At 37.4% G+C, this 144179-nt stretch overlaps 1 protein-coding gene across 2 annotated transcripts; it reads left to right on the forward strand.

Annotated features, from left to right (window-relative positions):
- The first annotated feature begins 6287 nt into the window (after positions 1–6287).
- RAB28 (RAB28, member RAS oncogene family) lies at positions 6288–69131 on the forward strand. 2 transcript variants are annotated; one of them, XM_056490604.1, is made up of 7 exons: positions 6288–6712; positions 13593–13689; positions 18954–19042; positions 27258–27387; positions 57982–58085; positions 60862–60939; positions 66160–66267. In XM_056490604.1, exons 1-7 carry the CDS (start codon positions 6635–6637, stop codon positions 66250–66252), a joined length of 669 nt encoding a protein of 222 aa, XP_056346579.1. In that variant the 5' UTR covers positions 6288–6634; the 3' UTR covers positions 66253–66267. The 2 variants fall into 2 exon arrangements, with proteins under 2 accessions (XP_056346579.1, XP_056346577.1); XM_056490602.1 differs by lacking the exon at positions 66160–66267 and adding an exon at positions 67128–69131 and having other exon boundaries at positions 6431–6712.
- The last annotated feature ends 75048 nt before the right edge of the window (positions 69132–144179 follow it).

A 144179-nucleotide genomic window follows, 5' to 3' on the forward strand; every position in this document is an offset into this window, starting at 1 on the left:
GAAGAGTGGTGAGGGCAAATGGCTCTCCTGCTTTTGTGATGGAACTCAATGCTTTCCTTCAGGAATTCAACAACAGGACACCAGTGATTCAGGTGGGTCCTTCCAAAGCAGCACACAGGCTAGAAAATAATTCTAGATTTCCTGTGTTGTTATAAAAGAGAGAAAAAAAAGGGCTTTTTTTTTAAACTGATAACAGATCAAGACTGTGAGAAAGACAGCTTTTTCCATTACTCCAACAAGCATTGTGGTTTGGGGACAAGAAACAGTGACCCTCTGTGTTCATGTGGGAAATTCCAAATTTGCATGACCATTTCAGTAGAAGTTAGATGTACTTTGTAAATTAGTTCTTATTCTGTAGGTCTTTTTGACCCCTTCTTTTCTGTTACTGTTGTTGTTAGCCTGGCTGTTACTGGACTTCACACTATGAGTTACATAGTGTGCTTTAGTGAGAAAATGTGTTTACCACACTGAAAATGTGCTGTGGATTTATTAGTCAATTCAGCTAGTGGAAAGACAAGAGAACTTGTTTGTTCATTCACACAACTGGAGAGAAGGTTTCCAGTGTGGGTTTTTCATGTTAGCTGTGGCTAGAATTACTGCTCATGTCTTAAATACTAGCCAGGTGTCAGTGAGCTATTTCCTTTTCCACAATGCAGGGAAAAAGGAAAAAGGTAGCGCCTTACACAAATTAAAAAGTTACTGCTGACATTTATCTCCCCTCCCCAGCACAGACAATGTAGGAGAAGATAGTTTCAGTGGAACCACATACCATGGTCACTTTTGCCAGAGGGAGGATGCGGTCAGCTTTCTCTTAAACATTTAGCTTGGCCTCAACAGTCTTGTGCTTGGTGAACCTCACTTGCCCTGTTTTACTGAGTAGTTTGTGGAGAACAGCTGGCTAGTGGTTCTTCCCTGTTTTATTAGGCAATGTAGTTCATAAAAGTTGTGGCCTTCAGCTTAACCATATTCCAGTGTGGAAAGTCTTGTTCACTGCAGCGTCTGGGCCAGAGACATTTACATCACTGTAATCAAAAGCATTAAAAACAGTTACTCCTTAAGTGACCTTAGGGTAGCAGGAAGCAAGATGGAAGATTGCCCTTCCAAAAGCAAGGATTTCCAGCTTGAGTAGGAACTGTTTTTTACATGTATAAAAACAAATCATTATTTACCATTTCCACTCAGTTGTCTGTCTAGTCAGGCACATTAATCACCGAGTTTCACCCAAGGCACAGTCATCAAGCAGTGCAGAAGAAAACACTGTCTGGTAAAGACATTAGAGATGATACTGATGATGTAGAAACAATTTGGGTTTTATTTGGGAATCTGTAGTGCAGTTAAAACCAACAGCTGCTCTCTGCTCTAGAGATGAGTGGCAAACCCGACATTATAATGGAAGTAAATATATTTTCTTTTTAAATGCACACTCCACTTTTGTTTCAACAATTTTGCTTTTCTTTTCAAGGACACTTTCCTCATTCAAACAAACGTAATGTCAATTTCCACCTTGAAGAAGAGGAGCACCACAGATACCAGCTACAGAGACTTGAAATAGAAAAATTGGTATGAAAGAAACTCAGAAAAGAATGAGTATTATTGCATAAGCATAGGCAGAAAAAGCAGAACAAAAGTTAAAAGAATGTCTTGTATTGGTAACAGAGGACACAGCTCATGTCAATCTCTCTGAGAAATGTGTTGTTTCCATCAAGTGCTGTAAGGACAGCACAGATGACTTGGTAGCTAATGACCCTGCATTCCTGAAGAGGATGGCAAAAAGGTTGAAGGCTCTCACACATGCTATTCCTTTTTCTCTCAGTGCAGATTCTGCCTCGTTCAGCTTGAATCACACCTTTTCTCAGAGCTTGGAGAAGCACACATCTATTTCCTATGTAGGCAATGATTTTTGGTGCTTTTGTAGACACTTGCATTAAGAAATGCAACCTTATACCATATTCTAAAAAAACCCCTCCCAAATTCAGAGGTCTATTTTGCATTTGTACAGTTTGCATTTGCAAACATGGTTGGCTGTGTACGACACAATTGCTTAGTGAGGGTAACTTAAGAACAAGGGGGCAAAGGAACCAAAACTGGAACTGCTATTTCTTCTTCAAACCGAAACTGATTACCAAAAATGATTTTCTAATTAAACTGGGACAAAATGACAGGAGAAAAAAAGAGAGTATTTCTGACTGTCAGCTCAAAACATGAGCAGAAATGAAAATCAATGGCTTGCACTAACAAATTTAACTGGGGTTTGTAGGGGAAAATGTGAAGAAAAGAACAAGTGGCATCCAAGAGCAGCACAAAAATTCACAGGGGCCAGGAAGGAAAGTTCCTTTAAACCCAGATGAAGTGAGCTGGGTACCTGGCTCTCTCTCTTGAGATGGATGAAGATGTTGCATAAAAATGTGACTGTGAAGAGTGAATACTAAAAACTCCCACACTTGTCTCTGACCCTCAGAAATTTCCACAGATTTCCCTTTCCAGCCTCCTTTCCTACCTATGTATAAGCTATGACTCCTCCACTGCTGCCTGTCTCCACTCCTAAACATCTCTGGCCCATCCTGTCAAACTCTACTACCTCTGTCTCCCAAAAACTAATCCAGCAGTTGCAGTGATTCTACTTAGGGACAGTTACCAAGCCTTTAAATAGTTGAACTGAGACAACTTCAGTGATATTCTGAAGAACCAAACCAAGTGAAAACATTTATTAAACTCACTGCCCAGCTGATAAATGTAATGGCATTGAGCAGCAGCAACGATCGATCTTACAGACTCTTCGAAATACTCAAGTGAAAGTGAACATCTGTGTAGGTTAAATCTAAGTCTTCTGGATTTACTTTTCTCAGCAACCTTCCACAGACTCCTGAGAGGTGTTTTCAAGCACTCACAGCTCTACTGATCAAGAATTATTGAAATGAAGGGAATTGAAATGGAGTCACATAGCTTTTCCCTCACTTTTTTGTAGTACAGATATAGAAAACTATTCATACAATCTGTTTCACATATTAAGAAGTCAATTTAACTCAGTAGAAAATGGTCAAGTAAAGTAATGGGACAAAACTTGACAGAGAATGAGGATGCAATTATCTTCTAGTTTGTAGCCTTAATGAAATACAAGAATTTTAAAATTGTTGTCATCTCAGTTATTATTCATAATGTTCTCAATTACCAGTGGATTAGCAGTGAATTTCCATCATAAAGAAATAACATAAAGCATATGGAAAGTATAATAAAAACCCAAAAGAGCAAATATAAAAATATAGACAGAATGTAAAATAATATATATTTGTTTAACAATATATATTTATTTTCTGTATCACTGGGTGACCCAGGCACTTTTCAGTGAAAACTCTGTTCAAAGTAACTGCTCAAGTATTTTTCTTACTATTTAAAAAATGTGTAAGAGTTTCAAATTATTTCTATACTGCCATCAATGATTTTTTTTACTGCAGTGTTCTGTTTGTTAATTCCAGTGCTTTTCAACACACTTCATATATTTCCTTTAACTGTGAAGTATCAAACACTTTGAGACTAGCTTCCTTTAATCTATAAAATGTTATTCATATTTAGTAAAGATGGCAATGACAAAAAATAGTTCAATTTGAAAGCCTCTCAGAGGGGATGTGTTAGTAGCAAAAACTTGTACCACTCTGCAAAATTACCACACTACACTGTTAATGTGCTTGCTGAACATCCACAAGCAAGATATGTAAAGATTTACAGTCAGATTGTTTGCTCTGTTATGCTACTAAAGTTAAATAATGGTAAACAACACTCTTTGGTAGTATTATTGTTTGATAGTATTATTGTAGTATTATAGACTTGAGCAAGGAGGTTTTTGGGACCTGAGTTGTCCAATTGTGTTACTATGCCATCTCCTGGGGTAGTTTCCATTCATTTTTCTTGGTAGTCAATGGCAAGCATGCATGTTTATCCATACCAAGTATTCATTGTATTTCCAAAATGATGCTTTAATATTTAACTGCTTATTTAAACAGATAAGATACACAAGCTCAAGATAAATTTAAGCCTATGAATACCACATTGAAGATGAAAGAGAAGTAAATTAAATTTTGGGATGTTTATTATAACACATGCATTTCCTTGTGGTATTTCATATGAAAATACACATAGTCTAGACACCTGGAGCACCTTGCTCTCTCATCATCCTGCTTTTGCACATGCAGTTGCTCGTTTTGTGGGTTAAATAGGACTTGCTTCTCCTCAAAAGCATCAGAAAGCTTTAAATTAATATTTTATATTTTTTTCTTAATGTGACCAAGGCAGAATTTCAGAAATATGAGCAGTTCTGCCAACAGTGGTTTATCAATCATGTGTCTTCCCTGGAGTGAGATGTGGAACTTTTAAATGTCTAATTCCAATTGTACAACTATTCAGTATGTCAGAAATCATAAAGGAAAGTTCCATGTTTGGCCCTCTTGCTCTTCCTTCCCAGAAATGCTGTTCATCTGAGCCCTGATGCTGATCCTGTTGAAGTGCCAAGTTAAGAGAACTTGCAGTACAACCAGGCTAAAAGATAAAGTGGAAAATAATGAGCAACATGTTTAATTTGATTCAAAGTATGGAGTCACAAAGATGTGTGTCTTGTTTTCCATTAGAATTTAATGTACTTTAATGCAATTTAATGGTGTATCTGCCTCCCTCCTTTTTTTTTTTATTCCCCCCCCCAGAATGTCATTGGAAAAGGATTTAGCTTCATTTGTGCAAACATGTGAATACATGATTGATAAGGAATAAAGAACCTTCTTGATCCTGCTGAGGATTGAGTAAAACAGTGTATTTGTAATACTGGAAATTTCAGACATACATTTCATAAAGAAAACCTGAAAGAGACTGAAACAGGTATGATTGCTATTCAGGCATTATATAAAGTTGTCCTAAAAAATTTTAGCTTGTTATTGAATTCATTAAAATATAACTATAATTTAAAGAGTTCCAGATGTCTCTGTTCAAACTGTCATATAAACAATGCCCAAAGAATTGTTGTCACTCATACCGGAAAAATATGTCAAATAGATGCTTGAAGAGATTTGGTACTATTGAATATCATTATTAATGACTTTTGAATAGACAGTATGGTTCTTAGGCTTCCAGATATAAGCCAGTTGGGATGGTTGGTATGCATTTTGGAGGACCATGTTATAAACAAAATTATATTGACAAATGTTGCAAGTAGCTGAAACATAGGATTAAATTCAGTGGGGGGAAAAGTACTACAATTAAACAGAAATACAACTTCAACATTTATGAAATGCCAATAACAGGAGAGCATCCAGAGGCTTTTTTAGTAAATCAGGATTGGTGTGAGTCAGAATTGTCACACCGTCAAGAAAACAAACATCACACTGGGATATATAAACAGAAGCCTCGTATGCAAGACACATGAAGTAATACTTCCACTCTACTCAGTATTCCCAGGGCCTCAACAGAAGTACTGTATCCAGCTTTTGGCACAGTACTGCAAGAAAGTGGAGAGGGGCCAAAGGAAAGCAACAAGAATAATCAGAAGTCTAGAAAAGACAACCGAGGGAAAGACTGACTGAAGAGGAGTTGTTTAGTCTATGGGAAAGATGACAGGCTGAAGGGACACTGGTAGTTTTCAAATTCAGGGAAGGCTGATGCAAAAGAGTAGGTTATAGCCTGATCTCCCCGACCATAGTATGTGATAAAGTAATGGTCTAAAATTCAGCTAGGCCTACCTTGACAAGTTTTCTTACTGATTGCTTATATGGATAGAAAAGTTCTGAGACTGTAATAAAGTGGTGGAGTCCCTAGAAGTGGGATTGTTCAGTCAGTAGAAAAGAAGGCTGCAGCGTGACCTTAATTGTACAGGCCATTGTGTACCCCACTAAAAGGGACCTCATGTAGGGACAGAAGAAGGGGAGATGGGTTTAAACTGAAAGAGTGCAGGGTTAGATTAGATATCACTAAGAAATTCTTCCCTGTGAAGGTGGTGAGGCACTGGCACAGTTGCCCAGAGAAGCTGCGGCTGCCCCATCCCTGGCAGTGTTCAAGGCCAGCCTGGACCGGGCTTTGAACAACCTGGTCTAGTGGAAGGTGACCCTGCCCATGGCAAGGGTGCTGGAACGAGATGATGTGTAAGGTCCCTTCCAACCCAAATCATTCAGCGACAGTATGACTTGGCTGCCATAACTATTTATTTAGTTGCCAAGTGCAGTTGCCATAGCAAACCTCCGCTGCCCCCCGCTCAGCCGCACACGGCCGGCCCCGTTCCCCGTTGCTTGGTTACCGCGCGGGGCGTCACTGCGGGGCCCGAGCCACCGCGGCGTGCGGCCGGCAGCCGGGCCGAACCATCTCCCGACCCTGTGGGGGCAGAGCTGAGCGTGTCCCGAAGCAGCGGCTGGACTTGTTGCTTTAGCTCCCGCCCGCTATTTAGCGCTTCCCCCCTTCCCTCTGCGCTGTTGTTGGTTTCGCCCCGCGCGGACCATAGCGACGGAGGGCGCGCCGAAGGAAGATGGCGGCGCTGGCTCGTTCGTTGCTGCCGGCTTCGTGAGCGCGGCGCTCGCTCTTCCCCCTGTTCCGTCCTCGCTCCCGCACCCGGCTCCTCCCGGCTGCTCTCAGCCTCTTCCTTCTCGCCGGGGCCGTAGAGATCATGTCGGACTCGGAGGAGGAGGAGAGTCCGGACCACCAGCTCAAGCTGGTGGTGCTGGGGGACGGCACCACTGGCAAGGTCAGTGCTGGCCCCGCTGGCAGCTCCTCTCCCTCGCCGCGGTGCCCCGAGCCCCTTCCCGGCCTTCGCCCTCCCGCTGCCCCTGGCTCTGCTGCCGAGGAGGGGGTAGTCTGTCGCGCAGCCGCTGTCGCGATACCTGGCTGGCTGCTCCCCCTCGGCCCCAGGCCCGCACGGGGGGCGCGGCTCTTCCCGCCGCTGTCCGCGCCGTGCCCGCAGCCAAACCCTGTGACAGGGCTTCGCACCCGGGCAGCTATGGTCAACAAGCAGACGTGCACGCCTGTAATCCAATTTTCTTGAGCCGTAAGAAAAGGAGCGGCGAGTAACGTAATTGCTGTGGTGCTGACGGAGTTTCCCTCTGATCCCCTGCGCTGCCGATCGAGGCAGGAGCTGCCCGGCTGGAGTCGCTGGAATCGCCCGGAGTCCTTCTCGGTGGCTGCAGTGCCCCGGGCGGGCAGGGCTGCGGTCGGGGCCGAGCACCTGGGTTCGCGTGGAAAGGGACGAGGCTTAGCTGGGTCTGCAGGCGCCCTTCGGTTCGGATACAGAGCTGTTCAGAAGTTTGCATCTAGCGGAGTTACTGTAATAACAGAGTTTGGAAAGTCATTGCTGTGTCTATTTAGTTTTCGTTTGTAACTTTTTTTTTTTTTTCCCCCTATCTGTAATCAGAACAATGAGATCCTATTTATAAAAGTTTATTTATCAGTAGTAATCAAAAAATAATCAAATCAATCAAACAATAATACAACACATTTCTATTTGTAAAAGAGAAATTTTGACAAGGAGAAACCAAAGAAGGCAAAAGAGAGGCTGCTTTCTTAACTGTTTAAAGTAGTCACTGATCTTAACTATACACTTGAACATGTCTATTGTCACATGTAGCCTGAATAATTTTGTGAGATACACGTGAAAATAATAAATTTGTTGTATGCCTGAAGTTTTCCCCTCTGTTGTTAACTTTCGAAAATAAATTCTTCTTGCTTCACTGTTCATAGGAAAAGTGGAAATGTTCGTAGAGCTGGTTTAAATGAACTGCCTTACATTAATAGATATAAACTCTTGGTGAAAGTACATGTGGTTTTGTTCACTTACTTATTCAGAACTTTATAAAGAAACAAAACACTTTTTTTGTCTCCAGCGATTTTAAACCCAGTCTGAAGTGGTATTGTGTTCATCTGAGTCAGTAGATGGGCAATTCCAACCAGCTGTGTGATGAGAACATAATAAATGCACAGCATTGACAGCTGAAGTGCTGCTTCATGGGTAGCATTTCCCTGGAGTTTTCCATTCAAACTGAAGAATCCTTTCACTGCTGCTGTTGAGCAGCTTGTGGCAAGACCTGCCAAACATGGATTTTCAAACATTCTTGAGTTTTGATGTATATTCCTTTTGGTTCCTATGTCTCACAGGAGCTGCCACTCTGCATCTCCTGCTGACTCTAGGAATCTCGTGCTTCCACAGCAGGTTATTTGGCATAAGCAGCAGCAATGCTCTGGTGGGCTGCTTTTCCTCCTGTTCCCCCTAGATGATGCTGTAATAGAGGCTCCTTCCCACCATCCCAGTGGCCTGGCAGCACACAGATTTATTGTAAGGTCTTGTAAAAATAAAGAAGCAATTGGGTCATGGAATGGAAGGATAAAATGTACCTAGAGCTATTTCAAGCACCTCAGAAGACTAAATTGTTGAGGTTCTTCTCTTTTGTTGTCTACTCGTTCCGCTTACTTGTTGAAACCTGTGTATGTCTATGTGTTTTCAACTCTAAATTGCTTGGCTCTCACATCTGGTTCACAGCTGGTCTTTCCACACATGCATACTTATCTCTCTCTTACTGTACAAAGTGTTGGTTTTTCTCTTCCTGTCACTCTGGGATCATGAGGCAGGAGGTGTGTAGAAAATGATGGGATATATTGAAATACTGTATCCTGTGTTTAGTGTGAGGTGTTCATGCTTGGCTTCTTTTCCCCCTCTTTTAAAAAAAACAACCTAAATTGTTGTTGTGGGTCAGGTGGAAACTTGCTGTTTTCCTCACCCATTGCTAGAAGCATTGGGTTCTGTGCAAGGATTGGTAGCAGCTTAAAAACAAATCAGTGTCTGTTCAAGCTAAAGGTAATGTTTGTACACTAGCTAGGAATTGCTCTATCCATGAGGCAAGGGAGGGATGTTGTGCTTCTGTTAATTTGTTTTGAAGTGGTTGAATGGATAATTGGATACTTAGAATTTTAAGGAGAGCAATAAGCAGTGCTGGAGCAAACTCAAGTAGAGAAGACTAAAAGTGGAAGAAGGCATAAGAGAAGTGAGACAAAGTAGTATCTGTAAAACTCTTAGGGTAAAATAGAAATGGTAAGGTAATGGTGAAGTGTGGAAAACCAAAATTGAGGGAAGCAAGACTGGTTAGTCTGAAGATAATAGAAAATTATTTTAATGAACTAGATAAAATAGGAAAACAATCTGAAAAGCGATCAGAAGTGGGGACAATGTGGGATGAAAAAAAGCAGCAATTATTAATAACAGCTGGCTCTTTGAGTATAGGAAGGACATATATACACAGCAGCCTTACATGTCTAGGTTTTAAATCAACCCACTCTTTCTGAGCCAAAATGATTTTCCATTAAAATAAACCAGCATTACTAGTATGGATTGAAAAAAAAAACCAACAAAAAGATGTTATGATCCAGATATTTCTACTCTTTTTGTGCATAGAGTGGCTTATACTGAAATATACAAGGGTGCAGATTTGAAGTAGAATATTATGATTTGCTAGTGTTGAAAAAGGTTTTGGGCCTCTGGAAGCAAATCTCAGAGCTGTTAATGTGAAGGGAGATCACGAAAAATAGGTGTGCCAAGGTTCTGTTTATTTGCTGTCTCTTGTAGCTGGAACTAGAGTATAGTAGCAGAAACATCCTATCTTTTCCTGCTGGTAACTATGGGTAATGGAAATGAAAGAATGAATGCTCAATCTGGTATGGGAGTTTGCAGGAGCTAAACATAGGCTGACATAAAGAGTAGTGTCCTGCTTGCTTTAGGATTTTTTAGGATACCAATTTTTCAAGTGTTGCTTCAATTCTTAATTGTCTTGTTACATTTGGACTTCATTGATGGTGACAAAAATATTGTTGTCACTGTTGAATCTTGCAAATGGAAAATTGAGTGCAGTGTGCTATGCAGATTGGCCCAGCTGCATCAAATAGATCTATGTCAGATGTCAAGAAGTTATGGTAATTTTCTCTTTTTCAGTGCAACAAAATTGCATTAGTAGTTAGCAGTGGGATGGAAGGACATTAGCTTGGACAGTTGTGTGTTTTTATGGTAGTTAAAGCATTTCATTATTTAGCCTAGTGTTTGTTTTAGTTTTGTTTGTCCTAAAATCCGTGCCAATAGGATAGGACGTGACCGAGGGATGCTTGGATATGGCATTGATGTTCTAGAAGGGAGTGAGGGAAGGGATAGACACGTGGTTTTTGGAAAGTAGATTTTCAATTAGTGGCTAAAGTTTGTGTGTGAATGGAAATTCATGGCTTCAGAACTATGTTCTTGCTCCTAATTGAATTTTGTTTTCTTTCTTACAACTGTGATACTACATTTTGGCTCTGCTTTCTCAAAAACTTAATTCTATAGGACTTTACTCAAAGAGTTGTCATTGGTGGGGTTTTCTCTACAAGTTTCTGGTTGCCCTGGTGAGTAGTCATTGCCAGAGATGGCTATCTTTGCTTGTTCAATTTATTGACTTTTTAGTTTATTTCATAGATATTGTTTGGTTTTTTTTCCTCTTATTATGAAGGTCTTCAGGAACAGTATGTCAGTAGTTTATACTGAATTATTGACATAAAAAAATAAAAGTAAGGAACTGTCATGCTTTACATATAAGGTTAAATTTCATCTTTGCTTCCTTAAAAAAAAACAACTTCCCAAATATCCTATTGTATTTTGAACTTTTTATTTTTTTAAAAATTTATTTATTTTTTTTACTTTTATCTTGTTTGCTGTAAATTAGAGCCTAAAGATATTTTCTTGTTTTTAGCAGGGTTTTTTAACACCTTCAATAGACTATTGATATTTAGAATAGGATGTTAACATTCACTTTGGAGTATTTAAGACAGGTGTATGAACCTTCCAAACTGATGGAATTTTTGCTGGGAGTTCTGCTATGCAAGCTGGTGGTGAAGCTGTTTTAGAAGAGCTGCAAAGGAGCAAAGGCATTCCATGCTATCATACTGTTCTCTGACCTTGACATTAAGGGGTGGAATTGTATGGAATGCAACCTTTCTAGAAATGGTCACTGATCACTAATTTATTTTTACAACTACAGTCCTACTGAACCATTATTTAACTTCATTAATTCTTATATTGATTGTATTCAACATATCCTCAGGTAAAACTGTTGAGCAAAATCTTTTCTGGCAAGCACGTCAGTGAACACTTCTGGGATTTGCAGGGACTATTTGCATTGTAGAGGCACTCGAATATGCATTGACATAACTTCTTTGTTTATTGTTCTAAAGAAGTTTGAACTGTTGCTCTTAGCATTTTGTGGATAAATGCTTGTTTTGTGAATAAATAGAGGACCCTAGACTGGTAACCCAACACCTTCCTTGAGCTCTACCATTTATTAGGAAAAAATTTAAAAAGGAGTTAGTCAATGATTTTGTGCTATAAATTCCTTTGCCTTCAAGAGTACAGTGGAGAAAAACTGTTTAAGAGGACTTTGCCAGGCTGTTGATTACTTGCTGCTCTTATGGGTTGGCTGTTGATTGAATGTGTGTAGTTTCTTTTTACTAACAGCCCTAGAAGTCCTTAGCTAATATTGAGTGTCACAGAATGATGAACTAATATTTACTGAGCCTTTAAAACAAGAAGAGAGTGGTTACTTATTTAATGAGGATCTAAATGAGTGTGTTGGAGAATATAGAATACCATGATATAGTCAGGTGATACTTGAATCTGTACTCTAGGCACTAGTTACTTTTCCAAAAAGGAAAATTTCAAGAAGTCTGTGGTGTATTCCTGCAGTTGTCTTATTGTCATCTACATCTTTAAGGTCATGATAGATTAAAGATGTTGTAACCATGACATGCTGACTATTGGGATTAAATGAATCAGTTTTTCTGTCTCTTTCAATACTGTAGTCTGAATCTGTATTGAATTTTATTTTGTGTGTGTTAGTATTACTGTCACATAGCTGAAGGCAGAAGAATCTTCTCATGATTCATCCTCTGTGGTCTTCCCCCTTTCCACAGGGATATAAAAATATAAGCATACTCATACTATTTCTAATTTACTTACTTTTTCCCCATTTGTTTTTTTATTTTTAATCCTCTTGGGGCTTGAGTTCAGGGAAGTAAATGAAGGTGTTGCCATAGGCTAACACTGTCTTACTGGACTGTTTCCTAAACATATCTTCTGATCATTCATTATATATATGGCAGTGATAGGAATATAAGTATGATATAGAAACATGAAAACAGTAAATCTTGTTTTATTTCTTAGTAGCAAGTCTAATAGTTGAATAAATGTTTGCCTATTCATACTAGAGCATTAATGCTGAAGCTCTGTGATCATGTTTTAATGGAAAAAAAAAAGTATACATTGACATTAGCTTAATTTAGTTTTTTATTATAACTTTCTATTAATGGATCTTGCCTATTCTCATATTTCAGAACTATTGGTAATTTTTTTTTCATAAATTTTTTTTACTAAATTTGTTCTTAACGGCAATTTCTGATAATGGTTGGTGTGACTCATCTCTTCAGGTCTTGATGAATGGAAAACTAGCAGGAAAAAACCCTTCTGGCCTGTTTTGTCTTTTCTTAGATATAAGGGTTTTGTGAGCCTCTTACTATTTTTCCTTCTCTAAATAGATAAATAAATATTTCTATTACTTTTTCTGTAGTTAATTTGTATTTTTATTTACAAATGTCATGTCAACAAGAGATTTTTAAGTGTACACTAATTTGATGTTGGTTGTATTTTATAGTTTTTAATATTTAGTATTATTTTTTTCACAATGCACACTTTTGTATTATTATTGATTGTACCACTATTTTCTCCTTTACTTTTTTTGTGGGCCTTCTTTCTTTGTTTCTTTCCCTTTCTACCCCCACCCCTATTTTTTTGTCTTGAAAGGAGATCTTAATTTGCTACTAAATTACTACTAACAAAATATAAATTCCTTGCTTCGGTAGTTTGCCTAGTTTGTTGTGTATCCTTTTAGCTGTATATAGTAAAACTTATTATTAGGTCAACAGTGTATTGGTTTGCTTTCATAAATCCAATTGAAGAAATAAATTTTCAATGTTCTGCTGAAAGGAGTGATTCTGTAAATGTGTATTCTTAATATGAGTTTAACTTTTTTTTTTTTTCTGTGTGCAAAGAGGTATTCTTCCCATCTTAGTGATCCTGAAACTGATGTATAGTGGCAGAAATCTTGCCACACTTAGGAGCCCCCTGTGGGTTCTGCACTGTGCAGATCTCTCTTCCCTCCCAGAAAGTTGGTCTGGGATCATGGTGTTTACCAGGGGAAATGTTTTGGAAATGGATGGTTTTTAAACATACTAAGATCTTCAGGTGCAGATAATGCCATCTAGATTTGTATCTGTTTGAGCATACTAATGATACCTCTTTCAAATCTGTGTAATATTTTGTAATAGGACTGTTAGAGTTTGTTTTGAAATCAAAGCAAATATGCACCTTGCTTCTTTTTGCATAAATTAGTAGCCTTTGCCACCTCCTGTTATTATGTTGAAACTGACTGGACTGCTTGTCAATCCAAATCCATGAACACTGTTAGCATTCATTGATTTAAAAAGTGCTTAACTGTATTTCATACTTTCAAACATAAAGTTTATTGCTGTTAAAAATGACAACTTAATTTGATACTGTTCTGTTTTAGACATCCTTAGCTACACGTTTTGCTCAAGAAAAGTTTGGAAAACAGTACAAACAAACCATAGGACTGGACTTCTTCTTGAGAAGGATATTATTACCAGGTAAGAAAACAAAAACTAACACTGAAAGTTTGGGTGGCAGGAAGACAGATTCTTCAGAGTGATGTGTACTAGATAAGGTTAGTGCAGTAATTTTTATGGCAAAGTAAATTAGGTTGTTTGGAGAATATTTTGTTCATATGTTCTTGCCAGATGTCAAAAAGTTAGGCACTTGCAAGTTACATCTCTAAGTAAAACACTGAATTCAAATAAAAGGAATACTATCTGTATTGATGAATTTTTTTATCCCTGCTTGAGTGCAATCACTTTCCATATAGATAGTGTAATACAAAACAATGAAATTGAACTTTAAACTTACTAATTGAAAAAGTATGTGTTTTGAAAGAAATAGATACATTTTTTAATGAAATACACAACTCATATTTGAGTTGTGTGAGAGAAGCATAATGCAGCTATGGACTTGCAGTGCTCTAATACGTGAATGCTGTTTTATGCAAGGCAGCATGAAATTGCTGGCATTTAATAGACCACTAAAATTTAGGGTCCCTTGGCACTCATAAAAATACAGTTTGAGCATTCAAGATGTTTCACTTCACAACGGCAAAGAAACTATTTAGATGCCAGTTGCAGCACGCTGCATGGAAAATGCAAAGAAATAATTGAAAAAGACTCATTGCTGGTTAAGGTTGTCTCTGAACAATTGGGGTTTAAAATATGTCTTTTCACTGATTTGTGTGGGCTCATATTCAAAGTATGTAAGTTTTTAATTAAAAACATTTACTTCTGGATTCAGAAATCAGAAGTTAGAAAAAAGTTTGTGGAATTATTAAAAGCTGTAGGGAGATTTAATAAAGTTGATGTAGTTCTATCTTCTCCTTGTGAAGGGTAAGGAGGGAAGCAAACCCAGAAATTAAGCATTTTATCTGCAACCTGAAGTTATAAGAAAATATATGCAGTTCTTGAACTTATTTTAAAAATATTGTATTGCAAATAATTTCTTGGTTATGTTAATATATTTTCTTAAGTGAAATAGAATAATATTTTCAGACTATTCCTGTGTTTGCTATTTTGGTTTGGCTATTTTGCTGTATGTTTTTAGTATCTGGTGAGTGATAAAGTACCAAATTCCAGTGCTTATTTCTCCATAAAAATCAACAGGATAATTTTTTTATTGTCCTACTCATGCCTCTAAAAATACCAGTGTGTTTAGTACTTAACAGCAATACTTGCAGTGTGTACACAAATCATGCAGTGTGCATGCTGAGAACTTGTATTTTGCAAGATTTTTTTCTAGCTGTTAAGCATACAGAAACATTACTGGGATTCTAAATATCCTTGTTGAGGAAAAAATTTGGAAAATTATCAACTATTGCTTCATTCATTTTTGTTCATGGTTTATTTTGTGTGTGAATTTCATTCATTCATAGTTTATTTTGTAATAAAATCAGAATGCAGGCAAAAATAGCACCAAAAAGTCAGTCCATCTGTTTTCCTCAAAACAGTAGCATTTGTATTCATTTTCAGCAAGAAACATTTTTCTGTAGGTTGTCATTCTGGTTTTGCCTATGCCTATATATGTGTTTAGGTATATATGGCTCTCTATTTTATAGGTAAACTGGACTAGTCGTGGGGAGTGAGAGGGAGGGAGGTAACATTTCTAAATACTGGAATGGGAAGCATTACTTTAGTAAGTGGATTTTTCTAATTTCTTGATTAGTGTTGGGTTTACAGAGCTGCTATGTTTACTTGAAAGGTCAGTTGATACCACTGCACAGAAATTATGTGTGCATCAGTAGGAAAAAAGACTCAATTTCTCTTATTCAGCAGGAGAATTGATGAAAAACTATGGTTCCATAATTGATTTTTTGAGTCTTCAATGTAAGCAAAGATTCCAGAAATCAAAGATTTCTAGAATTGCATAGAAGTTTACATTAGGCTTCACTGAAACATATTATAGCTTACAAAATAAAGTACTGTTTTTCTGATTTTATTTTATTTTATTTTATTTTATTTTATTTTATTTTATTTTATTTTATTTTATTTTATTTTATTTTATTTTATTTTATTTTATTTTATTTTATTTTATTTTATATAAAATAAAATTATATTCTAAGATAAAAGTGGCATTTGTTTCCAATTGTTTTAGTAACTAATGCATTTTTGCAGTGAAAATTGTAAATATTTTGCATGGTAAAACAATACAGTTTAATACAAATCAGAAATACTTTTATAAATTTTGCCTGTGTTCAGTGTTGTTCAAATGAGTCTAGTGTTCAACATGACAAATTCACTTCATGCTGTTTGTTCAAAATACTTTTTTTTAAAGTGCAAATCTGTTTCATTGCATTTATTGGTGCAGAATGTTGTATAGTCTGGATGCAACCATGGTGTAGGTTTTAGTGCTTAAATAGTATATCTGTTAGTCAGAGGGTCTGCTGATAGAGCCTCTTAAGAGCCATAGTTGTATACTTTTTGGGAGGTTGTGGGTGCAGTTCAGTAAACAGGATTCTTCTGTTAAAAGGATTTTTTTTTTTAAAGTCCTTGGTGTAAAAAGTGGTCAGACTTGTGTTTTTAGTTCCATCTTGACTGTGCAGCACTTTAAAGTAAGGTTAACCAGTACACCAAGTGTCCTCCTGCAGGGTCACTGCTGCAGCAGCCCAGTGGCTTCAGTTCATACCAGAAGCAATCTACACACCTGCACTGTGCTGCCTCACATATTTCAGTTTTGCACTTTGTGTGCATTTTCTACAGAGTAAAGAAGTGCTGGGTTTTTTTTATTCCTTAATAGTGTATTATGTGTTATTTTGATGGGATTCTTCTGTTATTTTTGTTGGAGTGTTAAGACTATTTCTAAGAACTGTCTTATTATGTGTGGTTTCTTTTTGTTTTGTCATAAGTCTCTAGTTTTTATGTTCCTGTTAAATTGAAAAAATAAAAGATTTCAAACTTTTTGCAGAAAGCTTCATGTGCTGCTATCCCAGTTGTTAATGAAATACTTGCTAGGTAAATTGCCTGCAGCTTTTCCTTTTGTCAGAATACTCCTTATATCCTTCTTTCTTCCCCAGAATAAATCTGAGCACAAAGCAAATATTACTGAAACTAATTGAAAAAAAAGGAAAAATGAAGCATTTTGCTCAGGACATGATCAGCAGAATTTCATGGTTAGTGAGGTGCTAATTAAGAAGGAATTCACCTTAAATGAACAAATGAACATACCAATCTTTTTTTTTTTTCCCCTCGTTTCTTTTTTTCTGTTATTAATGAAGAAAAGTAAATAATTTGTAATAGGAGATTTTTTTAGTTGGACAATTACAATTAGACTATTTAACTTACTGCACTAAAATTTCTCAGGTCATTCATGCAGATTATCCAGATACTAAGGCCAGTATGCTATGCATAAATATTTCCTTAGGAGGAAAAATCAAATTGAAATTTTTTAGAGCACTTGAACACAAAATTAGGCATCTGAAAATTACTGAGTTTGAAAGTGATAATATTTATAAAGGGTTTTTGTTTTTTTTTCCAAATAGGTAACATGAATGGCACAGTGACTAGTATATATAGGGGTAGAATACTGTAGCATGGTGAGCCTTTGAGCCTACATAGTTAGTTTACCCACTGAGGATGTATAATCTTTTCAGACTGTGGATGCACTAGTTTATCCATGCCAGATGCTTATGGAAGACTTTTCTGCATTGTTTGCAATAATTTATGTTCTAAGCTTTTAAAATAATTAATGAAATAATACACAGTATATGAACTATCAAAACAAGTAAGCTTTTTGTTTCTTAGAAAAGGTTGCCTTTTTTGAACTGGGGTGTTTATGATGTGTTTTCTAAGCTCTGTGTAGAAGTTCTTTTGGTATTACATAAAACTCAGTGTAGCTTAATAGTACTGTTTCACATCCATCTCTGTGTTTTTGAGACCAAGGTAGCAGTTTTGGAAATCTACTTTTTTAACCAGATGAAAGCAAGGTGCATTATAAAAATATAATGTAGTATGTGTAATACCCTGAATAGCATAAATTCAGCCATATAGTTATAATCCTATGGTTATTTTGACATGGTGCTGTGATACATTTCTTTGGAGCACATTCACTTGTGGAACCAATGCAAACATATCAGTTATGAATTTACAGCTGAATGGATCACGTGGTGTAAAATCAGATTGTCAACTACATAAAATAGTTGAAGTAAGAATATGTCTTTCTTAGCAAGCCAAAATAGTGTATTCATTTTCACTTGATTTGCAATTGTTGCAATGTGAAATTTGTTGCATTTTTTTAAATCTAGGAGTAAAATTAATAGGCAGTTGTGATTATTTGTGTGTAGAATTTGTATTAACATGTCATGTAAGTTGTATGTTGATTAGGAAAAAATTTGTCAGTCCTTACTCTCTTAGAGTTTGTTGCTCCCAGGTAATCAGTACAGTTCTGAAAACAGTTCTTACCATGCAAAATGTGAGAAATTATACTTTAATATGTTTGTATGTATATGGTGCCATGCCTTTCTGTGTGTATTTTTGATCTGTAAGTTACTGAGTTGTCTTGCAGAATATGTATGATTTGTAGGATATTAAATATTCTGTATTTACACTGATACTTTAGGTTAGATTTTTTTAAGCCTGTTAACAATTTCAACATAGCTTAAAAAGTAGAGTAGAAAGGAAGGTCTATTCTTGGTGAAGATTCTTTGAAGATGAAATCATATCCAATTTAGCTTCATGCCTTAAGGTGGTGAGTGGAGGGAGTAATCATAGTTTGTATCCTCAACTTAGATGTGTGTCAGTATTTCCATTTTTTTACTCTGTCAGCTATATAATTCTGTAACTGTACTCTACTATCAGCACCACTACCAAAATGAAGTTCTCATTAAGATTGTTCTTGCTTCATGATCTGTAAGGAAGATTTGGAGAGGGGGTGAGGAAGGGACGCACAGTATAATATAATGTGGATAAGTTGGCATTAATTGTGTTACCTTACAGTTCCAAGTACCACACAGTAGAACATTCTTTGTGCAGTTTTACATGTTTTATCAGTGGATATATCTTACATAATTTCTAGTCAGGAGTGTTATACTTTATGGAATTCCAATTGTTTTCTGTTAATATGTTAATATCTAGCTGTAGTTTTACTGTATCTTAATGACTTAGCTGGACACAAATGACTTTTTTCCCAGATGATGCAATCATTTTTGTTTTGAAATTTAGTTCCTATCTCTTGTCTACTTCTTAAAAGCTATTGTTGTTAAATATATTTGTATCTAAATATTTCAGGTTACACAATATCTGTATAATTTTTTTTCCAGGAAATTTGAATGTTACTCTTCAAGTGTGGGATGTAGGGGGACAAACGATAGGAGGCAAAATGCTGGATAAATATATTTATGGAGCTCAGGTACAGTATAAATGCTGATAATTTTATCTATAGCAATGATGTAAAATTAATTGAAACTTTGTTCTTAAAGTTGTACATACATGCATTGTATATAGCTTTTAGTTGATTGTTTCATAAATCTCAAAAATGTTGACTGTCTGTTCAATCTAAATTTAATTGATATTAATACTCTACTTTAATTTTGGTGTGTAGATAATTTTTTAGAGCTGACATAAGAAGCAAAGCAAGTGTGTGCATTTATAGAACTGAATAACTCCCAAGAACAGATGGTTGTTTCCAGGCTTTGTGTCTTGAGTTAAGAAAAGTAATCACAGTAAATAGTAAAGGCTGTTTGGATATCCACATGGTAGATAGAGTGGCTGCTTTCAGAACAGCTGCCTCCTGGGGGGAAAAGGTAGAAGGAGGAAATTAAGAGCAATCCTACACCATTAAACTCATACATGCAACTGGGGTTATAAGAGGGCAAACAAAAGGAGACAACCAGGTAGCTAAATATTTTTGCAGAACTCCTGTCCAGTGAAAATTAAGTTTGTGTTCAGGTTAACTAAGCAACTTAAAGTGGATGGTAGAATTCGGAACTAAGCATTATAATACTATCTTGAGTCATGAGATGATTTAGGAGGATGTATTATAAATGCCAAACTTATTAGCTTGAGTGGTCCTAGAATGTACTCTGTTCCTTAATTTGGAGTTTGTAATGAGAACAATATGCATAATGTGCTATTAGATAATGTTATACAACACATGAATGGCTAATGAAAGAGATCGGGATTTATTAGTTAATTAGATAAAGAGAAACTTGTCAATGTAACATTTTATTCACTTTCAAAAAAAAGTTGGTGTTTTTAGCTGTTGCATCTGTTTTATAGCATATTCTTTTCTTTTTTTAATAAAAACCGATTAGCTGACCTGTTACAGATCTACCAAGCAATAGGAGAAAGTGGCTTCCATGACAGAGGGAATTTGATTAATCACAAATTGTTGCCATATGTCTCAAGTAAATTTAATGAAGGAAATACAAGGCTATTAGCTTTGTCTGTATTGAATTTGGTGATAAACTTAGGAGTTTCTTACCAAAAATAGCAGGTCAAAAAGTTAATACAAGGGCCTAAAACTGCATAAACAGTTGATATCAATAAGACTAAAATTTGATTTCTTTTAGTCATTCAGAACACATTAACAAAAAACCCCTATGTCCAATCTCTTTGTCTTTAATCTTCCTCCAGTCCTCATTTTAACCCTAATTTTTTAAATGGACTAGTGATTTTTCTCTCCCAGTGTTGGCATGTATTGACAGTGTCTATAAGAGTCTTCTTATCAACCATGTTGGGTTCTGGCACACTTTTCTATTAGCTTTGTAACAGTGCCTGTTAAAGGTGCATAAAACTGTCTCTTTTTCATCTATTCATGAAATGCCATGAATAGTTTGGAAAGGCACTGCTTTCAGCTTATTTCTAGGCATAAGCTTATTTCAGGTTGAACATCTGTAGCTTTTTATAAGAAAAAGAGGAAAGGTAAAGTAGAACTAGTAGGAGTCTTATAAAGGAAAATCCTTTTAAATATGGATAAAAATTCCTGTGAATGGACAGTAAAACAGCGATAAGTAATTGGGAAGAGGTAGCATGAAGCTGGCGAGGGTGAAATGTACAGTCAACTTGATTGCTGTCTGTGGTTAGATGGTTAGCTCTGTGGAGAGGAGAGCAGTGGATGTAATTTATCTTCACTTCAGCAGGGCCTTTGACATGGTCTCCTATAATATTATTACAATATGTAGAGATACAGGTGGAATAATTGGACTGCAAATTTACTGAAAATCTGAATGGGCGGCTGGGTTTAAAGGTCTATAGCTCAATGTCTGACTGATTGTAAGTTTTGTTTCTTAAGGGTCGGTACTGGGGTTGTGTCTTTTACTAATTCTTTTAACAATGGAATCAAACATTGTAAGTTTAATGAATAGTACCAAATTGGGGGGAAATGGTCACTGTGCTGGAGGGTAAGGCTGATACTAAAAGCGACCATGACCAGCTCAACAGGAACCTTGAGAGGTTTGGCTGATGACAGATGCCAAGTCCTGCACCTGTACAGAATAATCTTATGCAGCTGGGAATCAACTGGAGAATGTGCAGTGGGGGGCCACAAAGGTAATTAATTGTCTGGAGCATCTTTCCAGTGAGGAAAGGCTGAGAGAGTTGTGACTGTTCTGCCTGGAGAACAGAAGTGTAGTCAATACATATAAACCATGCAGGAAGGATGCAAGGAAGAGAGAACCAGGCTTTTTTATGTAGTGTCTGTTGATAGGACCAGAGCAATGGGCACAAACTGAAACACAGGGGATTCCTTCTGAACACCAGTGGACATGTTTTCTACTGTGGGGATGACTAAGAACTGGCAACTAAGAAGATGACCAGAGAGGTTGTTGAATCACCATCCTCAGAGAAACTCAAAAGCCGACTGGACACGGTCCTGGGCAGCTGGCTTTGAGTGACACTGCTTGAACAGAAGCATTGAACCAAATGAGTTCTAGAGCTCCCTTCCAACCTCAGTCATTCTGTGAAATGGCTTTGGAGGATAAAGCTCTTGGATGGATGTCTTATTGAGGTAAAAAACAGTTGAAGGGGAATTTGCAATGCATCCTTGGAGCAGTAAAAGCTAATTGACTACTGAGCTGTGTTAGTGAGAAGGAAGTGTTTAAATCAAGGAGAATTAATATGCTCTCTGACATTTTTGAGGCTACACTTGGAGTTCTGTGCTCCGTTTGGGGTTCCCTAGTGCAAGAGAGCCTATAAAATATTGAAGTAACTTGAGTGAAGTTTGCTACAAAAAACAGTGTATGTGCCTGTGGTGTGTTGCACTTGGTCAGCATGTGTGGTGCAGCTGGGATTTTAAACTTCTTGTTTATAGAGTACACAAGCTGTACAGATATAGATAAAGCAGATTATTTGGATCTGTCACAGAAGTTGTGTTTGTCTGTGTATTCTTCAAATATAAATAATTCAGAGTTAAAGTACCTGTGTGGAATTGTTTGTAGCATACCTATGGTATGTGTTGTGCCTTTATTAAGTATTTGCAGATGCCCATAGCCCTGTGTAGATTTCCATCTATTTGATCATTGTGAGATTCAGAAATAATAAGCTGCTGGGTTCTTATTTCTGTGCTCAGAAATCTATGTGTATGGTAGGCCTACTTCTAAAATCCTATGGCCAGCTGGGGATGAAAGTTTAGAGAATCTCCAGCAACTGAAAAGATTATGGTCTACAGTTCACCTGATCTTGGTTGAAATTTGATCAGGATATCAGCAAGAGTAAGTGGACCATCCATCTATAATTCACTGCAAAAAGGTTGGAGGTTTCTTTCTCTCTAATGAGAGATGAATCAATTCTGTAGGATAGATCTTTTGGTTAGGTTACTGTTAAGATGCTATGTTTTGATTGAGATCCCCTATTTCTTGTGTCATGTTTTAAAATAAAAATGGCAGATTTGAACATGAGAACTTGTGCTGGTTGCAGTTGGAGAAATTGCAATTCACTTCTGTCTTGAAGCAGTTGCGTCCTCCCTGAGCATTTTTCATTTTTTCTTCTGACACTGCTCATTTAGAACAATGTAGTTGCTGCATCCTATCTTGGTAGCTGAATTTCAGTGGTGGGATAGAAGGACTCTGCAAGGTGTGGGGAAAAGAAGAGCATTCCGTTCTTTATAAATGAAAAGTGTTAATAATCAACACCAACTCAAAACTGTTTTAAACTACCACATTTATCTCAGAATTCAAAGATGCTGAGAGTAATTGTGCAGTCAGTTGCCACAGCTGTACTGATAGAGAGTAAATCAGTCAGTTATGGCAACTTAATCACACGTATCTGAGTGACTACATCCTCATATGTATCAGCAAAGTCAGCAGTGGTTAGGTATGTGTGGACTGTAGGGTGCTTTCATTTGCAAAAACTGTTTTCATCTGCACATTTCTACAACAATAAAGTTGCTCTTTACTAAATTAATATTCTATGAAATATTCAGAAAAAAATACTCTAGAATTTTGGCCTGACTTATAATATTTAGGAAAACACAAAAGTTTAGTTCCTTCATTCAAACATCAGTCATAGGATGAGGGTAGCTGAGGATAAATGAAGAAGAAAACATATGTTTTTAATTATAGTTTTTTCTAGCTTTCTTTTATTGTGACAGATCTTGACATAAACTTGACACGTTTTAAATTTTGATTATCAGTATGAATATATTGCTTGGCTACAACACTTCCATACTAGCACTTCAGTTTTGAAATAATGCTGCTGCTGTTTGCATGGTAAATCTTTCAGAAGCACTCCCATATCTTACCTGTAATTGCTGTCCCTACCCACATATCTAGTTTAAATTATCTTTAAGATCTGGCATATGTTACATCATAAATTGGCTCGTTAATGGGAGTACTGCAGACTCTACGTTCTCCAGGGAGCAGCAAATAATTTCTGCAATATTCTCAGTTTCCAGTGACCTATTTTTGAAAATGCTCTATAATTCCAAAACAAAAAGCACTCACATATGCACTAATGTGGGCAAAATGTCTCTCTTACTAGAGTGTAATTATGCAAGCAGGGACTATTCGCCATGTTGCTGGAGACTAGAGAATCAATGTGCTGTTCTTGGCATGTCGTCTACCATGTGTTTCAAACCTTTTTCATGGCAGAAAAATACAGTACTGTTGTGTAAAAACACCAGTGTTAATTTTCCTCCTTAATTCCTCACACATAATTGGGAAACAACAGCTTTTATGCTGTCTACTTGGTCTGTACTCCATATACTGTAAGTTATGGGATTTCTCTGTTAAATGAAAGAAAAAGGTGAAATAAATTTTAGCCATGGCGTTGTGACTAGTCCTTCATCAGTTATCTGTATAATACTATTGTGTGTAAGTAAATTGCTTGTGGAGTACTGTTATGGTGAAAATCTAAGCACAAAGTGTTCTTTATGACCTGGATGCCATTCTCCCTTTTTTTTTTTTTTTTCATCTCTGTGGTGTTATAACTGCCATCTTTGTTTCTTAAGTGCAGCAAATATTGACAAGACAAAAAAAAAAAAAAATAAAAAAAAAAGGGTAAGAAAAGAATGTCTTTAGAAGCAGTGTTTCAGATCACAGAGAAAGGGACCAAAAGGAAGTTAAGTCAGCTTGAGTTGCCAACTTTGTTGTGATTTCTTTGATGGTAAATCCACTGTGAATACCCTTTCATCCAAAGGGGTAGGTAGGCTGCAGTTGTCTAGAGGACATGAAGCAGAGTAGAATTTTGATGGAGAATTAGAAAGAGTTGGCTAACCTTAAATGCTCACACTTTCTTATTTTTTCTCCATCGAACTCTGATTGGTGCTGAAGATGGTTTAGATAATCTGCTGTTCTGCAAGCTGGTGAGAGAACTGAGCTGGTGAAAGAAGCATTGCCATGTGCCCTTTTCTCATTTACAACTTTCAGCATTATGGCTGGCATTTTTTTTTAACCTGTACCATACCTATCCTTTAGATTGAGTTTCTTTTCCACTGAGCATTTAATAACACAAGTATGCCCTTCCTAGAGCAAAACTTAGATTGTGAGACAATTACGTGCCCAGGCATTTGTTTAGTTATAAGAATAGTCAGGAAAAGTTAACTAAGATTAAGTTACAGATGCAAGATATTAAGGAATAAATTGTACCAAAATTTGAAGAGGGAATTGGATGTTTAATATTGGATTTGATTGGTAGAGAAGGAAAGATAGCAAGGGGAAAGATTGGTGTCATAATTATTAATTTCCTTGAAGGAACTGATGAAAGCTGTTCCTCAGAAATTAATGTTAATTATGTAAATATGTAAATATGTTAATAATGTAAATATGAGGAACAAAAACTCAAGTTTGCCAAGGAGTTGATAACATTGGAGGAAACTAGATAGATTGGTATTGCTGTCATAAGAAAGTAGGAGTTAGAGGGAACTCAATAGGATCTTTTTTTGCCCTCTGTCAAAGCTATCCATGTGTAATGACTCCATCTCCTTCATTGCTTCCTCACGGGAATGGAAGGGCTGCTTTTAGTTCCTCCTAGAGCTGCTTCCTCTCCATGCTGAGGACTTTGGGTTTGCTCATCTCTTCTTCATAAAACAAGTGCTCCAGCTTCTGATCATCTTGCTGCCCCTCTGCTGAAGTTACTCCACTTTTCTGATGTCTTGAGGGGCCCAAAGATGTGTTCTGACTGGATGTATTCTTTTAGATAGGATCCAACAAGTGCTGAGTAGAAAAGTTCCCTGGGCTGGTGGCTGTACTGCTAATGCAATGCAGCCCAGGATCACACTGGCCATCCTTGCTGCCAGGGAATGTCGCTGGCTTGGATTTGGCCTGCCGTGTGACAAGACCTGCAGGTCATTTCCAGCTGCTCCCCAGCCAGTCATGCATTGCTCCCCTCAGCCTGTATTGTTCATTCCTTCCCAGCTGCAGGATTTTGCACTTATCCTTGTTGAATGTTGAAAGGTTCCTGTTCACCCATTCCTTGAGCATGTCTGCATACGCCTTTGTGGTAAACCTGCACTCGGGCACATTGGCTGGTTTTCCCAATTTAGTGACTTCTGCAGGTTATGTATAAAAGCATAGGCAAAGAGAACTCCTGTTACCTTCTCTTAAAACTTGTACCAGCATCATCATGCCTGCCATAAGTCATGCTTTTGTTGAAGCAGTCAGGTTTTTTTTTTTCCCACTTTTTTCATGTCAGTCATGGTTTCCAAACCTATGACACTGTTACTGGTTTCTTCTAGTGTACCCTTTTTTGACATTCAAATGTCTGAAGATGAATACATTATTTCACCTGGAATGTTTTATGCCAGTGTGATATTTGCAAAATAAACTCCACGTATTCAGATGCGAGCTGTAACTCCTTGGTCCTATTCTGTGGAACCTGCAACAAAGCCAGACGCTTTCTATTGTGCCCTTGATTATTGCTTCCTTTGAACTTGTCATGGTATTTATTGAATTGCATCTTATTATTTTTACACTGTGTCATCATAAAATCTAAACTCTTCTCAAATAGTCTTGCAGTCTATACTAATTTGTTGTCAAATGTGAAATTATGAAGTAAGTGTACACTCTGTTTTATGATCTAAGGCACTCCTTAAGATCTAAGGCACTCCTTTTAACTATTGGTTGAAACTGGGCCTTGAAAAATGCCTGAGAAAACTGGAAAACTCTTTTATATTGACAGTAGGTCATTGACCAGCTATTTTTGTATGGATCATACTGTTTTTTCAGAATATTTGTGAATATTTCATGTGAGAAACAGTATGCAGATGTAGGGTTTTTTGGCAGGTGCAAACTCCATGAGAACAAGAGAGACTGAAGCCAATTCTGACTTTATTCCTTATTTTCAAGATACTGACCTTAGTAGAGTGTAGTGGAAAGCAGGGGCAGAAGACTCAATAAGATCTGAGAGGTGATCTTACAGTTTTGGAGGGGAAGGGAATGACATTTGAACTGTTAATAGGCTATGCTTTATAATATTGGATATATTATAATATTTATAATATGCTTTATAATATTGGATATTTGTGCTGCTTTGTCAGCAGTGTCTGCTTTGAGTATTTGTCACCTGTAGCTTGGCCCAAAACTTCTGAAATATATGGGAATCCTTTTTGAGTTCTCACCATGTCTTTTAGGTTCTCTTTTGAAAGTTTAAAGCTTGGCAGTACTTTTTACTTATCTTTTACGGCTCTGAAGGAATGGAATCTGGCCTTTATCCCCAAAAGAGAGCAGAAACATGACTGACAATGTGCAGAAATGTAAAACTGAACTGCATTTTTTTTTTTTTTAATTTTTTTTTTCCAAAAAAGGGAACATTGAAACTGCAACTAATATTACTTAGAATGAAAGTCCTTCTCTGGTGTAATTTTTATCTTCCTATTAGTGTGAAATGCTGCTTTAAGTTTATCATATATGATTTGTAATATTTATGACATAACAAATTATGCTCTTGACTGTGCTGCCATTTTTTTTTCTGAAACGTGAATTTGGAACACATGAAATGCAGGAGAGGTACTGTGATTGATAACATATATAGTATAGAAATTTATAATTCCTTTAACTGACCCTTAGAAGATATGATGCCATTATTTGTTAATGCTCTATTTTATGACAATAATAATTTAGACTGATGCAAATCTTACCATATTAAATTATTTTAAATCTGTAACATTTTAAATGTGTCTTTTTATTTAGGGTATTCTCTTGGTTTATGATATTACCAATGGCCAGAGTTTTGAAAATTTGGAAGACTGGTACAATGTGGTAAAAAAAGTGAATGAAGAATCAGAAAAACAGCCACTTGTGGCCTTGGTTGGAAATAAAAGTAAGTTACTCATATTTACATATTAATTGAAATACTCTGGATGTGATTTGCTATTAAAGAAACAATATAAGGGATATATATTTAGCAAAATGTAGCTAAATACTGTCTTGTGTGTTTTTACTGTGTACAGATGACATATTGGGGTATACTTCAGGATTATGGCTCTGGGCAGATAGGTTATGTTGCAGGACTTGCTGCATCATGCTTTGCCTAGCCTGCAGCCTCTCTCCCTGTGTCCTCTTTGCTTGGGGAGCAGCATGCAGCAGTAGAGAGATCACTCGCCCTTTTTAATTTGATAGGGCCCCAGGATATAACCATGGCAAGTGTCTGGAATGGAAAGCTGAGGAGCATTTCTGGATGTAGGGAAAGGTACATTTCATGGTTCTGTATGTTAAGAGACTGCTGGATTAACCACCAGTATATGTTTAAAAAGCTGTACTATGCATTAGGCATAATACTTAGGAGTTGCTTATCAGATCTTTTTTTTTATGTTACCTGTAGTTGTGCACATCAGGTGACTTACTTTGTGGTTTTTTTGGGATTTTTTTAAACCTCCTTTTTGTGATCACATAAGTGTGATTTAGTAGTTTTCTTTTGACCAGCAAAATATGACATATTATATAATCATCACTTAGATAGTTTCCTAATTAGATGGATTCCAAATTTCCCCATTTCCAACTAAAAAATCTTACACAAACATCCTTATTAGCATATCTGATTTATTGATCCTGACTTTCTTACCCTTTTTTCTGTTGAAGATGGTAAAAGAAACATACAAATTTTAGAAACAAGTGGTAGAAGCAGATACATAATTTTAAAACAGTATAAATGCATTTATTTGAACAACAGAAAAATATTTGGGGTTTTTGCACTTTCCAAATAATTTGTTTCTATGTTACAGTGACCATGTCATGAACAAACCTGAGAAAAGGACCTTATCCAGCAAGTTAGAATTGTTTAAAATCATTTGAAAACAATGTAGAGACAACACTTCCATTCAGAACCATTATTTGTAGTATTTGCTACAGTGATGCAGTAACATTTTATGACATTAATTATGAAAGACTAATTTCCTGTGAAGGAAACAGAAAAAGCCATAGAGTTACAATATATAAATAGCACTTCTGAAAATATAACACTGACAATGTTATACTCTAGCAGACCAGAGTCAATAATACAGATTCTGTTGAAATTCAAATGAAAAATATTTTTCACTGGTTTCTATTTTGCCCCAAAATTGGACTTCCTAGCTGGAGTTGTGCAAATCTTATGAAGTATTTGCAGTAAGATAAATAATATAGCATAAAAAAAATTCCTTTGCTGAACTGGGACAATAGATGTGGAAAATGATACATTGTTTTGATTTTGAGGCATTTTGTTTCCCTTTTTTTTCCACATACACATGCCTACAAATCTTAATATCCAAGTGTTTTCTTGGGAGCATCTGGAAATAGAATCTGGTTTCCTAGGTGAGTTTTCAGATACAGGCTGACTGACTAGTGTCAGGGCTTTCATTTTATGAATAGCAGCTGTAGGAACTGTGCTTGCTGCCTTGTTTTCCTTCAGAGGCTGTGTATAAAGAAAAGCAGCAAAATATTGATTTCATGTGATGCTAAGGGTGTTTCTTGCTGTTGCACGTGTTGAGCATGCAGGAGATGCTGTTTACAGAGGGATTTTTTTTGCTTTATTTCAGGATGATAAAAATTAGACTTCTTTATTTAATTCTGTAGTAGGATAAGAATATCTAGGAGGTTTTCCACCACAGTGCAAAAAAATTGATAGTTTATGAGAGGAAAGTGTAGCGAGGCTCCTGTTTACATAAATTGAAAACAAGTTGTTTATATAGAAGCATGGTGTTGACTCTCACATACTATGAAGAAATAAAATTACTGGTACTAACAAATTATTAAGGAGGAATCACTCTGTTCAACTTCTTTACTTAGTAAGTGATAAAACACTCATATGCAATGCAAGAGCAATAATAGGTTAAGAGCCAGGAAAAGCCATTTGATGAATTGATGAACTTACTTGACCTCATGCATCATTCAGGAGAAATACTCCAGTGAGTGGTTTCTATCTCAGGGTTGTACTTGGATTTTTTGAGCTCTACATGTCTTTTAGGAAAATATCCAGGTAAGCTCACTGAAAGACTAGAAATGTCAATGTGCACAGGCAAGTTATTCTCACACTTGACTTTCTTTCTAATAAAAGCTTTTAAAATTTGCCAAGAATGCAGTTATAGCAACTGTAAAGCTTTGGACCAGTCTTTAAATACCTTGATTAGAATTTGAAAGCTCAGCCTCTGTTTTGAAACTTTAGCTAAAGTTAGTTACTTAACTTGGACTGTCCTTTGTCTGTTTTCTCTTACTAATACTATCTGAATTACATGTGTATTTTTTCCATTTTGTGGGACCTGGATTCTCTCTAGGGATAAAGCTATAGCTTGGAAGAAAAGAAAAATATTTTTCTATACAATATGATAAAGAAAACTTGAAACCGTACACTTGAATTCTATTAAATGAAAATAATTTCCCTGGGCAATTTTGTCATTGAAAGCAAATTATTTGATGCATAGCAGTATATGATGCATAATTGTTAACTACTGTTAAGTCATGCAGTTTTATAGATAATTTATTAGTGGCTCCTAGTATCAATTTGTAGTCATTCTGTTAAATGTTAAGTTTTGGGGATTTCTCTAGTATTCCATGAATCTTGAAGAAATTGTTCAGAGCTCATTTAAATGCATCAGTGCTTGTTTTCACTGTTCTGGTTTATTGTGCATTGCAATAGATTAGCAGCATGAACACAGTAAGATGCTGTGTCTGTTTAAAGCATGATAATTAACTTCAGAGTGGTGTCAAGCTATTAAAATGTCCTGTTGTGATTGTAAGACGTTAAGATTTACTCATGAAACATTGGAAAGAAAGATAATTTCTACTTAAAAAGCTCCAGTCAGTTGCTGGTACCTCACCCATCAGAGATTTATTTGAAAGTAATAGAGTGGTATGAATTGACACCTAGACTCTGGAATTCTGGACCTTGCCACCTCTGTTTTTTATTTTCCTTTTTTATTGGTTTCTTTGTTGTTTGTTTGGATTTTGTGTTTTTTCCTTTTATTTTCTTTTTTCTTTTCTTTTTCTGAACAACAGACGGAATTACAAAATTTAATGTAGAACTATTTTTTCCTATTAATTATAAGTCATAAAATCTTAATAATCTTGAACTTTACAGCTGATACTGATTCTCAAATTTGACTTTCTTGGTAACTTACATTGTGTTATTTTATTCTAATGAAAATATAAAGTATATTTGAAGTGTGCCTATATCTGTGTTGCTAGTACCACTTGCTTTGCACTGCTAATTGGGGAGTTAACCTTGCTCTTAATTTTAACTTATGTTTCAGAGTTTCTATGTAAAATCTCAAAACTTTTGTATATATGTTGCTATCAAATATTTTGATTTGTATGGTATAAATGAAACTATAGTTATCAAGTGAATGAATTGTGTTTAGTGCACTTAGGATCTTTGCTTAAATTAGGTATTGATAAAGTTCAGTGATCACGATGGATCTTCTGGTCATTAAGTGTGAATTAGAGGGGGTTTACCATGTTTTGTATGACTGATGTGTTTTCTTCCTTTCTACCTTGACTGCTTTATATATTTTCTTCTGCACTAATCTATAAGCAGTCTCCTCAAGTGTCATACCAGCATTTTCAGTGGATATATTGTAAACAAAAATTAACCCAGGTTGCATGGGAGCTATACTCATTTTGATTTATAGCTACCAAGATGGTCTTAGGGCGGTGGTTATCTGTAGCTTATATAAGGGGTAGGAATTATCAGGTACTGGTGTATAGTGGCTAGATGAATGATTTCTGTTCTTAGAGATATTAACCAGATCCACTCCTCAAAAAAGACTAATAACTCAGATTTTTAAACAATCTTCATGACAGATGAGGGCACAGAGGAGAATGCATCAACACTAATTAAGAATGTTGACCGTTTGTTCGTCTTAGCCATGATTAATTGATCTTGGAGTGCTATCTCTGAACAGGAAGTGGTATGCTGTTACATTGTGAAGTTTAAAGGTTACATTTTAGTGTACCCTTTAACTTGCCCTTACATACAACATAAAATGTTTTTACCTATCTTATCTGAGCACAGAAAGAAACATTTTCCAGCGCAGATACAAATTAACATTTGGTGTACTGTGTACCAATGTGAATCTGGCTGGTCACAGGACTTGCCTAGTCTGCTTTTAGACTCTGTTGCTGCATCATATAGTTAGTCTCCCCTGTTGTACTCAGAAAGTTTCTTTATTAATACTCACTTTGATAATCTGTTTTATTTAAATTCAGAGCTATTCATTCATTCTCTTGTACATCCCAAACTCCCTCAGTTTTCTGCTCTTGCTTCCCTTGGGCTTGCCCTTTTAAGGTCCTTCACTTGTGTAGAGCAGCTAGTGCAAAGACCCCTGTTCTTTAGAGTCTTATGCCTGATTAAACTAAAGTTCCTGTATGCCCAACAGAAGGTCTGGTCACTTGAGCCTTACACATGCTCTTGGGATTGGAGGCTAAACTACTTATATGCAGAGACTCCCTTAAAAAGAAAACCTTGTCCTGTGCTACAGTCAATTTACCAACTCATTTGAATGTATGTAGAATGATACCCTATTTTAAAATACATAGAGAATATTTGTCTCAACCAGCTTGTAATAGAAAAATAGCATTCTTATAGAAATAGAAAATTGCATTCTTATGGATTTTTTGTTTCAGTGGTCAGGTAACTTTATTAAAAATTACTTTTAACAAGAAACTTAAATTAATGAAAGGCAACACCACAGGTGAAAATGATATTTTATTCACCTTAATATTGTATATCCAACCCAGTGTCTCAGTGTGCTCTGTATTACTTTAGCAATGGGAGCAACCTAAGAGCACACACATTTTTGAGTAAGAAAATTACTTTGCTTGTCTGAGAAAGCATTCTCTTCAAGATTTTGATCCTAAATCACACTTAGCTTAACATTAATACTGCTGGGTACCATCCATACTGAAGATATCTATTTAATTATGTCTGTTAAATTGCCTTGTGGACAAATCTGCTAAACTGTGATTAGCAGACAGAGCTTGAGCCTCAAGTGCTGTTCTTTGGAAAGGATCTGAGCTTACAGAACATTATACAGAACAAAAGAAGGAAAGTTTATTGCTCTTGTGTAGTATTTACCTTGCCATATTGTATTGTCTGTGAAGGGAAAACACCTGGCAGGAAAGATTACAAGGATCTGTGTGTATGTATTCCATTCGGGCTCCAGTCTTCATGTGACTTGCTGTGATAAATGTATCTGTTGCAAAGGGTTGCAAATCGCCCATGTTTCACTTTGAGCCTTCTTTCAGAATCGTGCACAAAATGATCTCTTGGATGAGAAGGCAGTGGACACAGAAGCTGATAAGTAATCTGATTAAAGGCAAAGTTTTAGACTTTTGGACTTTATCTTAGAGTGCTGCAGCCATTATTGAAGCATGTATACAGGATATTTTTGACGGTGAATCCTTTCTCTCATGCTGCTCAAAAGACAATTAACAATCCTTATTAAATGCCTGCATTAAGCCCAGATAGCATCGGTTAGTAGTGAGTTTGCTTTTTCATTTGTGGTCTGCTGCAGTCTGGGATTCCTTACAGGGTTCAAGCTGAACAATATACACAGCTTGCACACAGAAGATATGTTACTGTTGTACTGCTTGTCTGAATTTGAGATTTGTACAGTTAGACAGAGCCCTGACATAAACAGGTGAAGTTCTATGAAAATTAATGAATTTGCATTCATTTGAACCAGGGCAGTTTAGATCTGTGGGAACTATTTGCAGAAAATAATGTTCTCTCATTTGGGTCATACAGTGCTTTAAGAAGAAAGTGAGAATAGTCATGAACTATTCCAACTAATAAGCAGTTCTTATGTTACCCTTTTTTTTTAATTTTAGTGACAATGAATAAACTGGTTTCTTCTTCCTATATGTAAAATCTTGAGGCTACACTTGAGATTTTTGTTCTGTGCACTTGATTTTGCCTGCTGTGACTAACCAAGAACCACAACCAAGTTCAGGGACCTGGTAGACAGTTGTTAGTATAGTTGGAACTCAAACACCAGTGCTACAGAAGTGCCAGTAAATAATATATTCTCATTCCCTAACAGTTATGCTTAAATTGAGAAAAACCTGTAGAGATGTCATTTAAAAATGCAAATAAAAGTAAACTGTTTAAATACGAAAGTTAGAACAGTATATGTATCATATTTTTATAATAATACACAAATGAAATTCTGAGAGATCTCTTACTGTTTCCATGGATTTTGTCTGTGGTTTATTTAGCAATGTAGACATATGCCCAATAAAAAAGATGCTGCATAAACTATAGTTCAGGCTGAATGTGCTTCTGTTTTTGGTTTAGGTAGAAATGTTTTTTCTGGCTGCGTCCTTCGTACTTAGGTCTTCTTACAACAAATGGAAAGCCCTTAATTGTACCTAAGGGAATAGTTAATCTGTGGTGGACATATGGTGGACAAAAGCTGAGTCTAGTAAATGAAAAAAATTATAAACAGAAAATGTGTGAATGTCTGCACAGTCTGAGAGTCATGGGAGATATTGTGCTGTTGATTGGAGCTTATTTTAGCTTAATTTGCTATTCTTTTCTATTAGTATATTAATAGAAGTCAGTGGAGCATAATATACGTAGTTTTAAAACCCAGTCAAATTCATGTCTGTTTTATTGGATTGAAAAAAACTCCTATTTTTAAAACAGGGTAAAATTTCTTTTCTTTGCCAGTAGTCCTACTCCCACCTTTGCCACATGACATAAATGCAATTTTGATTTCATTAATAGAGGGAAACTCTGAAATTTTTAAAAGTTATAACATTTGATAGGGGGTAGTTAATCAGTGTTAACCCTGAGCAGCTCTTGGGCTTTATGGATTCAAGCATTATATGTGGTTGCACTGCTCCAGCAAAAGGTTAAGTATTAATGGAAAATGTTCACAGCTCTTTTACTCAAAGAAAACATGTTACTTGTAAGTTTTCTTTTGATTTTACTTTTACAGTTACATTGAATGTCTTCATTCATTTAGCCATCCATAAAGCAAATATTGTTGCACATGCAGTGGATAATAAGTCTTTTTAGGACTACTTGTGTGGTATGTCACAGATCATTAACTGCAACTAACCACCTGACTTGAGGGAAGTCTGGAAGCATCATTACAGTGAAGTAAGCTTTTATTTCTGTATCACTGCAGCACATTGATTTGTAGGAATGTCTCCATTAGCTACTGTGGAAATATATTCTCATATATTATTATTGAAGGAAGTTGATGAGAGAGGATAACCAAATTTTGGGTGTGAATAGAGCATTAGTATTGGGATTTTGGACAAAATGGACAAAAAGACAAATAGCATTATTTTCCATTTAAAAGCTAGATAAGTCAGTAAACTAATATTTTTTTAAAGTTTCAGAGTTTCAGAGTCAGACATAAATATAGTAACAGTTATTCAGTGTTTATGTTACTCTGCAACTTCAACTGAAGTGGGTGTAGTAGTTGGATATATTTAATACTCTCTATTAGCAGAAAGTGTGGAAGAGAAAATTATTCCTAATCAGCAGGGAAAACTTCAGCTTTTTTTGCTGATTTCAATATACCAAAAAAAAAAATAAAAAAAAAAATTAAGACACTTATTGCAAGAATGCATTATTATTCCAGTTCAATTTAGAGAATGAATGATAGTCTATGCTAATATGGGGATTAATCAATGAATTAATGAAGATATTACCATGGGACTAACTACTAAGCCAATATCAAACAGATGACTGAGGTAAACCTGTTGGTTAAATGCAGAGAGTATTATTGTTATTGTAGTTATTTACACTCTGTGCTTGCAGCCATTGTGGTTCAGATAACAACTTCAAAATATGCTTGTTTTCAAAGGAGACATCTAAGACTTAACATTAAATTCAGTTAAAAATCAATTAAGACTTACTGAAATGTGCTGGTTAAGGAAGGTAGAGTAAAGTGATGATGAATGGTAAATTAGTAATTTAATTTATTTATTTAAAATAAGGTTGTAAAAGAGGAGGTCTTTATGCACATAGTTTCTATTTCAAAATTACTGAGTTCCCCATGAAATTTTCATGACATACTTTTGGGTTTTTAACTGTAGGTTTTTTTTCAGAAAGAGTGCTTAATATAAAAATTTTTGGTTTTGACATGGGTGTAAATTTAGAGCCCATTTAGTGAGATACTCAAGTGTACTCTGGTGTTTTCATGCTAGCCCTAGTCTAATCTTCTGGATTACCTTCTTTAATCTGTATACTATGAGGATTTTCTTTGGTTGTAAATATTGTCCAATATGTTTACCTAATTATGTGTGATAACAAGAATAGATCATACTGGTATAATACTAGTATATGATGGTAGAATTCATTAAGGTTTTGAAATGCATGTACAGAAAGAGGAATAACATTAACTCTTTCTGACTTTAGCTGGAGAACTCAGTCATACCTAGGTCATACCATTTAACACTGCCATCAGAACTATTGCTTTTTGTTTCATATGCTAAATGAGAAGTAATTCAAGAAAAGCTACAGCCTAAATTGTTGAATGGAACACAAAGCAGTAAAATGTCTTGGGAAAGGCTTGCTTTGGAAAAATCCAGGGATATAATAATGATGTGTATTGAGGGCAGCTTTAAATTCTTGGATTTTGCAACCAAGCATATCTTTTTTTGTGGTAGATAATTTAACATGAAGGCTGGAAAAACCAACATTTGTACAGATAGCACACTTTTGATACTATGGACAGAAAGAGAGACCTTCAGTTCCTAAAACCTTATTTCATACATTTACAGGAGACTTTGGAAAGTAGTTTGGTGTAGACATGCAGAATAAAGCAGTGTATAGGTGTTGTTGGTCTGCTGTTAAGTTGAACTGTTTAAAAAATATTTTTATGTTCTGCTCATAACACAGAAAATGGTGGCATTTTGGAATCTACTTCCTAATCTCCCTTTAAAAGCATTATGGAAAAGCTAGGCATATTTTATTTTGGAGATGCCACTGCAATGTCTCATGCCATGTGCAATTTTATGCTTCTCTTCATTCTTCATTCTCCTGCAGGCTTTGCTCCTGATGCTATGGGTAGAATGGCTGGTTTAGTTTTTTGTTTTATTTTTCCTGTTATATCTTCCATGATGTAGATCTACCTTCCCCTTAGGTATGATAGGACTTTGTGAGGGTAATGCAGCATGGATGCTGTTTAATTGGCAAATCTAAACTTGGGAGAAAATAACAGTGTAAGACAAGCAAAAAAATCCCTCTCACAAGGCACCATTCTGATCTTTCTGAATCAAATTCTTTGGTTCTCTTAGAATTTTCTTACAGAGTTCATTTTACATGAAAAAAGAATCTTTTTGAGCAGAAAAAGTAATTTTCAGTGTAATAAAAGAGCCCTAGTAGTTCTGACTGATGGTTCTGAACTAATTCAGCTATAGAGAATTTCCAGAGTTTTTGAATTTAATCCATTGCAGTGAAGAGTACTGACAGTTCTTTCCCAGTAATATTCAGTACTGCTTATAGAAAATTTTTAGAAAGCACTATATAAAGCAGTTCTAAAATCTTTTATTTTTAAAATTGTCTCAAGCTGCACAGTAGAAGTAAAGGAAACAATATAAAGGAAGAAAAAGAGCAGTCATTGTAGAGATCTCTATTGCCAGCTAATATACTGCCTAATCAATAATTTAGCAATTTTATTGGGTTGACTTCTTAAAGTACATGTGTTAAGATGACCTGCTTTTACAGTGTAAGTTTTGCAGTTTTATTTTGGGAATGGTGTATACAAAAGTTTATTAGAGAATGATTACTGCTCTAGTTGCATGTTTCAGTGGTTGATCACTGGGGCAATAATGCTGGTTTCTGAGCACAGCCAGCACTTTTTCCAGCTGCTTTATAGTGATATCTTGAAGCTTAAAATGTAATCTATATGGGTAAGCCACAAAGCCACTATATATTAAAGCAGACTCTGACAGTAAATCAAAATTGAACAGCTGGCAACACTACTAAAGTCATAAACTTATTTATTAAAAAAACTAAACAGAAGAATTATATTAAAAAGAGAGGAATATGTTCTACAGACCAGTGGATATAGCTTAAAACCTGGAAAGTGCTTCAGATTAAGGGCCCAATTTATGAACATCTGTTCTGGCAGTTTGTGTGAGATTCTCATGTTCTTTACAATAAAAGTGTGAAACATGTTTTTTCCCCCATACTAATCATGCTTTTCTGCAGTTCATAAAACTTGCATTGAGCCTTATGCAACTGGGCCTGTCTGCTTTACACACTTGCAGAGTAATTACTATTCATGAAAGAGTACTATAGGAACATCACAGTCCCACCATAGACACTTACCCTCACTTGTTCCAAGCAGTCTCATTGCCTTCAAAAGCACTGAAACAAGACTTCAGTTTCCTTCATACTTTTAAGCTTAGAGCATGGCAACGAACTAATAATGGAAGCAGGACACTAGAAAGCAAACTGGACAGAAAAATATCTTGTACATTGTTTCTCTAAAATTGAAGCTGTTTCACAGTCACCAAAACAACTGTTAACTCCCCTTATCTCTTACATAGAAGAATTATTTTAATTGTGATGTTAACATGGAATAGTACCCAACTCTTTGTCACATTGACAGGTATGTGAGGATAAGCTTTGAGATCTGATCTGCTTTGAAAGGGAACTGAAAATTCATAAGTTTAAAACTGAGTGTATAGTTCCATTGTCAAGTGGTACTCTTTGAATTTTGACATCAGTGTGACCAAGATTGGTTTCAGACATTTTAGCCACAAGCCTCGTTTCATAATCAGGCTTGGTCTGCACAGCACAGGTCGTAGTATCTTGTTCTCTAACTGTTGCTTCATGTCCAATAATTCAGACTGAACTAGAGCAGATAATTTTGAAAGGCCATCAGTTTTTCTCTAAAGCAGTAGACTGCTAAGATCCTAAGCCCTGCTGCCTTTAGTGAACAAAGTCAGGTTCTTGATAAAGTCTGTGATTAGGAAACCAACGTGTAGGAGGAATACTGAGCAAACGTGCAATGAAACTACTTCCATGGCCTAGACAGATTATATTGCTTTTCTGATGGAACTGGTTTACTTTTCATTTGAATGCTTTCTTTTTATTTGAATTCGATTACTTTCACTGTGTTATGTCTTATTTATTAAGTTCCAAAACCGCATGCATTTGTAGTTGTTTAATCGAAGGGGAACATTTTCAGCAAAGAATTTTCAGGACAGGAAAATTTCTGTTTATCTTTTGGGAGCTACATTCTCATACATTTAGACTCATACAAACTGACAGTTGGGAAAAGAAAGGATATCTGATATCCTTTGGACAAAGAAATGTCTTGTAGTAGCAAGGCATTTTCTGTTGTATGCCATCCGTTATAGCATGCGTGGATGTCTGTCGTGTGTATCCATTTCTGAAGTTGCTGGGCCAATTTTTTCTCCAGCTCACTTGAGGAATACTAAGAAACTGTATATTTCAGCAAAATGTATATTGGTCTTTGATAGGTCCTTCTGTCTTTCCACTGAGTGATACTCTTATAATTAGTTTATTTGTAGTTCTGAGGACAGTACTATTAGGACCTAAAACAAAAAGTGACTTATAATAATTTCACAGTTCTGGAAACTAGGTTTGCTTTCTTCTCTGTCTAATGCAAAACATATGAACTGGTGCACTCTGAATCATTTTATCTGCAAGTGGTGTACAGTATATTAATGTCAGTTCTTAAAGTGTGGGGTTTTTGTTATAGACGGTCAGAAATGTTAATACTAGATTTGCCATATCATTGTGTTTGCCTATGGTAAATTTTTATTTTCTACTTTTGGTTTGTTAAAGTGCACAAATGTAATTTATATGCACCTGCATAAAATGTTTCACCTGTGCCTGGAGTTTCATTTGTTTGACTTGATTTGTGCCCTGGGTTTAGCAAGGAAGTAACCCAACAGAAATCAAGGCTTTGTATCATCAAAGACAATATCCCAGAGGATATTGTTCCAGAGGAAACCCAGGGAAGGATCCTGTTTGCAATATTTTTTATTGGACCTGACTAGAATGTTCTGGATTTCAGATTTTAATTAGCTCAGGTTTTCATATTTATAGTGAGCCTGTTGTATGTGGGTGGACAAGGGAGGCAAACAAATGACTGCATCACTGTGATTTTCCATGTGCCTCTCTCTGTCGGCTCTGCTGTCCAGGATGGATTACTTGTCTCTCTTCTTCCACTTTTTCATCTTTATACCCTTTACACCTTGTCCCTTGTGCTTGGTGCAAAGGGAATGCTCTTAATGTTGTTGGTTTTCTTTTCACCCATAGATGATCAGGAAGTGTTGCTTCATCAGCCCAAAGTGCCAGGTTTTTGTTTTTTTTATTTTCTTTTTCTTTTTTAATAGTTATGATTTGAAAAGCATGGCTTACTTTTCTTGTTGCAGACTGTTTTTCTCCATTAGAGATCTTTTAGAAGTTGTATCAGCTTCTTTGAATAAACTTGATGGATGAACTACTAAATTATTTTGGTTTAAGGAGTAGCTCTACTGGTATACTGAAGAAGATTGCTTTTGGAGCTGTTACAGTCTACAGGGTACATAATCCACATGAATTAATGTGGCATTTCCTTGATAATCCTAGGAGTTTTCTGCCTTAGAGCTGGTTTTAGTAAGAACTTTAGTAGAATAGACCTTTAAATATGTGTTGATATCCAGAATTGTTATATTGTCATAGTGTGCTTTTGTACTTAATGTGTACAGGTAAAAATAAGCTGTGGCATTTTTATTTTTTCTGTGGTTTTTTTTTGGTTAGAATTTAGTATTTAGTCCTATGTATTAAGTAATTAGGCCAAGAAGGCAGAATTTTTGTGAATATGCTGGTGCTTAAAAATACAGACTGCTGTCTGGTGGGGTTTTCAAATGCACTTAAACCATTGCCTAGTTGCCCAGTAGTTGCTTTGGCACTTTAAAAAGTGCCCCTAGGAAAGCATTCTTTCATCTTTCAGTCTCTCAGTACCATTGCAAATGTGACTCTAAATGTTTTATTCTTCCAAGAAGACATCTAAATGCAGGGGAAGTTCAATTCTTTTGATAACCAAACCAGTAAATATATGGCAATATTAATGACCTAGTCCTGACTTAAATGCCTGAGTTTTCTGTGTTTCTAAATGAATTTGTGAATAACATTGGAACCTGTGAAGCCACTTCATTGTGAAATTAATTTTAGGATTGGTCTGAGGGAAAAGTGTAGCAGACATCACAATTCTATTATATTTGCAAAATACAATTTAGTTTAATTTTGGAAAATGTTTCTGAAGAAACATAGAGTTAACTTCTCTTTAGCTAATAAAATCACTTGAGTGTGGTGTGCACTTAGCATAAGGAAATTTATTTTGTATGTTTACTCTACCTCACTTCTTGTTCTGGAATTCTTTTCCCTAGCATCAGCACAGCTGCATCATCCATTTCCACAGTCCTTTTAACCTCCGCTTTTAATTAAAAAAAAATTAAATCAGATGCTGTTTAAAGCTTGCCATTTAGTTTTGGGAAAATAAAAGTTCACATCTAGCTTAGACGTGTGTGAACAGCTGTTAAAAGCCACAAGCAAAACGATACTTATAAAAGTGGTGGGGGGAATTTTAAGAGCAAGCTGCCAGTTTGACTGTACTTTTCAATAGCTCTTCACTTTCAGCCAAATGGTTTTAACGATAATTTTCTTTGAAAAAGCCTTTTTTATAGAACCAACAGCCCAAGCAGTTAGGCCAGTGGTAATAGGAGGCAAGTTGCCATTTCTCTTTAACTTTTTATGAAATTTTTCTTTGAATCTGAGGAAATTGCTCGTTAGAGAGGTTAGAGTGGCTGATGTCCACCCATGCCCACCCACATCTGTAAGTACATCTGTCCCCATTTGATTCTAATGAGGGATCTTGTTCATTGAAATTCCCAAGTTCCAAGACTAAACATAATACTTCCCTTGTGCCGTATTTTGCAGGCATTATAGTCCTGCTCATGATTTAAGTATTTTGAGGTAATCATGGGATTTCTTTTTTTTAGTCTAGGTTACTAAATCTGATTAAAATCAGTTGGATGGAAACAGACAGAGAGTTTATCAGATGTTGAATATTTAAGTGTCAAGATTTAGACTATTCCTTGTTCAATCCGCCTTCTGAAAGAGAAAAAACAAAAAGTAGTTCCTTCAAGAACATTTTGTCTTTACTGATACTGGGGGTTGTGGGTCTAGACTGTAAAATGTTCTGTGACCTAATATCCATGTATACATATCTCTGGAATTTGTTTGAGCAATTTTTTTTGATCCTGTCCTGCCTGGTCTATTCCATAAGCGATACATGGTTGCTGCAAGGCCTTCCCAGGTGTCTGGTGGCACTCGGAGCAGGTGTGACTTGTCCCACAAGGTTACCCTTTGGAAGGGCCATACTGAGCTCACTGAGCTGGAGCTTTCTGTGTCAGTGCTCATTCAGAGCATACACCTGGATGTGGAATTGTCTTCAGACAGTTGGGGAGCATGTCAGGTAGATGGCTGTAGTCATTGAATGTTTTGTGTGGCAGCAGAGATGCTACTAAAGTTTCTTCAAAGATACAGTTTTTTTTTTTCTTAATTGTGGTTATTGGGGTGTCTGTTGGCTTTTAATCATAATAGATTACAGCCTGTCATAACTGGTGCTGTCGCTGGTCTTGGTACTTATTTCTTTGCTGTGTTGGGGTTTCCACACTTGTGGAAATACCTTCAGTATCACTTTTGCTCCCAGCAGTGTGGCCTGTGGTGTGCAGCCAAATATCTTGCATTGAAAGATTTGGTGTGGCAGTCATTTAGCACATCTGTCTTTGCAATATGCCCTTGTTTGCTTTGCATGGGCAGCTGGTGAAGACGAGTTGGATTGCAGTGTAAATTCTTTTAAAGTTACTTGGTCATTGTTTTCTCCTTACGTGTCTGAGTATGTTGTGACTTCATATTATTAGAAAGCAGGAATCCAAAAAGGTTGTTTAGCACTACCAGTTTGTTGGATGTCTCATTTTTATGTTTAGTTTGAATTCCCTACAAATTTCCTATTGCCATTTCTGAAATGAAAAGAAGAAACAAGTAGGACAAGCAAAATTCCAGGTGAGTAATTTCCTTCTAACACAGTGTATCCCTGGTGCCAAACTGCAAAGCTCTGATAAGACCAGGATTAGAATTGTGGGTATGAATCTCAGAATTATCCTTGAGAATTGAGGAAAATTTAGGTGATCCTAGTTTACACAGGAGAGCAATGAGGAATGAAAAAGCTTTTATATGAGGAGGGACAAAATAAGATTGAGTTTCTTAGAAGTCAGAAAAAGTCTACAAAACCATGAAAAGAGGGTAGAGAACAATTACATAGCATCTTTTCAATACAAACCCAAGGAAATCTCATGACCTTTTATGAAGCAACAAGCTTAAAATAAACAGATTAAATTACTTTTCCACATTGTGCAGAAGTAAATTGTGGAAGTCCTATTGATTGTAGAAACCAGAAGTGCACGTGGCTGCAGAAAGAAACTGCAGAGACTTGTGGAGGGTTGGCCCACCAGTGGCTATAAAACATTTCAGCTGTATTCCTGGCAGCCTGGTGATGGAACTGGCTGAGGAACTTGGGCTGCCTCAAAATGGGGTGTGCATCAAGGAGTGATCACTGTAGTTGTACTGTTTCTTATTTTCCTGCCTCAGTACCTGCTGCTGAATGCTCTTTAAAGGAAATTGCTGACATGGACTATGCCAGACTCAACTACCAGATTTTTTAAAACAACCAAATTTACTCTCTTGAGTTGCTACAACTCCTTCCCCCCAACTCCAAGCTCCAAAAAACTCTCTAGGACAGTGAACAAAACACCTCCACACATCCTTGCAATTTTGATCTCAGTGTCTTAGGTGAGCTATATTTATGTGCATTACTTTGTAGCTGGTTTGTTGGAACAGTGCAGGTGAGAGATTGTGGTCTGGATTCTAATGCCTGCTCTGGAATCTTATTTATTTTTCTATTCAATTGTCTTTGGATAAAGTAATTAAGAAGTCTGGGGAACAAAGAAAAGTACTGAGTTCTCAGTAGTCCCTTGTGATTTAATTTTAGGCCTTCTAGGTCTTTCTTTTAAAGTGTCTTCTCGTAACCAGTTCAACCATGTGAATCTCACAGACTCTTCTGAAAACCCTGTTTCTTGCCTAGACTGTGTTAAAAAAAATTGTTACACTGAAAAGTTCTAAGAATCTGATGTGTTGTTTAATATATTTTTATTAATATGTTTTAAATTGAATTTTGATGTTGACATAAATTTATCAAAGAGTGGTCAGTGATGGCCTAAACAAATGTTTAACCATTAAACATTAAACCATTAACCATTTACTATTTTTTTAATAGTAAAAAAAGTTTCTTTACTATCCTAATTTAGAGCACTTTACCCATGGTATTTTCAAAGGAGTTCTTCTTTGGATGAACATGTGGATTCCTTTTCTTCTGCAGTGGTGCTATCACATGAGAACCTTTGGAAGTGCTCAGCCAGTAGTCCAGGAAAAGCCAGGACCATCCCTTTGATTTGCAATTATGGTAGCTTAAACTGCTAAAGAAACAGTCATTTTTCTAACTGATTTCAGACCTGCCTCTTCTGCTGAACCATCTACTTTCTTGATGAAAGTCTTTTTGGTGTGAGGTTGGTTTGGTTGTTTGTTTTTTTTTTTTTTTTTTTTTTCTGTTTGTGTGTGTGAGAAGCAGAAAGAGGGAATTGGATTGCTTTGTATAGGCAGGTGGCTGGGTTAGCTCTGAGAAGAGTATGGGCCCTCATTTGTATCAAATTGTGTATAAAGTACTTTTCTTATTCCCTTGGTTCCTTTATGCATTATATAGCTTTTAAAGTCTTGGACAAGGTTGTTAATGATTTTTGTTCAGTCCCTTATAGCTAGCCTGATGACTTGGTTCCTTCTGCTCATCTGAGACTGGTTAATGCAGTAAAGTTGCAATATTACTATAATCTGTCTTAATGTGTCCACTATTTGATGTTTTAAAGTTGTTTGGGAAAAGGTTTTTGTAGCTTTTCCTCAATATCTGAGTCAATAATAACTTTCTGTTATGAAATTCGTTCATATCACGATAGAAATTTATGTCAGGGAGAAATGAGCTATATGCTCACTCTGCTTGGAGGCAAGAACAGTTCTTCAAGACAGTGATGAACCAATTGATGTATTGATTAAAATTCAGGTGGATGGTTTTGCCTGGGTGACTAGATTATTATAATGAAATATGGGAGTTGGCAAATGTGTAAGAGGTTTGTACTGTTCCATTTCTAGTCGCTTCTCTGAAATCACCATATTGTTAAATATAAATAGTTTGAATTCAGTTCTTTGTAGTTTTTGAAGTGGTGTGGCTTAGTTTAAGAATTAGCTGATAGATTTATTGTCATTGATCTGAATGTGCTTGGGTTTAATTTCTCCTTTTGTAGTTAATTGAAGTGCGTTATATTTATTTACTAAGCAGCCTCACTTTTTTTCTTATAAAAAGTCATATAATAAAAAGTTTAGTTGCACTATTAATTTTTTAACTACCGGTTGAAATCAGTTTGGTTTAGTAATAATTACAAAAGCTTCCAAATGGAAGAAAAACTGGGCTGCTGTTAAACAGGATTTGATACACATGGAACAGTTAAGCAGTAATAAATTGCCTAGTAACTGAGTAATTCTCTCAGATATGTGCCAATCTTGTCTCTGCACTGAAAAATTTTGGAAGAAGAACTGATGTTTGAAATTACTTAATGCTGGAGGTTTATTGTAATAACAGTAATACTGACTTGGCCTGATCTTTGGACATTTAAGGCTTGCTTTTATATCCCAGTGAATGATTTCACGTTCATTTATAATTTTTGTTGTGGGAGAGTTCCCAGAGGGATATGTAGGAGAAGCACTAAGTGTCTCCAACTCCTTATTACATCTGCTGGAACCACAAAGGGATCAGGCATAGAAGGGCCCTGGAGATGACCTGGGCTGGCTCTGGTAGGAGCAAGTAATTCAGAGTATTGGATAAAAGCATCACACTGGAGAGGACAGCCAGCATAGCTGTTGGCCTGAAGTCAGCAGAAGCATACCTGTGGAAACAGACTGTGTAGATGGATGCAGCAGTGGCCATCAAGAATGCTGGCATGGGTCCTCTGAGGAATTGTTATTTTTATAGAAGTAAGTTTGGTATTAATAGTTCATTTCCATGGCTTCATGAAATATATTACTCTGAGATATGTTCCTATGCATTATTTGGAAAACACTGTTTTAGGAACTGCTAGGTAAGAATAAGACTTTTTGCTTGATGTTTTAATATGTCCAGATTTATTATTTTTTGGAAGAAAGTACTTGTCCAACTGTACTTAGTCTGGAAGAGGCTATATAATATTTGAATTATAGGCAAAACTGGAAATTGGTTCCAAGATTTTGAAGGGCTTTGGTGGAGGAAGGTCAGATGGAATTAGTTTTGATTTCTGTCTATAGTTACAGACTGCATCTCATATCTTAATAAATAGATATCTGCCTTTAATAACATAAAAAAATTGGTTTTTCATATGCAGTACTGAAATGGCATTGGTAACTTGCCAGCCCTTTTCAATGCTGAGAAGGAATTCAGCCCTTGCAAGCTGGAGGCTGCAGTTCAATTGGTTGGCCTTGTAGTGAAGCCCGTTTGCAGCTTGAACTCACCACCACTGCTCCATGGGAAATCAGATCTGAGACTTGATCTGGGTTAAACAGAGCAGTCAAAAAGAAATGGCTGTTTTTAACATGTATCAGCTCACTGAGCTTTGTAAGCTCACAGGAGTTGCACGACCTCCTAAGTAGGTGAGGAGAGGATAGTTACACTGTGGCATGAAGGTGGGGATGAAGAGCCAGGAGTGGGACAGGTGAGACTTTCCAGACATTGCTGCTGGCATCAGTGGGTCTTGAAACTGTGACTGTAGAAGGAGACAGATGTGAGTGACTGAAGGCAGGATGTAAGAAATGTTGTTTAAGTTTTCATGAAGATCCCAAGACCCTGAGTTTATGACATTATAGTGAGCTTTATCTTTTATGCCTATCAATCCTGTAAATCTTTGTGAATTTTAGAATGATATCATTTAGTAGTCCTCTTAGTACTTAACTAATGATGACTATACCTTGTCCTGATATTGACAAATTCAGTGATGATGTAGTAGATACATGAAAATTAGAGAAAATACTTGAAAGAGATGAAGAAAAGCTGAACCACCCATGGCTTGTGGATATATTGGACTAGCACCATCTTCTGAATGTTTAGTACATTGCAACTTCATGTCTTCAATAATGCACTAAAGAACACTTAAAATAATATTCATTCAACTTGGAATTTCAGAAATTGCATTACTATAATATCTTTTTTTTACACTTTGTTGATCTTATGGAATTGTTGAATTCAACCAAAACAACGGATAGCTCTATTTAGGTTAATAGGAAAATAGGCTTTTTGTTTTTTACCTTTTTTTAACCTCTGTCCTAAAACATACCTTTAATAATATAAGGAGGAAATTTATTTTTGAAAAAAGCTATTGAGTCCAGCAGTTTTTCTCTAGTCGCTCAGCTAAATCAATTTAAGCTTTTTTTAAACTTTCAATAATTCTGATAAAAGTAGATTCCTGTTGAATCAGAGAAGAGGCGTTTTTTGTTTTTTCTGCTAGGCAGTCATTGAAGTTCATTACAGGGAACTTTGGAAACTATTATCAACCCTGGTAATGTCTAATCTAAAGAAAAGTGTGGTTTTTGAAGTTAGGTACATGGAAATGAATTTGTCCATAGGAGTGTATATGAACATTTAAAAAATATATTGTTGCCATTGCAGTTTTAAACATACTCTGAAAAGATTGAATCAAATATTTCTGTGTTTCTTATATGCTGCTCTATAAAGGGTAGTCTTACCCTGGTGAGCGAAAATTTTCAGTCTAAGTGGTATAACTTTTTTTGTTGATGGCATTGCTAAAATGTTAGCAATTAGAAAATGATGTGTCACTAAAAACTTGGTTTTTTTCTATGTGTGTGCTTAATTACTATCCTTATGAAGGATGCTGTATCCAAAAAGTGAAATACCATAAGTATTACAGAAAATTTTAAGAATGTGATAAGAAATGCAGCAACTAGAGTTTCAGAGATACAAAAGAATTACTACATATTTTCATGCTCTACTGTATTTGAGTTACGGTTCTTCATTAACAGAATTTCTGTTTCTCAGAGATGGTTGCACTAATGCTATTGCTGTATAATTTATAATTTTATTACACTTATCCTTGTCTCATGCCGGTGTTTTAGTGTAGGGACAGAAATTAATCTTCATGGTATTGGGTATTGGGGATTATGGTTTGTGTGAACACATCTTATTTTTCTTTGCTTTGCTTTCTCAGCATCATTCAGTAAACATTTTCAACTGTGTACCAGACCTGTGCTGGTCACTGTGCCTGCCCTATGATTTTTATAATTGAACTGATACAGCAAGAAAAATTCAGCTGGGGTGTGTTCTCCTGTCCTAGGCTACTCGTAAAGATATTTGAGTCTAGATTAACACTTTAAATTAACTTAATAACTTAAATTTCTCATTGGCATAAAGATTAGGAAGCCTGAACACAGGTGTAAAAGAAGATGAAAGATGATTTAGTGCACAAAGCAGTAAACTGATTGTTCAGTGGCATTTCCTATGATCTTAACGAGTCATTAAATTTATTTTTTCATATGTATTTCTTTTTCTCTTTGTAAAAACAAGAATGGTATTTGCCTTATTTACCGGGAAGCAAATTAGTCAGCAAATGATCTATTACTAATTGTAAAGGGTTTGTAAATTGGCACTGGGGCCATATGAGAATCTGACAGACTGGATAAAAAAGCAACAGTAAACAAATTGTCTTCTGTCCAGGAGGCGCTTGCAGTATTAGGGTATGTTTCTGTGTGGAAAGTAAAAACTAATTAACCAAAGGTGTAGCATTAAAGTCTTGTGAGATGATACTTTTGAGAGAGTAGCATTAGTTTGCTGAAGTCAGGCTGGTCATTCTCCATATCAGAATTCACACAAGTGTTTAATGTTCTTTCATTCATAGCCCCCCCTTGATTTGTTAAGCTTATCCTAAGGACGTGTTTAGGTCTGTACACAGAGATATGTCATAAAATCATCTGCACAGAGGTGTGTGCACCACATCTAAACTCCTTGTGCCTCAGTTAATGCATTCTGGCTTCACAGATCTTCAGTGTTCTTGGCCACTTGAGCTTCAGGGTGGGGAGAAGACAGTCAACGATGCCTTTCATCCACCTCTCTTGCTTTCTGTGGCCTTATGATACCCTTTAAAAAAAAAAAAAAAAAAAAGTGGAGTAGTTCCAGTTATGTTTTAATCCTAAAATAATACTTAAGGTGACTCAAATTTGTATTAGTTTAATAGTATAATCTTTTCTGAATACTTGTTTCCAAAAATGTCAGCACTAGGGGTAGGGATAAGTGGTACAGGTACCTAACAGGAGGGATCAGATTCCAGCTGTCAGTGTAGTCTTAGTCTGTTCAGTCAAATGAGAAATGGTTGTAAGAATTTCTGCCAAGAATTTATTAAAAATGAAAATGGGAAATGTCTAGCTGGGAAAAAAAAAAAAGGTTATTCTTATTTTCTCTTAAACTGTCTCTACACAAGCTGTGTAAGCCAGTCATCTGTCATCCTAGTTTTGAAAAGAAACTTGGGTGTATTGTTTTTTCCTTTGTAAGAAATTTTACTTTCGTATGAAAAGATGCCTGCTATTTGTATTTGCAAAGGTTAACATCATCTTAAAAATGACCTGCCATCTCCCAGACATTAAACATGCTTGTTATTAGGCAAGAATCCTTTCACACTGTGTCCTCTTTAGTTAGCTGCACTTGGTGTGCTGAGATGGAGGCATTTACTTCTGGCTGCTCTTCTTGTTTTCTGTTGAAACCTATTTTAAATCTTGCAAGTGTTAACCTCATTAACCCAGGATGCTCAAGAACAACTGTGTTTTAGAGCTTTAGCAGAAGTGCTGTAATTGTTTATTGTGTAACAGTATTTGAAAGTCTCATTTAATATGGGATATTTTTGATAAAAAGAAGTTAATGTAATAACTGCAACTACTTTCATAAATGCCAATCAGAGAACTTGTCATGGTAAACACATTCTTTTTTATTATTTCCTGTGTTAGAAAAAACTGTCAGCCTTGTCAATTTTATTTTAGTGTGTGAAATATTCCAAGAAGCTCAGATTTTGTGTCTTTGTATGACATTTTTGGATAAGAAAGATAATTCCACATAAGCTTTGCACAATAAGTGGAGGCCTATATGAGAGTTGTGCATAAAACCAGGCAAACCTCATTCACAGGCATGATGTCTTTCTGTTTTTAACCAGAGACCTAGGAACTGTTCACCTTTCCTTTCCCATATTAGGCATACATTTTCATGTCATGTATCTGTAGGAATTTGTCTCTTGGAAGGCATTCAGATCATAGATTTGTCTTTTAGAAAGCTGTATTTTTCTTTAATGTAATTGAGGAGCATATTTGCTGATAGTTCTGATTTTTTTAGAGGAGGATGTGTTACAGTTTTGTACAAGAGAGTTTTAAAGCTTTTTTTTTTACTTTCTGAAACCAGTGATTTCCTGTTGTAGCTGGAAATGTTAAGTGTAGTTTTTTAAGTATTAAAGTGCAGCACCAGCTATTGTTCTGCCTTAGCAAGTCTTCTAATACATTTGATTTGTTACTATGTCCTCATAGAAAAGCATCAGCAGTAGAGTGTACATGACAGTGAGAAAGTAAACACATGCTTGCAATCAAATTAATGTATTTCATCTGTCTTCAATTAATAACAATCTGTCATGCTATCTATCTGAGAAGTGGCATAAACAGTTTATTTTGTGTTTGGAATAACTTCCTGGAGGTAGTTAATGTGACATGTAGTTTGTCTGACATGAGTATAACCAGATCAACACTCTAGATGTTTTCTTGATAACCTAAAAAAATTACTGAGAAAATCTGTACTGGAACTATATTTATATTTCGTTTTGAGCTTCCTTAAATCAGAGTAGGGGCATAGTTTTTAGGACTTCCATAAAAGAGTTTTCTTTTCTTGGCAGTTATACAATTTTAGTGTGAGAAAAAGATTGTAAGTATTAACAGAAAATTAACTATGAAAAGCTGCAGTTTGCACTCTGACATTTGGGATTGAATATTTGAGAATGTGTGCGGTAGTAATTTAGAAGTACCAAATCAAAATAGATTTTCAAAAAGCTATCTGATACACTTAGTCTGGTAGTGCTGCAGACCTGGTACAGTTCATTGGCAAATTGAGTTATTTTTATTTCTGTATAAATCTGGTTATATTGAATAATTATAATTAGATACTAGATTATTTTTTTTATTTACATAGAAAGAACCATTTTGTCTAAATAGAAAATGAAAGTGCAGTTGCTTGAAGTTCTAAGTAACTTACTGAAATACTCTTTAAAATCTAAGACATCATAAAATAGGTCCATGTTTTAGTGAGGAAGCAGTAGGTTGCTGGTAAGCTGTGCAGTAAATAACTAGGGAGGGGTTTTTTTGTTGTACTTTTTTAATTTCACTTTTTTCTTTGCATTGATGGTAGAATTAGGGTTAATACAGGTAATATTGCTTATAGCAGAAGAGGCTTTAAAGGGGTTTCCTTCTGGCCAGAGCAATGGCCCATGCTAAGCTATTCTCTGTTGACATGCTACGAGACAGAGGTCTGATAAACTGGAAAGTAAATCATATTGTCTAGAATGTTGTTGTCAGCATTCTGCTTGATTCCTGGTTTATTTTTTAGTGTAGTGGATATTTGGCACCTCTTGGAAAATCTCTCTTTAATTCCCTTTTTCATACACGTTTGTTTACTTATGGAGGAAGCAGAACCGTCACGTTCTGGAATTAAACTGAGTGTACTTGTTGAGCAGCATGAGGACAGTGCTGTATAACAGTCCTCAGTCTGCTAGGTTTTCAGGTGCCCAAGCTAGCTTTGTTCTTAAGAAATCAGCCACAAATTATACCAAAAAATAGGATGAAAAAGACATTGTCATATACAGACCACTTTTTTATGACCCTGGAGTATTTTCAGAAGAGAAAATGTGTACATAATTTTAAGCACATGTAAATCAAATTAATAAATTATTAAAGCATTTTACTTGTCATGTCTGTGTGGGCTAATCGTGATAGCTCATTATTTAAACATTATGTAATTGTATACCTTGTGTGCACAGCTGCAAATACTTTGCAGAAAGATTTATATTTCATTTTTCACAGCATACTATAAAAGAATATATTTTTGTGTGGTACCATAGATTAATAAAGATGTTTACTCATAACTTTAAAACTAGCCTTAGTTATATTGAAATAAGAAATAGTTATAATATGTAAGACAACTAAAAATAGAGAGTTGTAACTTCATTTATATGTTATTGCCAGTTTTAATGGAAAATATGGTTATCAATTTAAAAAAAGTTAATCTTAAAAAGAAATGCCCCTTTACAATGGAATCCCTTGCTCTTTTTACAATTCAAGGTCTGAAAGCAAAAGATTGTCAGATTTGGGTGGAGGGGCGTCCCTTTACTGAAACTCTAAACTGTCTCTCATGTTTCTTTCCATTTATATGGTTTAGAAAGTGGATAGGTTAGTTATCACTGGTGTAATCATTGAAAACAGCTTACAGTTTGCAAGTGTAATCTCACAATCTAGGGGAAGTGCCAACAAACTATTAAACACTCAGCCTTGTCTGTACTATCCTCAGCAGCCTGGATTGTCACTAGTCATTAGTTTCTCAGCTGCTTGGAAGGGCCTGTACAAGTTACCTTTTTGTGTTTCTTCCAGAATTACCTGAAAGGAAGATTCATACAAAATGGATGTTTTCATACTTAAAAACCCCCTCTAATTTTATGTGGAGCTTTTCTCCAGTGATGTTATTAAAGAAGAGACTGGCAGTCCTGAGGGAAAGAGAGATAAAATGAGTAGCAGCCTTTATATTCTGCACAAATGATGCTCTGTTGTTTTTTTAGAGTGCGTGCAGTTATTTGCTTACATGGTTTTGAAAGATTATAAAACCAGAACATTTATCATTCTTCTGACTGATGATACATATTTTAAAATACTTCCTGGCTTTGTCTCTGTACCAGTATTGGGTAAATTGTTAAATGTATTTTATTATTGCCTTAATTTTAAGACAGTTCTGGGATCTGATGCCATACTTCATTCCTCACCAGCAAACTCTGGTGAGCTAATTATATTGGTCCTAGCTTCTGGATTTTAGAGAAGCAGTTGAGTTAAGGTAGTGTTTAAGCTGCTACACCAGATAGAATGTAGTGGAATGGAAATGATAGTCTGTGTATGGTGGTGCTGTGTGGCTCATTGCAGGCCATTTTTTAACTTATGGAATGACACAAACATCTAAATAGTGGAAAGAAACAATTTTGATGTTAATTTATTTACCATTAGTGGTTTCAGAGTCAAAAGCAGCAGAACTGTTTAACCAAGATGGAATTGCTGTTGAATGGCTGGGTGTGGGTAGATTGTAAAGCACTAATTTGTGTTTTATCTAGTACTTTTTAAGGTTTTTCATTCCCTTGCCACAGTGCAATAAACTAAAATTTCAGAGACTTACTCTTAATTTCTCAAGTAAAGTCATATAGACTTTTGACTTTGAAGAACAATTTATGCTGTCTTGAGAGTTTCCTCAGAATTTTTTAATCATAGGATAGATATCTTGCCTTGCAGTTATTTTAAAATATGATTTTCTTTTCCATTTTGATTTGGCATTGTCCATGAGATGTTCACTACAAATAATTGATATCTAATAGAAATTTGAAAGGTAATTATTGAAAATCCTTTTATAGATCACCTGAAGATGTAACCTAATCAAATCTCTTAAAATTACTATTTCTTATCTTTGAAATGTCACTTTCTCTCCACAGAAATGGCCATGGTAGTGTTTACATCTTTTTCCTTACCTAAATTCTGCAGTGTTGTTCGTTTGTTCTTACTTTTTTTTTTATTTTTTTATTTTTTTTTAATTTTTTCCCCTTTCTTGTGCTGGTTTTGGCTGGGATAGTGTTGGTTTTCTTCCAAGAAGTCTTCAGGAATGCCTTAGAGGGAGTATCCTTGGGATTTCTGTGGGAGTTCAATACTTTTCTTCTAGATTCTGTTTTCTCTTTTCACCTCACTAGATCTCTGTTTAATCTCACCTATAAATCAAAATGGAACTCCCTGGAATTCATGAGAAGCAAGCATTTTAGTAAGTCTTACCTACTTTTGCTACAGCAGATGTTGATCTATGCTTGCTTAGTCTTTGAGGGGAGATTTTCACTTGGATGTGTTTGCCTTGCTGAGAGCTGTGTCTGAATTCCCAGTTTCTAATCTGTGTCTGTTGTTGTGGTATCTTTATGGGATACCTGTACATACAGATGTGGATTGACCTGTTATGGAACTGCAGTTTATCTTGCTAGTGTAATTGAAATGACTTTTCATACTGGAGAAACTTAAATATGAAAGTTTGGTGTTATTTTAGATGGCTTCTTCAGAGGATAAGCAAGGCAACAGAGATAAATTTTGGAGAATATTTGGCAAGCATGTATTTTTTGTAGTTGTCACTTGAGACTTATAGTGTGTCTTTCAGGCATAAAAATGAGCAAAACTGCAACAGCCTATATAGTAAATGTCTTTTCTTTGAAAGGGACTTTGAATGTACTTTGAAGGCTGATGAGACCCCCTTTTTCTGTCCTCATCAGGCTAGTCAGGGGAACAGTACTATGACCTACATCTCCCTCTCTTTCCCCCATTGCTTATGATGTCTTTCTGCTTCTCCTGATAAAAGTTTTCATGTGGTTTATTTAAGTATTCAATTTAATGCTAATATATTAAGTGGTTCCATTCTAGCCAGGGAGTTAGCAATGTACTCCTTTGACATTTTATTTATTGCTTTGGAAATTTATACTTTTAACTGCCCTTTCTGCCTGTTGATTCCATTTTTAAGACACTTAGAATTTTTGAAATGATAGATCACAGAAATACCCTTACTGCATTCTCCAAAGTTTACCCATCTTTGGCTTGCCTTAGCTTTCCATGATCAGAAAACATACTTTAATGCAGATTAGAGAGTTTGTATTCAAGCCCTTGACCAAAAATACTGGTTTGTAACATTTGTGGGCTGTAGGGAGCCACTGTTTGCAAATAGTTAAATCTCTTTTTACTGTTCAGACTTGTGTCTTGTGTTCTTTTGTCTTCCTTTATACATCCCATTGTGAATCTCTAGCCATCGGTTTATATTCTGCTTGGTAGAAATGAAGCTATTCATTTTGCCCTGCTGTTACCCTCTTTCTCATTCCCTGAAGATGAGGAGGATGACTGTACCATCTGGCACGTGAACTTCACTTTGGGCCTTTCTCTAAATGTTTGTGTTTGATGTGTGGCCAAATCTTGTAGATTCCTTCTTTGAGACCTTTGTTAGATATGCCTAGCATAGCCATTACCAGAGTTAAAATGTTCTCATTTTGTATCTAACTTTCAATAATTCCTTTTTCTTGGCCATTGCTATGTTATCTAGTCATTTAGAATATTCTGCAAGATCATTTTCCTGGTTTATAAAATCAAACTGTATTTATGTATCTTACTCTCTTTCTTTCTATTCAAAACTTATTTGTCTTTGCCGTTAAACTTTTCATGGCTTAAGTGCATTCTCATATCATTCTTCATCCCAAGACACCTATTCCTGCTGTTAATTGGCTCATCATATGAGCCCACATTGGCCAGCTGTTAGTTTTCTTTCTATAAAGTCCCTGCATTCCTTATAAACATCTTTTTTAGAAAATCATTTTTCTCCTCCAAAGCTCTCCTTAAAGTCTTTTTGCTGTGATGTCTAAATAAAAGCTGGACAAGACTTATCTCCCGGTGTGCTAAGAATTCTGCCTGTTGAGCTGACCAATGTCAGATGTTAAAGAAAAAGGACTGGGGGGTAACTGTTCACTGTCTGTAGCTGATATTCTGTAACTCTGTGATTATGCCCTTGGCCTGTGGGCAATGCAAAGGAGTTGGACTTAGGATCATTGCCCTTCACTGACTTCATACTGCAATTTTGGGTAGCTAAATATTTATTAACACTTTAAACTCTTCTTGTACTAAAAATGTGCCCTTTTCCACCAAGAGCTAGTGTAACATAAATCACCTGGCATTTGCTGTGGATTCTGAATGCACACATGGACTGTCACCTGGCAGTTCCCTGGCATGGCAGTGCCTGTACAGCTCAGAGCAGACAGCCCAAAATTCAGGAGGCAGAAAGTGAAATATTGTGACTGGGTAGAAGGACTGAAAAGTACTCAAAGTTCGAAAATGTAATTACACTTTGATTTTTCACTTTCAGTATGTTTGTTTCTATGATCTTCTGTGCTTTAATTTCTCTTCTGTAGTAAAGTGCACACTCCACTGACCATATAGTATTATTGATGTTTCTTCATAGAAAATAAGCATTTGAGAATATGATTTCCAATATGCCTGTGGCATTTTCTTCCTGGAAATTCATCAACCTTTTAGCCTGTTATTTTCTTTGTAAAGTCTATTCTTTCCTTCCTGGGAAAGAGATTTTCTTACTAGTGAACTTGTTTTTATGTATTTATGTAAGCATGTAGTGGTATTTTAAAGAAATATAGTGTAAATGCTATCTGTCTGTCTGTCTGTCTGTCTGTCTCTCTATTTAGTTGTATTGTAATTTTGTGTAGGTTTTTGGAGTTCAGGTATAATCAAAGAAATACAATAAGTGAAATCTGGAGGTGGGGGTGAAGTTTCTTTAGAAGTTAATGAAATGAAAATAAAGAAAATACGTTTTTATTTTTCCCCAAAGAGTAATCTCACGGTTGTTTTTTCCAAGTTGCACTTAAAGTTAATATGTGAAGCATAAAAATAATAGTTAATGATGAAATGTTTTAGGCAGTATGCTGTATTTTATTCTTAAAGGCATTTCAAGAGAGTCTGTCTTTTATCTTAGTAGTTATTTTTCAGAGAAAAAAATTAAATGCATGAATTTTAAGCAGAATTGTTATTGACTTCAGGCTTTATTTTAATAAATGTATTTGTTCTTCCCTTTTTTCTGAAACTTTACTATGTAGTGGATGTATATGATTTAGTATTATGGAAGGGCTATACTAGAAACATTAGTGTTAATAGCTTAGTATTTTAGTCCTTCACAAATTAATGTCTGTGGTAACTGGATGATTTTAGTCCTGTTCTTACAAACAAGGCCTTACTGATGTGCAAGGAGCAGTAATACGTGTCAAAAACTCCACATTAACCAAGGTAAGCAGTATAAATGGGGTGTAGGAATCCCCTGTTAGGCTAAAAATCTCCAAGAGAAAATCTCCAGAGCCTACAAATTAAAGACCTCCAATATCATTTAAAAATAAAGCCTTTTATGTAGTAGGAGAGCATTTTTTCTGCTGATAATCAAATAACACTATTATACAGGCTTACTAGATTTGCAAATTTACAAGTTTTTACAAGTCAGTTGGGTCCCTTCCTCAGGAAATCAGTTGAAGTTTTTTTTTCCTGTATTAACTCAAAGAGCCTGCTTGTGCTTAAATCCTTCTGAATATATTTGCCTTATAATTTGACTACATTGAGTCAACACCCTTATAGGAACCGTAGTGCAATAAAAAAAGAGAAACTGTTCAATATAGTTTCCAATTACCTTAGGATCAGATTGGAGAAACTGGAATGTACACAATAAAATCTGCACAAGACTTGAGTTCTGTGAGATTTTGGAAGCAACCAGTGCTTTTCAGCATAAAATACCATTTCAAAGCTTTACACTGCTTCCAATGGTTGTAAAGTGATAAAAATGAATATATGTGTGTGTCTTGAAATGTGCATTTTACTTTTTAAAATTTTCTGAACCACACCTTTGTGGAATTGAAAGCCACATATGTAAGTAACTAAGCATCACTGCTTTTACTCAGTCAATTTTTTTTATTATAGTGAATGTTTTTGCTTTGCCATGTTCTGCAATAAAATTCTGTATAAATTATTTACATTTTTACATTGGAAAAATATGTCGATTCAGATGTGCTTGGTGAATTTATTTTGTAAAAGTCTTCAGGTTACACTGGAATCTCCAATATGGATCTTGCTTGCAAACAGAATATTGAATATTAGTTCTGTCTTGTTTTAGTATGTAGCTAGCAGTAGTTATTACAGAGTATTTGAGTGTATCCAGAAATAAATGTGTATTTTGAAATATGAATTTGTAGCATTTGGCCATAAAATTTTAATAATGATTTCATTTTAGTTTTGCAAATAAAATTAGTCTGATGTAATTAACTGATTTTCTTTTAGTAAATGATTACAGAGAGAAAAAAACTTATATTTGCAAACAGCTGCAAAGGAAGAGATTATATCTGATGTGTTTCCAATGAATAATTTCTAAGGTGGGTAACTAAATGGGCTCCAGTGTAATAATTTTTCATTTCTTCAACTTATTTTTAGTTGACTTGGAGCATATTCGCACAGTGAAAGCTGACAAGCACCAGCGATTTTGTCTGGAAAACAATCTCAGTAGCCATTTTGTGTCAGCCAAGACAGGAGATTCTGTAAGTAAGAAAAAACCCCAAACTTGTAGGTGTCTGGTTTTTTTTTTATTCAAGATCCAGCAGTTTATTATACTTCATGTAACAAACTGTTGAGAACTCAGGGTGCTGCAGGCCCTTTTTTGCCTTCCTTAGTTGCATGAAAAGTAGATCTTTGTATGAGTGCATATTATTCTTATTAAATTACAGTGGTTTCTCATCTGATTTTCAGTTTGAGGTACAGATTTTAATGGAAATGGTCTGGCTTATACATCAGCGTGAGAACTGAGACCAGCTAAGTCTCTGTTTGCTGTCAGCCTGTAGTTAAATATATTTCTTCATTCCAGGTGGAGTCCCGTCTATAAACCATCAATATAGAAATTTCCAACAATTAGTAAATAATGTGACAAGACCCTGCTGCAATAAAAGGTTTTAATATGAGTCCTGAGCCATGAGAGACATTCCCCTTGCAGGTCCATTGAAATTTGAACATTCTGGCATTTGTACCAGATGCTTTGCAGAGTACATTTTTGAACAATCTTTTGACTCTGAGCTAACTGGGTTATTTGTTTTAGTTGGAAGTGTATGAAAGAAAAGGTTCTTTTTCAGTTGACACTATCAGTCAAATTAAATCATATTGTGTTGCTTTGCTTGATTTCTGTCTCATGCCTAATGAGTTTGTCATTCCCATAAAACAGTCTTGGATCTGTCTCTTTAATATTTCTACTGACAAGAAAGTTTACTTTATTTTTGTTATTGACTAGTAAGACCATGTTCAAGTACATGGAAGTATAGTCCATAAATGGAATCACTTATTAAGATTTTTGATTAATCTTGTGCAGTGAACTGCCTGATTTTGTAAGATAGTAGTTTTTCTGTAAAGTCTGACAATACTGCTATTACAAATTCAGTGAGTCCTGATTCTCCTTATAGTTTGTGTTAAATCCTTTTGTGTACTGTTTTTTTGTTTAGAGTGTGAAAATATGGGTTTTTATGCTAGAAACAGAAGAAAAAACTCTTAATACTACACTTTGTAAAATGTGCATTTGATAAAATGTATTGTTTTCTCAAGGAGACCACCAAGTTCATTTTATGACTGATACATTGTCATTACTAATTATGACAGAATCTTTATTTCAGTTTTTAAGTCATTATAATTAATTAGCATTCCACTATAGATACTGATAGTACTTTTCATAGCTTACTGTTTCAAAACAAAAGTAAATTTGAGCACGCCTAGAAAACATTAACAGGAAATCTCTGCCTAAATATCTACTAACAAAAGAAGTAGTTTCATAGTTCATTTTTAGTTTCAATATATATTTGAATTAGCCCTTTCACTGTTGCTGCACACTGATCATTCAGAAGATGGAGTGTGTATCCCAGACAGTGATTTAAGAAGAGGCCGTCCGTTGCTACTGTGAATATCGACTAGAGGAGTCTTGCTCGGTTAAATGATTTATTTATGTCAGATCTTTTCAACAGACTTGATTGCAAAAGATGATTTTGTTTACAAAGAAAATTCAGAAAGATATCTCAGGGGCAAAAGAAATTAATTGAGTATTTATTATAACTAACTGTGTTACTGTCCATCAGATCACATAGCTGAGGCATTGCACATGTGCTTCATGTTTTTCTCACAGTGTCCTCAAGGGCAGGTGGTGCAGCTCAGAGCACCTGAGAGCTTGGTGAGGGTTAAACTAGGTCTCTGAGCCTCAGAATCTCTGTTCAGTGTGCCCTTTCTTCTTGTGGAGATGTTGGTAGAACAGATCAATATTACACCAAGTAATTGAGAGAAAGAGCAATTGATTTGGAAGCTGCCACATTTGTTGGTTGTGCCACTAATTTGTTGCTGGTTTCCATCTTGGATGTTAGAAGAGATTCTGTAGTTACTATTTTTCTTAATTTTCACTGAAAATGACTGGGAGCATGGAGCATGTACAGAGATATTTTTTTTTTTGTGGGTGACAGCTGCATGATGCAAACCAATGTTTGTTAGGAATTTAGATGGTGAGCTCAGACAAACAGCCCTGTAGATAAAATATACTGTGTAGCTTGGCAATACAGTGTTCAGCAGCAGTGCTTATTTAGGCTACTCCTCTTGAACATATCATATTCTTTATCACATTTAAAATGCAGTTTTACCTAAAAACAGTAAGATAGGTGGAGTGTCTTGAGATGAATTAAAGGTATTGAAGACAGTATTGCCACCCAGTATTGTATGTGTTAAACCATGTCCAAAGTCTAACTTAGCCAGGCTGCTGCTGCAGGCTGTACAACATCCTGCTTATACTGAGATACTTCTATTCAGTGTATGTTTTGTAAGATTCTTCAGAACTCTTTCATACTGCTATTTTTTGGACAGATGTAGTAAAGATTTTGGTGATGTTGATACACAGTTCTTTTCAGAAACGTACATCTCTTATTTCACAATATACTGGTAATACATTTTTGTGCTAAACATTAGTGAATACCCTTATTCATATCTTCTAGCACAGAGAGTAGTATTTGAGAGGTGGGTTGTGTAAAATCTTGTTTAAACTTAGGTCTCTGGAGGCAGAGTAGAAGTGTTGCTTAACAATCCAGCATACTGTTCATTCCTTGTACCATTGTTGAGTTATTTTCTCAAATTTATAAACAAAATTGAAAGTGCCAGATGAGGTTATTTTCAGATCTGTTTTGTTTGCACAGGTCATAATTTTGTATATCATTGTTTACTGTTCAAGAATGGTTTGATATATTTGAAAGAACCTCAAGGATGTCTGTTTTTAATCATTTAAATGCAATTTTTTTTCCATAGGTCTTCCTGTGTTTTCAGAGAATTGCTGCTGATATACTCGGAATCAAATTAAACAAAGCAGAATTGGAACAATCACAGGTGATTTTCCACAAATGCATGGGTATTTTTTTAGTATTTTATTTAGTATTAAAAGTGGTCTTGTTGTGGATTTATAGCTGTTCTTTAAATCAATCTTCCTCTCTTGTTCTGAAGATAATTATTCAATTTCACAACAGCATTTTAAAGATATAATTCCTTATTTATCCATCATGATCAACTCTCTGAAACAAGAAAAAACATGTTCAAAAATTAAGAAAAAACTTTAGTTCTAAGGATGTTTGTTTAAAAATAGCGCTTAAGATTAATTTAAAAATTAAATATGTGTGCGTACAGAGGTAATGTGGAAGATATTAATGATATTATTATGGATTTAAATTGAAAATTTTTTCTACAACCCAGTTTCATAAACCTCAAAAAGAAAGATTATACTATTGAGGCAACCTTGCGTAATGACATTTGAGATTACAATTATTTAAATTTACTTAGTGAACCCAAATGTTACTATTCTAGTGCTGTAATATCCTGGAACTGCTTTTCAATACCAGTGTTAAACAAGTACCACAAAATAGGTCAGTAAGTTTATTTAAAATAATTGGCAAAGCATTTCTTATGTACAGCTTGGTCTCCTTCTTTTTGAAATATACAATAAATATGTAATTTCTGAAAGTGCTTTGCCACAGCAGTGTTTGCAATCTGTTTTGAAGTGGTTAACTAGAAAACTGTATTGCAAACAGTAAAATTGTAAAATATACTTACAGAGCGTACTTAACAAGCAGATTAGTTTTAAAAAGCTGTAGTTTATAAGCAGAGAAATACTAAGTATGTATTTTAAATGTTCTTTTACTACCAAACTACCACCCATCTATTATTTTGAGCTCTGTGATTATTTGCCTATAAATATTTGAGCACACCAAGTTCTTCAGTTTTTCTTTGCTTGTTTAGTTAGCACTGAAATATCAGTCCTAGAGCTCTCTGTGCTGTGAGTGGTGTTCTGTAACTCAGGTGTAAGATTGTAAAATGGTGTGCACATAACTTAAATTTAAAGAAGACTGATAATAAGGTTATATTATATGGAAAATTCTACTGTTCCAAAGAAAGGTTCTGAATTTGGGTTGTTTGTAAAATAAGAAGCTCCATATATCCCCAATTCAAAAGTACATAACTTTCTATATCAAATTGGTGTCAGATTTAAGCAGGCTTCCTTCTACATTAGTATTGTAATAGGCTTTTAATTTTGTTGAGTAGATCAATGGAATAGGTGATATGTAGGTCAGAGAAAATTGATACAAGTTGCATTAGCAATAGCCTATAAATAATTAATTTGCATAAATTAAATACTGTAGCATACATTACTGTTGGTGTACATCCAGGCTCTAATTATCAGAGAAAGGTAAAAATATCTCTGAAAAATCACCACCACTGACAAAAAAAACAATAAAAGAAACAAAGCCAGTAAATGAATTTGGGCAGAAAAGAAACTTCACTGTTGCCTTTCAGATATAGCAGAAGTCACTATGTGGTGCAACACTGTGCATGTAGCTAAAGAGTGTGAGCTGCTTAATTTGCAAAGTTCTGTTAATGAAGCATAATGTCTAACTCCAAACAAGCAATACCTCTTTATTATCAGTAAAACCTTTGCTTCTTTTGAGAGCATTATTTTGAAGGGCTGTAAGAGTTTCCCCAATATAAGTCAGAAATCAATGAGACTTGGAATGTCTGTTAGCTGTATCTTAAGGCTCATTGTTGTTTGGAACCAAATAGCCCCATCACTTCATAAGAATAGAAACGGGAAAGTCTTTTCATTATCTGGAGAGCGAAAACTTGAACCTCCATATCCTTACGAAGATAAATTCTCTTGAGAGAAATTCATTCATCTGCAGTAGAAAAGCCTAATGAAAGTGTAGATGTATAGATGCTGCTTCCCAAAAGAAGCTGGTCTCTTGGCTGGAAGGAGGTTATGTTACAGGATGATGCCATTATTAGGTTTCTGTTTTACCATGGACTCTTTTATGACAGGTGCAGGTCCCTTCAGTGTGGTGGTGGTGAGAGTTTTTCCCTCTTCTATCTCTAAAATGGGCACGTGTCTTCCTTAATTTGTGGGACAATTATATGATGTGTGTTCCTTAAAATTTTTAGGCATTGAATACTCTAGCTACTGGGCTATAAAATTAGATCAGTGGATGGAAGGATGTTAGATAAGTGCTATAAAGAATCCAATAAATACAATACAATAATAGATGTGACTCACCTCTAAAGTGTACAAGTGTTGACTTGGATTTAATCTTTCAATAAGGAGTAAATGCCATTGTAGTTTTTACAAATGTGCATTGTATTATACACATAATGTATACACTGTATTATACACATATATGTATTTACACACTGGATTATATATTTGAGTTTTCCATATTTTGTGTAATGTGAGATTTCCTCATTTTGAAAACTGAGATGGTTCTTGCTTGAATCTGTTTGTCAGAGAACATCAGATATGTGTAGGCAGTAACAAAATATAAGATTAAATACTGAATTTGTGTAAAATGCCAACAGTCAAATGCTATATGTGTATTTTTTATTGTCTAGTGTTGAGAAGATGTGTAAAATTATTTCTAGCATTCGATTTTATGCCTGAAAATCTTATTCCTTGTGTTTATTTAGAGTCTGTTATGATTGTCACAGTCTAGGAAGGTCTTAAATGTGACTTATAGATGGGTAGAAATAAGTAATAGGAATCCCAAATACATTATTTTAACTTGTATAAATTTGTGGGGTTCAGCTCACGACTTTTGAGCTTTGATGACTGGCAGAATTGCAGTAGCTCTTGTGAAAAATATGTGAGGTTCTTGATTGCCTTCAAATTAGCTGCACAACTTCTGTTAATGAACTCCAAGAAAAAGCCTTAGAGATTGAATTATATTTACTCTGCATTGTTTCAGAAAACAGCTGCAGCAATTAAGATATGAATGCAGCCCAAGCTATTTGCTACTGCCCTTTTGTTGGAATGTATTGCTCCCACATCAGAATCAGAAAATGGAAGGTGATCATGTGCTTTGGCCACATCAGGGTGAAGTTGAGCAGCTTAGCTTAAACCACTGCTGAAAGTTGTTTTAAAGAGAAGCTGCCAGACTTTGTGCTGAAGTGGATGAGGTGCAAGTACTCATTACATTCCACCAGCTCTCCTTTGGCAGCAGTGATCTCCAGCAGAGGAATAGGACAGACATTTGGGGGTGGTAAGTTTTTAAACTATCTCAGCTAGAGCTACTAAACGTTGTCTGTTAACATGCTGAGATGACTGTTAATCAAACCTTTATTTGGACAAAACTGTAGTGAAACAAAGAACTAGATTACTCTTCATGCGTGACTGGAAAGTAGAGCATGTTTTTTGAAATGGAACAGTTCCAAAATAAGAAAATTGCAGATTCTGACTTATTTTCAGTACTCAAAATACTCTCCCTTTTAAATTGCAAGGCTCTGATAAAATTTGAGGAAATAGCTCCTTTATTAATCAAATGTTTTTCTTTCTGTATTTTTTACTTTCAACCATAGTGTAAAAACTGTATGGGGTACAGCTTTGTTCCTTGGCATTGGCAAGAGCTAGCATTTTTGTAAGTGATGTGTAGTTTTCTCTCTAACCAAATGCCAGTTCAGCAGGCCAGTGTGTGTGTGTGCCAGCTTTGTACAATAAAATGTTTGGCAGATAAGTCAGATCTGGAATACAGAGCACCTGGACCAAGAAATGTTGTTTCTCATTATTGACAGTGATTTGAACCATGGCAATGATCCACTTGATGTAGAATCTGATGCAAAGAAGCCCAAGTTTTAATTACCATGAAGTTAATAAAAGAAATGTTGCAATGATGTTTTTAAACTCTTATTTGGATGAAATTCCATTAGAAAATCCAAGTAATTTATGATCATCAGTTTTTTGCTAAAGTGTACCTAAGCATGGGTCACTAACCTGCCTGTGTTTACAGGATGGGATTTAGACCAATGTTTGAGGAACAATTAATTGCCTACTGATTGCAGGACTTTTTTTCTTTCTTTTTTTTTTTTTTTTTGCCCCTCAGCTCTAGTCAAAGGATTGGTATGAAGAAACTAGGTCTTGTGAGGTCAGATAACACTGTTTAATGCTAAAACTCCTACTACTGCCCTACATGGGATTTGGCAACCTTTCTCTTGATAACATCAGGCCAGGAGTCCAGTAAATCATGAGTGTTGTCCACTAGATAAGATAATATGAATGTGATCAATTAAGCTCAAGAAGAGTACTTCAGCAGCTAATAAATCCAGGTCCTTTGCAGTGTATTCAATTATTGTTGCTTGTTTGACATATAGGCTTTATTTACAGCGGTAATCTTTAACATATAGTGTTTATATATTCCTAATCCATTTTATATATTGTGTCCTTTAAAATAATAGAATTTAGTTATTTATTAATTCATTTGAATTTTGAAAATATATTGTAGGAAAGTTGAAGTATTTAAGAAAAAAATATTCAACTGGTTTAGGGTATCTTTCATGGCAGACTTATCTTCTCTGCTGCTTCTCTGCTGAAATTGTTCCATGAATTTTACTTCCCTTTGCATGAACCCTGTATTGACCCTGTATTAATAATGAGAACCCTGTATCCGTTACCTGCATTAATAATAAGAGAACAGTTTTGTTTGTTTGTCTTTAAGGGGAAAAATGGGAACCTTTCATTTTTTAATGAAGCAAAGAAAAATCAAAACCTACAGCATTTTCATATGAGGTTGTTGATTTGGTCACTGCTTTTGGATTATATATTTAGGTGTAATGTGATAGTTATGCCATGGAAAAGATGCATGTGTACAGCTAAGGCACTTGTTGCAAGCTGATAATGCAGTATTTAATATTTAAGTATCTTTAACTTAAAGGAGGAATAGGCCACTGTCATCTTTTCTTCCACTAAATTCCCGCCTTTTTATTCTGTTCCTTCTGTAGCTTTAATATGCTTTTGCTAATTGCATGTATGAGCCTTTCACTTTGGTGCTTTGAAAGGGCATGTCCTGGAAAAAGCTTGAGAAGCAGCCCTGGTGCTGAGAGTGCTGCTTTCAGCCAGGCGTGTTGCTCTTGTATCTGCCTAAGGCCTGAAAATTCACTTTCATTTTGCTTCTGCATAATCTTATGTTATCCATTCATTCTTTTCAACTGCTGATTAATCTCTCCATTGTTTTCCTTCTCTTTTCTTTTTTACATTCTTCTACTTGCCCTCTATCCATCATGTTGATACATGGTTAACAGAATGTTGTCAGGGCAGAACTAGTGAAATATCCTGAAGAAGATAACCAACATCACAATTCCAACTGCCAGAGCAAAGTCTGCTCAATGCAGTAGTTCAGGTATTGATGGAAAACTTGGTTTGTTTCTTCTTTATAAGCTGTATTGCTTTTACATGAAAGTAACAACTGTTAAAGTAAGTTATTTTGGGAGATTGTGTTTTTCTGTGTGTATGTACTTGCAATACTCAACATGTTATTTTAGAACTCTATGTACAATTAATTACATAGTGTTGCTAGTAGTCAGATAGTTTGTAGAAGCTTTGAGATGCTCCATTGTTACTGTATTCAGTCCTTCACATTCAAAACATAGCTGTTGCACATGGAAATGGATGCAAAATTGAACAATTCTGTCTCCTCGTGTGGGAGAGAGCATCAGTCTTATCAAATGCTTTGGGAATGTGTAATATCTGTTAGAGCTGTATTAGAGAATAAATGTTAATGTAATCTTTAGCCAGTATGCCTATTAAAACTTTTTAAAAATATGGCTGTATTGAAAATTTGCTTTGAATTCTGTCCATATTTTCTGATGAAATGCTTGGAGTAAAGACAAAAAGACAAATTTAGGTACAATTTCCAGTTACAATTTAGGCAGTTATTCTTAAAGAATGAATGGCACAACTTTTGCAAATAAGTTATGTTTTATTACTCATACCGAACAATTTTTATGGAAGTAAAATTGTATTCTTTAGCAAAAAAAAGTGTTCCTTTTGTAGTGTTGTGATAGCCTACCATGGCTCTTGCATCTGCTTAGCATGAATAAACCTAGAATTATAACAAGAATTAGTACCTGATAAAGCTTCCTGTAAGGTAGTGAAAAAAAAACTGGTTTGTTTGTTATTTTTCCATTTGTCTTTCATAAAAATCTGTTGAATGCTTTGCTAGCATGAAGTTTGTATTTTCTGACTGCTACTGTGTTTTCTTTTATGACAGAGGGTGGTGAAGGCAGATATTGTCAACTACAGTCAGGAGCCTGTGCCCAGAACCGTTAATCCTCCCAGAAGCTCGATGTGTGCAGTTCAGTGACCACGCTGTTCTCCTCTGGTTTGATACCTTTGCAGTCCTCCTGCCTCCAAGCAGGCCCTGGGGTCACCAGGGGCTTTGCTTTAACAGGGAGCAGCACAACAATGCAATTAGAGGTTTCAGAAACGTTGCACCATTGTCCATTCAGAAGCAGCAGACAGTTTTTTGACTGGCTGAAATTCAAACATGAGAAAAGTGACCAAACATGAGAAATATTAAGGTCTATATTCTTTTAAATTCTATTTAAATGAAACTGTATAACTGTGTTTATGTTTCCTCCTCTCTGACTGACACCAGAATAAAAATGGATGAGGAAGCCCTGCATTCAAAATGCTTTTGAAGACATCACCGTGGAAGGGAATTTTGCCAAAGCATTTTAAAGTTTTTTTTCTCCAGTCATTTGAACAAATACTCAGCAAAATGTTACTTGGAAAAGCTGTTGTTGGAATAATTTTAAACACATAATATATATTTTATCTAGGGATAATTTTGAAAGTGTTCCATTAATATATATACACTTAGCACAAAATGTATAAATTGTATTCAGTGAGAAACAGTCCTTGAAATAAAGCTGTTATTATAAAAATAGTTACTTTTCTGAAGTCTCAAATTGCCTCCATGGATGCTCTAAGAAATGCTAGTGTTTTTGTGTATTTTTATTACCACATCAGCATTACTTCTTGCAGTAACAGATAGGCTTATATGTCTTTATAAATATGGATGAATCTCAGTCAACAGTTTGGTCTGTAAATGATGAGTGATATATTCAACATGCATTAGAAACTGTTGATAGATCAATTAGCATCAGTCACTTTAAATATCTAACAGAATGACTTTTGGCCTTGTACTCTTTTCTTTTGAATTTAGAGTAAATAACAAATAAAAAGCTGTGTGCTCTGTGATCTTCATACTTCTCCCCTGTTGCTTTTCTAGCAGTGCACACAGTTCTTTGCTGGCACACCTGAACAGAAAGCTAAGGAAAGAAAAAAAAATTAAGCTGTTTAAATTCCCAAACTAGAAATCTTTTCCTATTTAAACTCTAGAATGTGCTTTCTAATAACTACAAGGAAACATTTGAGATTCAGAAAGTAATGAGGTTATGGAGGAAGCTTGTATATCACAAGTGAAAATTATTAGGTTCTTCAAGTGAACGTTGCTATTAAGCTGTTCAAGCAAGTGCTTATTAGTTGGAACAATTAAACAATTAGTAGTTTAACAAAATAGCTAAATTATTTTAACTATGTTAAAAAAGGATTGCAGATGGCAAAAAATCCTATTTATTAGCTTAACACATAGTTATATAACTCTCTGATATGGCCTAGTGTGTATTGTTTAGCATTTGGATGTGGGAAATTCTAAGAAGTTGAGATACTGAGAAACTGTGCTACACTAAGGTAGGTGTGATTTGCAGTAAATCATTTATTCTAGTCTGTGTCTTGCTCCTTCCCATGGGGTTCGTGTCCCACTGCATTGCTTTACTGTATGGTTAACTGCAGCTGTAAGGAGAACTCCCTTCCACTACCACCAGATGAGAACTCTTTTTCAGAGTTTTTCTCAAGTAGTTATTCAGTTCACAAGGTTATGGAAAGGCAGGTGGAAAGTTTTTTTTAAATCTTTACATTTCTTGGTGTGTTTGTGGCCTCAAATCTTCAAATATTGACAAGAACTTCCCCCTCTGAGAAGCTGAGCACAACGTGGCTCAGGCAGGTGGCTATGGTTTTTCTCTAGTCCATGTGTATCATCTTCGTGGTCCCTCTTCCAAAGTAATTTGTAGCATGGTCTTAAACACCTAGTTATTTAAGTTTTTCTCTTTTGAAAACTTCTGTATTTTTACTTTTCAAAAGAATGTGCTTTTTCATAACTTCATATGCAGAGTCCATTATTACCTTGAATAATAAAAAATTTTTGTTCTTATATTTTGGGTGTCCTCAGTATGAAAGATGTTATATGTGTCCCTGTCCAAGCTGTTTCACAGATGGATTTTTTGTCTTGGTCTCATCACATTTTTTTATTCTCAGTGCCTTTCTGGCTGTCTTTGGCTTGTACATCCTTCTGTTTTTTATTCCTCTTGATCTTTTCACCAACTGCTATGTTAAAGGCCTGCCTCCTCTGAAGATATTTTTGTTTATGTTTCCAGACTGCCCTCATTCTTCCTGCCTAACATACATGTATATTATTTACGCTAACCAGGAATCTCCTCTCTTCTGTGCCCTCAGCCCCTCCTTTAGCTGCCCCTCTTAACCTCCTCAGCTTTTTGTGTTGTATACTGACTTCCACTCTCTCTGCTTTTCCCTCCCCTTCCTGCCCCATTGAGATCCATTACCTGTCCACCTTTTAATCCTTACAAATGAGCTTTGCTTTTTTTGCTCAGCCTTCGAATGGGGACCCCACCTTGAGCCTTCGAATTCCAGCTGCAGCCTAAATCCTTGGCTGTGGTACTGCCTTTGAAGTGCTGCTGCAGCCGTGGCTGAAGATTCAGCACTGCTGTTGCTCGTGCTACAGCACAAGTTCCTCCAGGCGGAGCAGAAAGGTCAGAGATGATTCTGGAGGATTAAGCAGTGTGGAGAGAGGGAATAGACAGTGTTCTGCAGGGAAAGCAAGGACTCTGGTGACTGGAGGAATAGACACAAATCTAGTTAGAGAAGGACTGTGTAAGGACTCTGGGTCTGGTTGCTTTCTGTAAGTAATGTCCCACTACAACTGATTCACATGATTCATGTTATAATGGAGGTGAATTGAGCCATATTAATGCACTTTAAAAGTTTTTTCCAAGGTGAGAAGTGGTGAAAGGCAATTCAGCAAACAGTTATGAAGTAAAAAAATGCAGTGCTCTCCAAAAGTGAGGCGACATATGCTTAATGTCCACTGACATGGGGAGTGGGCTGGGACAAGTGAAACATGTTTTTTCCTGAAGCTGAGGCCAGATGAAGGGAAGAAATGTGTTCAGGCCCTGATCTTACACAGATGCACACTGGTGAAGTGATCTGCCTGCTCAGAGCTGTTGTAACTAATCATTGCAGTAACAGCTCTGCAGTTAAAGGTTGTTGCTAAGTTCAGCTCCTTGCTAAGGTCAATCTCCATGATGTGGATACCAGTATGTTCATTGTGCCTGGCTGCATAGTAGAGTATCAGTGCTTTAAAAATATGGATCTGAAGCATTATGAGACTCATGCAACTTCTTGTCTTTTGTGGTTCTGAAGTGGAGTCGAATCTGTTTCACAAACAACAGCGTGAAGTTATTTTTCCTTTCAACCAGATGCTGTGAGTGCCAGAACCTGTTATGAGTTCATGGTCTCTCTGAATACATTGTTCTTTTGACAGTTCATAAAAGTCATAAAAGTCATAAAAACACGTGAAGCTGCTTTTTAACCAGACTTTTTTTTTTTTTTTTTTTTTTAATTTAGACACATACAAGGTCACTATGAAATTATGTGGAATGTGCTCATTTGAGGAATTTGATAATTGTCAGTGCTATCTATCTGCATCATTAGGCATCTGAAAACCCCCTTTTCTTTAAATCACTGCTTGATTTTCACTGGAAGAAAAGGATTTTCACTTTTGCATCAGGCAGCTTCTTTTAGATGCAGAGCTAATTTGCCTGTCAGCAGGTGCACCTGACAGCCTGATATGCAAAAATTTATAAAAATTTGGTAAAGAAAAATATCAGTAATATTTGAAGTTACTTATTCTTTTTTTTTTGTTGTTTTTTTTTTTGAGAATGCCAATTTAGATAAATTGCAGTTGTATTTTTCCTTTTTACATTTATTTTATATCAGGAATATGGTTGCTACTTTTTTGCAAAAATGTAATATCTTTGCTTCATGATGTCCTTGACATTTTTACAAAGTTGTAGTAGAGAGTACTGTTTAGTAGGTAAACATTGGTATATCTAACTTGGGCTGTACTGCTAATGTTTTGACAGAAGATTAAAGTCCTGTTCTGTAACATAACTAACAAGTTTATAATAATGGGAAATTTTCTACAGGGGAATTATTCCTATTTAGAATACTTACATGCACTTCTGATGTAGCTTAACAGTTTGTATGAGGGGCCTGATAGAGATACTTAAAGCAGCATTGACTTTTATAGAAGTTATATTTACAAAGCTGGCATGATTAACTAATTTTCTTTCTGGAATTTGCACATTATTTCCCAAGCAAAGATGTTATTTTATAATGCTGTATTCTTTCTCAGTTCAAATACTACTGCTTAACATATAATCTGCTTTCTTTAGGCAGTCTTTATTTAAAACCAACTCATAACCACTTAAAATGTCAAAATAGCTGAATGTTGCTGAAAAGAAAAAGCCAAAAGTTATCCATGTTTGCATAGGGGTAATGGCATACATATAAGATTTAAACTCCAGTCCAGATAATTATCTGTAGGAAGCAAATTTATACTCTGATTTCAGGTGCTATGAATAGAATGTGATTAGAATTTAATGTGCTGCAGTTTTATTTGCAAAATACACAGGTCCTGTATAAAACCTCTTTTTATAAAGTACTCTCTAGAAGCCTTGGGGATCCCTGTTTAACTTGCAAATGCCGAAGTTTGATCTTCCCCAAATAGAAGATAGTGAAGCTCCTGAGTTCCATGAACTGATTTCTATTTTCAGCTTCCCATAGAGAGCTGACTGTTCAGCCAATTTAAACTCTTTTTTTTTTTTTTTTCTACTCCACTTCATCTTCATTCGTTTTGGCACCATTTTGAACTGGAAAACTTCCAGTTGGCTAATTGGCCATTTGCCTTGTTTTATGTGGGGGTGATGTCAAGTGCTGAAATAACCGATTGACTGAAAGCAATCTTGTTTCAAAGGCTGGTCAGAACCAAACCTCAGAAGGTACAAATTTCAGGTTTGTTTTGTATTTAACTGCTACACAGCAGTCCTTATCCTAGTGGATGAACCTCAGAGAAGAATATAGATTTGAGGTCAAGTGCTTGTGTTTGCTCAGATACCACATTTAGAGCACTGAATTCTGGAGGAAGTAGGAATCCAGATCTTTTTTTAATATCGCTTTCAAGACTTCCTCTACTTCTACTCTGTAATGTCATACTAGCAATCAGTGCTTTTAAAAAAATATTAATTCAAGTCCCCATTTTAAAAACAAAATGTGGTAACTATACTTTGATTCATGAAAGTTTTTCTTGTAAGGATGAGTGGAAAAAACTGCCTGTTGTATGAAATATCACTGGCATAGTTGAAGATATTTAGTACACATACATTATCATATTTGGTTGTTATGATGTTAAATATCCTATATTCTGCTTTCTACTTTTATATTTAAAGTATTCTTTAAAATAAGAATTATTATAAATAGAAGATATAAATATAAATACCTAAGCAGTTTTAATTAATTAGTGCCTCAGAAAAAGTCATTCAAACTGCTTCAGGCAAACATTTTTTCTTTGCTAGCTAAACTCCATTTCTGTCCTTTCCTGGGCTGATCCATACCAGGTAGCTTGGAGGATCATGACCTACTAATCCTTTTTGATTTCTGGTGAGCTTTTAAAAACAAAGTAGACCAAGAAACATCAAAGGAGGATTTAAAAGACACACACTGTGCCCTGAAAAGTAAATGTTGCTTTGGAAAGCATTCTCTCCTTTAAAAAAGGGGTGAATGCTATGGTTCAATCTATTCACCAAAAACACTTAAGCATATGCTCAAAATTAAGCATGTATTTAAGTTCCCTTGAAGTCTATGCTGTTTAAGTACACACTTGAAGCTAAATACATTCTGTCATACTTTGCTGACACAGAAATTCTGGCTCCATTGAAATAAATGCCTTTGAGGCTAAAGTTATTTGAGGAATTTCAGTGTTCCTTAAATTTTCTACCTATTGTGAAGGGTATAAACTAAAGCCACTCCCAAGTTAAAAAGAAAAAAAAAAGAAAAAATATATTTCTCATATGATCAGTTGCTTTTCTGATATTTTCTCTAGCATAATGATATGGAAATTGAAAAAATAGAAGTTGAAATGTGGTTCAGTTTTGTGAATAGAACATTTACTTGACTTTGGGCAAGTTGCTGTTTTTGGAACAAATGCTTCTCAGATCCATAATGAAGCAGAAACAAAAGAATCTGGAGGCGCTTGACAAGTCTCATTGCAAACTGAATTCCAACTGATAGTGCAGAAAAACATATCAAGTTCCCATTTGTAGTGTCTGAATTGCAGATCTGACATGGAGGATAAACATGAGCTGGTACTTCTTACCCGGATTTGGGGAGGTATTTGATCACCATCTTGGAAAAAATGAAGTGTGATTTCTGGAAATATTCCAGTATTTGTCAAAGAATGGTGAGGCAATGTTTAACTGCATAATGGAAACTGGAGAAAAATGTTGACATCCCACTCATCAATCCAACTGCTTTTTTATCTCTCCACTGTCTTGGAAAGAGAGCAAAGTGTAAACCAACGTTTGGCACAAATGGGCTGTCTGTGCCATTTAGGAGCAATTTGCATGTAATTGGTAACAATTATACAGACAACCCATTTATAACATGGAGTGAGCTCACAACCTAGCATAAACTAAAAGAAAACGAATCATATCCCCCAGGAATCACACACTAATGTAAGAAAGGAAATGGAAGTTTTTCAGTTGAACCTCTTTACTGGTTTTATCACCCAGAAATTCAGGGATGCAAATAAACCTGTACTCAACAGGTTATACATTCTCAAAAGTGCAACTTGTGTTTGAGCCAATTAAGCTTGAATGTAATCAGGAGTCTTAAAGAGGGTGCTGTCTATCTTTTTCATTTTTACTGTGGTTCTGCTAATTTCCCTTACTAAATAACCAGCCTTTGAAAGTTCAGAGTATAACTCTCTTTCCATATGGTCAGCTGCTGAACTGATGAGGTGGCTTTTCCCACTCTCCTCTGTCAAAGGCACCTGGTGCCAGCCAGGTCCCCAGCAGCAGAGACTGAGGTGACAGGTAGTGGCGGGTAGTTGTGACACTGAAGTGCAGCTGAGCAGGCTTGGACAAGCTTCAGCCAGATACTGCAATTGGGGAAGTGTAAATTAGTTGACTGAGATACAATTAGTTTGATTTTTACATGTCAGCAGCAGTTGAATGTCTTCCCTTGCCTTTTGGATAAGACACCAACTGACTTTTTAAAAATTACTGTTATTTTTTTCAGGTGGGTGTAAACTTACTGTAGTTTTTCTAGTTGTGGCAACAGGTTGGGTGTTTCTGCATCCTCTTGCTGTGGGCAGTCTTTTCCTCTTTGGTTGAGAAGCGTGCTGCAGTGCAGACTCAGTAACCATACTGATTTGGGTTGGACAGTTTTTGATGCAGCTTTGAGAAAGTCTGAATCCAGATCCTTGTGCAGGTACTTCATTAGCTGACTCTCTGAGGAGCACTCAGTATGGTGCTGTAGTATCCATTCAAAAGAAGTGCTTATAAGCAGCTCATGATAATTCTGGTATTTGTGATTGTTGCTCTACTCTTAACCCCCTAGCATGGTAGAAGTGCTGGGCAATGAAAATTGGTGAATTGGTGAATCAGGTTTTTTGCCTGTTCATAGGATCTTATTAGTCTAATTGTCACCTATGCACCAAGAAATTCAGATGTCAATGTCTTTGCATTTATTTGGAAGTGGACATTGCAGACCAGTATTTTCAACAGAAATTGGCAGAATCTTGGCCTCTGAGTTGAAGTAGCTGCAAATTCTCTCTGTGTGCATGTGTACAAACCACTTAAGCTGTCTATGTCTTGGAACTCTTTTCAGGCTGACCACAGTACTCCATCCAGCAGGGCTGCTGTGGATATTTGTGGGAATGTCCTGTGCTTGTGTGCTGTGATGTAGTGGTAGCTGTGACTGGTTCCTTGTTTAGACATGGGAGGCAGCAAGCAATATTTTCTAGGATTCTTGTCAGTGCTTCCATTGTGCAAGTGTGTAGTCTGATGGTATCCCTCTTATAGCAAAATATTTAGGACAGACCTGGACAAGGTGTATTTCAGGTAACAAATAGTCCCAAGTTTTAAAAAGTTATCCCAGCAAGGTTATTTGACTACATAATGCAAGCCATAAACATTAAAACATGCTGTCTATTTCTGCTCAGAAGACACTCAACTGGCTGCTGAAGGCTAATGCAAGTGGTCACTGAGGCATTCTGGCAAAGCCTGGGGATAGATGAACGCTTTGCCTAAGTGTGTTTTAATCACTTTAGTCAGTCTTGGGATTCTTTTAAATTAATGAAAGAAATTAGTCTTTTTCTTATATGTTCCTTTCCCTAATTATTTTTGTAAAAAACCAAAAAGTTACTGAAACCACTTTTCAAAAATATTTTTTTTCTTTTACTGTTCCACTCATTGGAGCAGTGGTTTCTATTGTGCAGCCACCCCCAGCAGCAATCATTCTGAGCTGTTTCTTCTATCCCTTTGTGCTTTAGCAGGACATTGTACTGCTCACACACACACATGTACGTCTGTGTGTGTAAATATATGTGAGTCCCCATACACTTGGCATAGAATGAGTGTCTTGGTGCTAACAAAGTTTTAGATGTTGGGTTCTCTCCTCATCTCTCTCTATTTACTCTTTTAAGCCATGTGTTTCAGTACTGCTAGAAGCACATATTAGACTATGTGGTTAAAACATGGAAATACCTGCAATATTTAGTGATAGATATTAGATATATCTGTCTCTAAGCTATGTTGACTACATTGATAGAATAAATAAAGCAGGTCCAAGGAGCCTTGCAGAACGCTGGAATATTCTTGCTTGTTGTGGAGCATAAATGGCATGCCTGGACTCACCTTCTTTTATTTACATGGTGCAATAAGAGCTGCAGTGGGAAGTAGGGCAATGGGAAAGGGGTTGGAGAATAGGCATGCCAATCTAGCACTTGGATGTTCACAGCAGTATCAGACTACAGTATTTCAAATCCTCCCTCCACTTCACTGTCATTAAGACAGCACAATTATATTATAACCTAGACTAGGAAAATGATCCATCTTAAAAATGTGGACGAGGAGCATTAGAAGGCAGCATCAATGTTGCCTGGTGTGCATTCTTTAAGCATGGCTGAAGTGACAGTGAGCTGGAGCACAGAAGCACCACTGGTCACTGTTCAGGTGAAGACAACCCATGGAATCACTGACTGGGAAAGTGTATATCTTTTTATGACCTGCAGTCCTCAAGCCATCCAAAAGTTGTAAAGACAAGTGACTTTTTTTCATCCTACTCGCCACTCTCTGACCTCCTCTTGAGATCAGTCCCACCTGCAGAAAGCCAGTCTGCAACCTGGGCTCCTAGATATTCAAACCATCCTTTTTTTTTCTTTTTTTTTTCCCCTTTCATGTTGCTGTTAATGGCATAAACAGAACAGATAATGATTTTCAATATATATATTTTTTTAATCAGCTGTCTTATCACAGAATATCTGGCAATAAAAGACAGGTCTGACTGTGCTCCATATAGGAGATATTTCAGATGCCTAAAATGAGATGAATACTTGAGCAGGGCTAGGCTTACCTCAGGTTTTGAAAATTTATATATTTAACTTCTTTCTATATAAAATCATTTGTGTTTTCTTTTTAAATATAAATTTCAATGAAGAAATATGATTACCTTAAGCACAAAATGACCTATCCCTTTTATGTACCTGTTTAGTGGTTTTTTTAAGGAGCAGAGAAAGAAAGAGAGGAAATGCACAGAATCCCCTTTCACCCTATCTGAAATCCATTGCAAAGAAACATTTTTCATTCTTCCCTGGGTTTCCTGGCACTTTTTTCATAAAAGGAACATTTGCAGTTTTCAGTGTACCTTTCTATTCTCTTCTTCCATCTGAAGGTGAATAAGTGACTTGAGAAAGGGAGTGTAACTTTATGGCATAAATGACTCCAAACTGGTTGGAAGCTTTCTTGTATAGTTTTGTTGCTGGATCAAGAACAGCCATGTAGGAGAATCATCCTCAGGAATAGCCTGTTAGTTTTTATTTGCCATGTGAGTTTGTCATGTATATGGTGTTTATGCCACATAAGTGAGGATGCCATGTAAATAATGTACAGTTGGTCAAGTCAATCAAATCTTGACATTCTTCTTTGTGATTTGGAGGGTTTTGTTTCTTTTCAAGGGGAAACATAAAAATATCTATTTTTTATCTTTATCAAAAAGTTAAAACACCAATGTTGTTCTAGAATTAGCAAAAGTTGGTGCTGTTCAGATGCAGAAACAAATGATAGCCTTGTCACAGAGTTCACATTGTAAGTAGGACTCAGGAGCCAAACATGGATGCAGAAAGATAAGGGTAAAGAGGTTCAGATGCACCCTTAGAGGTGGAAATGAAAGTCTCTAGGTTGGATTTTGACAAAAACAGCCCACTCTTCTGTGATCTATGTTGCTTGTTGACATTGAATTTTCTCATTAAAATTACTTATTCAGATGGTAAAAGCTGAGTAGCCCTTCTGTTTCCAGCTCTCAAGGTGGATACCCAGGGAAAGCAAAGGGAGTCTGTCCAAAAATTCCTGCTCTTCAAAATGGTATATTCATGTGCAGTGTGAATAGTAATGCCCAATATATATGTTCAATGTGAAGAAGTTACATGGTGGCCTTGCAACACTGAGTAGGGAGCAAGAGCTAGGGACATGACTGTCATGTTTGGTGACACTGTCTGAGCCATCACTGCTGGGATCAGAGGATGCCTGGGCTGTACAGGAACTTCTGTGTTACCAAATGAAAAATCCCTACTTCAGTGCTAAATGGTGACATGGAATGGAATTGTGGTTCAGTGCTCTTCATCATGCACTTGGAAAGAGAGCTGTGGACAGAGCTCTTGGATCAGCTCCAGGAGGTCTGAGCTTCCCTCTGGTTCTGGTACAGACATGCAGCAGTGGCTCAGGAAATCCATACCTGTTGTGTAGTGAGATTGCAAGTTTTCCATTCTTTCAGATCAATACATCACAACCCAAGGAGATGGCTGGCACCAACCTAAGGAGGGTTTATGCCCCTCACCTGCAGAGTGCCTCTTTTAGAAAATGTTAAAACTATGAGCAATTATTAAGTGCTAATTATAACTATAGATAAAAAGCAGAGGCTCCTTGATTGAAGGTTGTCTCTATACTAGAGTGATGTGGCCTTCAAAACATTTGTTAAATTTCAATAAATAATAGATGCATAAAGGACTAAGAGTTTATCCATGGAGCTACATGGTACTTAATCTCCTACTTAATAGAGTCAGGAGATGGATTTCATAATAGTTGGACTGCTGCCTTTGATTTCTAATTGGTTACCATTTACACTCATAGAGTCATTGACCTTTCAATTTGTAATTTATGAGAGAGTCTTACATCTGATGATACTTCAAAATATTTAAGATATTACTTTTTATCCAGAACAGCTGAATAAATGTTCTAGAAATTTACTGGGATTTGATAAAACTGAAATAAACCCCAGCCCATTTTTTTTTTCAGCATGCTGCTAATTTTTTATTTTTTTACTTGACATATTGTGGTTGCTCTTAAAGCTGCAAGTAGAAAATATTTATCTGCCTTGTTCTATGATGTTTGGAGGTGGGGAGGCTTTCTGTAGAGTCTGAATGCTCCTGATTGCTGTGCTTTCTCTGGAAGCTGACATTGCAGGTGCAATTCTGGTATAAATTGAAAGAAAAAGTTAGGTTTGTTCATACCTGTAACAGAGATTTGCTACTAGAGCTGAAACTGCACAGTGAAAGGCCAGTATGTCTATGCTGTTGTGGCACTTTTCAGTCTACAGGAATGAAACTGTTTTGGTGCTGGCCGTGGGAGCGCGTACGAGGAGCTCAGCTGCAGTCTGTCCTCAGCAGGGGAGCTCCAGGGGACAGCAGTGACCCATGGAGTGCAGGCAAGCCTCCAGCCTCAAGCACTTGGATCCAAGGCCACCAGCCTTGGCCCTGAGCATCTGCACTCAGACTGTGAACTCTGAGATGCAGAGACAGTGCCAGGGTCATACGCTGAGGGTTGGAGGGGCATCTGTTCAGAGGCTGACAGAGGACAGACCATTAGTTTTTAGGACAGTAAAGTTTTAAATTAGTGTAGTATTCCCCATGTGGCTCTATGGTCTCCTCTTAGGAGCTGGTGTTCAGAGATCATAGAATCATTAAGGTTGGAAAAGACCTCCAAGATCAAAGTTCAACCTTGGAATAGTGCAGAAGAGAGATATTCGGTCCCAGGTGTGCAGCCACATCTGGTTTGCCTGAATTACCCAGATCACATCCTGTAATGCAGCTTTGCTTGTCAGTTCCAGGAGAGCCTGCAGGCAGGGATGCAGAGGAACACAGCCTTAGTAATGGGAATCTGGATTTGTGTTTGGGAATGACCAACTCATCAACAGAGGTTGTTCCTCAACATGCACGAGTGTGTTGATTTAACTGTCAAAATGTATCTTAATGGGAGAAAGTTTCCAAGAATACTTTTTCCAATTTCAGTGGAGACAAGAAGTTTTAACACTGTGTTTAAACATAACTCCTGCCCCTAACAAATCCAATAATGAAGTATATTTCATATTACTGTTATTAAAAAAAAAAACAACCCAAATCTGAAAAGATAGCATAAGTAAATTCAGAATATGTAATGCATTTTGCTTTTTGAACTACAAAATGCACATAAACACCACTTTTCACTACAATTGTTAAAGTTGTCTGCTTTCTATAAAATTACTTTTCTCTCACTGGCATGTTTTGCTGAGAACTAGCCCTTAAAGTGGTGCAGAATGAGGTATACCTAACTAATAAGTAGTCTTTGTGACTGCTTCCCTCTAGTCCAGGGGGTATTTTTAACCCTATGTGCTCTTTTTTTTTTCTCAGTTCAAATTCATTTTTCCTAGAAACTGGTGTCTTCTTGTATAAAAAAATATTGGCAGAGCTGCTGCAGCTTCTCCTGTAATGATTCACCATGTTAAATTCCCCTTCCAATTCCCTGCATAGGGTTTTAAAAATTTGGCTAAATTTTGGCTGTTGGGGTTGTTTCCCCTCTTGAGTGGGTCTACAGGAGCTGGAGACAAGCTCATCAGAAGGAATTCAAAGAAGTCAGGGTTAAACTCCATCTTTTCTAAGTTTTGATTTTGCTGGAGTTATGACTTGGATGGAAACCTCATTCTGTAGGTGTGGCTGAGACCAAGGCTGGGTGAGGAATTGGGTGAGTGGGGCATGAAACTGTGGAAGGCCAGAGGGACTGGGACCAAGCAGAGTGATGGAGGATGGAGGATGGAGACAGGGGTGTTGTGAAAATGCACACGTGGTTGAAGCAGTCAGTCACTATGGGGATGTGCAGCACCACATCCACCACTGAGGAAATGAATCCTGCCCTCACAGCAAGGCTTTCAGGCAGTAAATAGCAGAATGTGCCACACCTTTCTGGGTGAGGGAGGGAGAAAATATCCAATATCTGGGTGAGAGTTTCTTTAGGGGAAAGAGTAAGTAATGGGAGATGGTGTCAAAATGTGTAGGCATGAACAGACAGCGCTATGGTGGAACAGGCAACTTTTCCTTTTTTGCTAAATTCCCTGTTTCTGGTTTTGGAGCCTTAATGTTTTTCCTTTTGGCTTCTTGATTGTTATACTATATAATATAATAAATATAATATAGTATAATATATATGTTGGATATAATATACATGCATAAATAAATAAGCTATGGTGAAGCCAAGGCTGCCAAGAGAAGTTTAGTAGACTTTAAAGCAAATTATCTTACGTTTTTGTGGGGTTTTCAGTTAGATTGAACTAGTAACATTGTAAAAAGGGACCTTTTCATCTTCTTAAAATATATCCCTCAAGATTTTTCCAAGTTACCACAAACAGGTTGTGCTGGGAATGAGTTCATGTTCTTAAAGTTCCATCAGTAATCCGTGCAAATTAATTTTAGTCTGTGGGTTTTTTTCTTATGCTGGTTACTGCAAGTTTTTCATGCCATAGGATCGTTTGTTGGTTTTGCACATTATTCTTTTTGTTTCCTTATGGAAAGCATAAGACTTAAAAATGTGCTATCTTGTTCTCTGTTTCCAAGTTGAATTTGTAATAGCTATTTCCTACACTGTGAAGTAAGAGGGTTTTTTCTGGGTTTTTTTCTGGTTTTTTGGTGCATCTTTTTGTTTTGTTTTGTTTGTTTTTCCTCTAAATGCAAAGTTTGACCACATGTATTCATGGTTTGTGTGAGATAGCTTTTGATTCATGCACAATCCCACTGTCTGCTCTGTGTGAGCAGCAAGTTCTGTCCACAATCTCCAGCAGGATCCAGGGCCTAAGTAAAGAAACAGGTTGCAAATACCAGTGCAATGAAAAAACAGAGGACATAATCGATGAGGGAATAGTATTTGCAAATAAATTTTTATGTATTTGCCTAGCACTATTAAATAAAAAAATCTGGAAAAATTAACTGCTGTGATTATCTGACAAGTGAGAAAAATTGCCAATAGTCACTACCAGTTAAGTTTGGAATAAGTTAGTCATAGCAGTGTAAAGGGTAAAGAAATTAAAGTACCTCTATGAAATGCCAAAAATAACTGCAGATAAAACAGAAAGTTAATTTTTTTTTTCACTTCTTCTGGCCTTCTTGCCCCTCCCCATCTGGTATTAATTTTGATTTGAAATAATCTTTAAGACATCAAGGGCATTAGGGCTTTGTAGCTTTAAAGAACTAGGTCTGCTTTTCACATTGAAGTGAAAAGAGTATACCTTTGAAGTCCACTCATGGTTCAGAAAGGAATACCCCCACCCTCTCTCTTAGAGTGAGTGAACCTCAGATGGTTTTAAATTTTGGCTTGATAGGTTAAGTTCAAAAATATTTTGGAGCAGTTTCGTTTCCTCTTGAGCTCTGTGTCAGCCTTGAGGGAGATGCTGCTGACTCAAAGACAGATGGAAAGATGTATTTAACAAGTGGAAGATTTAAATGAAATTCTTGCTCCCACCCAATTCTACACTATACTGTCTGGATTGCTCTGCATGTTGCCAGCTCCTTAATTCTTGTCAAAGCTCCTATTACTTCTCACAGAGCAGAATGCTGAAGGTCATAACCAAGAGACTCTATTTTTATGCCAGACAAAACTTTCTTCCTATGGCTTCTCACTTGTGCTTGGAAGAGTAAGAAAGAAGTATTGCCACTCCAAGGTACGATCTCAAGGCATACTGTGACAGCAGCACGGTGACATGCTCTGCTGCTGAGCAAGGCTTCATTTTGAAGGTTGACTAAATAATGAATGGATTTGGCATTCCTCCTAGCTGTGGTGCTCTCTCTCATAGCAGGAGAGAGTCGCAGGTTTAATTCTTCCCTTTGTTTGAAGCTGCTTGAGCTGGTCTGTAGGAAGATGCCAGCGCCAGCTGATCAGCATCAACAAGGCAGGAGCAGTTTGATCATGGACCCCTTCCCTGGTGGGATCTGCTGTGTGTCTGGTGTGTCAGCCCTCAGGGGGGATGGCAGGAGCTCCTGTGGGTGCTGCTGTCAGCGTGGGTGGGCTCCAGGGGCACGGAGAGCATCGGGAGGTGACAGTGACCTGCCGCACGCTCGGCTCTTCAGCTGCTGTGTGCTTTGGTTAGTGGGGGGGAGCTGCGAGTTTGCTTTTCCTTCTGAGGGCAGCTTGGGAGGTCCAGGCTGGTCTAAACTGAGAGGCTTTCAGCTGATACACCCAGAGCAGCTCCCAGAGAGCTGACTGCAGGTGTGCTGAGCCCCGGCAGCGCCAATGTTCCAGACATGGCAGCAGAACATCCCTGGGACAGGCAGGACTCTGGTGACATCTGGGACAGGGAGGGTCAGCACTGACATAAGCCTCTCTCCTGTACAGCACAAATCACCTTTAGGAACTTTTCCTAGAATATTGCCGCCTCTCCTGGTCAAATTTTATTTTCATATCACTATTTTTTGCATTTTTTAAAATGTAATGAAAAATATGAAACCAGAGCAGTGTTTCTGCTTTGACAGAGTGCAGTGACATTAGATGGTAACTGTGGGATCTGCCCTCTGGAGACTTTTACTGTTTGTTCATCAGTGTTACTGTGAATTAATTTACTGTAGTGTAAAGCTGTGAAGTTCTTTGCATTAATAAAAGAAAATGATGTGACAAGAATAACATATATTAAACCTATCCTTTCTTTGCCACGGTTAAGAACTCTGTATCATTAATATTCTCTATGTAGTAGATAGTTTTATGAGGAAGGGAACAATATAAGATTAACAGTTCCTTTGCCTAACTTTGTGAAACAATATTAATTTCTTTGCTGAAAGAAAACATGTCACTGTTGATTTATAGCCTTTGGTCAAATACTTGCATAAAGTTTGATCCATCTGTTAGATTATACAAATTTTTGGAAAGGTTAATTGAAGCATGCATCTTGTTGAGGTTTCTCCTTGTCTATGTGTCTGTCAAATAGATAATTACACTGATTAAATTTGTCAGAGAAAAGGAATTCCAACCAGATGTGTGAATAAATGTTTTGTGCTATTATAGCAATTAAATTCTTCAGTTGAGGCTACAACTTCAGGAAGCATTGAATTTATTAGACTTAATAAAAAAGGGGTATTTCTATGAAACCACCCCTGAGATTTTACAGCAATGAAAATATTTAAGATATTTGTTATGTTTCCTTACGATAGTTTCAATTTTTTTTTCCTTGATGTTTCTTTCAGTGCATGTAGAAATACACATCTTTTAAGGAAGAATTGTTCACCTGTTTTTGGTAATCACATGATCAGATGGGTAATGTCAGGCCTGTCATACCAAATATGTTATACAGTGGTAAATTTATGGATTGAATTGCTGTATTTATTTAGGAAGCAATAAAGCCCTTAACTAATAGCAGAATATGAAACTATAAGAATCTCATGGGCTCTCATACCCTATGGAAAGCAGATGGGCCTCATAGATTCTTTACATAAATTCTTTCCAAAAAGGCTGATTTAAATTTCTCAGAAAATGTTGAATACATCCTGAACTTTCTGCCATGACCTAATTTGCACATCAGACAATTATTAGAGTGTATTGATTCTAAGTGAGGCCAGAGTAAGTCCTCTTAAGTAAGAGACAGAAAATTGAAAAACTTGGGTGTATAATTTTACCATTTACAGAGCTGTCCTGGGGAAATTCATCATGGATGTGAATGTGGACATTGAGAAGGAGGAACTTAATGTGTGGACTCTAGGAGCCAAATCTTTAGTGAGCTAACACCATGTGAATTTTATTTTTGTCTTCAGTAAGTGTCTTAAGTAGAACGATGACTGCCAGTCAGGATTGCTTTTGTTCAAACTTTGTTTCTTTATGTAATCAGAAATATATCTTTATCTTTACTTACTATGGGCAAGAATATCTTGCCATAAGGAGTTTTATTCTATGTATTAATGTAGTTAAAAAGGGCAAAAGATGATTTTGTCAAGTAGTAAGAAGATGAGAAGGTAAAACACACAGATAAACATACTTGTGGAATTGGCCCCAACTGAATTTCAGAGAAAGAACTGATACAACAAGTGTAAACACAACAGATTGTAAGGTGTCTTCCACAGGAGAAATTCATAGGATAAATATCAACAAAAATAAGTTTAAAAATAGATAATTGACTTGGTTATTGTAATTTAAAAATATTTTGTTTATGTTTGTATCTGTGAAAACTAGCAGAATTTTTGATCACTAATCCAACACTGTAACTCCTAAATCCTTATAGAATACACAATCCTGCTGTTTGAATGCTCAGAAAACTGAGGAAAATATTTATTACTTTTACTATAATTCAGTACTGGGAACGGAATATTGTGTTTAGTCTTACAACTGGTTTTCATCAAAATGACTTAAAATCCTTTAGCTATATCTTTTTAAGGGAAGTGCTCTTCTGGGGACTTGTTTTGCCAGAGTTTCTTTCATGAGTAGGGTAATTAACTCCATCTTTAACAGTTTAATAGTTTGTTGTAATTATTAATCTTTACTGAAACTCCATATGAGGAATATGTATCACCCAATATTTATCTTGTGCTTGAGTATGTAGGATAATAGTAATTCCCAGCTATTATTTTATTATTATATAGAATTCAGGGGTTGGCAGTCCATTTGCTTGTAATTTATGGCATGGTGATATTTACTCTTCCTGAATAAGTTCTCTCTGAACTGCTCAATGATATTTCTGGATAGAAGAACAAAAGAATTGTGGTCAGTTGGATTTTGCAGTTAACTTAAGAAACCTTCAGCTTCTGATAGAAGAGTAACTATAATTAGATATTTGCAAAGTGCATAACAGTGTGTTTAAGACAAATGGGTTATTTTTAGTTCTGTCTATCACAAGGAGTTTTACATGACAGCTGGCTGTTGAGGCATAAATTGACATTCCTTGGTGTAACTGAGACGACCCACCCTTGCTTCCAGTCTTTGCAGTCTCTCTGTTAATCTGACAGCTCAACAAAGGTGGCTGGTGTCTTTGGCTTTAAAATGAGCCCAGGTGATCTAAGCCCAACAGCTGTGTGTTGTTGGCCATGAACATCTGGCACTCATCGTGGTATGTATTGTTGTATGTTTTGTTTTACATGTGCCAATACTGCCTTTAAGCTACTAGAAGGCCAAAGTTTATTTTGGCTGAGTAGTCAACTATTTAGAATACACAATAAAATCAGATTGTTCATTTCTCTCCAAACTCCTACAGCTGTTTTGATAAGTTATAGAAAGAAGAGGAAAACCTAGACATGGCTGTAACTAGAAGATGGATACTTTGGTGCATCTGCAGTGGGCTCGCAGCTTGGGTGGTTGCAGGTCATATATATAAAGGAAAAGAGATTGTTTCAAACTGGTATCCATCATTAGTAGTAACTTAGGACAAATATTAATATTAGTGAAATCAAAGCTCCTTGAATTTTGAATGGGCTAGTTACATGCAATAAACTACTTAACACATGACGAATAGCTTTAAAATGATAGGCTCTTCAGCAAATAAGTGTCCATTAAATAAATTTCTGGATATTTTTAATCACCAGAATTGGTTATTCAAAATTCAATATATGAAGATGAAGCCACTGATGGCAATGAGGGTAAACTACTTAAAACGTGGAAAGTTTTCCTGAGCAATGCACATGTGACAGAAAGATAATTCTGAGGAATTCTTTCATTATAATGACTTCTAAATAATTTGTGACTGCAATAGATTCTCTAATAGGGCAAGAAAATATATACTTTTACAATAAGTGAGAATCTTCATCAAGATCATAAATTTTCACATCTTCAATCAACTAGTTAAACCTTGAGTCTAAATATGATTCCTGAAAGAAAAAAGCTAGATTACAAGAGGTCTGTTAGTGGGTCATGAACAAGAAACTATTCCAGTCTGTTCTGGAAATCAATATTTAATGTCTGGGTACGAGTTTAGTCAGTGGTCTGCAATGGAAACTTCAGGTGGTATGTTCCCTTGTTCACTTTCACATATTCATCACAAATTACAGAACTGCTCAGTTCTGTGTGAGATACAAACCAGAACCAGTCCCTTGCTCATTCAGTTTAGTGCTTAAAGGTAGAAAGAGAATATGCACTGGGAAACACACTGGAAGGATTAATTTTCAAGCTACATATTTGGGAAGAAGAAGATGGAATTAATTCAGTAACGAAGGTGTCATTCTATTTATCATAAACTTCAGCTTTGTTTCCTTCTTACAACAAATGTCAAGCTGTCCATTAGAGACATTTCAGCCATAGGCCCTACAGGACCTGCCATCTTTGGGCATCATCTAAGACAAAAAAAAGGTAGTCCAGCACAGTACAGAAACTGCTCTCTATTAAATGTATCAAGGAGAAATTAGTTTGCAGCAGAAATATTTGTAAGTGCATTCTGCCATGTCTAGATGTAATAAAAAATTTATGATTGTGTGGAAAAAAAAGCCACAGACAGAAATGGGGCAGTTGGAAGCTATTGCTGTCTGGGCAAAGGAATGAAGTGATTGTCAAGTGATGCCTTGAAGGTAAAGGGAAGCTCTGTTTTTGGTGGAAATACTTAACATAAAGATATTAGGAGAAAACAGCAGTGAGTGTTTGTGTTAAATGGATTGCAAGGGAGAGGCATGGGAAAGCTGTGTGTGTCTTAAGTGACTCTACATTGTACTTATACTTTCAGAGCTGCTATCCTGCCTTTTGGGTAAATAATGTTTAGAAAATATTTATAACATATACAGTCAACTTGGTGTTTAGGTCTTTCAGAGCCTAGTTAAAAAAAAGGGAAGTAGCAGTAGTGTTAACATAGTTCAACCCTTGTGTATTTAAATTGTAAACTCATGGAGGAAGAATTGTACAGGGATATGTTTGCACAGTGCTTGACACAGTGGGTTCCTGGCTTCTGTATCTTATTATACTACAAAGAGCAAACAAGAAGCATAACTACATTATAGTCACTATATTTTAGAATTATAGTTCAGACAGTAGTGATCAAACCAGTGGTAAACTGGGATTTCAGTCTGGTTTTGCACATGTATAATTTGAAATTAAATCCTCAAACAAGCCAGGAGAACTATAGCTGTAGGGGGAGCAGATGATCAGGGTTCAGAGGCCAGATAGTTAGTGGAAGGAAAAGTGGGCTCTGGGGTTTCTGCAACCCATACAGATGCAAAATTGCCTTTGTGGCCAACTACTGAACTCCTTCTCTCCCCTCTCTTGACATATGGCTTCTTTCTACTTGCACAAACTACAGCTGCACAGCAAGTAGCATACAGCAGTAATGCATGTTTTACCCTAGCCTTGTCATGCCAGTATTTATTCTCTTAGTACCTGCATGTAGCCTTCATCACCAGAAGTAAAGGCTTTATTAAGTGCTTTTTGGTGTCATTCTTAACCCATCTCTGAGCTATTACACTCAGGTATGTGTTAACATACAGGGCAGTACCTTTCCCTATCCAGCAAAAGTGTGGTGTGTTTGCTTGTTAATGATACAATGAGGAGATAAAATCTTGGTGAGGCAGGGGAATGAAGCCACAGAATCTTTTCACAATCTTCCTGTTCTTCCATGTATGTAATGGGAATAGGTACATGAATTCTTGATGATGGAGGGAACTGAATGTGTCAATAATAATAATAATAATAATAATAATAATAATAATAATAATAATAATAGTAATACCACCCTTCTCATCTTCCTGGGCAGCCTTGTTAAAATAAAACTTTGTTCCCTGAGGAATTAAGAGATCTTGTCTGTGCTATTCTGCCTGCTCTGCTCAAGTGGGAATCCCACTAACTGCCCACACAGTAGAGATGAAACCTAGTGTGCATGTGAAAGGGGAGAGTTTTGCTTAAGGCATCTAAGTATCATGGGAGGCTTAAGATAAAAGTTCTTTTTGTGTTTGGAGTGCAGCTGTGGAATATCTGACCTCAGGCTCCATGGCTACCAGGGACTTTTAGCTTCATCATTTGATGGTATAAAGTTTCAAGAACCTTGATTCTGCACTGCTAAAATGAGGTGCAATGGATGCTCCCTCTAGCTCCTTAGCTGAATTAGCTAGAGGGCACATACTCAAGAATTTTTCTTGTTCTTTTATTGGGTAGGAGAGACTGACACTGGCTTTACATGCAGATGATTTTCAGTACCAGTTCTTAAAATTCTATTTTCCCAAGAAGCCTACAGAAAGAGTCTTAGCACCTGAGACTGCTGCCCTTCAAGAGGAGTTGTTTAGTTTTCTTTATGCTTTCCCTGCACATCTGCAGTTTCTGCACCTTCTTGTCTGACACTGGAATTGTGATGTTTCTGTCACAGAGGTTGTTCTTCTGCTCAGGGTCAGGCTACACCTAACACACTGATGTCCACGTCCAGCACTTTTTTTCCCCTGCAGCAAAGTCAAAAACAAAGAAAAATGTGTTTAACAACACTTGAGGAATGCAGTCAGCACCTCTTACTCTGCAGATGCTGATGATTGCCCTTGCTTACAGGCCAAATCCTCACGCTGTAATTCCTCTTGAATCCGCTCCACTCACTCTCACCACAATGCTTGATGTTACTGGGACTGCAATTTTCAGAGGAGAGCAAAAAAATATTCCCCATCTCAGTGGGATGAACAGCCTGAAGAGACACATTTTGCCAGATAAGGACAAACTTCAATAAGTTTCTTATAGTATTTAATTTTCAGCTTTGCTATGCTTTTTTTAATAGCAACCATGTAGAGGTGATAATAACTGATAAACTGATTGCCTAAAAAAAGGCTATATTCTCTGAGTCCCATGAAAAACATGAACTCTGCATGAGTGCTCTCAACACTGGACCCCTCTGTGTGGTAGGGTACAAAATCCTTCTGCAATGACTCAGTATCCCAAATACTGAACTCATATAAAAACATTCTGTGCTCTTTGAAAGCACAAGTCAGTCTCCACACCTCTCTAATCAGATTAATATCTTTTCCTAAGCAACTGAATGAAGAATTCCTTTTGTCTAATTTGAAATCTGTTCAGATATCATCACTTTCAAGGTTCAGCTCAATCTTGAACATTACTAGGTTCATGTCTCATTTCAAGAGTATGGTAAAAGGGCAGGGAAAAAATCAGTGAAAACATAGAGCAAAAAAAGGTAATGGAGTGCTTCTCTCTAAAAATAAATAAATATGGAGGTTGAGAGTGATAAAGAAATAGGACTAGGAAGGGGACAAATTTGTATGAAAATGTCTGCACTCTGATTATATGACCATGCTGGATCTAAAACAGTTTCCTTATCCATGGAGGAAAACCTTCCAATTAATGGCACAGCTAAACTAAATTGCCCTTAGCATAATAAGAGAGAGAAGAAAGAAATATTTTTAAGACTTTGATCCCTCTTACTAGCAATGTTCACTAGGAAGATTTTTCACAAACTTTTCAGCTGAGAAAAAATTTTCCATCTCTTATCATAAATTTACTTCTTCAGTGTCCCAACTGAACAGCTGCTGCATGTCCAAGTCTGGCTGACTAAGGTGGAGTAATACTAGCTCTCAACACTTTAGAATCTATTTTTTTTGCCCATTTCTCACCTCTCCTTGCTGCATAATGTGATATATGGTAACTCTAGTGCTAATTATTAAATTTCATTGGTTAAAAAAATATAATTGGAAAGTATGTTTGTCATGTCTTCTTGCTTGTATGTTGCTTGCATTTCTTACTTGCAAAAAATATGGTACGACTTGTTGCTTGAGCTTTCTACAGTGTAGCTAAATCCAAAGGACTGGCTGGGAAGAGCAGAAAGATAGAAAATTTGTTCTGCTTTCAACTGATCACTTCTTGGAACTTTGCTTTGCTTTGCACTGTGGGATCCTTTTTCTATTCAGATGCACAGTCAGAGAAGTGTGGAGTGTGCAAGCTCTTGCAAAGAAGATTGGAGAATCCAGGGATTAGTGCTTCAATTAATGCACTCGGTTCCTCTCTCAAAAAGTATTATAATTTCTGTACCTTAATCATTTCTCCATTTTGTAAATCCAACTACCTAAGCAGAATCATCACTTTGTGTCTGCATCTACTGCTCCTCTACCTGTGCCAGCCTGTCAAGACAGATTGACAGTAACAATGTTTTTTGACTCTCAGTGTCAAAATTTTGTAAGGTTCATTAATCTTTTCATCCCGAAACCACAGGTTTTACTTTCATGATGTATTTTAACTGACTTGTAATATAACAGCACCCTCTCTCTGTGTGGATCCTGATACTATAATCCTCTAACGGTATTTAGGGGCAATGGTGTTCTGATTAGCTTCCAGTGGTGATTAATCCTTTTCCCCCCAAATGACAGCTGTTTATATCATTGGTAGTGCTCTCAGCTCTGGCCAGCCTTTTCTTATCAGTCAAGTCCTTTTTCAACACCTGGACCTGGCAATGGATTTCATGCCTCAATGCCTAAGAGCTATTTTAGAGCCATTAGCCACACTGGTGCTTACAAAGTAAATGTTCCATTCTCCAAGAAGCATCCTGCTTCCCAGTCCCTGTGTTTTTCTTCTTTCCTATCCTGTCTGTCCTTATCTTCTCAAATTATTTTAAAGTAAACCTGATTGATTCAGACTAGCCTAGGATATTCAGCCATCAGTCCTCCCTTTACAGTTTCCAATCACATGTTGACTTCCAGTGGGAAAAAACTAAAAGGAAAGAAAAATAGTTTTTACTGTACTGGGTCTGGCTTAAACATCTGCCTTCCCTTGGTATTCTCATAGCTGGGAATTTGGGAATTTAGCAATGCTGTATGTGGAACTGGCCAGTAGGTGCCAAAATGACCTGTCATTTGCACAACTGCAGTGTGACACCGATGGGTGAGTGACCATCTTTTCTCCTGTGCCGTGTTTATGAAGAGTGGGCTCAGCCAGGGTCTTGTGTCTTACCCAGGAATGGAGCTGATGTTGTGGCAGTTTATCAGGAGCGTGGCAAAGCTGTAAGTGACAGTATTACAGCTGCTGTGTCAAACCTAGTGAAACCAGTAGATCCTGGACATTTAGTCAGGCTGTAGTGCTGCAGAAAGCCGTGCACTCCTCTGCTGACCTTCCCTCTCCCCCAGTAAAACTGGGGAGAACTGGATGTGTGCTTTCTAATAGTCTGCATGTAGTGCTGCCACAAATTGAGATGAAAGCTTCATTTTGCTGGCTTCTTGGCTTTGTTTTCTCTCCTTTTGTCCCACCACATTTGACCTTAAACCTGATTTTTCTGAATGTCTTGACCTGAGAGCAGACCTGATGAGTTTTGCCCTCGGGGATGTCCAGTGGCTTCTGCTGACATTAGCACTCAATGCAACTTTGTGAAGTGAAATAGTTCAGCCCCTGCACTTGGTGTGTCACTGAAAAGTTAGGGAACCCCTGTACATACTCAGGGCATATGAATTATAAACAATTCTCATGTTCTTTGAGCACTTTACTTTCAAAGACAGAAAAATAATTGATGTTTTTGTAGAGTTTTCAAAATCAACAGCTTGTGTAACATTCACATATGTGTTTATTCTTTTCAGCCTGAAATTTTCCTGGTGTTAATTAATATAGGAGCATTCTGTGGTCTCAGTTTATCAGGATGAATGTAGGCACAGGTTTGCTGCCTTAAAGCTCCACATGCTTCTACAATTCTAGTTTAGCATTTTGAAGGAAAACACTTATCTGAGTGTATAATTGGAGATTTTATAAACCAATTTTTTTTTTTTGTATTTCAGTTTACAGATGAAACAAAGTAAAAACATGAGCAATGAACAGATTTAACCCATCTCACTTGGGAATAGAGTTTTTTCTGATTTTCTAGTTTCCTCAAAATGCTGTGTGTGTTCCCTTTCCAATGCTACAAAGGAGCCTGCATTTCTGACACAGGATTGCCTGGTGCCACTCAGATGGGCAATTAGCTGAGCAATTAAATTAGATTAGCAGCCACTTAGATGTGCAATTGGTTGAAATGTGCTGGTTCCTCTGCCTGTCAGAGTGTGCCACACTGGCAGAAATGTGACACTGAAGCATCTCACCCAGCAGTGGGCAATTTGTCAAGAACAGGGCTGGTTATTGTTGATTTGACCTAGGCCAACCCTTCAGCTTGGATCATCACACTGTGACTTCCTCCTTACTGCTTATTCTCATGGTGATTGTGCTGGAAAATCTGTGTTCAGTTAGGATGAGATCAAACCCAATAGAAAATATGAAAGTAGGGGGGAAGATCAACTCTACATGTGTCCAGAAAGTGCCTTGGGTAGGAAGTGAGCTGAAGCACAAAGTCAAAGGGAGCCTCTTCAACTGAGCAGAATAATCAGGCAGGATTTAGTTTGAAACAGAAGGCTCTTATTGAGGGCACCTCAGAAACCATCACACATCTGGGAGATCTGTTTGTACCTTGACCTTTTGGGAAAATATTATTTATTTTAGTAAGATATTAAAATGTAATACAATGTAAATTGACTCCTGCCCTTTCAGCTTTCACTTATTTCAGATGAGTTTCTGATCCTCAATGCCACACTATAGTAACAATAAAAAAAGTTTTTTTAATACCTTATAGTGGCTGCCAGTAATAACACTGGTCTATAATGAAGCCAACAAATACTGAAATTTGAACAATTTGTAAAGTCAGTAGAAAATGTGTAACCACATATTCAGGCAAATAGACTTTTCTTACATAAGAGTCTTATAAAAAGCAGATGCAATTTCAAAGCAATAGAAAATTTGTGTTGCATACTGGAATATGCTTGTTTCAAAAATCATCTCTTACAAACCCAGGGCTGCATGTTTACTGTCTCTGCCTCCTCCTTTTCCTCAGCAGGATTGTTTTCTGCTTTGCCCCTCGCCTCCATCGAGGGTGCTCACCACCCACCACGATCATGCTCCATTAAGCTCTTGTGCTAAACAAAAAAGTTCTATGGAGCTTTCATTTATCAACTTTCCCCCAAAGTGCTTTTTGCATTTCATCAGGGATTTGCAGAACTATTCACAGCTTCAGAAACCCAGCACTGGAGCACCATGATCGATGGGAGAGGAATTCAATAACCACCCAATGCTCTTGAGCAATCCTGGGTACGCCTGGGACACGAAGTGAACGAGCAGGAGGCTGTGAGTCAAGGCTGTTGATTAAGTCCTTTCTGGAAATGGGTTGGGACTTTTAAGTGCTCTTGGCAGTTAGAGCCTCACTTTTAAGCCTCATTAAAAAAAAGTTATTTTTAAGAAACACCTAATTTAACATGCTGATGGGTATTGGTTTAGGCCCATCCCAAGTATGTATTTTATCTTGCAAAGATAGTTGGGGTGCAAAAATATTTCATTAATATATCTCATCTATTTATATAAATTGATTTTATAAAAATGATTTTTCCATGGATGAACAGTTTTAAATGCACATGTAAAATAATGAACAAGATAGATAATACTGCTTCAAGACAGAATGGTGCCCTGAAACCACAAATCCTTGTTGTCTGGATTTATTTTAGTTCTCTCAGCTAAATACAATTGCAGTTTTGCATTGTTTACCTTAGCTATCCTATAAATTAAATTAGAAATGCCTTCATAGGCAACATTGCCCTTCTCTCCTCCAGAGCCACAGCTGGTGTAGCTTGGTGTGATCTTTCAATCCAGGAATAAGAGAGTTTGCTTTTGCAAACAGCTTTGGAGTGTGTCAGTCTGAGCTCCTTTATTCTACACTGTAGATGTCTGGAAAGTTGCTGTGTCTCCTCAGCTGGGTGTTCTCATTGCTTAGCACATTCCCTGCAGCCTGACAGAAGCCTTGCTGTGGGAGCAGGGGAATGTCCCAGGCACACCATGTTCTGGCAGATCCCAGCTGGCAGGCAGCCCTGGGGTCACACAGTCAGATGTGCTGGGGCTTGCTTTAAACCACACCACGGGCAAGCTCCAAGGACCAAGAAACTTTTTGCTGCATCCACTTACCCCCAGCAGATAGTGGGGCAGCTGAGGTTAGGGGCCAGTGCAGTGCTTCTCAGCAATTTCCAGGTGGAACATCGATCACTGATTTCCATGAAGAATTAATCAGTGCATCCAGTTTGTTGACAGAAGAGGCTATATGAAAACATGCTGTCTTGTACATGGGAGGGAAAATGATAATTCTTGAAACATTCTTTTATTTATTTTACAGTTTCTATCACAAAAACAAAAGGCTGACAGCAATATTGCTTTCAGACCTATTTAACCAGAGTTAAATGGGACTGTTCTTGTGGCTGGCCACGAGTAATGATGAAGTCACTATAGTTGTTTCTGAATCTCATAACCAGGACTGAGGTTCTCTTATGCTAGGTTATTTATAAACATGGAGTAGAAAATTCCATTCCTAAGCATTTAATGGTAAAAAAGGACAAGACATGGCATGGAGAAATAATCAAAAAAAAGGTGGAATTACAAGTGAACGTAATCACAGGAATGAAAGAGATGATCTCCACTGCCCTATATCAATATGCTTTTTCACTCACAGCTGAAGTTGTAATCCCATTGAACAATCCATAACTGTTTTTTAAAAATGCTTATAACGCTGTATTTAGACAAATTCCTGCTGGAATGAAGACTGCAGAATTTCATTAATTTTTTCTTCATTGCAGTTTGTTAATTCTTATGGAGATGATACATTTCTTATGTTATAAACAGTTATTTGCATTTATTATTTAATTAAAGCTGTCCTGATTTTTAGTGTCTCTTAACTTTCTTTGACTTGTTTAGTTTAGTTGTGTTTTAATCACAACCTTAGTCAAGTGGTGCAGAATAAATAGTAGATAACAATGATGAATGAAGCTGAATATCACAGAAAACAGGTGTTTGATCAAGCTTCTGCTGAAATCCAGGAAGAGATTCCTATTGACCTTTGTAAAAACATAAAGAGAAATGATCTTTCAATTCAAGTTGCAAGCTTTATGAAAAATTAGCCTGCATATAAACCCACTGGAACCCCCAGCCACAAGGCACATTAGTACTATAATTTTTACACCTGAAAGGGGACGTAAATTGAAGTTTTATTTTTTTGAGAATAGAAAAGTTGTCCTTTTATGTTATTAATTATGGGCAACTTAGGAAGTTCTGAGTGGTCTTCTGAAGGACAAAATAAATTATGACAGAGTATGTGTAGATAAGGTAAAACTGTATGGCATAGCATAACAGTTCCATATGACAGTGAATTATATATTGCTTTGATACTTATTGCTTAAAAATACCATAGCAGTTCTCAGACAATAATTTTATATAATGAAAGAGAAAAAAAAAAAAAAAAGAAAAAGAGGGGTTCCACTTTCTCTGCAGTCTAGGAACATTGCTGTTTACAGAATGACAGAATTCAGTACTAATTATTTTGAATGTAATGAATTTGACTCTTTAATACACAGCTGATAAAATTATTCTGCTCAAAAAATTGTGTGGATTGTAATTTTAAGGTGGTATGGATGGTATGGAAACTGAAAGAGAAAGGGCATAAGCAGAAGATGGAGTGTTTGGATTCTTCATTGAAAGAAAAGGAAGGAGACATGTTGAATGCCAAATCAAGACACAAATAGAAGAGGAAGGCTGGATGTGACCAGAAGCATGGCAAAAGATGAAAGCTGAGGGACTTTAAAGGTGGAATAAGAATATCTGGATTCAAGTAGGAGATGTACTGTATCTGGAAGGATGAAATTTCAAGGGAGAAGTCAGACTGGACTGAGTAAAGAATGAGGTCAGTGGGGAAGAATTCAGAATGACTGTTCATGGCAACTGTTGAAGAGGCAGGATAAAAGGATGGAAGCCAGAATGGGTTTTGTGCATTTCTTCTTCAAACAGTGAAGGAGAGCAAGGCACATTTCTGTCAGAAGTGTGAGGAAACTAATGAGAGTGAGAGGTTAAGGAAAGGCAGGGAGAGTAACAGGGCAGCAGGAAGAATGTACTGGATCACTGTCTGATGGTGGGAGTTAGAGAGGCAGTAACAAGTCCCAGAGTTAGTGGGGTAGAGTAAAGGAGGAAAAAAATTAATATCAATAGCCTTTCTTTCAAATGTGCTCTCATTTCTCCAGTGGCTTTGCTTTCTAACACTGCTGGTAGCCTCGTGCCTCCCTGAATCACAGACAAACCAATCCACAGACCATGGACTCCTCTCCTGTTATGCATACAGTGTAAAGTGTGTTCCAGTGCTGTGTCCAACAGGGATGTTAAACAAAGGTTCTGCTTTTTATTTTCAAGGACTTGGGCTTTCAAGACTTTGGACTGAGTGCCAAAAGCAATTCATCAGGAACGCTTTACAACTCAGCAATACAAAACCTGTTAGGAGACAGACACCCACAAGACAGAGTTTGGGGAGGAAATATGTAAAGCACTGGTTGACCTCAGCATGATTAATGGTTTTTAACACATTGAACTCTGTTGCTAACAATGTGAATTTTACCCTGTCTAACCCATAGCTTTTTATTTTTATTTTTTTGTAGGAGGTGGAACCTTTGTTTGTGAAACTTTCATTCAAATAGAAGTTAATGACAGTCCACATATAATAGCAAAATATTTATATTGGGACACAATCATCCCAGCTGATTCTACTTCTCAGCAGTTTGTTCCCTTTAAAAACAGCCTTTAAAACTTGCAGACCTTGCAGCGTTTGTGTCAATCATCTCTGTCATGAAAGGATCATATGAAGCTCATTTACTGGACTAGAGCACTGAATAAGATCTCTTCCATAACCACGAAGACACCCCAGTCCCAGCTCCTTGGATTAATAATATCCTTAGTTCAAAAGGACCCCTTAAGATCAGTGAGTCCAAATCCAGTCTTCAAACAGTTCTGTTGTCTAAGAGCATCACCCAACCACCTGATGGACACAGACAGAGCGAGTGCTCCGAGGTGGAGAGTCATCTCACCTAACCCAAGCATTCTTGTGCTCAGAGCTGCCAAGCTGTGGCACATGGGGCCATTTCCAGCTGCAGACAGGGCTCTGCCTTTTGCTGCAGCAGGTTGTGCATTCAGAGGCACTTGGGCACCTGCACACAGTGGGTGGGATTTGTGAGAATGTGCTGCAGCTGAGTGAGCAAGGTGAGCCTGTTTCTGCTGACCGAGGCTGGGATCCTGCTTTTCCTACATCCTGGGGTGAGGCTGTGCAGCAGCTGGCAGAACAAGAGCTTCCAGCCTGTGAGCACAGCTCTCTGAGGCTGTCCTGGACCAGGGGCCAGCCACGTGTCTCAGGGCAGGCCAGTCCTGGATAAACTGCTCAGCACATGCAGCACCACTGCTTCTGCCTTCAGAGCTGATCTGTTGGCTTTGTGGCAGGACTCACAAACCCTCAAAGTCAAAGGACTCCTTGCCTTGCCCTAGTTTCAAGGAGACCAAAGAGATCATAATTCTTTGGGGGCTTAGCTGGACAGGAAACATGCTCTCTTTTTTTTTCTGAGCAGTGTTGAGAAGGGAGAATAAAACAGGGCTGTTATTAGCCATGAGTCATGTATGGAGTAAATAAGTAAAAAATCTGGAGGGCTGGTTCTCTCCCAAAGGTTTCTGCATCAGGTTAAAGAATTAGAGCTCCATCCTTCAAGTCACTACAGCGTAACAGCAGTGAAAACCAGCAGCAGACAAAACTCCACTATGTTAGAAATGCGCTGGGACCAGGGGAAAAGGAGGAAGGTGGCACCTGATTCATAAATATGAACCTTTCAGCTGCAGATACAGCTTTTGTCTGGTTGACCTATTATATAAGCAGAAAGTCCAGACCTGTTACTGTAAGCTTGTACTAGGCATTCATCTCTCAACAAGACAGTTTCCATATTTCATCTTGGCTCTGACTAGTGTTACTTGTTAGTTCTGAACTAAGTTTAAAACAATGAACATATTCCACAGGGCTTGAACTTAGTTCAGGTGTTAGACTCCAACACTTTATAATTTCTTCATATTTGCTTTATGATATTTTCCATAATTGCTTAAGTGCAAGTTCAAAAGGTATATGCTTAAGCTCCTTAACAACAAAGATGTTTTTAGAAACATTACCTAACATTTTGGAAGGTTTACTGCCTTTTTCTTATGAAGTTCATGCACTTGAAATCTAAAAAGTGCTTATCCACAGGAGTATTCACTTACTGTTTTGAAGTGGTAAGTCATTCTGACACAGTATTGAAAAATATTAAAATTAATTTAGAAAAATTAATGGATAGTTTTCCATACAGCTAATGCTGCCATCATCATTGTAGCACTTCTTATCTGTTTTCTACACAAAGCATCCTAACTATGTCATATACAATTTAAATATTAAGCATAAAATAGACAGAAATGGTACAATACAGAAATATTTCTATGTGCCTAACTGGTCAAGGCCAATGAATAATACAGTGACTCTTCAGACCTACAGCAAATTGCCTTCCCCAGCAATAAGGCAAAGAATGCAAAAGACCAGATTCCTGAGTTTTATCACATAATATTCCTTTCTTTCTGAAGGTTTCTCTTCATTGCATGTTTATGAGGAAACATGAGGTTAATATCCAAAGAAAACAAGGTGCATGCCCATGGGCCAAAAGGGAATTGGTGAGAAATAGAAACTTCAGGAAGCAAAGGAGACAATGGAGGTGCTGAAGGGAGAGGTCATGTTTCAGATGAGGTGATACCCTGGTGGTACATCCATGCAATGGGATGGTTTTGGGGAGGGTACAGGAGAGGGTGGGACAGTAGTGCAGGGCTGATGGCCTGAGGCTCATTTCAGGAGATAGAAGTTGGTTGAGTCACGCTTGTTTGAGCTCAGACACCAATCAAATACCTAAGTTCTTCCCTTGTCAGTTCTGGAAATAAGAATTACATCTCCTTAGGTAGATTCTTATCCATTTATTGCTGGAAAACAACGGCATATAATGGAAAAAAAGAGCTTATTTAAAGAATAAGGTTACTTTGAGTAGTGCAATTTTAAAGAAATATACTTTTATTTTTCTTGTTTAACCATTTTCAAGATAAAACATTGGGTCTTTTTTGTTTTCTCTCATGCTTCCAATAGAAAATAAGTTTTTTTTTTAAACTTTAGTTGAATTCTGAGGTGAAAAATTCTTAGATTTAACAAGTCAAACCATTCAATTACAGCTTTCTGAAGAAAAGCAAATTTAAAAGTTAAACTTTTTCTTTGTGTTACCTGTGTAAATGGGCTAAAGATGTGATAGGTTATTATAGAGAAGTGGACATTTTGAATTCTGGAATATCTTTGTTTTTTATTACAGCCATCAGAATACATCAGACCCAGTTTGGTTTCTGGTGTCCATTTTTAAAGGAGGGTGGATACAGTGGCATACAGAGATGACATAGCTTTGGAGATACCAGAATGCTGTGGTGCCTTGGTACAAATCCTGGCTGCTGATTCCAATGTGACACTGAAGCAAGAGCAGAAGCAATGCTGTGTGCCTGTTCCCCTGCTCCTTCCATGTTTCCTGGCCTGAAGTTATCCAAATTCAGGGTCTGGGTGCTGCTGAGCTCTTGCAATGGGGGTAGGTTGCTGGTTGATGCCAGACTCATTTATGTTAAGCAAAAGGTGTTTCTCCCAAAAGTCTGATTGTGCACCATGAAAACTCATGGAAGTAGATTTCAGCCGGAGTTTAAAGCTGTAATTTTCTCAAAATACTGGGCTTGCTTTCCTTGTAAGTCTTCCATCTTAAGGTTGACTACTTTGACTGTTAATTCAAAATGAAACTCTGGGCCAGTATGTCTGCTTCTGGAAAAGGGAAAGAAAAAAGAAAATAGCTGAAACCTCAAATAAAGGATTCACTTCCATTACTGAATTTTATAAGGTGATATGTGGCACATAAAAGCCTGTATTGGTAGCTTGGGATCACATGCTTGTGTTTCTGCTCTCTCTCATCTGGAGTGAGCGTGGACTATCTGTGTTATGGTTTGGACTGGAGATGGTTTTTCCTTTTCTCTTAAATTGGTGACTACAGGATGTGGCAGTTCTAATCATACTGAAAATTGCTGTAATTGTTATCAGGCAATAAACATTCAATATATTTTTGTAAGAAGTAGAGCTTAGTGGAAGTTTTCCAGTATTTGAGAAAATAGCTGGAAGCAAAATGGTAAGGATACAAATTGAATTTGGACTTTAAATACTGAGAAAGTTGGCCTGGCTTATTCTCTTAAGAAACAGGATTACTGTAACACTCAGAGCAATGCAAGACATGTTCTCAGCTAAGGATGAATACGAATGTCTTTTTCATATAAAAACACATTGTAAGTACTGCAGGAATGCATACCTGTCATAAGCATAACTGCTGAACAGAAAACAGAACAGGAATGTGAATTAAATGTTCTTACAAAGGACATAATTTTCCTCTTTGGTTCTCCCAGCAGCCATATATGGGCAACTTCTACCAAATGAGCCTGCAATAAAAACTCTGTATTGTGCATTCACCTTAAAGCAACCAAAAGATAATCTCCATATAATTTAGGTGAGAGGTCTTATTTATTACTCTGAAATTATGGTACTTTTTAAAGTACTCTTTATGTGTAGATGGGAGTGAAGATTCTTAAGTTGTTAACATTTGATCTCCTTTTACAATTAATCAGATCCAGAATGTAGCTTAAATAATGTGTTTATACAGTGTTGTCTAAGAGTTTTACTTACAGTCCTCCTTTGAAACTGTCTGTATTGAATGGGACTAAATATAGGTGCAGTCTTTTTCCTTTTGATAAAACACATTTCCACCGGATATTCCTCTTTCTTTATTTTAGAATTGATGATTTTAGAAAAGGTAAAACTAATTCTGAAATCCTGTAAGTATTTTATCGGCCTAGTAATGCCCATAATTCATTTGCTGGAACACTGCAGGATGGGAATTAGGTTCTTGGATTATAAAGCTCCCTTTTAAAATAAACAGGAGGAAACATCGGGGAGAGACAGAAGAGTGTAACTTGTTTAACATTTAACAAGCCTCTTGATCCATTTTCTGGACTAGTTGCCATGCTTTTGAAGATAAAAGCAATTACACTAGATATGGGGGTGGTTTTCATGCTCTGGGGGTTGAGAGAATTTTGGTTCTTTACAGAAGCAGGAACATGAATACTTGACTCAGTCTCGTGGCTGATTTTTTACACATTTTTCTGAGTGCATCTGGGGGAAATCCAGATCTTGCTGAAATCAGTGAGAATTTGCTCATTGCCTTTAATAGGGCCAGGATTTTGTCTGGGAATGTTTCAGGTTTTCAGTCACTGGCCAGCTCCAGTGGAGCTACATTTCAGCCTTTCTTTTTTACTACTGCAAGTTGCCTCATCCCTGGCCCTAGACTGCAAGATGACTCCCAGGAAATTTTCCTCCTGGAAAGTACAGTGCTGATGATCATAGCATGAACTCTGGTAAGCTGAAGCACAGCAATATTGTGAGGAAAGATTGGGGCCCACTAATAAAGTCTGTACATTTGCTAGGAAGTGGATTATGCTAGACTGAGTTGGGTCAGAGCCTGCTCTTGGAAATTTTGGCCAGCAAGTGGGAAGCTCCTGCATGGGATCCTAATGTTAGAGAAAGAGCCCTGGTCAGAATTGGGATAACTGATAATGGTGTAATGCAACTAGCAGAGACAATGGATCATGCAGGAAGGGAGATCTGAAATCTCTGGATCTCTAACAGGATGAGGGTTTGCTTCATGCTGCTCTGCAGAGACACACACAGAGCTGATTCAATTCATTCAGCTTGGTCCTCTGACATGTGCCTGCCTCAAATGGCTTGAAGGTGACAATTTGCAAGAGTAAACTCTGAGATAAGGGACTTAACACATTTTTCAAAGTCTTGGTGATGATTAGACCTAACTTTATTGCAGACCAATGTATCTTGAGGTTCTTGATGCCTAATTTGTGTCTGAAAAAATGTAATTGGACACCAAAGTGATCTATCTATGATAAGCAGATGTAAAGAGGTGATTCAGTGTTCCTGTGCATTGTCTATGCCTGACTTCTGGGCTCTATTCTTTGGAAGAGAAATTTTCAAATCCAAGGCAGGGGCCAGAAGCCACCTTTATTTTGAATAAAGGTACCAAACAATGGGTTTGAAGAAAGTGACTGAGAGATGGGTTTGTCCATTTGCCTACCAGGCTGTCATTTGGTTCCTGCCTGAGAGCTGGATGGGGGATTCCTAGTTTGGCAGTCTCTGATGAGGTTATGGGTGGGGGGCTGGTGTTAGAGGAACTTACAAGGCCAAGGTGACCTGAGGGCAGGTGGGTCACACAGTGTCCTGCCCTTGCAAAATGCTCCCAGCATTGCTCCCAGCAGGTCCTCTGCTCAGTTTGCATTGCCTCTGCTTTCCATTGGGCTGCAGCCTTTTCAGGGCTGACCTGGAGTTTGTGTGTTTTTCTGTATTGCTTTAAGAAAAACTGAGGAATGAAAAGTGAATTCTGTAAATCTTTCCCCTATGATATATCTTCAGTGGAAGAGAAATCTGTCTTCTAAGACAATTCAAATACCATCATTCATCACAATGGCTATATTCAGATTTTAAGTTACTCTTCTAATACAGTTATAAATGTGTTGTGCAGTCATCTGGTGGTTGCATATTAGAGCAATGTTTCCCAGAAGTTTCCACTACTCACACTATATTCCATAATTCTGGGGGGTTATGTCAAATTGTGAGTTTGGTTGAAATCCCATTTTGTTAGTTACTGCAAGCATAAAGAAATAGATGGTAGTATGAAATCCTTCTGAAAAAAATGGGACAGTTGAAAAGGTAATTTTAAGTTATATTGAGTGCAGGAGAATATAAAATAAGCTGGAGGTTTTAAATTTTTTTTTTTTTTGAAAGACAAGAGCTCTAGCATTGGCATGATCTAACCTATGGGTTTCAAAGCAGATATGTAGAGTTCTGAGTATTCCATGTGTATGAAACTGTATATTTAAAATGTAAGCCTCTAAGAAGATGTGTATTTTACTTCGCTTAGTTTCCCCTCAAAATTGGTAAAATGTTTTGGATTAAACATGTTCAAACAATTTGTGTCTGCAGAAACTACAGCAGATGCACTGTGTTCCAGTTTGCCACGCTGCCATTCAAATCTCAAACCTGGTGAGTAAATAGAAGTGGTGTTTTTACTTTCCTTAGTCCCTGTGCAGCTTCCCTGCTGTGTGTTTGCCACACCACCAACTCTGTTGCAGGTCAAAAGGAAAGCTGGCAACTTTACAGCCAGGACTTCTCTGCAAACAGTGTAGCCTATTCCCATCTTTTTCCTGGATGGTACTGGAATTTCCTGCTCCTTGTGACTCCTGTGGCTATTTTCCTCTTCTGAGAAGTCTCTGCCTGTGCCTTGGATTCTTTGATCCTCTGTTCCTTCACCTGTGTGAAGCTGGGGACAGTCAGGGAGGGAAGGCAAAATGCTTCTTTGCATGGCAAAACGCTTCTTGCCAGTGGCCAGCTTGTTTCAGATAAGGGAGTGAAGGGTGTGAGGTGGCTCAAATATATTGCTCCAGCAGGGGTTTCCTGGAGCCAGGAAAATCCAGCTCCTGCAGACTGGCTCCACTGCTTTCACCCCCTCCTGTGAGTAATGTGAGTTGTTTATTTCTTCATAGCCGCCCTTGCAGAGAACAACTAGGCGTTCATTTCTCTTCCCACCTCCTCCCAGCCTCCGCCTCTCTTTTTCCCTTGAAGAAGTGGGAAAAGCTGCAAGGGAAAACACCTTCACTGCCTTTCCCTGCAGGATCACAAGCCAGATGAACTGCCTGAGCAGGGGCAGGCCCTGTGAATGCAGGGTGAATGTCTCTGCCTGGGGCTTGCAGCCCACCCCAGACCCTGAGCAGAGGGTTGGATTCTTCTGCTGCTGCCCGTGTGTTTCTCTACAATATCCTACCAGAGATTTCAGCTAGAACCAGTTTTAAAATGAGTTAGAACCTTAACCTCCTCTTCCTTTAACAGCTCTCTCTAGTAATTTCATCCTTCTGTTTTTAAATTTCTAATGACTGAAATAAATGTTTATTTGATAATTTACAGTTTAAAGAGGATTTTGAGAAGAAATTAATCTCTTTACATGGGAAGACACTATGTAATCTTCTAAGACATTCCAAGTTTCATCAATATTTTACAGTCTTTTTGCTATTTATTTTGTATCTCTTTTCTTGAAAGTGTTTATTTTGGGAAGGTCAAAACAAAATTCTCCCTATATCTCTCATCAGCTGTAAGATGAATGCACAGTTGGAACAAGTTCCATTGAAGCTCTCATGCAGAGTAAACAAAGTCCTGACCAAAGGCTTGACTCATGATAGAACTTTAATGACTATTGTAATGAAAAAGTATTTAACATATTCTCCACCAAAAGAAGGGTGTAGATTTGCTGCAGAGTCAGCAACACATCAAAACAGGGGCAAGGAGAGACTCAAAGGACAAGGCTGATATGAAACTGGTGGGCACTGGGAAGAAGCTGGGCAGCTCTGTGCTCATTAAAGAGGGGGATCTGAGTGTGCTGGGGAGGGCAGGAGTGCCACAGGGAATTTCTGGTCAGGCTCTTCAGATGGAATCAGCCATCTGAACAGAAACAGAAATGAATGTTACTCCTGGGGTGTTGCAAGCGTGTAGTGACCACTTGAGCTCCTGTGGGCTGTGTCATACCAACTTGTAATAAAAAAAAATTGCCTCGAATGTTCACACAGTCTGTGGGGAATCTTGAGGATTGTTTTGGGAAGAGAGGTTTGGTATTTTGATAGATGAATCTAGAGATGCCTACAAAGTCACTGCACATCCTTAAATAAAGCAGATCTGTTTCCACTGCCTTCTCTACGTGTGTGACAGTGAGTACAACACTTGGCAGTCAACAAACGCTGCATGCTGCTCTTGTCATCATGTGGTGGGGCAGGAAAACTGCTGACATGGAAAAGTGCAGACAAAATCAAGCAAAGTGATTCATGGCTTGGAAGGCTCTGTGTCCTGGGGAAAGATTAATCAAAACGGGCCCAGAGAGCTCAGGGATAGTAATGTGCACGCATGTTATAGTTACTGGGTGATAGAAAAATATCTTTGGGTGAGTTGGGCCAGATTCACAGATGTTATTTTAGGAGGTACATTTATTATTTTTGCTATTAAGAAAGGTCTCTCTTGTAAAAGTCTAATCTCTCTGTGAGTGAGGGGCTAGGAAACCTGCACTGTATAGGTTACAGACCCATGGTATTCACAACAGTCATAAGGAGGACTGAGTAGAAAGTCCAAGAAAATTACACTTTTAGACCATTGCTTAGTGAAGAAAAGATGCTATGAGAGCTGTGGGACAGGCTTATCAAAAGGAAATAAAACACTTTGGTCCTTGAAGAGTTCAGGTATCCAAGAGTGGTTCAGACTGTAATCTCGTACCCTGCAGCAGTAAAAAATTAAAATTCTCATTTTAATTTTAGTACTACATGTTACTTGATAAATTTTGGAAGGTGTGCAGTTATCTTTCTGTAAGCCTAATTATCTTTGGGATAAAGAAGACAGTGATTTGAATGGTCTTAAAGATTTGATACTATTTAGAAGATTAAGGGATAAAATGTCCTTTTAACCAATGTGAGAATATATAGATGATATGAAATGAAGAACAGTTTTGACTGAATTTCTGAAGGGATATATCTAACAAAAATATTCACCAAGTATGATTAGATATTTTTATTCTAATGAAATTTTTGAACTTGTTGGCCATTTTTACTGAATTTAAGTGCCAATGTTTTCTCAAAATTGTGAAGTTCCTCTTTATTATGAGAAAACTAGAGCTAGGAAAGACATTTGTACATGGATAGACAAAAATTTTCAGCAGAATCTTGATCACTGGCATGCTCAGTGTTCAGAAACAAGCACAGTGCCTCTTGCTTGACCTGGAGCTGATGGATGCAGGAGGGGTGGAGGAGAGCAGTGTGGATCACAGAGAGGGGAATTTATCAAAGGAGAATGGAAAAGGGGCTTGGACTGCAGCATTACAGAGCAGGGAATGATGCAAGCCACAAATCTCTAGGAAACCAGGCTTTATTAGTTCCACTGCTTTTGGAACAACTTGTTTAAACTTCCCTTGTAGGTAATTAACTTTCTAATGGCACTGTGAGATAGGCCACCTGCAGAACCCTTGGGCAGGGGGATTCACAAGCATGTGCAGTTCAAAATAAGGCCTCATGGAAAACTAGCCAAAAGTGCCTTAGAATAATATTTACATTCAGTAGCATTAAGTACATCTGTTTGTTATTAGTGAGAGGCTGAACTGGCTCAAAAATCTTCTGCAGGAGTGACCCAGCAGCAGAAGGCCAGGTACCTCTGACAGCTTTTCTACAGCTACCAACAGAGCTGTTTTCAAAAATATGACAAGATTTCCCTCTCAGTGTCAATTTAAATACAAAGAAGATCAAATTTACATTACTTTAATATATAGATATTACAGTTCTGTCCTTTTAGGTTCTTTCTTCATCCTTATTTTCTCTGCTACTCCTATGTTTACATGGGTGTGAAGTTTTCATACAAACTAAGGGAGTGCAGCTCTGGTTGAACTCAGTGCAAGCCAAAGATGCTCAGCTTGTTTGAAAGAACAAGGGTGATAGGCAGCAATCTTTAACCTAATAATTTAAAAACTCCTATGAGTGTTATTTAATGCAAAAAAATTATTGCATCTTATTATGTCAAACATGGACACAGAACATGATTTTTTTTTTAGTTCAGCTTAGTATGCTTACTATAAATTTGTTGTCCAAAAATTGTGCACATAATTGCTAACAAGAATTAATGATTTCAATATAGTTGTGATGATTTAAGCTATCTGCAACTAATGTTTAGTGCCAGGTGGAAAAGCTTTGGCATAGCTAAGAACAGAGTCCTGATATTTCAGTCCTATGTCTTAGACATGTGTGTGTGTGCTTATGCAAAAAACAGTATTAGGGACTATAGGGTGATGGGTTATTCTAGTTTAGGGCTTAGGAATTCTACTGACCATGTACTCAGGCTTTTGAGTTCAGTTTCATGTTCTACTATAAACTAATTTGTAACAGATATTTTTTTTGGTTATATATGTCTCTGTCTATTGAGATTTTTAAGAAACTGAAGGGAAAGGAAGAAAAGACATTCTGTATATGTGTGTTTACACATAACACATAGGACATAAAACAGTGGAAACCCCTCATCATTGTTAATCAATCTTTCAATCTGAAGCATCCACAAGCTGTAGGGAGATTTCTAAATCTGGAGGCTGTTGTGGCAAACTCTTTTTAATCACAGAAGATTGCTGTCTTTCCTCTAAATTATTAAAATCTCTCCATCCAGCCTCTATGAGAGTTTCCTTTGTCTTTCCTTTAGGTTCACACTCACTGCCAAGAACTGTCTTATCTTTCTATGGGTTAAGAGCCTGCTGTCTCTGCTCTGAATGTTTGTATTGACTGCTGTTTCCCAGTCAGTTTGCACCTTCAGTAGTCTTCAGGGTACAAACAGACATTATGTTACACCTCAGTCGAGCATCTATAAATTCTTGTGCTGTGCACTCTTTGGGATGAAGGCTCCTGAGCCTATTTTGATTGCATGGCTTATTGAAATCCTGATATAAGTGACAGAGGTCAGTTCTGCTGCCCAGCCACATGCACCCACATTATAAGGATTCCCTAGGGTGTGTCTGTGACAGCTCTGTGGGACTGGCAGGCATCATACAGAAGTTTTGGAGGTCTAATGTGTCCCTGGAAAGACACAGCTCTCCTATTGTAGGCCAGGGAATACCCAAAGTTATCTCTGGTGACACCAAGAGTGGTGTGCCACCCTTACCTCAAAATCATACAAGCAGACACTTATTAATTATGCAATTTCCAACAGTTAATCAGAAAAACATTCCTAAGGAGAGGAAAAAGCAAAAAGTCCTCATAATTTGATCAAATCTGGAAGAAATATTTCCTATTTATGCTGAAAGAAAAGGAGCATTGATAAATAAGACACCTCCAAAGAGATCTGACACAATAGCAACAGATGTACAAAACTGTATGTCTGGAGAAGTAACCACTGTATCATAAGGGTCTGAGTGTTATTTTGTGGTTTAGGAAAAGCAAGTAGGTATGACCAAATTGACTGTCCTTTGGGAATATGGAGTCAAAGGGCACATGCTTGAGAGCTAAAAATATGAGCTATTCAGAAAACAAAGAAAGACCTCTAAACTAAAACGTGCAGGTGACTGGAAAGGTCACCCTGTGGAAAGAATGAAGCAAAGCAAGGTGATGAGGTGTGTTTGGAACAGTGGCCTCATCTCCTGTGCAAGTGCACCAGATGAGGAGCAATGTGGGTGAGTAGGTCCCATGCTGTCTTTGGGATCTCCAAACTCCTCCAGGCTGCAGGAGACTTTGGGACACAGCTGCTCCTTGAATGACTAGTAATGTGGGTGGGTAATGTGTTCAAAATGTGTTGGTTTCTAGAGCTGTGCTATTTAAACAGCACAGAATGGCAAGACTGTGAAACAAGCCTTAGCATTTTACAGGCTCTGTAGCTGCCTTTAAAAAAAGGAAGCTAATATTAATTCAGAAATGGGAGACCACCTACTCAAAATGTAACTCTGCAAGTAAGATAATAATTTCTGAAACAAACTTATATGCAAGCAGTGAGTCACCTTTTCATTTCCATAAAGATTTGGGCACTGTGCTTCTACTGAAAATCATTTGGATTCAGAAAGGTACAGATTTGATTCTCTGCTTTCTTGTACTAACTCCTATTAGTAATAAGTAGATAGATTACTCATTTAAGGATTTACTCATTCAAGAACTCCCTTCAGTCTCCCTGCCAGCTGAAAGCTTTCTGCTCTGATACTGGGATTTGTCATTCCAGCTCTGGACACTGATATTAGTTTCCTATAAACCCTTTTCATGCTCATGTAAAAGCTGATGGGTCTGCTGAAGTCAGACATCCTTTTCCAAACAAAATTTTATATAAATAAGGTGAACTGGATTCCACTCTGACCTTCTAGGCCTGGTCTAATATGCCTTCTTTTCATTCTGTTAATTTATTTTATTTGCTCCTGTTTCTGTTGTTGTTTTTCTCAGTCTGTTACAGTTATTTTGAAGAGTCTCATTTTGTTATATGTGGCCACTTATCTGTTGCAACGCACTTAGTGGCTTCCACATGTGTCTGAAATGTGTTTGGAAGAGGGGATTAAGTTACTGTTTCTAGCTGTGAGTTTGGTCACTTGGACACGTTCACTGGGATGTGAGATCCTAGAGCCTACAAGAGCCTTCCAAATGGAGATTTTCTATTTTTTCTTCCTTTCCAGTGGGGGACCCCACAGATGCTTTCCCTGTGAGCCCTGCTCTGAGGAAATTCATGTAACATCACAGCTTTACTACAGCAAAGTAAAATCTTTGCAACCCAGGTTCTGGTATTCCCTGCCTATGGGATCTGACTTGAGGTGTCTCCCTCCAGAGGTAAAAAAAGAAACAAGGGCTGTGAAAGTTCCCTCAAAACCCTTAATGTCCTTTGAACAAACGTTTCTTGAATAATCCTTGACAAAACTGTTTCAGAGAGTGAGGCATATCCTTCCTTCTGTCTGAGTAAAAATTGAGGAATTAGGAGTTCAAATAGGATATTTAACTGTGATGATTGGTGAGTTTCCAGTGGGGTTTTTTTTGATGAATGTTTCTTGTTAGCATCACATTCTATTAATTACAGTGCTACTTTGAGAATGTAAGTTGGGAAGCATTGATTAAGTCATGTTTTAGTCAAATCTGTTTCCTTATGAATGCTGTGACTGATTTAAATTATAGTCTTTTGTATCAGCTTTTTGCCAATACATTCATATAACCATTTTTTGTTCTTGAGTGTGTTTGGAGAATATGACTTTTCTTGTGATTCTTAGAAGTTCATAAAAATAAACAACATGTAGTGAGTTTGTTTTTGTACAACCAGGGATATTTACCTTATAGGATTCTATATAATTGGCTTTGGGCATAGCTTTGGGAGTGAAGAGTTAAGGCAGAGGTAGAGATGAAGAATCTGTTTAATTTACTTGATTATTTCAAGCCAAGTGAATATGTCTAAGCAGCACAGAAAAGAGAAAGCAGCTATTTGAGCCCCTTTCCCAGTGGGATTTTGCATGGATTCTGCACCATGTCTCAAATACCAGCAGTGGCCACATCTAGTAGAGTAATCTTGACATGCAAATGTATCATTAAACACAACATGAAGTCACGTAGGTTTGTCTTTTTCAGCCCGTTTTAAATAGTTTGCTCTCCTGGTTTTGCTACAGTTGTGTTCTTCCAATGCCCATGGAAGATATATCAATTTCTGTTCCAGAGTATTGCCTGGGACTGAACTCCAGCAGTTTCCCAAGTCCTCTGGTAATGGTATTCTGACATTAAAAAAAAAACACAAAAAACCCAAACAAACAGAAGAAAAGCCACTGCTTTTGTTACAAATGCTGTATATGATACAGCAATACATGGATACTAATGAAACAGAAATCAGTTGATTCAGGCTCTGCTCTTGGGAGTGGCAAAGTATCTGAATATTTAAAGTAGTGATTTGTCTGAAGAGCTGGTAGGATCTGATGGAATATGCAGTGTCTTCCTTAGACCACTGGGCACCAAAATAAATGAACAAGCCTGTCATTAACTTGAAGATAACTTCACATCTTGGGCTGAAGCAGAGGGGAAGGCACTGATGTCTTCATGCTCATGAGCAGTGACAGGATTAGAGGGAACAGCAGGAAGGTGAGTTGGGGCAGGTTTAGATTGGATGTCAGAGAAGCTTTTCACTCAAAGGGTGGTTTAGCACTGGAACAGCTCCTCAGGGAAGTGTCACAACACCAAGCCTGACAGAATACAAGAAGTGTTTGGGCAATGCTCTCAGGCTCATGGTGTGATTCTTGGGGGTGTCCTGTACAGGGCCAGGAGTTGGACTTGATAACCCTGATGGGTCCCTTCCAACTCAGCCTATCCTCTGATTCTATGGCTGTGCACATACAGGCAACTACCTGTGCAAATGCACAGAGAAAACCAGAAAGTAATGTCTGCTATGCAGCCAATAACCCTGAATTGTATCTTTCTGTTTCCCTCAGCCAGGAAGCCACTCAGCTATTTTTAAAATCTCTATCCATGAACATAAGAGTATTTTTAGAGGAAAAATCTAACAGGAAATGATTTAAAACACCTTGAAATTTCATGTCCCTTTTTATCTCTTGATGCTTTTTCCTTTCTGTCAGATGGTTTACAAGTTTATCCAGCCTAAAGGCAAGAGTCCAGGAGTTCTTTCCAGAAGTCCTGCATTTTAAAGGGGTCCCTACATAGCAAGTAGGCAATCTTAGAATCCTTCATTCAAGTTGTTTTTCTGCTGGCCTGTCTCTTGGCAAGCTCCCAGGCAGTTTGCTAATATTTAGATACTAGAGGATGGTGATGACAGTCAGATGACAGCAGTTTGTCACTAGAGTTGTCACTACTCTCTGGAGTACTAGACCATGAAAAACATAGTTGTATGAAATGTTCTTTGTCAGCTCACTTTACAAATTGAAAAAAAAGATTTACAGGTTTGATTTCTGAAATGAAATGGAATGGAATGACATGGAATCCAATCTGCTTTTCCAAATGTTTATCACTGTAAAAGAAAGCTGATCAGGTTAGCTGAATTTTGGGTCTTTAATATGGGCAAACGAGCTAATTTTCTAGCTCTAGTACAGATATAAATGGGATTTTCAACAAGTTACTCAAAACTCATGGTGTAGTATTTAGTAGTTGGAACCCATGAGATCTGAGATGTTCTCAGCATCATGTATCCCTGGCCAGATTATATGAAAGATATATATTTTTTAAGGAACCCAAGTATTGGTTATTCTTATGAAATGCACATGGTTTCTGTCATTCTTAATATGTGTATTTCTGATATTGACAAAGAGGAACTTTTGTGTATTTTAATTCTTTGTGTAGCAGATATTTAAAAAAAAAAGACTTCTTTTGCCTTCCAATGTGCATGAGGATGGTCAGGTCTGGTCCTGCAATGGAAAACCTGTTGATATTTCTGTTTAAGCAGGAAAGTAAATAAAACACAATCCCTGGAGTGGATACCTCTGCCATGTTTCCTTGGAAAGCTCCTAATTGGACAGAGGTGCCCTCTGTCCGTGTACAGAGCCCAGCAATCAAATACACATGGGGACTGAATTCCAGCAGACTTTATAGGCACCTCTGCACAATAACAATAAATAATGAAATAAATGCAGGGCACTTTTGCTGGTTGGTTCTCAAAGCAGTCTACAGACCACTTAAACAGTAGTGCATTGATTTTTCTCACCCTTGGAATACAGCGATCCTGTGTCAAAACATGGCTGCTGTTAAAAGCACAGAGCAAGATTACAGAGTGTTTAGGACAGGAATTAATATTTGGGGCAAAAACTGCAGGATATTTTAAAGGATGCAAAATATAAGCGTTATGGAATGTGATTTACATCTTTTTTGATGTATGTCTGTCCTTGCTGTTTGACTTCAGAGCCAGGAAAAGAAAATGCAGAAAATGGTTCTGTTATCAATCCTTAGACATTTAGCCAAGAGATTTCTCTTGCTTTTCCCTGCTTGCATTATTATTATTATTATTTTAAAATTTTTGGTGCTGACTGCTTTCATTGTGCATACCTGCAGTGTAATCCATACCAGTAGCTGAGCTTGAGCAAACCTGAAGAAGCAACTGTTGGCAAAACTTGTTAATATTATCAATCTGTTTGGCTACCAGTAGCCAGCAAAGTGTGGAGGCCAAACACCACAGAGAAGAGGCTGATCCTCAGCTGTGCTTGAGCAGCCTGCTCTGAATTCTGTGCTTCCAGAGCTCAGCTGGTCTTGCTAGCTAAGGTAGGAATCACCTGAGCATCCCTCTCTGACAAGGTTGTGCTTGTGAGCACACTGTTCAACTCCTCAGGTGGTTTGCAGCTCCTTTACAGGTGTTTCTGCAAGCTGTAAGCCCTTCTCAAGAAACTTGGAGCTACAACTGAAAAGGCTTTACTCCCTCTGCCTGTGATCCAAATGTATTTGCTTGCATTTGTTCAGATTAAATGCAGGTAGCTCTTACTTGAAAATCCTGGTGTCTTTTGGTTCTACCACATCTATAATATTTCTTTCAGTGTGGTCAGAGATGCAGTGATATTTTCCTTAGTTTTTATTTCTCTTCCTTTTGTGTAAATATGTGCATCTCAATCCCAATTGTTCAGTTTATAGAAAGATGCCATGGTTTGTTTTTGAAAACTCTCTTGCCAATACTAACTTATAGCTTTTCCTAAGTTCTGAATCCAGCATGAAAAATTTGAATTTGAGTATTTAATGAATACTGAGTTTTGCCTCACACCAGGATGTTATCCATTGACTCCTCCCTTACTGATAGGAAACCAATGGAAAATGTAAAAAACCAAAATTACTGTGTTTTTATTTTCTAAAAATTAAGGGGATGAGAGTGTCAAGGCTTATGCCATCTTTTTTCCCCCTTCTCCCATATTTTCCCTGAATCCTCAAAGAATATCCTTGGTAATTACCACTGAATGTTCAGAAGTAATTCATTGTGGACTCTTACCTCAGATAAAATTGCAAGATATTATTGATTTACATTCCTAAACGTGTAGGGTTTGGGTGGTTTTATTCATGGTAAGCTGTAATGACATGGTTAGAGGATCTACTGTGTGTTTAGCAGTGAGGAATGAAGCTCTAAAGGTCTGGAAGTTTGGAAAAGTTCAGATGCCTCAAAATGCTTGGATTCCTCTCAAGATTTTTTCTTAGCTGTATAAATCTACCACCCAGCTGTCATCCTCTGAGGAATTAGCAAAAAAGCGTTTTTATAAGACAAATAATTTGGCTGATGAAGAGAAATATGCTAGCAATATTTTTTTGATTCACATTTGAAAGTAGAATATTTCTTCCATTTCAGTCAGAAGTCAAGGCTGCAAGTAGGCTCTTTCCAACAAACTTACAAAAGCCTTTTTCTTTCTGCAGGCATTCAGCCACACCACTGTGGGCTGTGATCTTGTCAGTTCTCATAAGCTACTAACACCAATGGTAACAAAATACTTTCCCTAGTTATGGGATGTACGTTTCCATGAATTGGTTTGGTTCATCTCATGCATGAAGTGTCAAATTATTTTTTTTTTTTTAGTTTTTTTTTTTTTTTTTAAGAAAGCATGAAGAACATTGGAAGAATTTTGAGCAGTTTTCTCCCTACTAAAACCTAGTTATATGAAGAGAAGCTGTATCTTAGAAGTAATTCAGTAATGACAAAACCCTGTTTGGCAAAGATGCAGCCTGAAGGGCTGGTAGCCCCTCTCTGTGCCTGTCCTCCTGAGGTAAGCTGAATAAATGAGACAGGACATGCCCAAAGCATGTCAATGAGCTGGTATTCCATGGTACAAAATTGTGCCTTTTCTGCAACATAACCCAGCATCTGGGGTAATAACACCAGAAAAGACAATCTGAATGTGATCTCTCTCTCCTTTGCTAGATAAGCAATTATCATTCAGGTGGGCTTAAAAGGGCTTTACAGCCTAGCTCGTTTATTTGTGTTAATTCTCCTACCTCTGGCCTGAGACATCAGTTCAAGTGTGTAGCAGCAAATTGCAGCATGGCAGGCTCTGAGCACAGCAAACATCTCCATCTGAAGATGCTCAGGGAGCAGCAGGAGGGAGAAATGAAATTGCAGGATGCTCACTCAGAGATGACCTGCACCTCCAGGTGACTCGTGGCAAGAATTACCTGGGGTGATTAGTGATCAGTGGTGGGGATGAGCTGGAACCTGAGCCTGGCTAAGAAGGCAGCACTGCTGTTCTTTGGCACTCCCTGGCACTGCAGTGGCAGAGCAGCACTGTTAGCAGAAAAGGAAAAGAAACCTGAATATGTTGCCAGCACTGTTAGTGGGAGCAGCTGAGGTTTCTCTTCAATAGACCTTGCAAACATAAGTAGAGCTCAACATCTGAGTTCCCCTGACAACTCTAATTTTCATTTAGTAATATTTCAGTTAGTAATACTTTGAATAGGTAGTTTTAGAGAGAGATGCAGTTGCTACTCTGCTGCAATAGGTCTCTCTTCCTGTGAAATCAAAGCATTATGAATGCAAAAGACTTTTCTAACTAACACTGTTGAGAGGATGGAAGTTCTGGTGGGAAAACTTCCAAGTGAAACTTTGGCTTCACTCAGCTGGAGTGGCACAGGCTCTGTACTAACAGCACCTTTTTTTTTTTTTTTTTTTTTTTTGTGTGAGTGTGTGTGTGTGTGTGTCCTTTTTTTTTTAACCACAAACTTCCCCGTGTCACAGCTCTGTGCAAATATTTCCCATATGTCAGCTGGCTGATCCAGTAATCACTTAGGGCTGCAGTGTAAATTACACAAGCAGCAGCACAGGCACAAATATCTGGCTTGTACCAATCTGTAATTCAGTGAGATTTAACTGTGCTGAATCGAACTGGCTTTAAATTAAAAACTTTCTTATAATAGCTGTGTAGATTCAGTGCTAGAAGGCCTATTATTCTGTCTCCCACTTTATCCCTATCCAATGTAGAATGTCTTTCTTGTGTTTTAATGGTGCCTCTCTTGGTGTTTACTTTCTTAATTTACTTTCATTTCTACTCGGTGTGGTGTCATTATGCCATGAAGTAGATTCTTTGGGTAGGAAACTATCTTTTATGAGCATCTAGAATGTGCATGGCACTTTGTAAACTAATTAAAAGAGTATGCTATTTATTTTATATCCGTAATACTGCTGTTTAGCAATTGACTCTAATGTTTCCGACAGCATAATAGTCAGAGTATTTTGATTTTAGGGAATTCTGGGGGGCTTTAAAATAATCTTTTCATTCAAGATGGTGGGAGTGCACCTCTCAGCACAACACTGACTGAGTGTATACTGGTGCTCATTGGAGGCAGAAGAAACAGAAGAGTGCAGGGGACTCGGATTTCTGTGACTTTTTAAAAACAAAATCTCTTCAGAAAATAATGCTTTGAACAGCCTTGATACAAGTTTCCCCCTCTGCTTGTGTGTGTGTGACTGTGCACAAGGCTCCTCTGGTCCCCAGCAGGGGCTGTGCTGCGTGGGGCTGGTGGGCTGGGGGAGCAGGTGGTGGGCTCCAGGCTGCAGTGAGGAGCTGGGGACTCAGTCTGAGCAGCAAGAGCTCCAGCCATGGAGTGAGCTCATTACCACTTCTAGTGTTACTCTCCCTGCACATGAAAAGGTTTAGAAGTATCAGTCTACACTGGCTGTGAGTGTTCCTGTGCAATGCTCACCCCCTTTCCCCCTTGCTCTCCTTTCCTTGGTTTCCTGTGCTTTGTAGGTTTCTGCACTTCAAATTTCTTTTATTTTGTCTTACTTTACCTCCTTTTAAAAATGTTTCTTCTACTCATGTCTTCCTCTTTTATTTCTCAACATTTTTTAGTTTGTATTATAAGCAGGCAATCCACAAGAATGCTGTGGAAAAATAGAATAAAAATGGTTTATACACTGGAGAGTTAATAGATGTATTTATCCTTTGTCCCTCTTTCACAGTTGTATTGATCATGAAAGCCTGTATTTTGCACTGAACAATCCTATGAGTGGATGTGGCCTACAGTATAGAATGAACAGGTTCAGTCACAAGGACAGGAGGACATGTTGGGTTATAGGTGGCAATAAAGAGGTTGTAAATCCAACATTTTAGTTGTATTGCTTGGCTACCATTTTTCTGAGCCTTTCTCTTGTTTTTTTTTTTTTTTTTTTTCTATTTTTATTTGTTACTGGTAGTGAAAAAGGTGCAAACATTCAGTTTTGAACTGATTGAATAAAAGAATCTGTCATTGGAGGTAAGATCTAACCTCATCTTGAAGACTTAGGAGGAAAAATTTCAAGCCCAAGAGGCAACATGGTAAAATTTTCACATTTTCAGTCACATTGGATATGAATTGGCTGAGCATGATCCTGACAAGAACACCCACCAACATGGACCTCTACATAATGAGAATTTCTGAGTAAGTATGCAGATGCCTGCAGTCTTTCCTCCTCTGGAGACTGCTACCATCCAAGGAATTAGTGGAATTGGCTCAGATCAGGGTCCCCTAAGCCAAGCTGGCTGGTACCAGTAGACAAGGCTTGTATTGTACATCCTCCAGGAAGATTTATGAGTAGCTCTGGAGCTTCTTTGGGGATGATTCTGAGTTAAAAGAAGTTTTAAAGTGTGGGGAGAAATGAAATGTGGTGTGATTTTCTTGGGGTAGAGAGAAGAGCCATCACAGAGGGCAGTAGTCCTGGATCATGCATGAAGGTGCAAACTGTTTCTCCCTGCACCTGCTGGAATAAAACTGGTCTTAGATTTGTTTTTTCCCCAAAGTTTCTTCGAATGTATGTGTAGCAGCTCTGCAGAAATCACATAAGAAAAGTTAATCTCATTGCCTTCAGCTGTAAGGAGAAGAAGCAGAACAATTCTTTTCCACATTTTCTATAGCTCAGGATTGTTTGCTATAGCAATTATTTTTGGGAGTTCAGAATAATTTTAGGATCTTTTTATTTTCTGGCAAGAACTCACAAAGATAAAAATGGCTCTTGCCACACTGGTACAGTGGCAACCACTGCAAAGCAAAGTGCTCCCTTGAGATGTGAAACTCAGCATTTTCCCACTGAGTCCTGGACCAGCTGTGGAAGGAGGAGGAATAAAAGGTGATATGAGTTAGATTTATGCTGATGTATGAGGTGAGTGTAGGTTTTTGCTTAGAAGCTGCTAGAAGGTCATGGTATTTTAGCAACTGAGATTTATACATTTGAAAATGAACCTCTAAATGGGAATGTTTCCAAAGTCTAATAAAGCAGAGCTATGCTCATACACTGACCTTGGCAAGCCTGCAGGTAAGTTCCACAACTTCTACCACCTTATAAACACTAAGATGGGTTATACAGAAAAAGCTATAGAGGCTCTATTTAGAGACTTATGGTAGCAAGTAGGCAGAAAAACTTCAAAACCACCAATTTAATTTATTGAAGGTCTCAACAGGAATATATAGGAAAAAATTCTGTCTTCCACTGCAAATATTCCCACAGCAACCCAATCCATCTGCCAAGAGTACCCAAAATTTAGGGCAAAGGGTGGAGGAACAATGTTAAACCTATTTAATAATACCACTAAACAAAACCTGAAGGATGAGCATGAGCCTGGATCCATATTTTATCTGATTACCTCAGCAAGGCAGCCTATGGCTGAGAGGTTTGTCAGTCTGGAGTTTCCTGTTTATGTAATTATATATCGTGGTTGCAGACAAAACAAGAGAACACCACTGGGACTAATGCACATTTTTAAGAGTTTTCCAGCCTGTCTCTGGTTTTCATAAAGGTTTTTAAAATTTCCTTTTGTGAATCCAAATTGGGAAAACATGGGTGAGATCAAGGAGCTGTTCCTAGTTCCAACTAAAATGCTGGTAATGCTGGTTAAGGGTTCAAGATCTCCACTTTAGGGAGACAAACACGAAAAAAACCGAACCTTAGGCCAGAACTGGAGGTGGGACCAGTCCAGGGCACAAATTAGAGCAGTTTGAGGAAATGGCAACTTGAACCAGCATCGTCCCTGCTTGCCAATGCAACAGGGCAATGTGACTCTGGCTGTGTTGGTGCTCTGCCACCCCTGAAACCTAGAATTCCTCGAGGCAAGTTTATGCTGTCTTTGCTTTATTAGCACAGCACAATGGGTGATGGAATTATTTATTTGTATAGTTCCAGAAAATGATGCCCAGTTTTAATAATTTTGTATTAAGCTGTCATTAGCTTTTTAATTAATTTTTGTTGTTGTTGTTGTAAACATGGTCAATGGGATTGAGTGCACCCTTAGCAGGTTTGCAATGACACCAGGGTGTGTGGTGGGATTGACACACTGGACTGTAGGGATGACATCCAGAAGATCTTGACAGGCTTGAGAGCTGGGTCCATGGGAACCTCATGGAGTTCAACAAGGCCAAGTGTGGGGTCCTGCACCCGAGTCAGGGCTGCACAAACACAGGCTGGGTGCAGAATGGGCAGACAGCAGCTCTGAGGAGACTGATTTAGGGGGTGTTGGCTGATGAGAAGCTCAACCTGACCCAGCAATGTGCACTGACAGCCCAGAAAGCCAAGCATAGCCCAGGCTGCATTAGAAGATGTGCATCTAGCAGGGCAAGGGCAGGGATTCTGCCCCCTGCTCTGGTGAGACCCCACCTGCAGTGCTGCTTTGAGGTCTGGAGTCCTCACACAGGAAGGACATGGACCTGTTGAAGGAAATATAGAGGAGGGCATGGAGGTGGTGAGAGGGCTGGAGCATGACAGGCTGAGAGAGTTGAGTCTGATCAGCCTGGAGAAGAGAAGGCTCCAAGGACTTTGAGTCCCTTCTAATACTAAAGTGAGCTCATGAGAAGACTGGAGAGGGGCTGTTTACAAGGGCATGTAGTGATAGGACCAGAAGCAATGGCTTTAAACTGACAGAGGGCAGGCTTAGATTGGATATTAATTAGGAAGAAATTATTTGCTTTGATGGTGAGGCATTGGAACAAGTAATGCAGAGAAGCTGTGGATGCTGCATCCCTGGAAGTGCTCAAGTGCTCAAGGCCAGGCTGGATGGAGCTCTGATCAACCTGATCTAGTGGAAGGTATCCCTGCTATAGCAGAATGTTGAAACTGGATGATTTTTAAGGTCCCTTCACACAAAAAACCTTTCTGTAATTTTATGTTTTTCTATTTTTTTCCCTTGCCTTTCCGAAGAAAAGGAAAATAACATTTTAAAAGTCAAAGAAATAGCATTTTAAATCTTAGTATATCTTGTGATATGTTGTGTTGTTAGACTTTGCAAAAGATGTACCTATACCTCTGACATATTTCAATATGATAGTTCTAAAAGGGCTCTTTGAAATAGCTGGGTGCTGATAATCTGTCTCGTGTATCTTCATGCAGCCTTCTGCTATACAAAGCCTGAAGAGCTGCCCCCTTCATGGCCTTTTAGGCTCTACTTTCCAGAGACATAAAATATTCTAGCATGAATAAGAGGCAGGGTGCACAGCATGATGTGAATAAACACGTGTGCTCTTTGGAGGTGCCAGCATGTTCTGCCTTAGCAGAGCTGCTGAAGGGATGAGATTATGAACAGGGTCCCAACTGCAGGAATTATTGTTACATTATATAACTAATACATCAATTTCCCCCCTAATTTTCCTCATTGTTTTCTACAAGTATTTTTTTGTTATATTTTTAACTTGGTTTATAGACTGAGAGCAACACCTTGTACATTTGTGTGTAGCTCTGACAAAATGGTTTTTGCTTTAGGGCTGGGTTTTGTTTCTAGGAGTGTATTTCACTATGCAAAATTGACTTGGTTTGTGGAGTCTTGCCAGTGCTACCCATAAAGTGGACTCTCACCTAACATAAACTTTTTAGGACTTATCCTACATCTGCAGTTCACAATTTGTGGAACATACAGCCCATGTGCTGGAGGATGTATGGAACTCCCAGCTGGTTTCATTAATGTAGGTTTCCATTTGTGTGTTGGAGATCTACTTTTGTCCATGTTGTGCAATGTTTTTTCAAAGATTTTGGCTCTTCTAGCATTAAGTCTTTTAAATGGTGGAATTTACTCTTGATTATAGTAATAAAAAAAAAGGCACTTTTTTTTTTTCCAAGAGTCATGTTATTGGTCTTGTAAAGGAAGCATCATTCACCAGATATTGATCCCTCTCCTCTGGTTAGAAGGACTGGCCTTCTACTTCCATGAAACAGTATCTGGCACTGCAAACAGAAATGTTTTGCATTTAGATGTAATTGGTCTCTCATGAAAATGGAAAATAGTACCAGAAGTTTGTGCCCTTATTCCATACTTTTTAATAGAAAGGACTCAGTCTTGCCTCTGTTTGGTGTGTGTGGGTTTTTTATGCTTTTTTTTTTGGTTGATTTTTTTTCTTTTTAAAATTTTTCTTTAAGTAATAAAACCAACCTTGAGTAGAACATCTTACCTTATTTCAAAGCTCACTTCAATCTTGCTGACTTTATTGATTTTTTTTTATTTTATTTTGGACTCAAATCCAAATGTCTTTTTTTCCAGACTGTGTGAGTGTAAGCCCATGAGCTGGGGTGGCCTGGAGTCAGGCTCAGTGCATGGCAGGGGAGGGATCTGACACATCCTGGGAGTGTGATGTGTGTCAGCACAGACCTGGCTCTGTCCCCCTCTGGAGGGAGGACCTGCCAGGAGCTCTGCAGCCAGAGCTCTGCTCTGCCACTCTCACGTGTCTCTGTGTCAGGGAGATAAATTGAACATGAGGTGCTTCTACAAGAACTCCAGGGAGGTAAATGAGCCAACATGTCCAGGATGACCTCATGGCACAAAGGATGCAGTGCTCTGAAGAACAGCTTGGCAATTTGGGTACTTAAAGCTGGACAAGGTTGTCTTTCAGGATTAAGTATATTTTTATGTATGTGCCTTCCTAATCACAAGCAAAATCTGTATAACCAGCAGCACTGTTTTGTGAAAGGAAGAGTAGAGGGAACTGAAGGCTGCAATATTACTTCTTCTCACTTTTGGTGATTTATTTAATTTCTATTTTCTCTCTGCTATACCTTTTCTCTGGATTTGGATGTAGGTTTTGTCTTTCCCTATATTTCAACATTAATAAAACTCATTATTATTATTACCTTATTATTAACTCATTATTAATGTGCAAGATTCTTTGCACATTATTTCCTCTCACTTTCACAAAACCCACAATTCTTGACCAGTACAGAATTTTATACATCTGCTGTTATATTCTCTTTTTAAAGTATTTAAAGCACTGAGGCCTAGGATGGGAGTCTTGGCTGCAGAATTGTCAACAAGTAATTTTGTAAGTCAGCTTGAATTTACTATTAGAGCACACAAATAAAGGGGAAGCAGCATTGAACTCTGTGGCTCACTGTCTCTGTAATACAGAACCACATATACTAAAATTTCTGGAGCTACTTCTGTAGCTTTAGATATCCACTGTGATTATAGTTCATTGAATATACAAATTTCACGTCATTAAACTGAACATTTGAGATGTTGGAGCTAAAAAACCCCACAGTTGTCATATCTTCCATCAGTTTTTCTTTCTGATAAACTACAAAATCTTTATACATGTTTGAATACACTATCTGTAGAAACAGAGTTTTATCTTGGAAGACAGGTGTTCTAAAGCTGAGAAGGCTAATTGTTTGTGTCTTTGGAGATTAGGGAAATCTTTTAACCTTTTCTCAGAGGGTGCATCTGCATTAGTAATTTCGTGTCCTGGCAGAGTGCTCGTGGTGCAGAGAGACTTCTCCTCAATGTCATGCATGCAGGGTTGTGCTGTGAACTGAAACTCAGCAGGCTGTGACTGGGCACAAAACATGTAGTACACTGCTTGTGCTATACATATAGAAATCATACATGGGTCAAACTTCTGAAGCACTAAGTTCATACACTTTAGAGAGAGCTAATTAGCTCACAATTGATGAATAATTAAAAACATGTTGAGAGTGGACTGGCAAAATGTGATCAGTGCTTGTAAATGAAGTATGGGATATCTTGGTGAAGCCATTTGAAAATCTGCAACACAAGTTCCTTGGGAATACAAAAACATTGTCACCATTTGGTGTATCTGGAATGTCATATCTAACTATTCTTAATCTTTTTGTGAAGGGTTTATAAAGGATGCATTTGAGGTGGGTAGGGAGTTCTTTACAAAAAAGATTCATGGGACAGCTTGAAGCTGTGGATGTGTTGAAAGTTCAGACCCCTGCCTGGGAAGCTGCTACTCAGACTTCATGATGAGGATCCTTTCTTGGTCCTGACCTCTCCCCAAGTTTGGCATTTGCCTTTATAGAGCATTGGTCAGTTTGTTAGCATTTCCTCAAATGTTTATGGCTCTACTTTAAAGGTGGAATTCTCATCCTGAGGATGATAATCCTTCATCATGTAAAATGACCATGCTGTAACAAGATCTTCTTGCAGGGTACAAATGTGTTATTAGGTGTCAGTCTGCAGGCTCGGGTCATCCGCCAGCTGTTACACTGCACAGGTTGTATTTTTTTGCAACATTTGGTGGAACATTTCAGGACTGTGGGATTATCTGAACCAGATGTGAAAAGGCATCTCCCTGACACAAGTGTGCAATTAGTCATAAGTGATTACCCATGACCCCTTATGTGCAGGGGAGAGAAACTTTGGGTTAACTGCTGTCTGCACCTTAACTGAAGAGGGCTATAAAAGTTCCTCCCTTTTACTTCTCAGACTGCAGCCAATTTTCTGCTCATTCTTGCTTCTAAAATTTTTTTTCAGGGACAAGTAATCAGGAGAAACCTAGAAATCTGAGTCCTACTTGGAAAATTGTAACAGAACATCACTGAGAAAGAGATATGAATCCTAGTTTTTTTCTGCACCTTTCTCTGCTGTCACTGTAAGATCATTGTCTCTTCCCAGTAAATGGACAGATATATTGGTCCAAGGGCAAGAAGCAAATTAAGGATGTCCTTCTGACTAGATAAACCTTCTCTTTTACATGGAGCAAGACTTCCTTTTGAGTTACTTCTGTCATCAACAGCTCCAGTAACATGGCAAAAGGAGAAATGTGAGTCTCATGGGGCTTTACCTATCAACATTTACACCTTGTCTCACTCTGGAAATGGGTAAGCAGTCAGCACAATTCCTAGAGCACTGTTCAAATGCCATTTCTAAGAACTAACACACCCTGCTCAGTTTCTGGGTGGATCTGAGTGGCAGCTCTGTACCTGTAGGGTTCCATGTACAGTGGGCTTCCTGTATCTGCTGTATGCTTGTTCACATGAGTAGATGAGTTTCTAACAACACAAAAAACCTTTGTAGAAATCTGCTTACATAGTTGTGATGGCAGAGGGAACCTATGTTGAAGCCTTTTATTGCTCAGAGACAAATGGAAATCTCAAATGCTTTTGGCAGGCTACGTGTTCTTTAGCTGATAAATTATTTCCCCTTGTCTGACTGGCATTCATCTTTACCTGTCCTGTGTGACCTTCCCCCATGCTTTCCCTCAGTTATGTTTGTAGGCTACAAATTGGTCAAGGGTCTACATTTATTTATGGAAGAAAGGGCCCCAGCTAAGGCACAGTAACAGGAAAAGGTAGCTGGTGCTACATAGACTTTGAGCAGCAGGTGGGGATATACACCCCCACAGGTTGATAACTGTTGTCATAGAAGCTAGAACTAGTCAAAGATTGCTAAACTGAATTTTGTTCTAGCTACTTTCTTCTCTTCAGCCAAAATTGGCTCTGGCTTAAAAACTCTGAGTCTTATTTGTTAGTTCCCACCCATGTCTCTAACACAGTCAATGCAGAAGGATGTGGGGAAATTAAGTGGTACCATCTGCTTCCTGAGACATTGTGTGAAGGCAGAGCTGCTCCCTGACCCTTTCAGAGGACCTGTGGATCAGGGGCCTGGGACAAAACAAGTCTGACATGAGGTTCTCAACAGTAAGCACAGCAATTGCCTGTGGCTGGCTTTGAAAAAGGAACAAACCTTCACAATTTTCCCTCTATTTGTAAACTGCCTAACAGCACTGCAGCTCTCAGAAGAAATTCCTGATGCAGCACTAGAGTTTCACTCACAGCCGTGGAGTGGAAGAGGATGGATGTCACCATATCATGAGATATCACATCAATCTCCTGCCCTGTTCAGGTCAATAGCACGTGGTCAGTCAGGCCCTGTGAGAGTTGTCTCATCACATCTCCTTCTGTGGATGGTGGAAATTTGGATTGTCTGAGTGAAGTGATTGCTTCTTAAACCTAGGGCCTTTATGACCACAGTGTGGCCAGTGATATCTTCAGACAGTTTTGTGTTCCCAGTGTTAGCCAGGCTCAGACAAAGAAGCTTTGGCATTTTTCCCCTAGAGAAATTTTCCTTCCCTTCAACATTGACCAGTTCTTTCTGAATATGCCTAATTTTAAGTAAGAAACATCTCAGTTTAGATTTAGGCCTTTCATCATCTTCTTTGATGGGTTTTATTCCCCTCAAGTGCTTACTGTCTAGGCTGGTCTGCATGTAACACATTTACTTCTGAGTTTTTGAGCACTGCCTGCACTGTACAATTTAATGGACATCAAGGGAAGAATATTTGTAGGTCAAACAATTTTTCAAGATTTATAGTTTCTATCACTCCTGGCTATAACCTTAACCTCCATCCCAGGCACTCCTCTCAGCATGCAACTGAATTTTTTCAGTTTCATGGTACACTTGAAGTTTTTCAGAATTCAGTATTCATACCAGGTCCTGACAAAGCATTGAGTGTTCTCTGAATGTTCAGATAAATATTAGACCCCAGCATTGCCCTCCAGATGAAGAAAAAAAAAAATCAAAGCAACCTCTGGAGGTGAGGTCAGCTCCATCCAGTGCTTCCCTGTTGGCTGTGGCAGCTCTGTCCTGGCTGTGCAGGTCCTCCCCCTTCTCTCTGCCCGAGCAGCTCGGGGTGCAGCCTGAGCAGGGGACACCTGCATGGGGACCTGACCTGGGCAGAAAGTGAGATGCTGTTCCAGCAGTAAGGGATTAGCAGGAGTGAAAGGGAGCTCTGACTGCAATTTCCCTTTGGCAGCTAAGGTACATGCTTGGCTTTGAAGGTGGGAGCCAGGACATGGAAGCAGAAGGGCCCTTTTGCTCCCCGCAGTGCGATACGTGCGGGATCAGCACTCTCGCTTGGAATTCTGAATTCCTGCCAGATCAGGGCATTTAGTTTGGATCACAAGAGAAGTAGAAGCTGTTCAAAAGGCTTGGGTCCAAATTTCCACACCATCTGCTGTGTTTGTAGATCAGTGTGGAGGTTTGAGCCTCCCATAAAAGTAGAGGGAAAAGAAAGTAACGTTTAATACGGGAATTAAATACAGGAAAAATATGGAATGAAGCCAAAAATTGTCCATCCACGTTCTTGGGCACCATAAATTAGGAAGAGAGTGGCACTAAACTGAGGAAAAGAACAGGTATGGGACAATAGAAAACTATACCAGGGGTAAAATGAAGTCAGTTTTCAGTGGAATAATGAAGGTGAAGGTGATCAAGTCTTCACCTGGAGTTAAAAGTTATGACTAATAACTCTTCTCTCTGCAGGTTCTGGAGACAGAGATAGGGAATGGGAGTGTGGCAGCTCCAAGGCTCTGGTTGTGCACCAAGACAATGTGCACAGCTCAAATCTCTTCTCTGCAACTGCTCCTGTGATTTCCAGTCTGAGCCCTTTGTGTGTCTGGTTGCAGAAAGTCAGAATTGGTCTAATGGGAAGAACATTATATTTCAGTGATGAGGCTGATTTACACAAATGTAAAATACTGATAATTGACATTGGCATGGTTAATTAATATAGAAATTGGAGAAATAGCAAGAAATGCAATACAGTAATGTTTAATTGGAGAAAATATTATCTGCTACCCTTTCTAATCTCATTGCAGGAAATTGCTTTCAGATGAAATTACCATAGCTATTATTTCAATTGGAAAATAACTTACAGAAGAAAGGCCTGGTATTTCATAATAAATACAGTGCAAATTTTACAGTAAGAATTAATAGCCAAAAAAAAAAAAAAAGAGGAAAAAATTAATGGAAACATCTACGTGTTATTGCATAAAAGCCAAATCAGAAGCAGAATCATGGCTTTTCTCCTGAACACCACTTCCTTAATTGAAGTGATTTTCACTGTCTTTCCTAAAAACTAGAAACATGTTTCAAAATTTTAAGTTGCCAGTGTGGCAATGAGAGGTTTAAACCCCATTAAAGCCCTGTTAATACAAGAATCCAAGTAATATTATGTGCTGTCAAACCACAGAAGGTGAATGATGACTGAAACACCTGGCACTGTCCCTTTAACTCAAGCCCTGCCACATCTGCATGTGAGGGGCGTTTTTATTTTCCTATCTTGGGCTGCTGCCTCTCCCTTCCTCTCTCATCCGTGTGAGTTTATTTTCCATTCTGTTTTTGTTGTTTAGGTAGGTGCAGTGATGGCATTCCCAGGGCAGCACCGGGAAGCACTGGTTTCCTTTGTGGGATAGGAAAGCAAAAGCTATTTCAAAGCTGCAATTGGATTATGCAGAGCACCCAGCATTTGGGGCAACTTTTTGTGAGGCTAAACATAAAACACTACCCATGTACATTTCTTCCAATGGTGAAGGAGAGATAAATATTAAACAATCTGACCTGTAATCCTTGGTATTAGATTATTTATTTGTTTTGGGCAATGAGGAATGTTATTTGATCTTTCACTCACTGCCATTTGTCTTGCAGTCTACACTGCAGATGCACTGAGAAAAGATAATGTTCCTCCATCTCCCAAATAAGCTTTTTGTTTGTTTGCCATGGATTTTGTACACCTTTCAAGCCTGAATTTCTGTGTGGGCTTAGGTAAATTTCTGTTCCTTGAAGCTAAAGAATACAGTAACCTGCTTAAAAGAATCAAGCTATGAAAACACCACCATTTTCTTGTGCACCAGTAAATCCATGAGATATTTAGGAGCATGGTATCTAAATGGATAGACACACACTTTTAAAAGGTAATAAAAATGACTTGAAAAAGATTAAATGAATTTAAAATACTGAAATAAGGCCTTTAAAATGTTCTTTGCAACTCCTCAATGCAGGATTTAGAAGTTTTGTTAAATAAATTCAGTAATGAATGTGCACACTTCTGGCTTTCTGAAAGTGAGAGAGCTTGAAAAATGATGTTACCTGTCTCTGTTGAAAACATTTAATACTCTCCCTTACATCTTCCTCATCTTTAACTCATTGATCCTTGCAACACTTCACTGAAGGAAAGAAATGATACCAATATTTTATATACAGTTATGACACAGGCAGATATTAAGGGAATCTCATGGCATAAATCCTTCAGTAATGTTGATACCAGGGGTTTTGGATGACTATATGCCTGGGAAGCTGTACTGAAATTCTTTTGGCCCAGAAGACACCATTAGGTCAGGGAGGAGGCTGAAGCTGGGATTGCAGAGATGCCAGGGCAGTGCTGCAGCCACTGGCAGGGTTTCTGTGTGCTGCCTTCTCTGTCTCATCCACGTCACAGTCCTCACAGGCTCATGGAATGCCTCCTTGGGGAGGTTGTGACAACAGGGTGAGACCTTTTAGCTCCCTGTACCCTCAGGGCAGTTCTAGTCAGTGCCTTGACTTTGCAAACAGGGATACCTGCAGGCACCTGACATCCAGTTTTTGGCAAAATTTATGGTAGGAGACCTAAGAGCAATATAGAGCATCAGTTGGGTGACAAATTTCAGATGCTGGCTCTTGATGAGCTACCCAGCCTTTTTTCAAACAGCTTTGTGAGTATCTTCTCCTTGTGCTGCCCACAGTATTAAAGTTAAATAAACTCTGCCTAAACCAAATTTTCTTTTAATTTCCTTTCCTTTATGTCCACATTTTGTATGTGAAAGCTGTCAGTTGTATTTCACTCCTTTGCTCTGATGGACGGTCACCTTAAAAATTACATAACTTCTACAATATCTTGATTCTTTGGTAGGAAAGCATAGGAGAGATGTTATTTTGGATTAGAAATCCCAACTGAAGCAACAACATGTAATTGTTTACTTAGATTAAGCTAAAAACATTTGTCATTAAGAGTGCAAGAGGTAATTTCCTGACAGAACACCCAAACCTTTGACATTTTTCCTTCAAAAAACTTTAAATGTGTGGTAGAGTATCAAAGCCTTTTCCCTGCCATCATCAGAAAAGGTCAATGGTTTCTGACAGCTGCATATTAAGCCTGACTTAATTATGACTGAGTGCCACAAAGTTTGATAACATCTGTTATCCAGTGACTAAAGACTGTCTATAATTCTATTTCTTTTAAAAGGACTAGCAGATGAAAATGACAATTTCAGTTGGGAAATCTGAACTGGCAGAAGAAAAAAAAAAAAAAAGTCCTTTTTTTCCTGGAATATTTCTAGTAATTGCTATAATTTTGAAGCAACTCAAACATTAAAAATTCCCACACGTGGCCTTGACAAGGTCAGTGAGGCCTCAGTAACTTTTATGTTTCCTGCATGATCCCTGCAGGTTAAAGAGAAGGCCTCACTGAAAGGAGGCCAGCCTGTGGAATAAAAGCTTTCTACAGGCCTGAGGAGCAGCTGTTCCTGGGCTGCTGAAAACACTCTCCAAAAAGCCTATTTTCACAACTCAAGCAAAATCTACCTGCTAGATCATTAAAATGTCAGATTGCCTAGGTCATGTAAAACATTTCACAAATAAATGCTCTTGCTTGGCTCCAGCATTCAAGAGGCTGAGTGGGACTGCCCTTCCTGGGCACAGCTCACAGCATGTCTCTTTGAGCTTGCTATTGACCATAATTGTACTCAAACATCTTTTGTGTAAAATAAATAGTAACCAACAAACCTGAATTGGACTTCATGGAGTCCTTGCTGACTTTTTGTTTAAACAAAAGCTTTATGTTAAAGCCATTGGTTTTACTTTCATGTATTTGTTTTTATTTTTATTGCAGATTTTATTCATTATTCTTTTAGGAAAGCTGTCCTTTCAGGTGAAGATACTGATGTGCTGGTGTTTTGGGCACCACAATATAAGATACAAAGCTATTAGAAGCAAAGTCTATTCAGTGTATTTCCCAAGTCCATAACACCAAGACTGTTTATATTTCAAGTGCCTTTTTACACTAAGCATGCTCAAGTCTCAGAACCTCTGCCCAGTATTTGGTGCTGAGACCTCAGGACTATGTTCTTTCTGACCTTAATGATGTGCTGCAGGATAGCCAGGATTTCCCAGCTTGTTTCCATTTCTCATCTTGTTCAGACCAACCTGTACCACCCTGAGCAACTAACTCACTTGAACTCCAAGACCCCTGTTTGTCCACTCAGCTCTAAACACCTAAACAAGGAACCTAAGTTAGGAGCCTGTGAGTTTTTTCAGCACAGACAGGACAGCTGAATAGGGTCATTAAGGCTTGGAAACACATACATCTCAAAATGCCCAAGGTTCATTTTGGCTGAGCCTATGTAGACCCTCTGAGACTAATCCCAGAAGAGTGGCCTGTGTTTGTCTTTCTCTGAACTTGAAGCTAGGAACCCTTATGAGATCAAGTTCTTACTTCACTGTTCTTCCAGGGAAATTTCTCTGAGTTTTATCTGTGCATTTCTCAGTTAATGTTAATATTTGTAAACAGAATCCCAATCTGAAAGCAATACTAGGATCTGGCACTCTGCACGTATTTCAGGATTTGGGAGATGGAAACTTTTCTGTTCAATAGAAATGCACATTTATTACTCAGCAAATCACAAGTAATTTTTCTAAGTGGCGAGTTCAGGAGCTAAGAACTAATGGAGTGACATGTGAAGGAAATTACAGACCATTTTAGAACTGCTGGACAATTAATCAGATCTTGCTTCATTTGTCATGTATGTACAAAAGCTGCTATACATTATTATGCCCATGCTGTTCTGCACTAGAGTGCCCTAAGTGGGGATGACTTTGATTAGTTCCTTTTTCTGACAGACAAATATTGAACTGCTACTTAGTTTGAATAGTTTTCTTATTCATACAGGTCTCTCAGTAGCTCTTGCTGAAATGAAAATGAAATATCAGAAAGGTTACTACAAAGTAAACGGGAACAGAGTTTAGTGAAGTAGCTAAAGGGAATGAGGAGATTAAATTTACTACTGACTGGAGAGTTTCCTTAATTTGTCTCAATGATTTTTGAGGATACTAGATTAACGACCCCATTTGTTTATTAATCTATGAAAATTACCACTATATAATAAACATTAACTTTTAGCTACTATTTAAATTAAAAGAAACCCTTTATTGAAAATTATTTTTACTCTTTTGATACCATCCCAAAGAGCAAGCAAGATGCTGTGTGCTAAGTGATTTTGTGAAAATGCCAGAGGAGGGCAGACCCTGGTACTGTTTCTGTATCAGTTAGTATTGCCCTTTACTGCAACACCACCAACAAGACTGGCATTTACTGGAAAGACAGGATGATTAATCTCTGCTGTTTTGATTGGGATACACTATTAGAAAAAAAGAGAAGCACAAGTGTGATATCATAGTGACAGTAACTCAGAAAAAATAGCTCCTCAAGATTTCTATTAATTATCCAAACATTCCCACAACTATTCACTTTGTTTTTTGCATTTTTTCATTGTAGTATTTGAATTAGAGTTTGTTACATTACTGAGACGATTTTCAATTGTTTGGTTTTGTTTCATGCTTGAGTCAAGGATAATGCACATGGCAGGAGTCCATAACTCCTGACTGCAGGAGCTACTGATAGCATCATCCAGGCAGGTTGAGATGCAAATCCTAATTTGTCTTTGGATGTTGATGAATTCTTGCCCACGTGAAGCCTAAGACAAAATCCTTACCCACTTAAACAGAGTTGGAGACTTTAGATGTGGGTGGCTGTTAATGATTTCTTTCATCCATTCTTTCCTCTTGTTTACACTTCTGTACATTTTTGTTTCTACTGGCAGTGTTGAGCAGCTGATTTTTAGTGTGACCATTTTTATTTCAGAAAACTGTTATCTGTGAGTGGGATAAGAGTGAAAGAATACATTATGCCAAGGTGGCATGGGCTATGTATGTCAGGCCTCTATTCTTAGGACCAGAGTCAAAACTGAGGGTGTAGATTAATTGTGTAGCAAGGTGTCAGAAAATATTCCTCAAATAAACAGAACATGGTTAACTCAACACTTTGAATTTATAGAAAGTCTAAATTATATCCTTAAAATAACATGATTATTGCTAAGTTTTAGCCTGAAGCTAAACTGGGGTTCTACTTTGAATGAAGGAGCTCCCAACTGGCAGGGACTTAAAAGGTAATTTAATACACTCCACTACTAGAAATATAACAGACTGCTTATTGGGGCATGTTTAAAAAACAGAATGTAGAATATTTTTCTGATCTCACTGATACGTATTTCTACAAATAACACCAGAGAGAAGTGAAATCTGGTTTATGGTTTGCAAGAAATCAACTGGACAAAACCTTAGTTTCAGTTTGAGCAGTTCTACGTATACAGAGACTCCCAGTAGAATCTTTAAAAATAAGCATACATTTCCCCAATGACATCATATTTTTGTTATCTGCATTGTACCATAGCAGTTTTTCTTAAAATGAAAGACAAAGAGAGCTACAGAAAAGTTAGACACCATAACATTTCAGTTTAGTTTTGTTTATTCCTATGACTGTGTTTAAAATATTTTGATTAAGTAATGGTGTAGTTAAAAAACAGGGATGGTGAGTACTTCCAGGGCTGAAAACCATGTAAACTAGTGCAGAAACTGGACTTAATGCTTTGTATTCCCTACAGATTACAGATAAGAGATCCATGTACATTATCACTCAAATATTTAAGGGGAAGTAGCAAATACAGATTGACCTTTAATTCACAGTTAAATTTTAGTTTTATTTTTAGTTCTATTTTTGGGACATTTGGGTTATTTTTGTTTATCCAGTGGAGTTGGTGAAATGAGAAAATAAAATACAAAAATGAAGAAATTTTGTGAGGTAATAGTATGTTTTATGTGAAGTAGCAGATAAGTAATTCCAGGTTTTAATAGTCATATCTAATAATTAGAGCCTGTATTTGTGTTTATAGATTTCTTAGGTGATCAGTAAAGGCTTTGCTTCTGCAGTGTCTGTGGGTTTGTTATCTATATCCAAATAAAGCACATGTGAGGGTTAAAGGTCAGCTCTGGTACAGTTCTATGGCTGTTGGGCAGGGGCAGCTCTTTTCATTTAAGGTGTTTGCTGTTTCTAATAAAAATCTGTATAAATATCTGTGAATGAGATTTGGTATCAGTATATAAACCACAGGTTTTCATCTGGTTTAGCTTTTCTTTCTCAATTGCCAAAAGAAATTAGAATATGAATTATTCAGTTTCAAAATTTAATTAAAAAAAATCCCCACATTAGAAACATGATCATAAAAATGCCTGTACCTATTTCTTCTGGCTTGGAGCTTGTTCCTTTTTAGGCTGCTTTTAAAAGGGAAGAGGATGGACATAATGGGACTAAATATACCTGAGAAGAGATGCATGAGTGGTGTAAAGCACAATGAAACCTTGCTTTGGGGTATTGGTACAGAGAGAAACACAGAAATGCTGTCCAGAGCCCTGCAGCTCTATATGGGCCATGGTGGTTTGTGACATTGACAGGGATCAGTTCCACAGCTGGCACTGCATAACACACCCTTGTCCCCTGTGCATCAGCCCAGGATCCCAGTTTTTGTTTGCACTACTATCATCATTTCAACTGCTTTGCTCAGGCAGCATCAGCTCCTGCAAATCAGCCTCCTGTCCTTGTTGTCAGCATAACCAAAGTTCTACTGCTGGTGTCATCTGAGACTCCACTCTGAACTGAGTGGAACTTCAATAGTTTTATCCTCTATGTATGCTGCAGGCTATTACCACAGTCTACCAAGGATCAGGTTAGCTTAAAACCAATTTTTACTCAAGACTATCTAAATCATAAGTCTCTGCCTAGCCCTAGGCAGAAAATATTCATCTGTCAATATCCTTCCTTGTAAACCAGATTGAAGGTAGTGTTTAGGAGAGGCATTAGTGGTTTCCAGAGACAGATTTGCATTTGCATCCAAAGGTTTTAGAAGGCACTTGCAGGTGCTGCATGGAGAAGCAATGTACAAGATTTGAGAACGTTTCCCTTGACTTGACAGGCTGCATCTTTGGTTTCCTATTAGCTTGTGCAAAAGGAAAACCCAGGTAAGCTCAACAGGAGCTTCAAGTGCAAAGTTAATGTCACAATTTTCCTGGTAAGAGTGCAGTTTATAATGTTATAGAAAGAACAAGGGAAAATAGAAAGTCAGATGGAGCAAACATTAAAACAGTAATCACTGCTGTCCCAATGATTCAGTCCAGGCTGTCCACTGACATAACACTGTATTTCCATCCACTGCTTTCCTTGGAAGTTGTGCTTGGCAAGGCTGCACTTTTAAGAGCATTTGGACAAATAAATAACATCCCTCTTCATTATTTATTTGCCTTAACATTTTAATCAGTATTTGTGTAATCAGTAGTAATTTACTACATTCCTATTCAAAGAAATTGGCACAGTGTTTAAACATAATCACCCAATGTAGCTATTTTATTTAAGTACTGGGTTCTAAATACACATAAATTCAGCAATTATCACTGGAACAAATTTTAGACTTTGAAGAGAATTATATGAGGAGGAGTTTTCTGTAGCTCAAATTGGAAAAACAAACTTCATTTGCCCAGCTGAGGAATCTGACTGTGACTTTTATGTACATGCACTTGGTGTTTGATTTTTGAGTGAAAAATGTATAAAATTTTAGGAAGGCTTTCAAGAGACAAAATGCAGGGCTTCCCCCAGCTGCATGCAAGTGCACTGTTTGGGTTGTGAGGTTACAAAATATGCTTTTCCCTTTGATTGATATTTCTTCTACATAAAACATCCAAACTGTATACTAAATCAAATGCTGATAGCATTTTAGCCTTGTTTTTTGTCCTGAGCTTAAGTATGGGCATCCTGGCCCATGGTGTCTGAGGGTCTTTGTTAAATATTTCTAACCCAATTTACAAGGAGCAGCTCATTCACCTGGGCTGGAGCTTTGTGAATGAGTCCTCTGCCCCTCTACACCAGAGCAGCTCAGGCATATGTCTTTATTCTGTGGTTGGTTAGAGCTGGAATAAATTGCCAAAGTCAGCAGCTGAAATAAGTAGAGTAAATCAAGTTAAGAGGGAGCAGGACAACATTTTGGGAAAGGAGGGAATACAGGGTAGGGCCATTACCTAGAAGTTCAGGGTTAAGATGATGAGATATAAATGGATTGGTGCTTCCTGGGTTTATAAGGGCAGACCCTGAATTGTGACATCACCATCTGAGAGCCTTTCATGTTGCCCTGTGCCTACTTGGGCTGCTGGGATGCCACAGATCCTCCTCTCCCTTTAAAATCTACAATAATTTTATCTGAACAGTCCATAAAGGATCAGATCCCTTACAACAACTTAAAAAAATCTTTTTATGATTGTAGGTCATTATTGTTGTTCAGGATAAGTTCTATTCATGTGGGGATCTACTGGATAAATGTGCTTCAGGCTTTGCAAGACACATGAATTTACAATAATCTGGGTTTAATGTAAATTCCTAAGTGATTTCTTCTGACACACACTTCTGATTTGGTGTCTGGTTAGGTTGCTTTGCTCCCAACTGAACAGAAATTTGCCTACAAATTATCTATGTTTTAATCAAGGCAAGACATTTATTCTAAATTAATAGATTTATAGTTTCATGTTATGTTGAATTGGTGCATTCTAAAACCTCTGAGTGACTGGTATTTAACAAATCTGGGAAAAGAAGTATTAATCTTCACAGTGAGTATTTTCAGCCTGTATGACATAAAGATGGGTGCCATAGCTGGCCACTCAACCCCACATGGCTTCTCACTGCCCTCACAGCAGGAGGGGGCAGAAAATCAGAAAAGTAAAAGCAAGGAAGCTCATGGGTTGAGATAAAGGCAGTTTAATAGGAAAAGGAAAAGCCACACATGCAAGGGAAGTGTGATAAAAGAGTCTGAATTTAAATACAAGGATAATTCCTTCTCTTAGTGCACAAACCACACCACAGGAGTGCCTGTAAATGTGCTTCTTTCATGATTCTTGGGGAAACAATAGAAATTAACATCTGACAAAAGACCTATATGTTCTCCTACCCAGAACTCAATGGGATTGGTCACAGGAAGCTTCTAGGAAAAGTGACAAAGTATTTCACAACTTCCAGGAGTGAGCACGTCTATTGGGTTGAAGGTTCAGGACCAGAAGATAAGAGTTTCATCAATTTTCCTGCACCCTTGTCCTTAGGTTTATCAAGAACACTGGAAAACCAGGCCCAGAAGGAATTAGCAAGTGAACAGAGAAACTTTAACCGGTTTGGCTTCATTCTCTTTCAGAAAGGTTTTTCCTTGAACAAAGAAACTGTATTAATTTATGGGGTTATGCTTTCTGAATGCCATCATGGACAAGAAGAGGAATATTCCAAGGCTTGGTACAACTAGCTGTGGAGAAAGAAGCACTTGTACCTCATCATCTGCTGCCTATGAGATATGCAAAGGAGAGACTACAGAATCTAAACATGCAACTGAAATGGTGTAAAATCAATAGTACATGTTGAGGTTATCAAAGCCTCTTCATAGAATGTATTTTATATTGCCTGTCACTGCCAGTATGGTAATGGCTCCTAAGAGCTGCAATAAGATTAATAAAATGGTGTATAATTAAAACAAGGAATTGTGCTAAGGAATTGGTGTGTACTTTCAAAATTATTAGATGTAGTTGGAAACATAGCTGAAAGAAAGACTGTCTTCATATAACATATTGCCAGAACTGACTGCTTTGATTTCTTAAAACTAGATGATGATTGTTTGATCATTTTATTAAAAAAAAAAAAAAAAAAAGTCTAGGTGTCAAAGAGTTTCCTTATGTCTAAACAAGTGTTATTAACTACAATTATGGCTGCCAGGTGGAGAACTGTGCAGTTCTTTTACCATGTTTCAAAATATTTCTTTTAGACATTTTGGAAAAACATACATCCCTATTCATAACCGCTGTTACCATTCTGATTTATAGGTTCTGCTCCACTGTAAATCATTCAAAATGAAAAAAATTAAATTTTATGGCATCAAACTTATGTGGCATAGTGCCTGAGCAAAGGACAGAAGGAATGTGATTCTTATACTGCCAGTTTCTATTGAACTTAATTTTTTTTAATAGATGGCTGAGATATATAGAGAAATGTAGAGTATATTCACTCTTTATTTGGACTTTGAATTAAAAATAAAGCGCTCTCTTCAATAATTTTCCCAGTTGTTTATGAAACTTTGACTGCTACTTAATTTTTTCACCTTTTAATCTATACAAATATTTGCAACTGAAACTCAGAAAATTTTGGTTTCAGGCCATACACTTCAATTGCTGTGGATGGTTAAATGTATCATTCATTTAACCTGACAAGCTCTTGGAGAAAAAAGGGTCATGATGTTGGAAGTGGCATACGGAAAAGTGTGAAATTTTATCATTTTTAAATGGAGAAAGAATCTTGAAATATATTAAAATCATGACCAGTGTTATCTAGTGTCAAAGCAGTTTTGGAGGGGATATGATATTACATTCTTAAGACTTCTATATTCTTTTCTTTTCGTGTTTCCTGGTAGAATACATCAATGCCAGTGAACATTACTGACCTGGCATGATTCCTGGCTCTGAAGTGGTTCTTATTTGGCAGAAGAAATGTCTGCTCCAGTTTCTGAGAGTTTCCTGAAGGAACATGATGGCATTACAGCTTTAGCTGTACTTTTAACTCACACAACAATGCAGGAGCTGGTTTTAAACTTTAGTTGAACTAACAAGAAAAGTGATTTGCAGAGACTGTAGCTCAGTACTTGCTAAAGGTATACCTGTCAGATATTCATGGATTTAAACACTAGGAGACAAGACTGGAAGTCTCAAAATGGTGGATACTCATCTTAGAAACCTGGAATCTGTACCTGACCACTTCTGCCACAAAAAGCCTCTAGTTTTAAAGATTTTGCCTTTGCTCTAGCTGGGAAACCTGTTCATTGCCTCATCCTGCACTTCTCAGCCCAGTCAAATTCCCTAAACATGAGTGAATCCTTAGGATCATCCAGGCACATGAAAATCTGTCAGAACTTTTGAGAGATGCTGTCTGCACTTTTATCACTTGATGGGCACAGTCTTGATCATAGAAGAGATGACCAGAGCCCTTGAGCACTTCCCATAGCAAAGTGCTTAATAATGAGTATTTTAAGGAAACTGAGACATAGCCAATAGCAGATATTTTTGGCTAGTATAAGGTGTGAAAGGCAGTCACTAGTGACAGAACTGCAACAAAATGCATTGTCAGGAAGAAAAAATGACTGAGCTTTGTCTTAATTTGTCTCTATTAAATTAATACAGCCAAATTAATTATGTCTGATTTTAGAAATATGTCTAGGTTATAAGATTGTGGCTTTCTGGTCATGTGCAATTCCATGTATTACTGATGTTGTGTTAATAGAGAAATTTGCAGCCTTTTCTTTTATAGCAGGTATGATTTTACCTCACTTTTATTACAGGTAGGTTTCTTTGAAATACCTGTTAAACCTTATCTATAAAATGAAATGAATATTGAAATAGCTGATCTCTGTGTTGTAGGTAATAAAAACAATATAAATGTTAACAGCATTCCCTTTAAATACAGAATCAACTATATTAAGTACCTTGGGGTTATGATTTTAACTTCCTTAGATTTATGGTGAGAATTAAAACATCTCTTGTTACATTTGTAAACACAGAGCTCGTTAGATGAAGGGAATTTCCTTTATCATTAATAGGTCACATTAATGTGATAAAAATGTCTGCACTCTCAATAAATTTTATTCTTATTTTAAGCAGTTACCACATAAAGTGTTTATCCTTCAAAACTCTCAATAGCACTTTTATATCCTCCAATTGAAATAATAAAGAACAAAGAATGAGAAGAAACAAATTAATCCTCTCCTGAGAAGCAGAAAGACAAGCCCTGCCAGATTTTGAGTTGTAGTATTGATTTGTTAAGCTTAAACTTTTTTTTCTCTTTCCATGTTTTAATGGGGAAATGAGTGCCTGATACTGAAATTAGATTCAAAATTGGCTTGTAGGAAACACCTTTATGCAAAGGACCTGAAACTTCCTTCTATTCTTCATTGCTCTGTTAGCCAGAATGGGCATTTCTGGAAATGGGAAGAGGAGTGAATTTTATTTATTTTTGTGTGTATTGATTACTGTAACACCATAGAATGGAGGAAAGGCAAAATTGAATGAGGTTCTGTGCCCATATAGAACTGCTATGAAAGTGATCTCTCACCAACTTTTTCCTCAAAACTTCTATCTTTCTGAAAACTTTGTCATACTCATAGTTCATTATATGTATTGATTGAAGGTCTTTTCATTTGGAGTAAATTTCCTAATGGACACAAACAGAAGAATTGTCAAATCTTGTGCTGTCTAGGCAGTAACTCACAAAGTCTAAATCCAAAATATTCACCAATACAGAGAATTTGCTGGTGGTCTGCAGAAAGCAGACAGATCAATCTGTGTGAGGTTTATTTCTGATTTCTAGCTGCTGTTACATGTGTTAAATTCATGCACTGAGAAAAGAAAATATTCTGTGAAATTATAAAGTTATCTGGAAGCAAGGGGCCGGTGGTATGTAAGATAACCAGACCTGTGGTAAGCTCTAAAACTGTTCTGAAAAAACAACATTGTTTAGAGTGGTGAATGAATCAGAGATAAAATTGGCATGGCAGAGGAATGAGCTTCCAAGGACAGCATGGAGGGAGGGTGTGGAAGAGGATGATGATGTCTGTGGTGTATGGAAGCAAGTCAATTCATGTGTGCATCTGTATGGCTGTGTGAGTGCACATGGGAGACACAGGGAATAACAGCAGAGGGAATGATTTTCTGGACTTTTTTTATCCCCCAAAATGATACTTGTAAGGTGCACATAACAGCATACCAAAGCATTGTGTCAGATTCATTATGCAGTTTGTTTGCTTCATAAATGCCTTATAACACTTTTGTAGGATGGAGCCTGATGGAAATATCCTCTTTGGACGTGACTATTAGAGTAGATCATTGGTAGAACCATAAATGATCATTTCCTTGAAAAGGTAAAGTAAGTAGAGGTTTATTAAAAACATTTTTTCCCTTGGGATGTTGTCTAAAGATCTTTTGAAAAGAAGATGAATGAGCCAGGACTTCTCCACACTGTCATGGCCATGTTCTTTTAAAATGCTTTAAATAAAGGAAAGCATAAAACCTAATTTTATTTTTTTTCCTCAGTTTGGAGGATTAATTGCCAAAGGAAGGAGTGATCTCTCATTATTCACCACTATCTTAAATGTCTTCACTTACAAAAGTCAAAACCAAGCCAAACTCAGGAATTAGTTCTGCTGAGATCTCGTACCAAAGCTGAGACACTCGCCTGCAAACCCAGAAAAGGTTCCTTGGGCTTTATCTGATAGCATCAGAAATATAAAGTTGCTACACCAATAGAAACAAAAAAAAAATAAATACTTTCTCAAGGGGTAGATGCCTGCTAAGTATTCTGGATTTTACGGGCCAGCACTGTAGACTATTCCCATGAGCTTTTGGCCAGCTGGAATACATTTTGACCAGGAGGGTCCTGGTGTGGAGGTGCCCACAGCAATTTTGCAGTGGTTAGAAGAAGTAGGGAAAGATGTTGATAAGTTAGATTTCACTTTGTTGTGCTGATTTATTTTTTAAATTTTCTTTGAGAAGAAATTGCATAATATTGCTGATAAGAAACTTTTCATTCCAACAGAGGGAAACCAGGTTCGTAATTAGGAACACAAATAAGATTTAATAGAAAGACCTAAGATTTAATAGAAAGACCTTTCTCACAGGGGAAACAAACATGTAGGAAAGAACTTGAAATACAGGCAGATCAGAATTTTAGAATGGTCCTTTAATAAAGATGGAAGAATTACCTGTACAGAATAGTAACCATACTTCCAGTCTGCAGCCAGGAAAATGATTAGTTGCTATTGAGTTTGGAAGAATAAGAACTTTTGGCAATACAGCAGTGAAAAAATACATTTTTAAATACAAAGGAATACATGGAAAACAGTTGCTTTTTTTTTTATCTGGGGAACTAGAAATAATACACCTGCAAGTATAATGAATGGCATAATATTGGCACCACATGGGGCATTGAGCAATTTGTACCACAGTTATAGGTTCCTTCTTGCTATTAATCTCAAATAAAATAAACATCAATTCCAAATCCTTGTATTTCTGGCTCTCATTTATTGTTCACCAGCTCTTTTCCTTTGTGTTTTGTCTTTGCCAGCTCTTTCTGTTTCTCTTATGTTACTTGTCCATTCTCTTGGCTGTTTCCCTGGCTGTGCTCCATCTCCTTAGATTACCTTCAAAAAAAAGGAAAAAAAAAGTACCTTATGTCCTGAACTACAAAAGCAGTCAAATGTACCAGAATGTGGTTTGCTTCACTGATGGCCTTTTAAAAAATCACACTAAGTAGCAAATACTGGCTTGTAAGAGACTGTTGTGTGATCTGAGTGGCATGGGGGAATTCAGTAATGCATTTCATATATTAGATGTTTATGTTCTTAAAACTGTGAATTAAGAAAAACAATCCAACAGGACATAAAAAAACCTTGCTTCTCCTTTTTAAAATTTACATCTTGGACTTATTCTGTTGCTCTGAGCATGTGCATACTCTTGGTATTGTAGCTGTAATGATTTAACTCTTCAGTTTTTATGCAGACTGTTCTTTCTATTTCTAATTCCTTTCACCAACAAGGAAACTCATTGCTTTGTCTCCCTGAGTTCCCATTACTGCTTGAACACCACCGTCTGGATGACTCCCTGTGGTAAGGATGCTGCAATATTGCTACCAGACATGCTGTGAATTTATGTCCTTCTCTGATGGTACTGCTGTGCCTCAGATTTATATAAAAAATTGCCAGAAGTCACCAAAACCGACTCTGCTCTTCTAACCCTGGAATCAAGCTAGCAAAATGAGAGCCAGCTCAGGTACAATGTAGTATGAGTAGCTGACACATTGCTGACCCAAGGCTAAGAAGTGCCAGTGAAAATCAAAAAACAAGGTGTACACTAGGCAGATGTAAATGTGGGATAACATGTAGTTCAATCACTTTAAAGTCTCTATAGATTTTAAAGAAGGTTTGAATCTGAATTTCTTCTTTTCCAGGTGACTGTGCCAGCCATTGTATGCAGGAAGGGAGACCAAGCACATGGGTCTTATTTCAAAATGTTTATTCATATTTAAATAATTCATTGTTACTAATATTCTCCACTTTGGTCACCAGGGCAAGGAAAAGCACTCTATAAGAATGAAACCCTCACATATGACATGTGCACATTGGAGTGCCCATATGGCTGACAGCTCCATTCCAAGGCTCTGCACACTGAAAGGGGCTGATCCCCTGCACAGCCCTGAGCTGGTGTGACCCCAGGCTTCTTCCATTTTCTGGTACCTGAGGCTATGTCATCAGTAGGTTGACTGTCAACAAGGCAGTGACTTCTAGGCAACTGCTCCATAGGCACAAATCCTGCAAGGACAGCCTTAAGGACTTTCTCTCCAGAGCATATGGTATTACCCAGTCAAAACAAACTTCAGTTCCTCGGTCTGCGGCTGCACAGCATGGTTATTTCAGTCAATAGATAGGAAAATATGATTTTCAGAATGAGAGTCCTACTATATTAGTCTGGTAAATCCCAGTGTTATGATACAAAAGAAAAACAATGTTCTTGTTATTTCTGGAGATTTAAGGAGATTGCCATACCCTGGGATACAATGGTACTTTTCAGCTATTAAAGCTTCTAAAACTCATTGAAAATAGTATTCCAATCCAAGAAAAGTTACACTGTGTTCTGCATGTATTAGGCAATGTTCTGAGGGTAAATTCAAGGATACAAGTTTTTTATTCTTAATTAAAATGAATAAAGTAAAAAGGATTAGGCTCAGAGCTGTATAGTATTTACTTGAATAAATCAGATGAACAAGAATAAAATGCCCAACAGAAAAGGAAAACATTAATCTCTGTTTTATGACAGAATTCAGGCAGCTGCTGATTAGCAGGAGAAGCTGTGGATAGAGAAGGTAAATATCTAAATAATTAGATATGTGTTACCATCAGAGATTAAATTAAAAATTACAAGCAGATGCCTTAAGAGGAAAACAGAGAAAGAAGAGCTGGCACAAAAACAGTCATGGGGCTATCTAGATGGGCTGCATTCTCAGTTGTGCTGGTCTCCACAAGCATATGAGATTCCATGTGTCATGTGGAGGACATGGAGAGGAAAATTAGCAAGTCATTAAGGAAATGACTGGTGAGCAGCTCATGACATACTGCCAACAACAGCTTATTTGCATTGCTGAAGGTTGAAACAGAATGCTACCTGCAGCCTACATGGAGGGAGAAGGATCTACACTAATTATTAATTAATTTAGACCTGTAGGCTGCAGTGTTGCTCTGATAGCATCGTAAGTAGAAGTGGAGATAAAAAAAAGAAGATGAAAAATATGAATGGCAGCAATTGGCAGTCAAAGATAAATTAGAGTCATGATCTATTAAAATATGAGAAAGATTATAATTAGCTGTAGGTATTGTTCACAAACAGCCCTAGCAGGAGCCTGAGTGATCTGTGTCTAGAAGGCTCATTTTAACTCCCTTGTTTGGATGCCTTTGTTTTGTAGTGGTTTCTTTGCTTTCCTTTTGAGATCAAAGCAAAATTGCTGCAAGATTGTCTCAATCAGAAAAGCATATATGGAGCACTGTGTGTCAGCATACAGAAGAGATTTTCATGGGCAATATGTGAAGGTGAGTGCTGGAATTGGAGACATCAACATGAAAATAACTTTGATTACTTTTAAAATTTTGAATACCAACCTTTTGCAATAGCAAAGTGAAGACCTCCTCATTGTATGATTTGAATGAGTGGTGCTTTTCTTCAGTGTCTGGTATAATGTTTAAAACTCTCCTCCTGTTCTTCTCATCCTAGCACATCTTTCACAAATTTTATGCTGCTTAATTCCCCACTTAAGAAGGTGACCACTGCAGAGTCTGACACAGGCAGAGAGGGTGCATGAGGGGAGTGTAACATTTACTAACTGCCCCACTTCTGAAGACAGCTTATGTGTTCCTCCTCCACATGGGAATTAATTATAGATGCTCCTCACATAAGGATAGCTGTGACCTTTTGCTCAGTGAATACACTTGTGAGGGC

The sequence above is a fragment of the Oenanthe melanoleuca genome, chromosome 4 (genome assembly GCF_029582105.1).
Source record: "Oenanthe melanoleuca isolate GR-GAL-2019-014 chromosome 4, OMel1.0, whole genome shotgun sequence".
NCBI classification, from domain to species: Eukaryota; Metazoa; Chordata; class Aves; order Passeriformes; family Muscicapidae; genus Oenanthe; species Oenanthe melanoleuca.

Bases quoted from the DNA above. Each gene is read 5' to 3' on its own strand.
- RAB28 (XM_056490604.1), top strand. From the start codon at position 6,635: ATGTCGGACTCGGAGGAGGAGGAGAGTCCGGACCACCAGCTCAAGCTG. The intron at 58,086-60,861 runs GTAAGTAAGAAA...TTTTTTCCATAG, and splicing joins CAGCCAAGACAGGAGATTCT to GTCTTCCTGTGTTTTCAGAG. The intron at 60,940-66,159 runs GTGATTTTCCAC...CATGGTTAACAG, and splicing joins CAGAATTGGAACAATCACAG to AATGTTGTCAGGGCAGAACT.